At 44.2% G+C, this 144,179-nt stretch overlaps 2 protein-coding genes across 3 annotated transcripts; one reads left to right on the plus strand and one right to left on the minus strand.

Annotated features, from left to right (window-relative positions):
* The first annotated feature begins 7,323 nt into the window (after positions 1-7,323).
* mttp (microsomal triglyceride transfer protein) lies at positions 7,324-78,345 on the plus strand. The gene is made up of 18 exons (XM_068026184.1): positions 7,324-7,544; positions 16,340-16,527; positions 20,008-20,151; positions 26,729-26,836; positions 29,561-29,677; positions 32,282-32,421; positions 32,886-33,036; positions 33,244-33,401; positions 36,491-36,659; positions 37,999-38,106; positions 40,558-40,770; positions 56,689-56,900; positions 57,768-57,865; positions 62,651-62,772; positions 68,423-68,650; positions 70,160-70,284; positions 76,568-76,738; positions 77,903-78,345. The coding sequence occupies exons 1-18, from the start codon at positions 7,484-7,486 to the stop codon at positions 78,066-78,068; spliced, it is 2,679 nt and encodes an 892-aa protein (XP_067882285.1). The 5' UTR covers positions 7,324-7,483; the 3' UTR covers positions 78,069-78,345.
* A 12,897-nt stretch (positions 78,346-91,242) lies between these two features.
* LOC137377082 (uncharacterized protein C4orf54 homolog) lies at positions 91,243-114,849 on the minus strand. 2 transcript variants are annotated; one of them, XR_010976359.1, is made up of 3 exons: positions 110,495-114,849; positions 100,689-100,820; positions 91,243-93,656 (listed from the first exon to the last, which is right to left on the minus strand). XR_010976359.1 is itself a non-coding variant. In XM_068046362.1 (2 exons), the coding sequence occupies exon 1, from the start codon at positions 114,831-114,833 to the stop codon at positions 110,514-110,516; it is 4,320 nt and encodes a 1,439-aa protein (XP_067902463.1). In that variant the 5' UTR covers positions 114,834-114,849; the 3' UTR covers positions 91,243-93,656; positions 110,495-110,513. The 2 variants fall into 2 exon arrangements, 1 of the variants encoding a protein (XP_067902463.1); XM_068046362.1 differs by lacking the exon at positions 100,689-100,820.
* Positions 114,850-144,179: the final 29,330 nt, after the last annotated feature.

Here is a 144,179-nt window from a genome sequence, read left to right on the forward strand (position 1 = left end):
AGATTGATGGTGTCGGGAGAAGCCGCAGAGTGACGGCCACCCCTTGAAACCTTCTTACGGACCCCTGGTTGAGAGCCCCTATGTTAACTGAACCACCTGGATCCATAATTACCAGATTTGATCCCTACTCTATACTGTGTGATCTAATCTTTCAACCACTGGTAGTCTTGACTGCTGTTGCTCTTGTCATTGCTGCCTTGGCAGGGGGAAAGGCAATAGCCAAGTAGAATATGGGATCACCACCTAACCATTTCCTGCAAGACACCTGGCAGACACATTTTAACACTTTGGAACGAAAAATGCATTTATATAGCATCTTACATGATCTCAGAATGTCCTAAAGTGCTTTACAGCCAATGAAGTACTTTTGAAGTGTAGTCACCGTTGTCCTTTAGGAAATGAAGCAGCCAGTTTGTCACAGCAAGCTCCCATGAACAGAAATGTGATGATAATAACTAGATAATCTGTTTTTAGTGATGTTGGTTGAAAGATCAATATTAGCCACAACACTGGAGAACTCCCCTGTTCTTCTTTGAAATAGTGCTATGGGATCTTTTACATCTATTGAGAAGGCAGACGAGGGTCTGTGGTTAACATCCAAGTGCTGCACAAGAGTGTTAGCCTTAATTTTACACTCATTGAACCACAGCTGCCACAATAATAGCTATGTTTATGCTTTGGGATGAGATGACACCTCGATTATTAAAAAATTAAAATTAACATTTTTCCATGTTCTTTCAGTCTGATCTTTGGGCAGGAGGCTTCAGTAGCTCAAATAATTTCTAGTTGCTTCCCTGTCTCCAGACACCTCGAATGAGTCAGAGGCCTGGTGTGAAAGTTTTTCATTCAATTCTGAAGACAGTAGAGCTGATACAATAAATTTACAGCGGGTATAACTTACATTTAAATACCTTTAATGTAGTAAAAAGTCTCAAGGCAGTTCACACGAGTGTTAAACAAAATTTGACAATGAGTCACATAAGGAGATATTAAGACAGGTGACCAGTTTGGTCAAAGAAGTAGGTTTTTAGGAGCATTTTAAAGGATGAGAGCGAGGCAGAGAGGTCTAGGAAGGGAATTCCAGAGCTTAGGGCCCTAGCAACTGAGGGTATGAACGCCAATGGTTGGGTGATGAAAATTGGGGATGTGCAAGAGGCCAGAATTGGTGAGCGGAGATCTGGGAGGGTTGGAGGAGGCTTTTTAAAAATTAATCCATGAGGTGTGGGTGTCGCTGGCAAGGCCAGAATTTGTTGCCCATCTCTACTTACCCTTGAGAAGGTGGTGGTGAGCTGCCTTCTGGAACTGCTGTAGTCAATGTGGGGTAGGTACACCAGTACTGCTGTTAAGAAGGGAGTTCCAGGATTTTGACCCAGCGACAATGAAGGAACAGTGATATAGTTCCACGTCCAGATAGTGTGTGGCTTGGAGGGGAACTTGCAGATGGTGGTGTTCCCATGCATCTACTGCCCTTGCCCTTCTAGGTGGTAGAGGTTGTGGGTTTGGAAGGTGCTGTCGAAGGAGCCTTGGTGCATTGCTGCAGTGCATCTTGTAGATGGTACGCACTGCTGCCACTGTGTGTCAGTGGTGGAGGGAGGGAATGTTTGTGGATGGTGTGCCAATCGAGCGGGCTGCTTTGTCCTAGATGGTGTTGAGCTTCTTGAGTGTTATTGGAGCTGCACCCATCCAGGCAAGTGGAAAGTATTCCATCACACTCCTGACTTGTGCCTTGTAGATGGTGGACAGGCTTTGGGGAGTCAGTAGGTGAGTTACTCGCCACAGGATTCCTAGCCTCTGGCCTGCTCCTGTAGCCACAGTATTTATATGGCTGATCCAGTTCAGTTTCTGGTCAATGGTAACCCCTAGGATATTGATAGTGGGGGATTCAGCGATTGTAATGCCATTGAACTTCAAAGAGAGATGTTTAGATTCTCTCTTGTTGGAGATGGTTATTGCCTGGCACTTGTGTGGCTCGAATGTTACTTGCCACTTATCAGCCCAAGCCTGGATATTGTCCAGGTCTTGCTGCATTTCTACACGGAATGCTTCAGTATTTGAGGAGTCGCGAATGGTGCTGAACATTGTGCAATCATCAGCGAACATCCCCACTTCTGACCTTATGATTGAAGGAAGGTCATTGATGAAGCAGCTGAAGATGGTTGGGCCTAGGACACTACCCTGAAGAACTCCTGCAGTGATGTCCTGGAGCTGAGGTGGTTGACCTCCAACAACCACAACCATCTTCCTTTGCGCTAAGTATGACTCCAACCAGCAGAGAATTTTCCCCGATTCCCATTGACTTCAGTTTTGCTCGGGCTCCTTGATGCCATACTCAGTCAAATGCTGCCTTGATGTCAAGGGCAGTCATTCTCACCTCTTGAGCTCAGCTCTTTCGTCCATGTTTGAACCAAGGCTGTAATGAGGTCAGGAGTTGGGCGGCTCTTGCGGAACCTAAATTGAGCATCACTGAGCAGGTTATTGCTCAGCAAGTGCTGCTTGATAGTACTGTTGATGACACCTTCCATCACTTTACTGATGATTGAGAGTAGACTGATGGGGCGGTAATTAGCTGAGTTGGATTTGTCCTGCTTTTTGTGTACAGGGCATACCTGGGCAGTTTTCCACATTGCCAGGTAGTTGCCAGTATTGTAGCTGTATTGGAACAGCTTGGCTAGGGGTGCGGCAAGTTCTGGAGCACAGGTCTTCAGTATTATTTCCGGATTGTTGTCAGGGCCCATAACCTTTGCAGTATCTAGTTCCTTCAGCCGTTTCTTGATATCACGCGGAGTGAATCGAATTGGCTGAAGTCTGGCATCTGTGATGTCTGGAGGAGGCTGAGATGGATCATCCGCTTGTCACTTCTGACTGAAGATTGTTGCGAATGCTTCAGCCTTATCTTTTGCACTGATGTGCTGGGCTCCCCCATCATTAAGGATGGGGATATTTGTTGAACCACCTCCTCCAGTTAGTTGTTTAATTGTCCACCACCATTCATGGCTGGATGTGGCAGGACTGCAGAGCTTAGATCTGATCCGTTGGTTATGGGATCACTTAGCTCTGTCTATCGCATGCTGCTTCCGCTATTTGGCATGCAAGTAGCCCTTGGTTGTAGCTTCACCAGGTTGACACCTCATTTTGAGGTATGCCTGCCTGGTGCTGCTCCTGGCATGCCCTCCTGCACTCTTCATTGAACCAGGGTTGGTCCCCCAGCTTGATGGTAATGGTAGAGTGGGGGCATATGCCAGGCCACGAGGTTACATATTGTGGTTGAGTACAATTCAGCTGCTGCTGATGGTCCATAGCACCCCATGGATGCCCAGTTTTGCATTTCTAGATCTGTTCGAAATCTATCCCATTTAGCACGATGGTAGTGCCACACAACATGATGGTGGGTATCCTCAATGTGAAGACTGGACTTTGTGGTAGTCACTCCTACCACTACTATCATGGACAGATACACCTGCGACAGGCTGATTGGTGAGGATGAGGTCAAGTGTATTTTTCCCTCACCACCTGCCGCAGACCCAGTTTAGCAGCTATGCCCTTTGGGACTCAGCCAGTAGTGGTGCTATTGAGCTACTCTTGGTGAGGGACATTGAAGTCTCCCACTCAGAGTACATTCTACACCCTTGCCACCCTCAGTGCTTCCTTCAAGTGCTGTTCAACATGGAGGAATACTGATTCATCAGCTGAGGGGGGTTGGTAGGTGGTAATCAGCAGGAAGTTTCCTTGCCCATGTTTGACTTGATGCCATGAGACTTCATGGGGTCCGGAGTCGATGTTGAGGCTTCCCAGGGCAACTCCCTTCTGACTGTATATCACCGTGTTGTCACCTCTGCTGGGTCTGTCCTGCCGGTGGGACTGGACATACCCCTGGATGGTGATGGCAGTGTCTGGGACATTGTCTGTAAGGTATAATTCGGTATGACTATGTCAGGCTGTTGCTTGACTAGTCTGTGGGACAGCTCTCCCAACTTTGGTACAAGACCCCAGATGTTCATAAGGAGGACTTTGCAGGGTTGACAAGGCTGGGTTTGCTGTTGTTGTTTACGGTGCCTAGGTTGATGCCGGGTGGTCTGTCTGGCGTTTTTATTCCTTATTGACTTTGTAGCAGTTAGGTACTGCTGAGTGGTTTGCTAGGCCATTTCAGAGGGCATTTAAGAGTCAACCGCATTGCTGTGGGTCTGGAGTCACATGTAGGTCAGACCAGGTAAGGACAGCAGATTTCCTTCCCTAAAGGGCATCAGTGAACTAGATAGGTTTTTACAACAATTGACAATGGTTTCTTGGCTATCATCTGACTTGCTTTTAATTCCAGATTTATTAATTGAATTCAAATTCCACCTTCTACCATTGCAGGATTCGAACCCATTGTCCCCAGAACAATACCCTGGGTCGCTGGGTTACTAGTCCAGTGACAATACCACTCAGTCACTGCCTTAGCGATAGGGAGGGGGCAAGACCATGGACAGATTTGAAAACAAGGATGGGAATTTTAAAATGGAGATGTGCGGAGATCGGGAACCAATGTAGGTCAGCGAGCACAGGGATGATGGGTGAACAGGACTTGGTGAGAATTAGGATATGGGTAGCAGGTTTCGGTTTTACTCTTGTTTTTCCTTTTGGACAGCAGCTGTCCATTATTCTGCAATTCGCTCCTCCTTTGGACATTGATTTGGTACCTGTGTTGAATTTTGTTTTGCTATAATGATGAATTTGACCTCCAACGAAAGTTGACCTCCAAACAAGGAAATTGAATCCTCACATATCGAAGTTCAAAGTGCACTGTGCACATTCCAGAGTTCGTATTTTATGGTCTACATTTTCAGTTTCACAAAGGCCCTTTGGCCTTAAGGCAAATGAAGTATTAAGGGATCAACACAAGAATAAGGTAAGAGGTCAAAAACTGCTCATTTCAAATAGAACCAATCGCAGAATTACAGCAGAGAAATTAAACAGAATTAAAGCACAGAAACAGGTTATTTGGCCCAACAGGTATATGCCAATGTTTTAGTTCCACATAAGCCTCCTCCCACCTTCAGCTTTCCCTCTCAACAGCTTCTAATCCTTTCCCCCCTTATCTAGTTTCTCAATTAATGCATCTATGCTATTGACCTCAACCATTACATTTGGTAACAAGTTTCATACTCAATCTTAAAAACCTGGGGCAGTTTTTCTTGTTCCCGAATAAAAGATAAGGTGAAGTACATGGGGGTGCACTGGTTGCCTGATTCCAAACATTAGTTTTAAAAGCCTGAAGGTTGTATTAGGAAGGCAAGACTGAGGAAGTGGGGGGGACGTGGTTCACGGTTTTCGACTCCTTGGAAAAGGGTGAATGGATTTTTCTCTGTTGTGTTTGAGCATAAGTAATCGCCCTAGAGGAAAAGAGGGAAGGAGGATGGCATTCTCATAATGGAGCCCAGATTATTTTCTTTCATTGGTTTAAACTGGTGTGGGAGTTATGGAAAAGTGATGCTATGTTGCAGACTATATTTTAATTGGCCCAATACGTAGGACACCTGTCAGCACTTCCAGTGGTAAATTCCAAAGTGGTCAGTTCAATAAGACAAACAACATGGTGATAATCAGTAATATTAATGATCAGGTAGAACTAGTTACACACAGTAAGAAGACAGTAAGTACAAAACATGAATATTAACCCCAGTTCTGTCGAGAATGGGCAACCATGTGTTGAAACTCTTTGCTGCTGCTCTGCCCTTCCCCCTTAAGGCAGTTCTTTATATACCCACAACTCCACATGACCATCATCCACCTTCAGGCAGTCAGTGACACTGCAGGGAGACAGTTTAGGATTAGTGGGGTGGGTTTCACAGAGCCATTTAGAGCCGATCCACATATGATTTTTCTTTTCTACCATCCCCATCTGGCAATTCAGTCCCTTGTGCTTATGGAAGCAAACTCTTCGACTGTCCCAGAGCCCAGTGGCTCACGAATTGCTCAGGTCAGTGCCTTTGCATTGCATTGTGAGGGCCATTAAACAAAAAGTGAATAATTATTGACTCATTGAGACACAGTTCTGCTGGTGCCCTCTTGAATGTCACCAGAGTGGCCAGTATCCATGCGTTAATCTTGGCAGTGATTGCTGGAAGGCCAGTTGACTGTGCAAGAAATCACAACCTACATCAATCCTGTTTTCACCTGGTATCCCTGCCCAGCTATGGCTTTGTTTGCAGCACTCTCAACTCGGAGTCAGAAGGTTGTGCGATCAAGAGACTTGAGCACAAAGTCCAGGCTGACACTTTCAGTGCAATATTGAGGGAGTGCTGCACTGTTGCAAGTGTCATCTTTTGGATGATCTGTTAAACCCATGTGCCCGCTCAGGCGGACCCCTGACACTATTTCAAAGAAGAGTAGGATAACTCCCCACAGTTTACTGGCCAGTATTTATCCCTCAACCAACATCACCAAAAGAGATTATCACATATGTTTGTGGGAGCTTGCTAAGTGCAAATTGGCATCTGTGTTTCCTACAACAGTGACTACACTTCAAAAGTACTTAATTGGCTGTACAGCACTTTGGGATGCCCTATGGTCATGAAAGGTGCTATATAAATGCAAGTCTTTCTTTTCTCCCATGAGGACCATGTCCAGTTTTACCTAATCTAGTCTCAAGGTGAAACAGCCAACTGTAGTCCTGGGTGAGATCAGTTAACTCAGGATGGGGGTGGGATTTAGGATTAAACCTGGGAACTTCCTAGCCTGTGCAGTACAGGCCAAGGGATTTTACCCACGAGAAAGGCTTTCTTGCCCCTTTTCATAGAATTGCATAGGATATACGGCACAGAAACAGAACATTCGACCTAACCAATCCATGTTGGTGTATATGCTGGACTCAAGCCTCCTCCCATTTTTCCTCATTTAAATCTATCATCATAGCCCTCAGTTCCCTTCTCCCTCATAAGATCGTCTAACTTCCCCTTAAATGCATCTATGCTATTCACTTTAACCTCTCCCTGCGGTAATGAGTTCCACATTCTCACCACTCTCTGGGTAAAGAAATTTCTTATGAAAAGTTTTCAAAAAGGCATTCAAAATCCACCAGGTTCGCTCATTTTAAGTTCTGTAAAATAGACAGTTATACTGAAGGAAATCACAAAAACTTTGCATTCATGATTTATCTCCTTGGGTGAATGTGAAGTGTCATGTGCCTTTCATCTGTCGGATGAAATGAGGATCTGGCATGTTTGGCCCAGTTGATTTCTGTGTCAGGATCAACGTAAAATCACAGCTAATTAATATTTAACTCAAGGACTTAGAACCATTTGTGGAGTTTGGAATTTGACCTCTGTTCTATCTAGATAAACGCTAAACCTTCTGCCCCAACTCTTTCTATCCAGTGGCTCCCTTCTCCAGAGCTCATTTTATTTTACTCATCTCTCTCTCTCTCTCTCCCCCTCTTTTATATGTTTGTGGTTTCTTTGAGGCTGCCTGTTCTACTCACTGTCAGGGTACGGTGTGCTGAAAAATGTCAACACTTTGGGTGCTGTTGATCCTAATGGTCTCTTCCTCTTCAGTTTCTACAACCAGTGAGTACATGTTGATCCTGTTTCTTTCTTGGTGTCTTTCATTTTTTTATGTATGTAATCTAAGGTCATGATCATTTGTACTTTGCAGCATTTATTCGATCGTCTTTTAATTATCTAATTTTGTATCCTTTACCTGTCTTCAGTAATTAATAGGGCAAATTGCTGAAACAATAATCTATATCTTTAAACCAACAATTTGCTGACTGTGCCAAGCGTTTCACCACACTGTTGTTCTACTGTAGTTTGGAAGAATAGAGAAATACTCGTTCGGTGCTGAGGCTGGGGAGAGAGGAATTTAATAAATCTAATTGCAGGAGAAACTTCTTTACCCAGAGAATGGTGAGAATGTGGAACTCGCTACCACAGAGAGGGGTTGAAGTGAATAGTGTAGATACATTTGAGGGGAAGCTGATGAGCACACGAGGGAGAAAGGAATAGAAAGTTATCCTGATAGGGTGAGATGAAGTAAGGAGGGGGGAGGCTTAAGCGGAGCGTAAGTGCCAGCATGGACGGGTTGGGCCGAGTGGCCTGTTTCTGTGCTGTAAGTGCAATTCTATATAATACATCATCTGAGAAGATGCTACATGGGCTGATCGGCCTTTATATTGTTCTTTTGTTCTTAATTTCTCTCCCTGTTGATTTGAAGCTATTGTATTCATTATGTAACTGGGAGCCAATGAGAACATAAAAAGCTGTTTTCATCTGCACAAGAATATTAATGTACAGCAAATTGCACACATTTAAAATTGAGTAGACTATACCTTCACAGTATCTAGGCATTTGAGCCGATTCTAACAAGGTAAACAAACTGATACCTAGCCCTAAGACAACCGAGCTTGCGGAGAGGCCAAAGGGTCTGAGGTTGTCTAATTCCGGGAAAGAGATGGCCATATAGGAGATATTATTCAAATGCTCACGATTCTTCATGGAATAAGTAAACTGAACCCTGAAAATATGTTCAGGATTGCCACAGTCTCTAGAACGAGGGGACAAGAGCTGAAACTGAGTAAAGAGAAGGTGCACGGATAGTTTAGATTTAATTATGTTACACAGGTGAGGAATTTGGGAAATGCGCAACCCCCATGGAAGCAGATAGTTTGGAAAAATGTACAGGAGATTTGGACAGATATTTAAAGGAGCAGGCAATAGAGGGGTATTGAAGTTTGAGAATGGCCATAAACTATACCTCACTGGTCATGTATTTTCCTATATTCTCATCACTTTGGAAATTTTTAAAATTCATTCAGGGGATGTGGGCATCATTGGCAAGGCCAGCATTTGTTGCCCATCCCTAATTGCTGTTGAATATAACTGAGTGGCTTGCTGGGCCATTTCAGAGGGCAGGTAAGAGTCAACCACATTGCTGTGGGTCTGCAGTCACATATAGGCCAGATCGGGTAAGGACGGCAGATTTCCTTCCCTAAAGGACATAAACAAGCCAGATGAGTTTAATTGCAATCCAGTAGTTTCATGGTCACCCCATTACTGATACTAGTTTTATTATTCCAGATTTTTGAACTAATTGAATTTAAATTTCCAGCTGCTGTGGTGGGATTTGAACGCACATCCCTGGATCATTAGTCAAGATTATTGTGCAAAACTGTATTCTGATATGTCCTGCTTCAATCATTGTAGTGGCTTTAAGCTAATGTAAATTGAACATGACTGCAATTTGAGTTTAGGAATGGGCTTGCCTGTTTATTGTGAATGTGGATTCTATACCTCCCTAAACTATAGAATCTTACAGCATAAAATAAGGCCATTTGGCTTATTGTGCCTGTGCCAGCTCTTTGAAAGTGTGATCCAGTCAATTGCATTGCCCTTGCTCTTTCCCCATAGCCCTGCAAATTTTTCCTTTTCAAGTGAATATCCAACTCTCTTCTGAAAGTTATTACTAATTTTGATTGTACAGGTACAGCACTCACTACAACAGGCAGCACACTGCAGATCATAACAACCTGTTGCAAAGAAATCACACCCTGACTCTTTTGCTAATCCTGTTTGAGAATTTTGGATAAGGCTGGAAGATCTTAGCATTATTCTGAGGTTACAGCCTAGGCTATAGAAGCCTAGTTCCTATTTGATTATAGTCCTGTGGTTGTGAATAGATACAGGGGCATTGATGGGCGTTTCAATCAATAAGACTGTTTCTTCCCAGTCTTGGCCTTTGAGGGCTGTGCTCTGTCCTTTTGATAAATACTCTTCACTGTCTTCATTCCTACACCACACACTGTTCTCAGTCAAACACCTGCCAATGTTGGTTCAACTATAGCCACTTTAAGGTACATGGCTTAGTACTGTGGTCACTCACCTCTTGATCCTTCCTGACTATGGGACATGGTTGGCTTCCAGTAAATGCCACTCTACCTTTCCCCTGAGCGAGTGTTGCAGACTGGCACATTCCAATGTCCAGGACTACGTGCTGAGGGAGGCACTAAAGCTTGGGGCAGCCGCTGCAAAGGCTCAATGGGGAAAGACCACAGTGTAAGGTCCTCCCACCAAAGTGAACTGAGGGGCTGGATTCATGGGAAACCGCTCGGGCTGTATACACCAAATATGGTTTTGCTGTAAAATGTACATGGCAGGTAAAATGGAATGGAAGGGTTGTGAGGCAACTCACTGCTGTATTGAAGAAAACTGATTTCCTTTGCACTTTTTGGAATGTCAACTTGGTGCTGTTTTGAACTGGTTTGTTTATGGTCCACGTGAGCCTCCTCTCACTCCACTTCAATTCACCCTATCAACATATCAATCTATTCCTCTGTCCCTCATGCGTTTGTCCAGCTTTCCTTTAAATGTATCGATACTATTCACCTCAACACTCCCTGTAGAAAGTTCCACATTCTCACCACTCTCTGGGTAAAGACGTTTCTCCTGAATTCCCTATTGGATTTATTGGTGCCTATCATATTTATAGCCTCTAGTTTTGGTCACCACAGTGCAGAAGTGAAAACATTTTCTCTACATCTACCCTATCAAACTCCTTCAAAATTTTAAATACCTCTATTCAGTCACCTCTCAGCCTTCTCTTTTTTTTGAGAGGAAAGAGGCCCAGCCTGATCAACCTTCTCTGATAGTTATAACCTCTCAGTCCTAGACAGAGAGAGAAAGAAATGGGCTGTTGATTTTATTTAGGATTTAATATTTTTAGTTCAAAAGTATTTTTGAACCTTTGCATGTTATATAATGCAATAGGCTGCAGCTGTCTGCAAACTCCAACCATAACAGTAAGATCACAACATGGTACTTTATCCTGTCCATTGAAACACATGGATTTGTGGGTGTCAGTCTGAATCCCTGGTGTTAAGTTTAACCCCAGACTTCCAGCTCAAAAGCCGGCATAATGGTTTGACCTTTGCATCACATTTTATGGTCTGTGACAACATCGCATTTTGATAAGCTGCTGAATGGGGAATTGTTCTGTTGAGTTTGTCAAGACTTTAACTTATCCTGCACTTTAATACAATCAGTTTTATTTAAATGTGTGCGTACTTCACAGTGTCACAAGCGCTTTATTCCATATGAGGTGACAGCACTGGTCTGTTATCAGGTAGAAGGGCTTCCGAGATTGTCTGTGGAGTTCTGAGGGAATGTTGCACCCCCCATCATGTACAGCGATACTGGAGACCAGTGTACAACAGGCTAATCAATGAAGCTGTAAGGTGTGGATTCGTAAATAGAATCTATACAAGGGCTGCTGCAGGATGCCCCAAATACAACATCAACTTGCATTTATATAGTGCCTTTAACACAATAAAATTTCCCAAGGTGCTTCACAGGAGTGTTATCAAACAAAATTTGACACCGAGCCACATAAGAAATTAGGACAGGTGGTCAAAGGCTTAGTCAAAGAGGAGCGTTTTAAAAGAGAAGAGGAAGACAGGTTTAGGGAGGGAATTCCAGAGATTAGGGCCTCGGCAGCTGAAGGCATGGCTGCCAATTGTGAACTGATAAAAATCAGGGATGCTCAAGAGGCCAGAATTGGAGGAACACAGATATCTCAGAGGGTCGTAGGACTGGAGGAGGTTAAAGAGAGAGGGAGGGTCGAGGCCACGGAGGCATTTGAAAAATAGGTTCAGAATTTTAAATTTGACACATTGCTGGACTGGGAGAGGGGGTGGTGGGGGAATCAATGCAGGCTAGCCAATCAATACAGTACAGGGGCAAAAAAAGGATGAGTTTTATATCATATTAGTGTAAAACCAACATCAGACCTGATCTCAACAGTTTCCTGATGAGCGAGTTAGGTTAAAATTGCTCCAGTCTTCCTGATTTCTTATAATCCGGCAAATTCTTTCATGTTTTTAGGAAATTAAAATTGTGCTCCAGCAACTTTTTAATTTAATAAACTTAATCCTTCATTGATTATGGGTGAATCTATTTAGCAAATTAGAATAAATCATTGCTCTGACGACCTGTACCCACAATCACAAGGTTAATAAGGAAGAGAAAGGCCACTGGGCTGATTCCAGACAAACCCCAGTGTGCTCCCATCAAATTTCTTAAATGATTTCGGGTTTTTAACCTCCTCTACCCAGACATCCATTCCACCTATTGATCATACTTTGTGAGAAGAACTTCCTGAGATCAGTCATTTACCTTTTACTAGGTTGAACTTGTGTCCCTTTGTCCTGCTCATAGAATCATAGATCACAGAAGGAGGCCATTCGGCCCATCATGCCTGTGCTGGCTCTTTGCAAGTGCTAACCGCTTAGTCCTGCTCTACTGCTCTTTCCCCATAGTCCAGTAAATCTTTCCTTTTCTCAATTCCCCTCTTGAAGATTGCTATTGAATCTGCTTTCCACCACCCTGTCAGGCAGTACATACCATACTCCCACTGTCTCGTTTGGAGACATTTTCTGAACCTACCATTTACTACCATTTGTACCTCTATTAGGTCACCTCTCAGTTACTTCTTTTCAAAATTGAGAAACCCAGGTCTCTCCATTTTCTTATAAATCAGAGCCCTGGCTGCTACTGGTATTTTATATTGATGGTGATTTTATTGAAGCATCAACAAAGTCAGGATTGTCCATAAATTTAGTCCAAAATAAACCTCATGCCCACTGAATTGGTTACAAGATCAATTCACAGAATTTGTCCAGAAATTCCAAATCTCACCGAGAAAGTTGTTGTGTAAAATTCCCTTGTTTTCTATTTTAATGCAGTACATAACCTATTTAAATAGGCGAATGACTACTTGTTATAGTGTTAAAACAAATTTTACTTCAATGAGTTTATCAAGGGCACCTGCAGGCGAAAGAAACCCCCAGAATAACAAACAAAACAATCTCTATGCCAACGCAATCCAGTGAACTAGGCATTTGAACATCAAGGCAGCCATCACGAGATCTGTAAACAAGGCAAAAATAAATATTCAAGTAGATTAAATTTACCATCAATGACAGACAGGAAAATGGCCCTTTGGTCCACACAGTCTGCTGCACATAAGGGTGATGCCATGTGCATCACAATATATACACTTCCCACCCTACCTGATACGATGTGATCTCCGGCAAAAGGCAAAAAAAGAGCTATAAATCCAGGCCAATTTGGGGAAAAAATCCAGGAAATGCTTTTCTGACCCCTTAGACGATCAAAAATATTTCAAGAGATCACTCTGGCCCTGATTAATCTCGTGCAGTAGCTACCTTTTGTGTGAGGTGATCTCCACCTCAGAATAAACTACACAAAGGATAGTGAGAACTATTTAACAAGTTATAACAGATCTCCCCTGGCATTGCTCTCAATAAATAGTGACAGGAGAGTGATGCAATATATAATTCAACTGCCAAGGTGGATCTGGGTGTAACTGGACTGTGCCTTTCAGGCCAGAAGGTCCAGATTCTGGAAAATAGGCTGGTTAGAAGTTAATTCCTCTCAGACACATCCTGAGGTCATTTAGAATCATAGAATGTTTAAGGCACAGAAGGAGGTCACTTGGCCCATCGTGTCTGTGCTGGCCAAAAAACGATCTATCTATTCTAATCCCACCTTCCAGCATTTGGTCTGTAGCCTTGCAGATTACGGCACTTGAGGTGCATATCCAGACTCCTTTTGAATGATTTGAGGGTGTCTGCCTCAACTAGCCTTTCAGACAGTGAGTTCCAGATCCCCCACCGCCCTCTGGGTGAAAAATTTTTTCCTCATCTCCCCTCTAATTTTTCTACCAATCACTTTAAATCTATGCCCCCTTGTCACTGACCTCTCTGCTAAGGTGAATAGACTCTTCACCTCCACTCTATCCAGGCCCCTCAAAATTCTGTACATTTCAATCAGATCTCCCCTCAGCCTTCTCTGTTCCAGGGTGAACAACACCAGCCTGTCCAATCTTTCCTCGTAGCTGCATTTTTCCAGTCCTGGCAACATCCACGTAAATCTCCTCTGTACCCTTTCTGGTGCAATTACATCCTTTCTGTAATGAGGTGACCAGAACTGCATACAGTACTGAAGATGTGGCCTAACTAATGATTTATACAGTTCCAGCATAACCTCCCTGCTCTTATATTCAATACCTCGGCTAATGAAGGAAAGGATTCCAAATGCCTTCTTTACCACCTTATCGACCTGTCCTGCTACCTTCAGGGATCTGTGGACATTCACTCCACGGTCCCTCACTTCCTCTACACTTCTCAGTATTTTCCCATTAATCGTGTATTCCTTTGCCTTGTTTGACCTCCCCAAATACATCACCTCACACTTTTCCAGGTTGAATACCATTTGCCACTTTAATTAATTTAGAGATTAATTGTGTTGTGCTGTAGATTGGCAGCGTCAGGAAACGGCCTTGTATTTTTTTAAGATTGACCTGCATCTGTAACAATGTATGATACGTTGAATTGTGGTGAACTAGTGCTAGATGCAAGACTTTTCTTTAACCACCAGCATATCTCCCATGGTGTTGTTCAAAGTGATTTATAGGATGTAAGATATTGGAAGAGGAGAAGGCCATTCAACCCCTCAAGCTTGTTCTGTCATTCAATTAGATCATGGCTCATCTCCATTTGCCCACCTTGGTTTTGAATCCCCTAATCTCCTTATCTAACAAAAACCTACCAATCTCAGTTTTGTAATTTTCATTTGACCTCCAGCCTCAACATCTTTTCGGGGGAGAGAGTTCCAGATTCCCACTCCCCTTTGTGTGAAGAAGTGCTTCCTGACATCACCCCTGAACGGCCTGGCTCTAATTTTAAGGTTCTGCCCCCTTGTTCTGGACTCCCCCCACACCAGAGGAAATAGTTTCTCTCTAAATTTCTCATCAAATCATTTAATCATCTCAAATACCTCAATTAGATCACCCCTCAATCTTCCATACTCAAGAATTCTATATTTCTACACTCATGTGTGACAGCTGAATTGTAATAGAAAATAATCATGATGTTTACAGAAACTGCACACTACATACGACTTTTAATACATTAAAGATAGAGACAGATTATTCTCACTCCAGTTCAAAATATATTTTCTCCCCTATTTACGGCAGTTCCACACAATATTCCCAGGCTGATTGGTTAAAGTAAGATTCTCCACACAGTATGTCTTTTACCCATTGAATTGATCTGACTTTATCTTTCTTCACAACAAAAACTTGCATTTATATAGCACCTTTAACATAGTAAACTATCCCAAGGCACTTCACAGGAGCATTATCGACATCAAAATATGACACCAAGCCACACAGAGATATTAGGACAGGTGACCAAAAGTTTGGTGAAGGAGGTAGGTTTTAAGGAGCATCTTAAAGGAGGAGAGAGAGGCGGAGAGGTTTAGAGAGGAAATTCCAGAGCTTAGGGCCTTGGTGGCTGAAGGCACAGCCACCAATGGTGAAGCAATTAAAATCAGGGATGCTCAAGAGGTCAGAATCAGAGGAACACAGAGATCTCAGAAAGTTGTTGGGTTGGAGGAGGTTACAGAGATAGGGACGGGTGAGGCCATGGAGGGAATTGAAAACAAGGATGAAATTTTTAATATTAAAGCGTTACCAGACTGGGAGTCAATGTAAATCAACGAGTACAGCGGGTGATGGATGAACAGGACTTGTTGCAAGTTAGGATCTGGGCAGGAAAGTTTTAGATGAGCTCAAGTTAGTGGACCGTGGAAGATGGGAGTCTGGCCAGGAGTGCAATGAAATTGCCGAATCTTGAGGTAACAAAGACAAGGATGAGGGTTTCAGCAGAAAATGGCTTGAGGCGGGGTGGAGTCAGGCAGTTAGAGAGTTGGAAGTAGGCGGTCTTAGTGATGGTGCGGATATGTGGTCGAAATTTCGTCTCAGAATTAAAAAGGTCAAAGTTGCGAACGGTCTGATTCATCTTCACAAAGTTCCCTGGGAGAGGGATGGAATCGGTGGTTAGGGATTGAAGTTTGTGGTGGGGAACGAAGTCAATAGCTTTGGTCTTCCCAATAGTTAGCTGGAGGGAATCTCTGCTCCTCCAGAGCTGGATGTCGGACAAGCAGTCCAACAAATCAAAGGCAGTGGAAGGATCGAGAGAGGTGAGATAGAGCTGGAGTTCGCCAGTGCACATGTGGGATCTGGTTCCCATTTATTAACTCCTTTAGGTGTCTTCCGCTGCTTCTGTTTCCCTTGACTGATGTCAGGTTGGTTTCCTGAAATAAGCTATGGTGAATTTTCTGACGAGGTGACGTAATAGGTGTCAAGAACTGCCACTGACTCCTCCGTACAACCATGTGTCCATTAAACAAAGCGATGCTATCTGAGATACACCTTGCAAGAACACACCTCCTGTAGTGCCACTGTGAATCCTATTTATTTTTATTTTTATTTCTTTTTTAATCAGCACAACAAACTGGACCAAGGTTTAACGCAGAGAAGACATACAAATACAGCTATATTGTAGAGGTACAGTTAAACAGAGGCAGAGGAACAGACAAAGAGAGTGTTGGATTTAAGATTGCATCCAATGTCAATGTTGACTTGTTATGGAGAAATTCAAGCAATGAAGAGGACCAACTTATTCGAATTGCGGTAGGTTCCATTTATTGATAACCATTTTAATCGTAGAATGATACATCACTGAAGGAAGCCATTCGACCTATCATCCCTGCCCGGGGGGGGGGGGGGGGGGATGGTAAGTGGTTGGGTGGGGAGAAACATGAGAATATTTTCCCATGTCTTTTCCTTGACTTTATCTTCTCCTCTTTCCCTTTGTAACCACTTCCTGAAACTTTATTTCTGCTCAGTCATGAGGAGCAGGACGATCCCAGTAACAGATAATTTCCTAGACAGCATCAATCATCCGCCTGCCCAGGTATCTTCTTACTTACAGATGACAGGGTGAAGACAAGTAGAGGTATCTCAGGGTAAATGCTTTTATTTCGCTTTGGTGAACACTGTTCTACGTCTGGGCTGTGTACTGTATATTTCAGATTGACTCTCAGTTCCTCCCTCTCCCTAACTTTTCACCCTCAGTATCCTGAAGACAGGAAGGGAGCAGAATAAACCCCGTGCTTCTGATTATCATTTCTATTGAAGGCGGGAGGGCAATGGGTATCAGATGAGGACATCAAGCTTGGATGTGATATTCCACACTTTCACATACCCCAATAATACTCATTGGCCAGCCTTGTACATGAAGAATGATTTACTGCCTTTTGGAAATGAGAAATAAACATTCACTCGTACCACAGCACACCATGGCTGCAGTGTGTACCATCTACAAGATGCACTGCAGAAATTCACCAAGGCTCCTTCGACAGCACCTTCCAAACCCGCGACCTCTACCACCTAGAAGGACAAGGGCAGCAAATACATGGGAACACCACCACCTGCAAGTTCCCCTCCAAGTCACACACCATCCTGACTTGGAACGATATCACCGTTCCTTCACTGTCACTGGATCAAAATCCTGGAACTCCCTTCCTAACAGCACTGTGGGAGTACCTACCCCACATGGACTGCAGTGGTTCAAGAAGGCAGGTCACCACCACCTTCTCAAGGGCAATTAGGAATGGGCAATAAATGCTGGTGTAGTCAGTGATACCCATATCCCAAGAATACATTTTTAAAAAGATGAGAGGTAAAGGGAGAAACTTGGCAGGAACACTGGAAGAAGGGGGATTAAGATAGTCCAACATAAAACTTGCTAAGCCATTTCGTTCTTCCTTGGAATCTTTCTGGAACACCCACTCCCTTCTTTCCAGATCTTTGCTACCTGCTGCACCAAAACAGAAGCCTTACAAAGAGTACTGAAAAGTTATTTCACTGCGGCACATTTATATATATATATATATATATTTTATCATATACCTCTGTTTTAATAGTTTGTCCATTATGGAATATGAATCCAGATATGAATAAATATTCATCAGATATCAAAGAATGATCGGAGATTTCCTTTACAAAATATTCCTGTTTGTGAGTGTGTTTGGAAAACAATATTATACGAACATACAAACATACAAATTAGGAGCAGGAGTAGGCCACTCGGCCCTTCGGGCCAGCTCCACCATTCAGTAAGTTCATGGCTGAACTGATTGCTCAGCATTTCCACCTACCCCCGATAACTTTCCGCCCTCTTGCTTATCAAGAATCTATCCACTCTGCCTTAAAAATATTCAAAGACTCTGCTTCCACTGCCTTTTGAGGAAGAGAATGCCAAAGACTCACGACCCACTGAGAGAAGAAATGTCTCCTCATCTCTGTCTTAAATGGGCGACCCCTTATTTTCAAACAGTGACCCCTAGTTCTAGATTCTTCCACAAGGGGAAACATCCTTTCCACATCCACCCTGTCAAGACCCCTCAGGACTTTGTGTTGCCAACTCTTCAGGAGTCTCCATGAATGAACAAAGATCAATCTCCAGGACACTACTGTGAACAAACTCGGTGTTTATGCTACACAACAGCCCCCTCCAAATCCATTTCTTTCATCAAACCCGAGTGACATATAGTGCTGGATTTTACAGGGCCCCTGACGTCGGGCTCCTTGGCTAAGGGCCGGAAGATGATTCTGGCAGAGCTCTGCCACAGAGCCCGACGCCAGGAGGGTCCAGCCCGATCCTCCCAGTGGTGGCGAGGCTCCATGACGGCCCCTCTGCCGCTGGACAACAGGAACTCAATTTCAATACTTACATCAATAAAATGAATACATTTAAGTATATGTACAGGCAATCTTCCAGGCCCACTGCAATCTTTAGTGCGGCAGCCGGCAGTCCTGCGCCTTCAATTCCCCATCTGGGGAAAGCAGGCGTGACCCTGGTGGGGAGGCGGGGAGAAGTTAATGTTTTCAGTGTGGGTGGGGGAGGAGACAGGGTCAAATAAGCATAATGGATGTAGGGGATGGTGGGAAGGGATGAACTTCAAACTTTTTGCAGTCCGTGGACGGAAAGGTCAGATTTAAAAGGTGTTTTTTGGGAGGAAAGGCTGGAACCCATGTAAAACCCCTCAGGCTGTATGCGTCAAATATGTTTTTGCTGTGTTATGCAAAAGTACATTGCATGTAAAACGGAAGGGAAAGAGTTATGAGGCAACTCATGTTCTGTATCGAAGGAATCTGATCGCTATTGTACTTTCCGAAATGTCAAATTTGAACTGCTTTGAACTGTTTTGTAATGTATTTTTTTACTAATTTTTATGAATAAAGTATATTCTTGGAAAAAAAAGTTTTTTTGTTGAGGGAAAGGGCAAATAGTTAATGTAATTGTTATTGGGGGGTGGGAAAGGGGCGTTAGAATTTTACTTGATAAATCTTTTGGGGAGGTGTTTCTTTAAAAATTTAAATATGGCGACAGGACTGGTTGCCCTTTAAAAATGGCGCCAGCGCCTACGCACAGGCAGGTGACGTCATTGCCGGGGTTGGAAAGCCCGCCCCCTCCACGTGATTGGCAGGGGGTGGGGGCGGGCTTTCCCAGCTATTTAAATGAGCCGCCGCGCAGGTGATTGCGCAAGCTCTGCAGTGTGCCATTTTTTCTGAGCCTTCTTAAAATCCAGCCCATACTTTCTCCCTCATGTGCTTATCGAGCTTCCACTTAAATGTATCGATACTATTCACCTCAAGCACTCCCTGTGGTAGTGAGTTCCACATTCTCACCACTCTCTGGATAAAGTGGTTTCTCCTGAATTCCCGATTGGATTTATTAGTGACTATCTTATATTTATGATCCCTGATTTTGGACATAAGCAGAAACATCTTCTCTATGTCTATCCTATCAAACTCTTCCATAATCTTAAAGACCTAATCATGGAATCCTACAGCACGGGAGGAGGCCATTCGGCCCTGTGCCAGCTCTTTGAAAGATCTATTTTATTAGTCCCACTTCCCCTGCTCTTTCCCCGTCTCCCTGTAAACGATTTTCCTTTTGAAGTATTTATCCAATTCCCTTCCACTGCCCTTCCAAAGCAGTGCATTCCCGATCATAATAACTCGCTGGATTGCTTTGATTTCAGATTTCTGGCGCTCACGATTTATCTCTTATCACTTAACTGACATACGGTCTTCCTTTCCCAGATAACTGATGTCAACTTTGAAAATGTGAGTGAACGAACTGACGACAAAAACATCTTTAAAGACACCACCGCAGGAGGAATTCTTGGAAAGAGCAACCTGGCAGCCTTGAAGAACCCAGTCCTCGTGCACTGGGACAATGGGAAGGTACCATCACTACTGTATTGCTTTGTGATCAACCCGAGCTAAAGCAGATTATTTGGTCATTATCTCATTGTTGTTTGTGGGATCTTGTTATGCGTAAATTGGCTGCTGCGTTTCCCTACATTACAACAGTGACTACACTTCAAAAGTACTTCATTGGCTGTAATGGGTCATCCTAAGGATGTGAAAGGCATTATCTAAATGCCTGTTTTTTTTCCTTTATATTTCTCCCCTAGTAATGCATCATCGAGGGCCGAAGGGCCTGTACTGCGCTGTAATGTTCTAAATTCTAAAAATCAGCCTTGGGGCACTAGGATTTATTAAGCTCAAGGCATTAAGCGCAGTAGCAACAAAAACTGGGGCTCTTTAAGCCTTGAATGCATGTTTGGGGGCCAGGGGGCCCTTATAGAAGCTTATTAGTTATTAGGCGGTCCAGATAAGGTAGTTCCACAGCAATATTTCAAGGTACAGCAGCATACCAGAGCAAGGAGACAGTGATAAAACTGGACAAAGAAGGGTTAAGGAAGGACGTCAGGAAGAACATCTTCAAGTAAGGAGTGTTTTTTATTAATTGATGGGAAGTGGACATTGCTGGCAAGGCCAGCATTTATTGTCCATCCCTAATTGCCCTTGTGAACCACTTCAATCTGTGTAGTGTAGGTACACCCACAGTGCTGTTTGGTTGGGAGTTCCAGGATCTTGACCCAGCAGTGATGAAGGAATGGCGATGTATTTATAAGATAGGATGATGTGTGAGTTGCAGGGGAACTTGGGGAGTTGGTGGTGATCCCATTCACCTGCTGCCCTTCTTCTTCAAGGCAGTAGAGGTCACAGATGTGGGAGTGTTCAAAACTTGGAATAGACTAGACAGGGAAGCAAGGGCCAATTAGGTGACATTGCAGAAGATAATGCAGATTGTTTTCCTGGCTGAATAAACCACAATGGGTCAAGTATCTGACCCCTTATGTCTATGTTGTGATCTTGTGAATGGGTTGATTCAATTGTTCGCTGACGGTTTCAAAAGAAATCTGTTAGCAGTGAATTTATTTACTGTTTCCGGGTAAACGGTGGTACTTTGACCTCCTGATTGTCAGTACATCACTAATCTGATTAAGGAGTTGATGCAGGGATGTCTAGATTTAGTATGAACCAATGAAACTGTGACACATAAAGCTCAGTAACTATAGTGCAGTCGCAGGAATCTGGCAGAAGTGAGTGACACATGAGTTCAAGGTTCAGTCTAGGAATATACTGTCAGTGGCCAGAAAAAAATGAGCTGTACAATCACAAATGATATTGCAGGTTATATCCGTGCATTAGTCCGTATGTGTAATTGAGAGTAAAAGCTTAATGTTAGGGTTGCCAACCCTCCAGGATTCCCTGGAGTTGCCAGGAACTGAAAATTGATTTCCACGCATTACTATGAGAAAAACCAAGGAGACAACTCATTAGGATGTTAGAAAAAATTGTGTGTTTGTTTAAAAAAATTTATTTGAACTCCTTTGCTTTTTCGTTATAAACAACAAATGTTGGAGACGGGGAGAAAGGATCATTTTGACTAAAGTTGAGAATCATTCAATTGGAGAGCAAAGAGTTTACTTGCTTCTCAACTGGCTGTGGGAAGGCAAGGCACCATGAAGATGGACTTTTTGGTAGACCAATGGTGGGAATGTGGGGGCGGGACTGTGGAAGGTCATGTGATGAGACCTCCAGGAATACACCCAACCAGAATTGGCAACCCTACTTAATGTTGGCGTGAAACTTTCAGTTTTGCACTGACACTAAACTGGTGGAGTGTAAATTCGGCATTGAGGTCGGAACTGACTCCAAAGCACAGCAGAATGAGAATTCCTCCTCCGGGGAGTTTTATTCATTTCACTCTTGTTTCAGGTCAGACTCCAGATTCAGGCTGGATTTGTAGTACAACACACAGCGCTGGTACGAGGCGAAACTGCTTGGCACTGACACTAGTTATAGTGTCAATGTCTCCTCCTTTCACACAATGTTTTTGTGGCCTTGTGCTTTGCAACAGCTTTTTATAGGCCTCTTGGGAACCTTCTATGAACAACTTCTCTTACAGTGACGCCATCGAGAGGGCCTCCCACAGCTGAGCTTCTTTACCATGGAGCACATTTACACTGCCAAGGATATCTAGTGTAGAATTGACGCTGTGTGCCACTGGTATTCAGACACCAATGGACAACGTTCAACTAAAGAAACAGAACCATTTAACACATAAGAATGTCCCAAAGCACTTCACAGCCAATGAAGTACTTCTGAAACGTGGAGACTGTTGTAGGAAACACAGCAGCCAATTTACACACAGTAAGCTCCCACAACCAATAATGTGATAAATGACCAGATCATTTATTTCAGGTGTTTTTTTTTTAGAGATACAGCACTGAAACAGGCCCTTCGGCCCACCGAGTCTGTGCCGACCATCAACCACCCATTTATACTAATCCTACACTAATCACATATTCCTATCACATCCCCACCTGTCCCTATATATTTCCCTACCACCTACCTATACTAGGGCCAATTTATAATGGCCAATTTACCTATCAACCTGCAAGTCTTTGGCATGTGGGAGGAAACCGGAGCACCCGGAGGAAACCCACGCAGACACAGGGAGAACTTGCAAACTCCGCACAGGCAGTACCCAGAATCGAACCCGGGTCCCTGAAGCTGTGAGGCTGCGGTGCTAACCACTGCGCCACTGTGCCGCCCATGTTGATTGAGGGATAAATAATGGCCCAGAGCATTGGGAGAAATCCACTGCTCTTCTTCGAAGTAGTGCTATGTTTTTACGTCTAACTGCGAGGGCAGACAGGGCCTTAGTTTAACATCACATCTGAAAGCTGGCATTCTCCTTCAGTACTACACTGGGAGCGTTAGCCTTGATTTTGTGCTCAAGCCCCTGCAACACGACTTGAACCCATAAGCTTCTGACGCTGAGTGGAGAGTGCTAGCCACTGACCCACACCCAGCCTTGCTAAACAGGAACTTAGTTCAGAAACAATTCTCCCTTTTATGCTCCTATCGAGTGATGTTCATGCAGGGAGCACACTAAAGAAACTTGCATTTCTATAGCCCCTTTCATGATCTCAGGATGTCCAGAAGTGCTTCACAGCCAATGAAGTACTTTTGAAGCGTAGTCACTGTTGTAATGTAGGAATCCACCTGAATGTGCCCTTTAATGTGCTTGTATGAGATTCCTTCGTCCACTGTGTCAACACACTTTGAAATAGGTTATGTCTGTTAAAATTGTGATGAAGAACTTCACACAATGCGTTGAGAATTCAGAGGCTGATATCAAGCTTTGCGATTACAAGGCATTAGTGATTCTGTTGGATTTTCCACCATACTGTTCCACTCAGTAATGTCTCCAATCGTAGAATAATGCAGAACATAAGAAGGCCATTCTGCCCATCACGACTGTGCTGGACCTCTGAAAGATCCAATTAGACCTGTTCCTCTGCTCTTTCCCATTGCCCTGCCAATTTTTTCTTTTTAAGTGTACATCCAATTCCCTTTTGAAAGTTAATATTGAATCAAATAGCAGAAACAAACAAAAGCTTTTGAAAATTACTGCCTCTGAAACAGTCACATTCACAAGACTCCTACAAGAAGTGTTGCTCATCTGGTTTCTCAAACAGCTTATGGAAAATATTTTTTCATTATATTATAGTGAGTTGTCAGGAGCACTCTGTCCAGAAGCAGTTAAAGATAAAAGTTTAAAAGGGGAATGGACGGGGTAGTGTGACGAATTAGGTAGCACTTTCAGAGAGTTGGCACAGGAACGATGGACCGAATGGCCTCCTTCTCTACCATAAAATTCTATTAATCTGCAGCAGTTTGTTGGCCAGTCCTTGGCCTGGTTCCTGCTCTAGTGAGTGGAACTCTAACTCTGCTTTGTAAATGATAGTTTTACAAGGTGCTTTACTGCTTTGCAGGAATGCTAACTCACAACTTTCTGTACTGGATGCTGTATTTTAACTCTGTGAAGTGTTGTAACGATTATTTTGTGATAAAATGTTAATTACACACTGATGGCAATAACTTTGAGCCTGAGTGTTGCTTAAGATTCAAAGTACGGGATCCCAAACTTGTTAATAGCAGAGAGGCCAGCTTGGCAGTTCAAAGGTTAGGATGCTTAGTAACCCTAATAAAAAAAACCAGATAGATTTATCTGTGACTGGTTATCACATCGAGAGTAAAGTGCACCCTTGTGTGGTGATTTGTGCTCCCTTCCCTTTCAGGTGGATGGTATCTTCATGCATAAGTGGGCCTTCTGGCAAACTCGTACCTTAATTCCAGTGGTGTGGTTCATCAGAAGAGATTGTCACCCGGATATTCCCAGATCCCAGCCTTCACTGGGGTTTTCCAGGGAAGGGGGAATGCTTGTGTAGGGAGTTCCCAATTTTCTCACTTCATTTGGAGCCAGTTTAAGTGCAGAGACTCAGATCCACAATGTGTTGGGGCTTAGTGGTTTCCAGAAAGAGGCAAATGGAGACTCCAACTAGGGGGATGGGAATAGGGAAGTTGGCTGGAGCTGCCATCAACTAACCTTTTAATAAAATTCATCATTGTCTTCCATTGTGAGAGGCTGAGTGGACTTAAGGGATCAGAGGAGGGGGAAGAAAGACTGACTTGCATTTATATATCACCTTTCAAGACTACCGGATGTCCCAAATCACTTTACAGGCAATGAAGTACTTTTGAAGTGTAGTCACTGTTGTAATGTAGGAAACGCAGAGGCCAATTTGTGCACAGCAAGATCCCACAAACAGCAATGTGATTACTGACCAGATAATCAGTTTTGTGTTTATGTTTAGAGATACAGCACTGAAACAGGCCCTTCAGCCCACCGTCTGTGCCGACCATCAACCACCCATTTATACTAATCCTACACTAATCCCATATTCCTACCACATCCCCACCTGTCCCGATATTTCCCTACCACCTACCTATACTAGGGGCAATTTATAATGGCCAATTTACCTACCAACCTGCAAGTCTTTTGGCTTGTGGGAGGAAACTGGAGCACCCGGAGGAAACCCACGCAGACACAGGGAGAACTTGCAAACTCCACACAGGCAGTACCCAGAATTGAATCCGGGTCGCTGGAGCTGTGAGGCTACAGTGCTAACCACTGTGCCACTGTGGTGTTGATTGAGGGATAAACATTGGCCAGGACACTGGGGAGGACTCCCCTGCTCTTCTTTGAAATGGTGCCATTCACCCAAGAGAGCAGACACGGCCTTGGCTCAATGCCTGATCTGAAAGGTGGAAACGGGGAACAAGACACACCCCTCCTCCTTAGAACACCAGGGTTTCCAACTATATGAGCTGCCAGGTCCCTTCCAAATTAAGTGCCCTCTTACTGACCTCGTGTACTCTGGTTCTCAGCATGTTCTGTAGGACCCCATGGAATCTCTACTGTGCTGTGGGATCAAAACCTGGTATTTGGGCAGTACCATAGAAACAGGAAGAGGCCATTCAGCCCCTTTGTCCTGTGCCATCATTTAATTGGATCATGGCTGATCTGTTTCTTAACTCCATTTACCTGCCTTGGTTCCATGTCCCTTAATATCCTTCCCCAACAAAGGTAGCAAAGAAACAATTGTGTCCAAGCGGCCATTGGAATGAATTTGCCACACAGCCATCCCTACATTGAAAGATACGACATTGTTCACGTAAACATGTTAGGAAGGCTTTTTCCTCCCCACATGCCTCTCCTTCTTTCCTGAAGACGCTGACTCATGATGGGATACTATCCCACAGCAGCCAGCGGTTCTCCAGTAAGTCATCCAATTATCTCAGAGCAGAGAAGGAAGCCATTCGGTCCATCGTGGCTGTGCTGGTTCTTTGAACGAGCTATCCAATTAGTCCCACTCCCCTGTTCTTTCCCCATGCCCCTGCAAGTTTTTCCTGTTCAAGTATTTATCCAATTCCCTTTTGAAAGTTACTATTGAATCTGCTTCCACCGCCCTTTCAGGCAGCGCATTCCAGATCACAACAACTCGCTGTGTAAAGATAAATTCTCCTCTTCTCCCCTCTGGTTCTTTTGCAAATTACCTGAAAACGGTGTCCTCTGGTTACCGACCCTCCTGCCAGTGGAAACAAGGTTCAATACAGCACCAAAGAGCCTACGATAAAAATGCATGATAATTCACAATAACCAGAAAGTACACAATCCTTACTAACAACAGATTATTAGAGGATTGCTGCCCAGTTCTGGCCTCTTGTACATCCCTGATTTTAATCGCTCCACCATTGGCAGCTGTGCTTTCTGCTGCCTGGGTCCTAAGCTCTTGAATTCCCTCCCTAAACTTTTCCACCTCTTTCTTCTCCTGTAAGACACTCCTTAAAACTTACCTCTTTGACCAAGACTTTGGTCACCTCTCTTTATGTGTCAGTGTCAGATTTAGTCTGATTACACTCCTGTGAGTTGTCTTGGAACTTTTTTACCAAGTTAATGGTGCTATATAAATGCAAGTAGTTAATGTTGATGCCTTCTGAAATGCTTCCCAGTATTAATCATGGTCACCTGCAACTTTACTTTTTCATTCTCCAGGTGAAGACCTTTTACTCATTTTCAAGTGAGCCAGCGGTAATTCAGAACATTAAAAGAGGTCTGACCAGCCTGTTCCAAGTGCAGCTCACGTCCACAAGTGCAGATGAGGTAAACTTGTCTTTATGTACGGCTCCATATAACTTTCGGTGTTGTGTGGGCTTGCAATTTCGTGGTTAGTTGAAATTCACCCTTCAAACTCACTACTCTACTGACTCCATTTCATTTCGTTAAGTGTGTTGCTGCACGTGCATTTTCCGATTAAAAGCCACAAATTTAAATTCTCTGTCAAAACAATAATCGCTACCATGCGTGGTGCTTATGATAGTGTGAGATGAGGAGGTGCCTGAATGGGTCATGGGTGGGTAGCCAGCCTCATGAGTAGAGAGACCTGTCCTGTCATGTGACTGACAGTGACATGTTCTATTTATAACACTTCTTGTCATGTGAGTGGAAAAATTACTTAAGGGGAACCTTTGTTTGTTTTTCTCCCTCTAGAAAGTTGGCTGTCACATGTCGTGATGCCACTTTGTCACCGTGGAAACAAGATTTGTAATCCTGCTTCCAGTCCCTTGCACAATTGTTATAATTAGGAAGGACGCAATAGAAGTTATAAATGAAATTCTGGGAAGAATCCATTTGTTGTCCCCACTCGTGGCCAGCTTCCCAAAATGTTCCAAAACCTGATGCCTATACACCAAATGGGTCAGAGTTTTCTGCATTGGGCATCTAATGGCATCTGCTGCTACTGACACTAGCCCCTGCACCCTTCAGCACAGAACATTTTCCCCCACAAAGTGCTGGGAGAGTGAACAGGTAATGGAGCAGTGAGGGAAACAGGGCATCAGGGACATGAGTGAACGAGGCAGGAAGCAGGGAACTTCTTAACCAATCAGATTGGAATATTAGGAAATAAACACAAGATTTGAGAAGGAAGTGTAAGTTAGAGTGGGTGAACTCAATGACAAATCAGGCACAGAAAGAGAAATAAAAAGAGGAAAAGAAAGATTGGATTATGAGAGACAGAAAAGACAGACAGAAAAGAAAAGTAAGAAAGAAAATTTTAAATGCTTTAACCTTTTTAAAATTTCACTGAAATATTTAAAATGTGAAGGGGTTGAGACTCTGCATTTGTCATAGTTCATTTTCAGTACCAGAGAGGTTGGTTTGCAGTCATTAATACTCATCATGTAATTAAAAGGGTACTTACACTTGTAATGACCAGACTTAACTTTCTGTGGGTTTAATATGTACATAGAAATAGGAGCAGGAGGAGGCCATTCAGCCCATCGTGCCTGCTCCACCATTCAACAAGATCATGGCTGATCTTCTACATCAGCTTCACTTTCCAACCCTATCCCCCATATTCCTTGGTTCCCTTCATGCCTAAAAATATAAATCAATGGGCATATATGCTAACTCCTAAAAAGCAGAGACTAAAGGTAAGATGTCATTTTCGTTAAGCTAGCAGTGAAGTGGCACAACCCAAGCCGCAAGTTTTGGATTTTGACATTTAACCAGGCATCTGCCCCTTGCTTGAAGCGGCTGTGCCACTTACGCATAAATAACGGCGAGCACCGTGAGCCTCACTGTTACTTTGACAACAAATTCTGGCCCAATGCAGAAGTGTATCTGCCTTGAAAAATGCTGGGTGAAAAGTGAAAGAGACACAAGGGCAGACGTGTGTACATCCAGGACGGGATCTTACTGACTGAGGGGCACACGTCAAAACATCATTTGCATGCAGCCCACCTGTTGAATTTAATGTACATGAGGTCAGGGCGTGGGAGGGACCACAGAAATCAAGAGAAATTCACTACTTCAGCATGACTAAATCCTCTTTTGTACTTTAAATGATGAGGTTTTTATTCTCACTAACACTGTTGGCTGGAGGTGTTATTGAGTTGTGATCTTCATTGTGTTTTTGTTGCTGTATGTGGTGGGTTTAATGCACGAATTGATTAATGAATACAATCTGCTGATGCAGAATTGAACTCTATTTCCCAGACTGCTGTCACAATGCACAGGTAAAAGATGAATAAACAATCACCTAAATCTTCTTTGGCCTCCTGATCTCGAGAGACAATGGATATGCGCCTGGAGGCGGTCAGTGGTGTGTGGAGCAGCGCCTGGAGTGGCTATAAAGGCCAATTCTAGAGTGACAGGCTCTTCCACAGGTGCTGCAGAGAACTTTGTTTGTCGGGGCTGTTGCACCGTTGGCTCTCCCCTTGCGCCTCTGTCTTTTATCTTGCCAACTGCTAAGTCTCTTCGACTCGGAAAACACCAAGACCAATGCATGAGTAGGAAGGGGGTTGTCAACCCTCCAGGAATTAAATACTAATCTCCAGGACACTCCTGTGAGCAAAACCCAGAAGACAAATCAATAGAGGAAACAAAATAATTGCGTTTTAAAAAAAAATTCTTTGAACATTTTGTTTGCTAATTATACAAATGTGCGGCGTGGGGAAAAAGATTACTGTTTGACTGACAGTCAAGAATCATCAAATGAAGTCTGTTTGCTTTCTGATTGGAAGTGGGAAGCCAGGGCACCGCAAGGATGGACATCTTGGGAGACCAATGGCGGGAGTGTGGGAAGTGAGGGGTTATGTGATGAAGACTCCAGGAATATGTCCAACCGCAGTTGTCGTCCCCATGTGAAGACAAGTTTTTTTCCCCTCCACTTTCTATTTTCTTACTCAGTCTTTTTGTTCTCCCTTTTTTCTTTCATCTTTCAACTTTTCCTTCTTCCCTCTCATTCTACCTTTCCCTCTTTCTTGCCCCGTCTGCTCTTCCATCTTATCTCACAACACTGTCTTTCTCTCCCCCAATCACTAGGTTGATGTCTCTGGTAAGTGCAAGGTTAACTACAAGGCCCGCGATAACCAGGTGACCAAAGTGAAATTACTGGAAAGCTGCAAAGGAGCACGGACAGGATTCACCAGTCACAGCAAGGTCAGTATAAACAGGACAGCCAGCTCCTCAATCCCTACTATGATCAACAGTTGATATCTAAATACAATATATAGGTCTATCTATGAATATAGAAGCTGGGAAGAATTGCATAAAATTACATTGAATTTACAGCATAGGAACAGGCCATTTGGCCCAACAGGTCTATGCCCATGTTTATGCTCCACATGAGCCTCCTCCCAGCCTAACTCATCTGTCACCCCATCAGCATAACCTTCTATTCACTTCTCCCTCATGTGTTTATCTAGTTTCTCCACAAATGCATCTATGCTATTCATATTACTCCCTGTGGTAGCAAGTTCTGCATTCTCACCACTCTCTGGGTAAAGAGGTTTCTTCTGAATTCCCTATTAGATTTATTAGTGACTGTCTTATATTTATGATCCCTAGTTTTGGTCGCCCCACATCCTTTTCCTTTTTGGCCTCCTTGTCTCGAGAGACAATGGGTAAGCGCTTAGAGGTGTCAGTGGTTTGTGGAGCAGCGCCTGGAGTGGCTATAAAGGCCAATTCTAGAGTGACAGACTCTTCCACAGGTGCTGCAGGTGAAGTTGGTTGTTGGGACTGTTACACAGTTGGCTCTCCCCTTACACTTCTGTCTCTTTTCCTGCCAACTGCTGAGTCTCTTCGACTCGCCTCTTTTCAGCCCCGCCTTTATAGCTGTCCACCAGCTCTGGTGATCGCTGGCAATTGGCTCCCACGACTTGTAGTCAATGTCGCAGGACTTCATGTTGCATTTGCAAACGTCTTTAAAGCGGAGACATAGACGGCCGATGGGTCTGATACCAGACGAGCTCGCTGTACAATACGTCCTTGGAGATCCTGCCAGCTTCCATGCGACTCACATGGCCAAGCCATCTCAAGCACCGCTGGCTCAGTAGGGTGTACATGCTGGGGATGTTGGCTGCCTTGAGGACTTCTGCGTTGGAGATATGGCCCTGCCACCTGACACCAAGGATTCTCTGGAGACAGTGAAGACAGAATGTGTTGAGATGTCGCTCTTGGCTGACATACCTGGTCCAGGCCTCGCTGCCGTAGAATCATAGAAAGTTTAAAGCACAGAAAGAGGCTACTTGGCCCATCGTGTCTTTGTCGGCCGAAAAATGATCCACCTATTCTAATCCCACCTTCCAGCATTTGGTTCGTAGCCTTGCAGATTATGGCACTTGAGGTGCACATCCAGACACCTTTTGAACGAATTGAGGGTTTCTACCTCAACTACCCTTTCAGGCAGTGAGTCCCAGACTCCCACCACCCTCTAGGTGAAAAACATTTTCCTCAACTCCCCTCTAACTTTTCTACCAATCACTTTAATTCTATGCCCCCTAGTCACTGACCTCCCTGCTATGGTAAATAGGCCCTTCACCTCCACTCTATCCAGGCCCCTCAAGATGTTGTACATTTCAATCAGATCTCCCCTCAGCCTTCTCTGTTCCAATGGAAACATCTTCACTTTGTAAACCCTATCAAAACCTTTCATAATTTTAAAGGCCTCTATCAGGTTACCCCTCAGTCTTCTCTTTTATAGTGAAAAGAGCCCCAGCCTGTTCGGCCTTTCCCAGTAGCTAGCTCATTGGCAGTATGGTTCATGACACCAGATGACCTCTTCCTGCCTGGTCTTAACCCTGTAAATAACACTTAGGCCCAGGAAGAGACTAAGAATATATCATGAAGGGGTGAAGGGAAGATGCTGGGATTGTTCTCCTTGGAGCAGAGAGGGTTAATGGGAGATTGAATCGAGGCGTTCAAAATAATATGGGCCTTTTGAAAGAATAGTTAATGAGAAACAGTAGCAGGACTGTTGGTAACCAAAGAATGTAAATTTAAGGTAATTGGTAAAATAACCAGAGGTGAGATGAGGAAAATATTTTTTGACGCAATGAGCTGTGACCTGGAATGCGCTGCCTGAAAGGGCGGTGGAAGCAGATTCAATAGCAGCTTTCAAAAAGGAATTGGATAAATACTTGAAGGGAAAAATCTGCAGGACTATGGGGAAAGAGTAGGCGAGTGGGCCAAATTGGATAGCTCTTTCAAAGAGCCAGCACAGGCATGATGGGCCGAATGGCCTTCTCCCGTGCTTTATCATTCTATGATTCTATGAAATAGTGAGAAGATAAGAAGTGGAAAGGTGGAAAAAAATCAAAAGCTGGAAAAACAAAATGCAGGAAAAGAACTCAGGTGTGTGAGTGAGTGAGCGCGTGTGAGTGTATGAGTGTGTATGTGGGGCAAGTATATTTTGCACATTCATCAGAATGTTTACCTGTCACTGAGGTGAGCTTGGTTCTGAAAAGTAATGGCAGGCAGGGATGTTTTACATTTCTTGGTAACCCTCGGAAATAAGTGAGACTCTGCATGAAGCAGGGGCGAGACGAGGGTCCATGAAGGGGCGTGTGTGTGTGAAGGAAGGAAATTACATTCTTGTATTAACACTTGAGTTCTTGTTAAACATTATTAATGACGTCTAAGGGACAATATCAGTCAACTATTTACAATTAGAACCATTGACAGTAATCTGAAGAGCTACATTCAGGGAGAGAGTTTTTGGACCTTTTTGCTATATGTACTTTACTGCTGACTTGAATTTTCTAGGTATTAGGAGTCAATACAACATCAACATCAGCGAGCATATATTTACTGGAGAAGAATTTCATTCATTCAGTACTGTCTGAGGAGCATCACCTGGTTTCACTCAATCTACGGCAAGAACTTGCAGCCAAAATTGTATCAAAGTAAGCTCACAATGCTGATACTTGGACAAAGGGAATTGAGATAAAAGCAATGGATGTAAAGGAATAATGACTTGCATTTCTATAGCACCTTTTACAAGCTCAGGACGTCCCAAAGTGTTTTACAGCCAATGAAGTATTTTTGAAGTGTAGCCACTGTTGTAGTGTAGGAAATGTGGTTAAATACATGCTTGAACTCATATATATACTTTATAAAATTGCAACAAAACTATGGAACGTGGTAAAAGTAGACATTATTGACCATTGTAATGCTAACACGTAGTAAATAAACACAAATGTCATTTCTAAGTCATCGATTTAGGTTAAAATAAGGAATAAAATATGAATATGCATATCAAATATTGGAGCAAGGTAGTAGCATACACTGGAACTGCATTCATATGACAATGCGCTGTCAGAACTGAGTGAAAGGCTGTCTGTTGTAAAACTTTTTTTTCACCTTTTAGACAGAGGTTGGACTTCTTGTTGACAAAGGCTGGACCTAAAGAAATCCAAGGAGAAGAAATTAGCAGTGTTATTCAGTCGGTGAATCCCAAATATGTGTCCATCCCTCTGATCTCTGGAGCAGTCAAAGCAGGATGCAAAGGTTGTCCTTCGGTGAGTAGTCAAACTTTTTTTAAGCCCATTTGGTGAGGATTGAAAATTAATTTTGCGTTGATCAAGGTGCATTGAGTTAGCCCTGAGGAATATTTTTCCATATTTTTCAACCAGTGTCAAAAATAAGCATCTCCAATTCAGACATATCATGGACAGAATAACCCCGTGGCTTAAGACGGTTAAGTTTGTTTCGCCCTCTCTTGGCAGCTTGTTGAATATTGGAAGACAATACGGAAAGAACTGGAGCCTGAGAATCTCATAAAAGCATCTGCCACCAGGAGTTTCATATCGCTAGTTCAAGCTTTGAGAAAAGCCAAGAAGGAAGACATCTTGAAAATCCTGAGAAATGAGAGTGACAGCACGCTGTGAGTCACATGGTCACCCGCTCCTAGTTACTGCTCACAATGCTCACTTCTGTTACACAGTTTAGGAATGCTAGGGTAGACCTGATGACTCAGTGCCCCTATTGCAGAGCTTGACACACAGGGAACACTGATCATAAGAATTTGACTGCTTTGCAGCCCGTTTAGATTTCTGTCCACCATGGCTGTTTTCAAATCCCTCCATGGTCACACCCCTCCCCCTATTTCTGTAACCTCCTCCAAGACCTCTGTGCTCCTGCAATTCTGGCCTCTTGCATATCCCAGATTTTCATCGCTCCACCATTGACAGCCGAGTCTTCAGCTGCCTGGGCCCTTAGCTCTGGAATTCCCTCCCTAAACATCTCCACCTCTCTGTCTCCTACTTTAAGATGCTCCTTAAAACCTACCTATTTTACAAAGCTTTTGGTCACCTGTCCTAATATCTCGATATCTCGTTGTGTGGTTTGGTGTTAAATTGTATCTGATAACATTCCTGTGAAGCCCCTTGGGACATTTTATTATGTTAAAGGTGCCATATAAGTCTAAGTTGTTTTTAGCAGATATGTGATTGTGCTTATTCAAAGCTGAATCAAAGATTGGTGAAGGTCAGAATTATACTTCCAATCTTGTTATGTATCTTTTGTCCGCTCCTCCCAGTTCCATCTCCCCACTCACTCTGAAGAGCTGAACACTCATTCCTGCCATTCCTTCCTCTGCTGCAAGTGACCTCATATCACAGTCAATCCAATGTGAAAGATGGGGCTGGCTTGCAGTCACCAGAAGGAACAAGGTAGAGTTGGGACATGGGGTCATTCCTGTCCAAAGCTCCTGATCTTCCATCTGTTCAAATTGGATGGAAAACCAGGGGCTGCGAGACTGTGATTTCTCCATTAACACTCCCTGCGAGTGCCTCTTGTAGCTGGGGATACCTGATTGGGGAGATCATCCTTCAGGTGTCAGCTCAGGCAGTGTCAGCATAATATTTCTTCTTGAGGAAACTGGGTGAAGAGCCAAGGCTTGTTGTGCAGGACATCACCAAGGATGAAGAGAATAGAGAGAAGACAAGGTATAACAGGATAGCGATTGCTAATGAACTTAAGGAATTTGACAGTTTTGAGGTCTTTAGTGAGTTACATAGAATAAACATGGAATATAGAGCATAGAAACAGGCCATTCGGCCCAACCAGTCCATGCCAGTAATTGTCCTCCACAGGAGCCTGCTCCCATCCCTCCTCATCTAATTCTATCAGCATAACCCTCTATTCCTTTCTCCCTCATACACTTATAGAGCTTTCCATTTAAATACATCTATGCTATTTGCTTTAACTAAACCCTGTGGTAGCGAGTTCCACATTCTCACCACTCTCTGGGTAAAGAAGTTTCTCCTGAATTCCCGATTGGATTTCTTGGTGACTATCTTAGCCTCTAGCTATGCTCTTCCCCACAAATGGGAACACTCTGTCTCAGTGTCTACTCTATCAAAATCTTTTATAATTTTATAGAACTCTATAGGGTCATTCCTCAGTCTTCTCTTTTGAAGAGGCCAAATTTTCATCCTTCCACTCTGTTCATCTTTTCCTGATAGGTGTAACCTTGTAGTTCTGGTATCATCCTTGTAGATCATTTTCTCGTACCCTCTCCAGTGCCTCTGTAACATGAGTGCAACAAGGCTTAAGTCCAATGCAGTGGTGATGCAGGAAATAGCAACGTGTTGCCAGACAGCTAGGTGCATCTTAGGAGGAAAAATGTACAATTCTGAGGAAGAAAAAGAAGAACGTTGGAGGCTAAAGGTGGGAGAAGGGTGAGATGGCAAATGTTTTACTTTGATTTTACTGAGGAGTGTGCAGAGCAGCCTCAACAGATAAGGGAATAATTCTTATGCTTAAAAGATGGCCTCAGGGTAGCTATTGTTTCGACAGGCATTAGAACACAAAGAGCCCAAGTTTAACTTACTCAAAACCCACTCACTTCGAGTTAAAATTGGGCCCAAAGAAGGTGTGTGGTAAAATTTGACTTTGGTGGGAGCACAAGCCAGGCAATAGCAGACGGGCTGCCTCTTCCACATCCTTACCATTGATTTTAGGAGCTGGTAGCAAAACATAGGGAGTGCCCATTCCCTGCCCCTCTTTCACCTTTACCCCAATCTTCTTGTTTGAGCTGAGGAGTTACACCAGGATTCCAGCGCTTTTATTAGAGGTTCTGTTGGTTTGCCACCTTTGGAAGAACCCCCAAGGAATTTCAGGACTATCGACTGGAAGTAGGAGAGGCTGAAGTGGTAGCATAAGGCAACAACAACTGAAAGTTGGTGGGAGGAGGCTCGTGTGGAGCATAAACACTAGCATTGACTTATTGGACCAAATAGCTTGTTTTTGTGCTGTAAATAATTTGTCATACTTTGCATTTATATAGCACCTTTAATATAGTAAAATGTTCCAAGATGTTTCACAGGAGTATTATGAGACAAAATTTGACACGGAGTCAAACGAGAAATTGGGACAGGAAGCAGGTAGGTATTAAGGAATGTCTCAAAGGAGGAGAGCGAGGCGGAGAAATGTTATCTTCCTTGGAGGTCAGAGAGACTATTGATCGCAAAGTCATAAGATGACAAACAGCATGAAGAGTAATTACAGGTAAGTAGCTAGTTCATTCTCCTCAACTCTTTCATTCCCTCCCTGCCCCAGGATTGAGTTGCAATACCAGGCTGTCAGGGTGTAGCACAGAGATTGGGACTAAACCTATTCACAAGATAAGAGTAGATTTGAATCATAGCTTAACACCCAGTTAATGGCTGATTGAGGGGACCATGAACATCAGTTGATTGTCCTAAAACAAAATCCACTGTGTTGGAACTGGACAGAAGATACATTAATCATCTCAAGTTATTGGTTAATATGATGCCACATTGTTTCGTCCTTGCTGAATAATTAGATATTTCTTAAAGTTGATCTTAATGCCACTGACTATAGAGTAACACCTGTTTGAAAGAGAATAAAGGATAAGCAATTGCACCATGTAAAGGTGGTCTTGAAGAGCTGCCCGAGATTTATGACCAATTGCACTCATCCAGTTGCTTTTCTATCTTTCTCTCCCAGTCCACAACTAGTCGATGCTGTGACCTCTGCTCAGACCACTGCTTCCTTGGCAGCTATGCTGGAGTTCCTAGATTTCAGAAATGCCAGCAGCTATATCTTACAGGAGAGGTTTCTGTATGCTTGTGGCTTTGCCTCTCACCCCACTGAGGCATTACTGAGAGCTTTAATGGTAAGTATTTTCAGTCTGGGAATGTCTTATTGCCAGACCGTTAATACATTGGTATGAACTTTTAATAATATTTCTTTTAGTTCTTCCCCCTTCCTGTCCTGATGCAATGACTCATAGTGTGATATATTTCCCCGGGCACCAGCAGTCCTGTGCATTACCCAAATGGTCATTCTGTATCTGGACAGTAAGGCCAAACATTGTGTGAGGAGTTTTACTGCTGCCAATGCACATTGGAAACACATTGGAAGTGTTGCTGTGATTTGTCTGATATGCACTAGATTCAGTATGCTCCGAAAATGAGCCACCAAAGTATCAGAAGGCTTTCGAAGCGTGGAAGAGATCGAAAGTGACCTACATTCAGCCCTCGATATACATCCCACACATGGACATGTTTACAATGGATGTCACTGGGGAGAAATCAAGAATTGGGGCTCTGGCCCTAAGATACTAAGGCTAATTGTACCCAATAGTACAAACGTGAGAGCTTTATCAAGCAAGGGTTGCCTGTGTACATCAGTCATTCACATTCAGGCTTCCCCAAGGGGATGAATTATCCAATATGACCTGGAACAGGGAGAGCTTTAATCCCTCACTTTCCAATTCACAAGCCAGGCAAAGATTAACTCACAGCATTTGTAGATATCCAGAGGCAGTTCTATGACAAGCTCTCCACCGAAGCAATATTTCAAAAGGTGTGGAGGGAACTTTAAGGAAGAAAGCCCAAGTGGTCCAATGTTTTATTTTAATTCATTCACAGGATGTGGGCTTCACTGGTTTATTGCCCATCCCTAAATGCCCTTGAGAAGGTGGTGGTGAGCTGCCTTCTTTAACCGCTGCAGTCCTTGTGGTGTAGGCACACCCACAGTGCTGTTAGGGAGGGAGTTTTATATATTTTTTCTGTTTTCAAAGTTGAAGAAACAACTTTTTAGAAGGGTGACAGAATCTTTGTTCTGGAAATAAGGGTGAATGCCTCTTGGGGTAGTTGTGATGACACCTGTACCTACAAATCCAATCAAATGTGAACATTAAACAGGCTAGGGAGGGGTCATTGTGAAGGATAACGTTTGTCAAACTGAGGGGCTCCTGTGAGGCCCAATCCCAACCTCATACCAATATCAAGTAAAACGTAGATTGATAAACATCACTTACTAAACGACAGGTAAACCAGACCCCATTATCAGGACGGAGATTTGGTCTAATAAATTGTGTTCCGCTTTAACACTTTTAAAAGTCCATATGTACCACAGATTGTTGCATCTCTGATTTAACCCAGCCTCTTGTGTGATTACTACTTGTACCTGTAACACCAATAGTTTTCTTTGTCGCTCATTTCTCACAGGGTAAACTTAATGGAAAAATCGGGAGCAATGATATCCGCGAAACTGTCGTGATTATCATTGGAGCACTCGTCAGGAAATTATGCCGTAAAGGACAGTGTGAACAACCGGTGGGTACAGATACAGCCAGTCAATCTGGTGCATCTGATTTACGTCGCATTACATGGAATTTATAGCACAGAAACAGATTATTTGTCCCAACTGGTCCGCACTGGTGTTTATGCCCCAGACGAGCCTCCTCCCACCCAACTTCATCTCACCCTATCAGCATACCCTTCTATTCCTTTCTCCTTCGTGTGTTTATCCAGCTTCCCGTTAAATGTATCTATACTATTCACTTCAACCACTCCCTGTGGTAGCGAGTTCCACACTCTCACCACTCTCTGGGTAAAGAAGTTTCTCCTGAATTCCCTATTGGATTTATTTGTGACTGTCTTATATTTATTGCCCCTAATTTTGGTCTCCCACACAAGGAGAAGCATTTTCTCTACGTCTGCCCTTTCATAATTTTTAAGATGTCTGTCGGGTCACCCTTTAGTCTTATCTAGAGAAAAGCACACCAGCCTGTTCAGCCTTTCTTGATAGTCGTAACCCCTCAGTTCTGGTATTGAAAATCATAGGATTCACAATTACAGTGACATTTTGCTAAGTTGATAAAATATATGAGTTGGCTTGAGTGTATAGCATGAAATCACTTGCATTTAATTTGTTTTTATGTAGGCCGCCTGAGAGATGGTGAATTTCAATCCCAACCTTCACCGCTATTCAAATGCAGCTACTTTTCCTTCAGCTTTTTTGCTGGGCTGCTAAAATGACATTTTACCAATAAGAACGGAAATGTTGCATTTATATAGTACCTTTAACAACCTCAGGATGTCCCAAGGTGCTTTACACCCAATGAAATATTTTTTTGAAGTGGGGTCACTGTTGTAATGTAGGAAACGGAGCAGCCAATATGTGCACAGCAAGCTCCCACAAACAGCAATGTGATAACCGACCAGACAATCTGTTTCAGGTGTTGTCTGAATGATAAATATTGGCCTGCACACTGAGGAAAACTCCCTCTTCAAAATAGTGCCATGGGTTTAATGTCCACCTGAGGGGGCAGTCGGGGCCTCGGTTTAATGTCCCATCAGAAAGACGGCGCCTCTGACAGTGCAGCACTCCCTCAGTTACTGACACCAGGACTGTCAGCCTAAATTATGCGCTCAAGTTTCTAGAGTGGGCTTCAAACACACAACCTACTGAGTTAGAAGCAAGAGTTCTACTCGCTGACACCTTGCAATGAGAATAATGAAGGACCTCATCACGGGAAACAGAAGGTAGTCAGGGAAATCTATCCAACTATGCAAAATGTGCCTCATGTAATAAAAAGTAACATTCCCAGCAACAGTAGTTTAGTTTAGTTTAGAGATACAGCACTGAAACAGGCCCTTCGTCCCACCGAGTCTGTGCCGACCATCAACCACCCATTTATACTAATGCTGCAACCCAATCTCTTTTGTTCACTCATCTGAAGATGTACAAAGAACGAGATGGACGAACATCCGTGAGGGAATATAGGAATGTATAGCATCAACTGAAAATATGGAAACATTTCTCGCTTCAAGACTCCAAGGATGGGGACCCAGTGGGCTATTGGGAGCACAATTTCTCAATCTGTATCCTGGTATACTGGAGAGGAAAGTCACCATTTTATGCTGGTGCCATGCAGCTCTGCTCCACACTGGTTTGGGTTTTAAATGATGAGCTTCTCATTTGTTGATTGGGACTGAGCTGACAATGTTAGACCCCACCCACTATATCAACAACAACTTGCATTTATATAGTGCTTCACAGGAGCATTATCAGACAAAACTTGGCACTGGGTCACATAAGGAGATATTAAGACAAGGACCAAAAGCTTTTAAGGAAATTTAAGAAGTGTCTTAAAAGGGAAGAGAAAGATGGAGAAGTTTAAGGAGAGAACATACGAACATAGGTGCATACGAACAAGGAGCAGGAGTGGGCCATTCGGCCCCTCGAGCCTGCTCTGCCATTCTATAAGATCATGGCTGATCTGTTTGTGGACACAACTCTATTTTCCTGCCTACCCCCAATACCCTTTGACCCCCTTGTTTGTCAAGAATCTGTCTACCTCTGCCTTCAAAACATTCAATGACCCTGCCTCTGGGGAAGAGAGTTCCACAGACTCACAACCCTCTGAGAGAAAACATTTCTCCCCATTTCTGTCGTAAATGGGAGTCCCCTTATTTTTAAACTGTGCCCCCTAGTGTTAGTCTCTCCCACAAGGGGAAACATCCTTTCAAGATCCACCCTGTCAAGTCCCCTCAGGATCTTATATTTTTCAATACGATCACCTCTCATTCTTCTAAACTCCAATGAATACAGACCCAACCTGTCCAACCTTTCCTCATAAGATAACCCTCCCATCCCAGGAATCAGTCAAGTGAATAGCAGAGCTTAGGGCTCCAATGGTGAAGCAATGATGCACAAGGTATCCAAAAGTTGCACATTGTGTTTTAAATTTCTGAACCCTAAATTATATTTTTCTATTTCAGGCTGTGATCAAAGCGAAAGAAATGATTCTTAAAGGTGCGGAAACGGCGAAAAAAGAATCTGAGATTGAGATGTACCTCCTGTCTTTGAAGAATGCGCTTCTCCCTGATGCTATTCCTGTCTTACTGAAACATGCGGAGTCTGGCTCTGGACCTGTCAGTAATATTGCGGTCTCAACTATCCAGAGATACGAACGACCATACATCACAGAGGAGGTGAAATTTCATGTTATTATCATACAACATAGAATCTTAGAGCACAGAAGGAGGTCATTTGGCCTAATTGTGTCAGTGCTGGTTCTTTGAAAGAGCTATTTAGTTGCACACCCTAGCTTTTCCCCCATAATCATGCAAATTAGGTCTCTGCAAGTACATCCCCAATTGCCTTTTAAAAGTTTCTATGAAGTCTGTCTCCACCACACATTCAGGTAGATCTTAACAACCCCCTGTGTGAAGAAATTTCTCCTCATTTCCTCTCTAGTTCTTTCAACAATTATTTTCAATCTATGACCTTTGGTTATTAACCCATTTTCCAGTGGACAATGTCTCTCTACTTGCTCCATTAAAACTCCTCATAATCTTAAGCACCTCGATTAAAATTCCCCTTAACCTTCTCAGCACTGAGCAGAGCAATCCCAGCTTCTCAAATCTCTCCGCTCAATGAACTCGCTTATATTTTTTGATTCTTGTTACAAGGCAAACTCTATTGAGGAACGCTCCACAAATCTTCCCTTGTTGCACTTTGCTGTCGTGCAAACCTGCCCATTCAAAAGCTACTCATTGTAAATATTGAAAAAGAACAGATAATGATGCTGGAAACACTCAGCAGGTCTGGCACCATCTGTGGAGAGAGAAACAGAGTTAACATTTCAGGTCAATGACCTTTCATCAGAACTGGTAAAAGTTGGAGATGTAACAGGTTTTAAATAAGTGAGGGAGGGAAATGGGGGAGGAGAGGAAAGAACAGGTGGGAAGGCCTATGATAAGGTGAAGGGCTGTGTTTGGGGTCCTGGACTGTGGGAAGGTGTTGCACTTTCTATGCTTACACAGGACGGAGCTGCGGGAAGGTGTCTTGGTGGGAATGGGCCCTTTCGAATGCTGAAAGGGGAGGGGGAGTTGGAAGATGTGGCATCCAAGGCCCCAAACACTCCTTCCAGGCAAAGCATTGATTTACTTGTACATCTTTCAATTTCGTATACTGTATTTGTTGCTCACGATGCGGTCTCCTCTACAATGGGGAGACTAATCGCAGATTGGGAGATTGCTTTGTGGAACTTCTCCATTTGGTCTGCAAGCGTGGCCCTAAGCTTCTAGTCACCTGTTATTTTAATTCCCTGCCCCAGTCCCCCTCTGACCTTGGCCTCCTACACTGTTCCAATGAAGCTCATGGAAGCTTGAGGAAGCTTGAAGGCACATTGCAGCCTTCCAGACTTAACACTGAGCTCAATAATTTCAGATCATAACCACTGCTTCCATTTTATTTAGACAGCAGCTGTTGATAATGAAGTTGCTATTTACACTTACACTTCCTTAAGACCCATTTTGTGTTCTTTTACTTATCCCAATACCATCTCCTTTTGCATTACAACATTAACCCTTTTACCATTTAATCTCGCCTGCCCTTCACGCTATCACAGACCTTCCCTTCTGTTCCTTTCCTCATCTCCTCTCCCGTTCCCAACTCTGAACCTGCTTAAAATCTGTTACATCTCTGACTTTTCTCGGTTCTGTTGAAAAGTCACCAGCCTGAAACATTGGGTGGAATTTTATGCTGGTGGCGAGGTTTCGACATCAGTGGGGAAACAACGCTGAGGTCCCCGGGTCCCCTCTTCTATGGAAGGCCTGCCGAATTTAGTGCCAATCAGACACTTAACTTGACAGCGGCGGGCCTTCCGTATGATTTAGGACCCCGTCTCTGGAAACACCGGCCTTGCAGAGCTGCCAGCCAATCAGAGGCTGGCAGCTACAGCACCACCAGAGAGGCAGTGGCTCCTGCTGTAGCTGCAGCGACCAGACACCAAATGGCACTGGAACCAGGTTTAAGGTAGGTCAGGGTGGGAAGGTGGTCTGGGGGTGGGGTTTACCGGGAGGGGAGAGGGGTCGACAGCAAGGGCAAGACACTAAGTGCCTTTGAAACAGGGCCCTAACCCCCACTCCGCAGCTGGGAAGCAGCCCTAATTACGGGCCTTTTCCTGCCGCACTGGTAATTGTGGCTGCAGCAGGAAGAGGCCCCTAATTAGGGGTTAATTACCCAGTTAAGGGCTCAATTGGATGGGAGGCCATTCACAGGCCTTGCTGGCCCCGGACTAAATTTTGGCGGAGGCGGGATGGTTATGGGGTCGCCACCGCCCCTCCCCCCAGCCCACCACCATCCCACCCAATTTTATGCTCTCCCTGCGTCTAAACCTGCCATTCAGCCCATCAAGCCTGCTCCGTCATTCAATATGATCATGGCTGATCATCCATTTCAATGCCTTTTTCCCCACACTATCCCCATATCTCCTTAAGTCATTTGTATTTAGAAATCTGGAAATCTCTGCTTTAAACATACTCAATGACTGAGCTTCCACAGGCCTCTGGGGTAGACAATTCCAAAGATTCACAACCCCCTGAGTAAAGAAATTTTTCCTCATCTTGGTCCTAAGTGGCCTCCCCCTTATTTTGAAATTGTGTTCCCTGGTTCTAGACTCCCCAACCAGGGGAAACATCTTAGCTGCCCTGTCTATCCCTTTAAGTATTTTGTAGGCTTCAATGAGATCACCTCTCATTCTTCGAAGCTCTAGAGAATACAGGCCCAGTTTCCCCAATCTCTCCTCATAGGACAGTCCTGCCATCCCGGGAACAAGTCTGGTGAACCGTCGTTGCACTCCCTCTATGGCAATAATATCCTTCCTCAGGTAAGGGGACCAAAACTGCACACAGTACTCCAGGTGCAGTCTAACCAAGGTTCTATACAATTGAAGTAAGACTTCACTACTCCTGTACACAAATCCTCTTGCGATAAAGGCTAACATATCATTAGCCTTCCTAATTGCTTGCTGCACCTGCATGTTAGCTTTCAGTGACTTATTGACAAGGGCATCCTGGTCCCTTTGTACATCTACACTTTCTAATCTCTTACCATTTAAAAAATACTCTGCACATTTGTTCCTTCTACCAAAGTGGATAACCTCATGTTTTTCCACATTATATTCCATCTGCCACGTTCTTGCCCACTCACTAAGTCTGTCCAAATCCCCTTGAAGCCACTTTGCATCTTCCTCAAAACACACATTCCCACCTAGTTTTGTGTCATCCGCGAACTTGGAAATACTACATTTGATCCCCACATCCAAATCATTGATATATATTGTGAACAGCTGGGGCCCAAGTACTGATCCTCGCGGTACCCCACTAGTCACAGCCTGCCAATGTGAGAATGACCCATTTATTCTTACTCTTTGCTTTCTGCCCATTAACCAATCCTTAATCCATGCCAGTATATTACCTTCTATCCCTTGTGCTTTAATTTTGCTAATCAACCTCCTGTGGGGGACTTTATCAAAAGCCTTCTGAAAATGCAAGTATACCATGTCCACCGACTCCCCTTTATCAATTCTGTTAGTGACATCCTCGAAAAACTCCAACAGGTTTGTCAAACATGATTTCCCATTCATAAATCCATGTTGACTATGCCCAATCAGATCATTATTATCCAAGTGTCCATTTATCACATCCTTTAGAATAGATTCTAGCATTTTCCCAATGACTGATGCAAGGCTAACAGGTCTGTAATTCCGTGTTTTCTCTCTCCCTCCCTTCTTAAATAGTGGGGTGACATTTGCTACCTTCCAATCTGCAGGAACCGCTCCAGAATCTATAGAATTTTGGAAGATGATCACCAATGTATCCACTATCTCCATAGCTACCTCTTTCAACACTTTGGGATGTAGAATATCAGGTCCTGGGGTCTTATCAACCTTCAGCCCAATTAATTTCTCCAATACAACCTTCTTACTAATACCATGGGGGAGAGCATAAAATTCCACACAATAACTCTGGGCTGACTTTTACGCTGCCCCAGTGGGTTGGATGGTGGCATGGGGGCGAGGGCTACTTAATGGCCACTTAAGAGCCCTCTCCCACCTTCACGGGTATTTTACCTGTGGCGAGCAGGCGTGCTGGGGACGTGAAAGGCTGCCCAGCAATAGTTGCCGGCTTTTCTGCGTGCCGGGGGTGGGGGTGCCATGGCTGTCGGGCACAGGATGCATGATTGAGGGCCACCCCCGCCTCCCAACCCACCGCTGGGACCCAAGGCACCCCCTTCCCCTCAAACAACTACCCTTGCCTCGCTGGGGCTGTAAATCTGAGTTCTTTTTGCCTTCAGTCTGGTTCAGTAAATATACCGAGTCGGATGTGTAGGTAAAATCAATTACTTTATTTGCGCATTTAGCCGGCTGACTTACTCTAATACAACGACACTGACTCCACCCCAGAGTCTGTCGGGTCCACCAGAGTAAGTGAAGTTTGTGATACAGGTACTACTGTTTATACATTAAGATTCATGCTACACCTCCTTGTTTAACCAATCAGTGCGGTACAATTTAAATTTCAACCAAGTGATAACGTGGAGTATATTTGTTACTGAGGTTAACAATACTCTCTATTCTCAATTCTTTTCTTTTGGGCCTCCTTATCTCGAGAGACAATGGATACGCGCCTGGAGGTGGTCAGTGGTTTGTGAAGCAGCGCCTGGAGTGGCTATAAAGGCCAATTCTGGAGTGACAGGCTCTTCCACAGGTGCTGCAGAGAAATTTGTTTGTCGGGGCTGTTGCACAGTTGGCTCTCCCCTTGCGCCTCTGTCTTTTTTCCTGCCAACTACTAAGTCTCTTCGACTCGCCACAATTTAGCCCTGTCTTTATGTCTGCCCGCCAGCTCTGGCAAATGCTGGCAACTGACTCCCACGACTTGTGATCAATGTCACACGATTTCATGTCGCGTTTGCAGACGTCTTTATAGCGGAGACATGGACGGCCGGTGGGTCTGATACCAGTGGCGAGCTCGCTGTACAATGTGTCTTTGGGGATCCTGCCATCTTCCATGCGGCTCACATGGCCAAGCCATCTCAAGCGCCGCTGACTCAGTAGTGTGTATAAGCTGGGGGTGTTGGCCGCTTCAAGGACTTCTGTGTTGGAGATATAGTCCTGCCACCTGATGCCAAGTATTCTCCGAAGGCAGCGAAGATGGAATGAATTGAGACGTCGCTCTTGGCTGGCATACGTTGTCCAGGCCTCGCTGCCGTAGAGCAAGGTACTGAGGACACAGGCCTGATACACTCGGACTTTTGTGTTCCGTGTCAGTGCGCCATTTTCCCACACTCTCTTGGCCAGTCTGGACATAGCAGTGGAAGCCTTACCCATGCGCTTGTTGATTTCTGCATCTAGAGACAGGTTACTGGTGATAGTTGAGCCTAGGTAGGTGAACTCTTGAACCACTTCCAGAGCGTGGTCGCCAATATTGATGGATGGAGCATTTCTGACGTCCTGCCCCATGATGTTCATTTTCTTGAGGCTGATGGTTAGGCCAAATTCATTACAGGCAGCCGCAAACCTGTCGATGAGACTCTGCAGGCACTCTTCAGTGTGAGATGTTAAAGCAGCATCGTCAGCAAAGAGGAGTTCTCTGATGAGGACTTTCCGTACTTTGGACTTCGCTCTTAGACGGGCAAGGTTGAACAACCTGCCCCCTGATCTTGTGTGGAGGAAAATTCCTTCTTCAGAGGATTTGAATGCATGTGAAAGCAGCAGGGAGAAGAAAATCCCAAAAAGTGTGGGTGCGAGAACACAGCCCTGTTTCACACCACTCAGGATAGGAAAGGGCTCTGATGAGGAGCCACCATGTTGAATTGTGCCTTTCATATTGTCATGGAATGAGGTGATGATACTTAGTAACTTTGGTGGACATCCGATCTTTTCTAGTAGTCTGAAGAGACCACGTCTGCTGACGAGGTCAAAGGCTTTGGTGAGATCAATGAAAGCAATGTAGAGGGGCATCTGTTGTTCACGGCATTTCTCCTGTATCTGACGAAGGGAGAACAGCATGTCAATGGTCGATCTCTCTGCACGAAAGCCACACTGTGCCTCAGGGTAGACGCGCTCGGCCAGCTTCTGGAGCCTGTTCAGAGCGACTCGAGCAAAGACTTTCCCCACTATGCTGAGCACGGAGATTCCACGGTAGTTGTTGCAGTCACCGCTGTCACCTTTGTTTTTATAGAGGGTGATGATGTTGGCATCGGGCATGTCCTGGGGTACTGCTCCCTCGTCCCAGCACAGGCATAGCAGTTCATGTAGTGCTGAGAGTATAGCAGGCTTGGCACTCTTGATTATTTCAGGGGTAATGCTGTCCTTCCCAGGGGCTTAACAATACCCTCTATTCTCAATACATACTTGTTATTAACATAATATTGTTTGTATCAGCAAGATTAAAAGAAAACAGACAATCAAGATAATTAGCAAAGGAAGAGGAGTTAGAAACAAGATTCTGGTTTCGATTCCCACAATTGTCATGAATCCTGTGATCCTGTAATCTCTATCAAGTTGCAGCCTGCAGTAACACCAAGGAGTCACACAATCAGGCCATAAAAGAACAGATGTCCTTGCAATTACCAGTGTCGGCTAGTCTTTACAATCTCACACTCTCTGCCTTTACTCTTAACTATTTCATTGTGGTTTCTGCCACTTAAAATCAAAGCTCAGCAAAGCTACTATTCCTAACTTGGCTATATTTCCCATTACGCATAGGGTCATGCCGTTCTGCTCATTTCTACCTTTCCCCCCTTTTATCATTCTATGATAACCTCCTCTCTAATGATCAAGTTGTATATGAATATATATTTACTAGGATTATATGGATCTATCTGCTCAAATAACACTTAAACACTATTATAGAATAAAAATGTTCAGCAACTGCATAATCAGAAGGGTAGGCTGAGCCACCCTCTAACAAGGGGGCGTGTATTAGCCTGGTCGGTATGTTTTTCATTCTAGCTGTTCCCTAGGATTGTCATGTCTGGGTGATAAGAGTGCTGTTGAAGCACAATGTCTGTCTCTCTCTCTCTGTACCAGCTGCAAGGCCAAGTTGACTCTGCAGCCCTGAAGTTATGAAGTCATTTCTGATAAGCTGTCCCTCCCTGCAGCACTGAAGCTAGCTTGTTAGCAGTACATGACTGATTAATTGTTTCATGTTAAATGTTCCCATGTAATTCTGTTCTTAAAAATTCTAAAATCTAAATCCTGTTCTCACAGTCCCCCCTTTGATTCTTCAAAACATTTTAAAAAATCAATCCCTTGATCCCACCTAGGTGCCTTTAATGGTCTTTATTTGTCTAGTAACAGCCTTCAATACCTGGAGTTTCCCAGTCCCTACTGTCCTACTCATCGTTGTCTATTAGGGTTTTCCGTTGTAATTCCATTTCTTTCTCTAGCTCTGCATCGCCGATATTTGGTCTGTGAGTGCGTACCACTAGGATTCTTGGGGCGCCTATTTGTTCCACAGCTGCCTGCATTCGTCCCATGACACATTTGAGAATGGCTATGCCTATAAAGATGCAAACGATCCCCACGATTGCATACATGGCTATGTTTATGATCCAATCTGTCCATCCTCCGTATCCCCAATCTCCCCAGGAGCCAGGGACTTTCATACCGTCTAGTTGGTCCTTAATACGATTTATAGATTCAGTGATATTTACAGTTTGATCCCGAATTCCCATTAGGCATTTCCCTTTCACTATTGCACATGCCCCTCCTTGGCGGGCTAGTAGGTAGTCAAGGGCATACCGGTTTTGCAAGGCAAACAATCTCATCTCAGACAATTCCTCTGTTACCATTTTAAGAGATCTCACTGTTTCATTCCCTAGGATGGTAGGGCCACAGATCAGGTAATTACGGTTGCTAGCAGCTACTCCACCCCCTACACCTCCGATTGTTAACATACTGAGAATTCCCCACCTTGCCAAATGCCCTCTGGTTGGTGCCAAGACTGAGGGCACAGTGGCGCAGTGGTTAGCACTGCAGCCTCACAGCTCCAGGGACCCGGGTTCGATTCCGGGTACTGCCTGTGTGGAGTTTGCAAGTTCTCCCTGTGTCTGCGTGGGTTTTCTCCGGGTGCTCCGGTTTCCTCCCACAAGCCAAAAGACTTGCAGGTTGATAGGTAAATTGTCCATTATAAATTGTCACTAGTATAGGTAGGTGGTAGGGAAATATAGGGATAGGTGGGGATGTTTGTTGGGAATATGGGATTAGTGTAGTATTAGTATAAATGGGTGGTTGATGTGCGGCACAGACTCGGTGGGCCGAAGGGCCTGTTTCAGTGCTGTATCTCGAAACTAAACTAAGGTGTTCGTAGGGGCTTCCCATATATGATCTCTGCGGGAGAGAGTCGAGCTGGTCCTGCTGGCGTAACCCCCGCATTTGGAATAATGCAATGGGGAGCAATTTAAGCCATGTTCGTCCAGTTTCTGCTTTTAATTTAGCCAGTTTGGTCTTCAGAGTCTGATTGCTCCTTTCAACTAGTCCCGCAGCTTGTGGCCTGTACGCACAATGTAACTGCTGGCGTATTCCCAGTTGAAGGCAGAATTCCTTGTTGATCTGACCAATGAAGTGGGGTCCATTGTCAGAACTTAACTGAGCCGGTATCCCGTATCTGAGAATGATTTCTCTCATTAAAACTTTAACTACAGTGGCGGCTTTGTTATCAGTGGTGGGATATGCCTCGATCCACGTACTAAACACATCAATAATAACTAACACATATTTATAACACTGACATTTTTCCAACTCGATGTAATCCATTTGGAGCGTTTCAAAGGGACCGCTGGGCAGGGGGGTTTTCCCCAGCTCACATGGAATTCCTTTGCCGGCGTTCTGCTGCTGGCAAATTAAACATCGATTACTTATGTTTTGAACCAGCATCTGGATGTTGGGGTGCCACCTAGTGGCCAACAGCAAATCGCTGGTCCCTTTGGCTCCACAATGAGTTGCAAAGTGTACACATTCAATAACCCACAAGGCCAGCGCATCAGGCATACAAGTCTGATTCGCTGGCGTGGTCCACAAACAAGATACGGAATCATATTTACAACCCAGTTTTTCCCACAATTGTTTATCAGCTTCAGGAGCGTCCTCCTGTAACCTTATGACGTCTTGAATGGTTGGCATTGGTTTTTTCAGAGGCAGACTTGCTTTTGTCGGAGCGTTTAGTCTGATTCATCATTTTTTTCACAACCACCTCTTGGGTCTGTGAGGCTCTTTTTGCTTCACTGTCTGCGCGCCTATTACCTATGTCGACAGGGGTCTTTCCGCTCGTGTGTGCAGTGCATTTGATCACAGAAATCTGTTTAGGTGGGATAAGGGCTTGTAACAAGTCAGCAACTAGTTTTTGATGGGATATCTGTGTTCCTGCTGAGGTCAAGAATCCTCTGTTTTTCCAGAGTTGTCCGAAATCATGGACGACCCCAAAAGCATATCTGGAATCGATGTAAATATTTATTCGCAAGCCTTCCCCTATTATGCAGGCTCGTATTAAGGCAAACAATTCAGCTTGTTGGGCTGAGTAAGGAACTTGGAAGGCTGCCGACTCTACAACAAGACCGTCCTGGTTAACAATCGCGTATCCTGACAGCCGCTGGCCATCGGGACTGATTGAGGCACTTCTGTCAACATACATAGTTACGTCAGGTTCATTTAATGGAGCATCAGTTAAATCTTCCCTGACTGTGGTGTTTTCCCGAATTAGAGTAAGACAGTCATGACGGGGGGGAGGGGGGGGCTGCTGCTGAGGAAGCATGCAGGATTTATAGTAGTACAATGTTTAAATTGCAATTTAGGATTGTTCAACAGGTATATCTCATATCTATTTTGCCGAGCATTGGTGAGGTGTTGAGTCTGTAACTGACCCAGTAAGGCAGTGACAGAGTGGGAGCTGTACACGGTGATGTCCTGTTGTAGGGTTATGTTGGCGGCAGACTGTAAGCTGTTGTAGATAGCTGTCAGAATCTGAGTGCAGGCAGGGTGTCCTAGGGCCACCGGGTCTAGTTTGGAAGAATAATAAGCCACCGGTCTATGCTTGTCCCCATGTTGCTGAGTCAATACTGCTGTTGAACAACCTTTCAAGATTGTGCAATACAGCTGAAACGGTCTGTCGTACAGGGGTCTTCCTAATGCGGGGGCTTGCAACAAGGCTTGTTTTAACCCTTGGAAGGCTTCCCTTGCCTCCGCAGTAAAAGTGAACTTTCCCTCCTCGCTAGTATAAGGGGTCAGTAGTTTAGTATAGACAGCGATGTTAGGTATCCACTGCCTACAGTAATTTACCATCCTCAACCATTGTCGAACGTCTTTAGCGGTGGTAGGAACAGGGAATTGGCAGATAGGTTCGATTCGACTGGCTTCCAGGCTCCTTTCTCGAGCTGAGAGAAGGACTCCCAGGAACTTGACTTTTGTCTGGGCTATTAGGACCTTAGCCTGGGATACCACATAGCCTAGTGAGGACAGGTGGTTCAACAGCTGTATTACATCGTTCCTGTTTCTGGGTTCGTCAGGACTGGCTATCAATAGGTCGTCTACATATTGTACAAGGGTAGAACCATTTTCGAGGGTCAAAGTTTGGAGCTGGGTCTGTAAACATCTGGAGAATAGCGTCGGTGAATTGACAAACCCCTGTGGCAGCTGGGTCCATGTATATTGTCGTCCATTGTGGGTAAAGGCGAATAGGTACTGGCTTTCTGGTGCTAGCGGAAGGGCGAAGAAGGTGTGCTGCAGGTCAACTATATCGAAAATCTGGGCTTGGGCTGGAATTTGGGCAAGTATATGAGCCGGATTTGGTACCAGGGCGTGTAACGGCTGTACTATTGCATTGACTGAACGTAGGTCTTGTACCAGTCGGTATTGATCTATCTTCCCTGGTTTGGGCACTGCGAGTATAGGCGTGTTACATCTGGACTGGCACGGCACCAAAATACCCTGTTGTAATAATTCATGGATTAGTTTATCTATACAGGGTATTGCCTGAGGTTTCAAGGGGTATTGTCGAATCGAGGGTAACACTGCCTGGTCTTTGACTAACACTTTAATAGGGGCCACGCTTGTAAGTCCAACTTGAGCGGGGTGTTCCGCCCAGACCTGAGGATTTACATATTCCAGTACGTCGCGTCCAATGTTGTGCCTAAGTTTGGTCAGGACCGTTTCCGGGGAGGCAGAGTAACATATGGTGATTCCTTGTGGCAGTGTCTGAGTCGTGGATTTGTTGGAATCCGAATTCTCTACTGCTTTCCTCACCATTAGCCCTAGCTCTTTGGCGTGGTGTGGACTGTTGACCTGGCGCGTCATGTGAGGGGCGATGGAGGCTGGTTGTTGCCATAAGTGTTGTGGAATTTCAACAAGGTCAGCTGTGCCTTCTAATCCTTTGACAGTCGCTATAATCGTGACTGGCCATTCGGTCCCTATCTGTGTGTGATATTTGTCTTCTAATGCTTGATTCCGCCCGGTCTTATCGTAGGCCAAAGTAACATGGTATAATGAGTTTTCTATATGTAATGCCCACCACTGGGGTACGGTGGAGACATAACACTGTCGTTTCGGCCTCCATGACTGCACCGTCACCCACCTCGTCCCCGCATTCTAAGCATAACTGGAACACGCACAATAAGTCCCTGGCCAGTAGGTTGCAGTCTAACCCAGTCGTTATGATGAATTGGTGATTTACTGATTCATTCTCGTATGTTACCCTTACTGGTTTTGACATGGGATATCGGCACATCTGTCCCTGGAAACCGGATAAATTCTGAGTGGCGTTTGATAGTGGTAGCTGGAGGTTTGATTGTACAGAAGACATGGCTGCCCCGGTGTCGATCATAAAGGGGTAATACCAGCCTTCTATTTGCAAGGATATGATGGGATCTTTATCTGACTGGAGACTCTGGACGACCAAATTAGCTAGTCAGTATTGAGGGGGGATGGGGTTATTCTGGGAGAAGTCTGTATATCTTGGTTGCCCTCTTCTTTCTGAGTACCCTCCCCTGCCTGTCTGGTATCTACCTCTTCCCCTCTGTCTTCTGTAGGGACACTCCTTAAACCAATGGTTCATGTTGCCACAATTAAAACAAGCATTATTTCCTCTATTCCCTGGTCCTCTTGCTACCCCTCTTCCTCTGTCTCCCGACCATTGTCCTTGAAAGGGGGGTGGTAGTTTTAAGGCTGGTGGTGCATATGGTGGGCAACACAGTGGAACAGTAGGCCCATTCGGGTGAGTCTGATATCCCCCCTCGTATTGATCCACCCATCCTAGGTCGCAGTATTGCGGTTCAATTTGGTATCCCATAGCTTCTGTATTTGTTTGAGGTTTTGGGTCGTTTTTCTTCATTACATATTCAGCCTTAACTTTGGTTGTCGGACCCTCCCCCTGGCTCCTTTCCTCTTTCCAATAATACTTCACTGCCCACGCCATTTGTATTGGATCATTGTCTGCCCAGTTCATATTGTTACATTTGATTGCAGTGGTTACCGGGCCGGGTAAACAATTCATCAACATGGCGCAATACTGAGGTGAGTTTTGGCCATTCTGATATGCGTTGTCCCCTGATAGTGAGCGGTAAGTTTCGTTGAACCTTTCCAAGAATTCTTCAGGCTCCTCTGTCTTTTTGGGCTTGGTGTCCAGTATAGCTGATATGTTTATGGGTTTACGGAACGTGGTATTTAAAGCATCTAAAATAGCAGTCTGTCTTCCCTCATCTTGGGCATGGGCGTTTTGGAGTGCTGCATGATCCTGGTGGCGTAAGTGGACAAGATACCGTCGGTATTCGGCCGGGGTCAAAACTTGCTGAACTAGAGCCCAGAGGTCCCTGGAATCTGCCTGATAAACTGAGATAGTTGTCCTCAGAAAGTCTACAAAGGCAGCAGGGGATTTCTTCCGATCCGGGATCGCGGCTAGGATAGCCATCATCTCGTTAGGTTTCCACGGGAAGTATACGTCTATAGTAGGGTTTTGGGCGGCCTTGGCAGTGTCAGGATTAGGCATTTTCCGATCGGGCAATTGTCTTGGTGTCTTCGCATTTGGGGCCGGAGGGGGGTCATCGAATGGGGAAGGGGGGTCATCGAATGGGGAAGGGGGCTCCGTTTGAAAGGAATACTCCCCATCAGTGCTATCAGAATCGTCGGATTCAGATATGAGAAGTTCCGGATCCCTATCACTATCGCTCTCCTTTTTTATAGGTACTTGGAACTTTTGTCTTGATTTGTTTGGTTTGGAAGGGCAAGGCCTTTGGTACAGTTGTTTCTTCATGTCTTTCTTTTCTTTTAGTTTTGTTTTTGACCTGGTTCTCCAACTGACTGGGGACGTATAGCGTTGAGAACAGAGTTTCTTCTTATTCCCAGCAGGGGGCGTTGTAGTCGAATTGTTTGTCGAGGTATTTGGTGTATGGGGAATAGGTAAGGATTGTTGTCCTGTAGAAGGTAAGGGGACTGGGGTGTCAGGCAAAGTCTCAATGGCTTGGGTTTGGGGAAGGGCGGCTGCGTATATACTCTGATATTTGGGGGGAAGGAGGGGGGCTGTCGGGGCTGGTGGCGGTGCTTTAGGTATAGTCCAATTTTCTAACTCATCGTCTCCCTCTGTCAACGCAAGGCCAACCATGGAACTACGTAGTCCACTTTTATCAGTTGTCTCTATTTCTTTTTGTTTCCTTTTTCTATGCGCGCACTCTTTTTTTAGAATTTCTAAAGTCTTTTGGTTTCCCCCTTCACTAATTGGAATTCCTAATTTAAGGGCGTTTTCTTGCCAACTTGATAGGAGGGTTCTATCTTTTTCCTCCTGACAATATTGTCTCCATAATCCAATTAATTCTTTGGCCCTATTGCCTTTATTTTGTTTCCAGATTTGTTCTTGGGTTTTTTTAGTCACTTCCAAATCTTTAGTCCCCCCTAAGGGCCATTGGTTCCCTAATTTCTTATTTAAGGCTGCTGATAATTGTCTGAAGTCTTTCCCTTTATCCGGATATTTATCACACAGTACTTGTAATGGACAGGATGGATCACTTGTATTATCTAAACAGTTTCCCATATTCACAACTATAATCACAACTACTATTACAAACTATTATCACAAACTATTCTTGAACTGCGTTGTTCACCCCTACAGTTCAAGAGTTAAAATTACTTACAAATTATTAGTCAAACAGTTAAGATTACTTACAAATTACTGTCTGAACCTTAAATAAACCCTCAGTCATTCTAAAACAACCTGCTTAAGCCTTCAGTCGCGACCAACTTTAACTTTAACCTCAGTTCCCATCAGCCGTAGTCTAAACTAACCGACTGAACCTGACCTAAATAAAATTTTAACTTCGCTACCCTCAGTCGTACCTACACCGACTGATCCTTGTCTTTCTAATCCGCCAGACTGATCGTTGATCTCATCCAGACGATCTTACCTGACCATAAGCGAGTGATCAAACTTTTATCAGACTACGAGACAGGGGAAAACTGACGTGGTCACACATCAACTACTCACGTCGGGGGCCCATTTCCTCTCTCTCCGTCCAAGACTAGTCCGATTCTGATTTCGCTGATGATCGGCGGTCGTCTGTTGAGATCCCACTTCTGACACCAAAATGTAAATCTGAGTTCTTTTTGCCTTCAGTCTGGTTCAGTAAATATACCGAGTCGGATGTGTAGGTAAAATCAATTACTTTATTTGCGCATTTAGCCGGCTGACTTACTCTAATACAACGACACTGACTCCACCCCAGAGTCTGTCGGGTCCACCAGAGTAAGTGAAGTTTGTGTTATAGGTACTACTGTTTATACATTAAGATTCATGCTACACCTCCTTGTTTAACCAATCAGTGCGGTACAATTTAAATTTCAACCAAGTGATAACGTGGAGTATATTTGTTACTGAGGTTAACAATACCCTCTATTCTCAATACATACTTGTTATTAACATAATATTGTTTTGTATCAGCAAGATTAAAAGAAAACAGACAATCAAGATAATTAACAAAGGAAGAGGAGTTAGAAACAAAATTCTGGTTTCGATTCCCACAATTGTCATGAGTCCTGTGATCCTGTAATCTCTATCAAGTTGCAGCCTGCAGTAACACCAAGCAGTAGTCGCATACATTGATAGGAGGGGCCCTATATTCCTTATCATCACTCACACAGGGATGGACAGCATGTTTCACAGGAGTCCATTTGTTTCAAACCACAGGGAGTCACACAATCAGGCCATAAAAGAACAGATGTCCTTGCAATTACCAGTGTCGGCTAGTCTTTACAATCTCACACTCCCTGCCTTTGTTTTTAACTATTTCATTGTGGTTTCTGCCACTTAAAATCAAAGCTCAGCAAAGCTACTATTCCTAACTTGGCTATATTTCCCATTACGCATAGGGTCATGCCGTTCTGCTCATTTCTACAGGGCCAGCCCGATTCCCTCGGCGAGGCATTGAAAACCTACCGTGGATCTTGGCTCCATGGCATCCTCCTCGGTCAGCTGGGCTGCAATCCCAGCAGTGACCACCACTCCCAGTAGCGCTGCTGGGACTAAAAGCTGCTGGCCCGCTGATTGGCTGGCAGCTCACTGAGGCGGGACCTCCTCCCTCAAGGGTGGGAGTCCCGCCTCGGAACAATTAAAGCCCGGGGACGCGTAAAATGTGGGTCGGATACCCGGGATAGGCGTAAGCGGGACCGCCACTGACTTTTATGTCAGTGGTGAAGTCCCGTCCGCCTAAAATAAATCCAGCCCTCTGTTTCTCTCTCCACAGATGCTGCCTGACCTGCTGAGTATTTCCAGCATTCTCTGTTTTTATATCAGACTTCCAGCATCTGCAGTATTTTGCTTTTGCACCAGATAATCTGTCTTTTTTAGTGATGTTGGTTGTGGAATAAATATTGGCCCCAGGATACTGGGGATAACACCCCTTGTTCTCCTTCAAAACACTGCCATGGGATCTTTTACATCCACATGAGAGGGTAGATGTTGGTTTAACATCTCATCTACTCCCTCAGTACTGCACTGGCTCCTTGATAAACGTTGAGCAGATTCTTTCCACAGAACGTTGTCTAGGTTTGCGGAGCTCATTGTCACAGTTATCTGTGTAACCAGGTGAAAAAGGTAATGAACAGGATCTACCATCAGAACCACCGGATCCATGAGAAGACCGTGCGGACATCTGCAGCAGACATTATCTTTAACCACGACCCCTCGTACATGGAAGTTAAAAATGTCCTCCTTTCCATTGGCGAGTTACCTACTGAAATGAGCAAGTACTTGCTCTCCAAGATTCAGGATATTCTGCGATTTAAACTTCCGGGCAGGTAAATGGGTTTGTTTTTCATTTGTAAATTCTGTTTTAACATAACACAGATTGAAGGGAATTGGCAAAAAAAAGTCCTGAGGGCAGATGAGCAGAAATGTTTTTTGCGCAGCGAGTTGCTGTGATCTGGAACGTGCTGCCTGAAAGGGCGGTGGAAGCAGATTCAATAGTAACTTTCAAAAGGGAATTGGATACACAGTTAAAAAGGAAATGTTTGCAGCGTGCTGGGAAAAGAGGGAGTGGGGTTAATTGAATTGGACTTTCAAAGTGCCAGTACAGACAAGATGGGCCAAACGGCCTCCTTTTGTGCTGTATCATTACTCCCATGTGAAGCGCCTTGAGCTGTTTTACGGTGCTATATAAATGGGATGGCCATCTCTCCCTTCCCTCGGGCCCCAAAAAATGTACCTTTGTCAAGCCGCAGCACAGTCTGAGGTCTAACATTAAGGTTTCTGGCACATCATCAAGACACTTTGTCCCTTTAAATTGCCCCGCCCTCCTCCTGGTGCCGCAGTGGGTGTCCCATCTCATCATCCTTCCCTGGCATTTGTGGGCTCCTTGTTGGTGGAGTTGACATCAGTATCCTGCCCCACATAGTAATTCAACCCCAAGGGAGGAAATTGGGCTGGGGTCATGGTGGGGTCAAGGCAGTGAGTGGAATACCTGCCCTGACCCTCCTTCAGCGCATCCAATTATCTTCCTGTAGAGGATCGGAGGTTTAATAAGTACACAGTTTTCCTTTAAGTCTTTTGTGATTTATTTTTGTTTTTAGAAAGTATACCTAATTCTGGCAACCTCTTTAGACCTGGTGATTGGTTGCCATGCAAAGATTACATGTTCCTAACCGTATCTGCTCCATCCTTTGCAGCGAAATGGTGTGGAAGGTTCTGAAGGACACCGTCGTTCACAACTATGATCGTTTCTCCAAGATTGGATCCTCATCGGCCTACTCAGGATACATGAAACGTATGATAACAACAACATTTAGATAGCACCGATACCACATCCCAAAGCGCTTCACAGGAACATTATCAAACAAATTTTGGCACCGAGCCATATAAGGAGATATTAGGACATGTGACCAGAAGTTTGGTCAAAGAAGTAGGTTTTAAGGAGTGACTTATAGGAGAACAGAGGAACATTAGAACTGCTGGAGGCCATTCAGCCCCTCGAGCCTGTTCTGCCATTCAATGGGATCATGGCTGATCTGTGACCTTACTCCATATACCCACCTTTCCCCAGATCCCGCAAAGCTTTTGGTTAACAAAAATCAATCTCAGATTTAACATTAATAATTGATCTAAAGTCAATTCCCATTTGTGGAACCGAGTTCCAAATTTCTACCACCCTTTATGTGAAGCAGTAATCCCTAGTTTCACTCCTGAAAAGCCTCGTTCTAATTTTTAGACTATGGCTGGAATTTTACAGCCCCCCAGTGAGTGCGCAGGTGGCGACGGGGTGGGGGGGGGGCCATAAAATTGAGTGGGAGGCGGAGGGGCCACTCCCGATGACTTCCCGCCCCCGCTGCTATCTTACACGGGCGGCGGCGGCAGCGAGAAACGACTGGCTCACCCCCGGCCAATCAAGGCTCTTAAGCAGCCAATTAACTTCCAATTAAGGACTTCCTCCTGCCGCCGCTAGTATTTTACCCTCGGCGGCTAGACAGCAAAGACACATTAGAGATTAGCGTGTAAAATTAAAGCGCACGGGATTGGGGGTAATGTACTGCGATGGATAGAAAATTGGTTGGCAGACAGGAAATAAAGAGTAGGGATAAATGGGTCTTTGTCCGAATGGCAGGCAGTGACTAGTGGGGTACCACAGGGATCGGTGCTAGGACCCCAGCTATTCACAATATATATTAATGATTTAGATGAGGGAACTAAATGTAATATCTCCAAATTTGCAGATTACACAAAACTGGGTGGGAGGGTGAGTTGTGAGGAGGATGCAGAGAGGCTTCAGGGTGATTTGGACAGGTTGAGTGAGTGGGCAAATGCATGGCAGATGCAGTATAATGTGGATAAATGTGAGGTTATCCACTTTGGTAGCAAAAACAGGAAGGCAGATTATTATCTGAACGGCGATAAACGGAGAGAGGGGAATAGGCAGCAAGACCTGGGTGTTCTCGTACACCAGTCGCTGAAGGTAAGCATGCAGGTACAACAGGCGGTAAAAAAGGCAAATGGTATGTTGGCCTTCATAGCGAGAGGATTTGAGTACAGAAGCAGGGATGTCTTGCTGCAATTATACAGGGCCTTGGTGAGGCCACACCTGGAATATTGTGTGCAGTTTTGGTCTCCTTATCTGAGGAAGGATGTCCTTATCTGAGGAAGGATGCTATAGAGGGAGTGCAGTGAAGGTTTACCAGACTGATTCCTGGGATGGCGGGACTGACGTATGAGGAGAGATTGAGTCGGTTAGGATTATATTGTTCAGAAGAGTGAGGGGGGATCTCATAGAAACCTATAAAATTCTAACAGGACTTGACAGGGTAGATGCAGGAAGGATGTTCCCGATGGTGGGGGAGTCCAGAACCAGGGGTCATAGTCTAAGGATATGGGGTAAACCTTTCAGGACTGAGATGAGGAGAAATTTCTTCACCCAGAGAGTGGTGAGCCTGTGGAATTCACTACCACAGAAAGCAGTTGAGGCCAAAACATTGAATGTTTTCAAAAAGGAATTAGATATAGCTCTTGGGGCGAAAGGGATCAAAGGGTATGGGGCGAAAGCCGGAACAGGTTACTTAGTTGGATGATCAGCCATGATCATAATGAATGGCAGAGCAGGCTCGAAGGGCCGAATGGCCTACTCCTGCTCCTATTTTCTATGTTTATATGTAACCCCGCTTGGTAAAACCAGGCGGCCATCTTGCGGTCTTGAAGCGGGGGTCCGCCTGATCGGGCACCCTGTGCCCCACGGAGGGCTGTCCCCAAAGCCCCAACTGTCCCCAATGCACAACACTCCCCCTCACCCCTGACTGAATCCCCTTGCCTTGCTGGGGCCCAGCCGATTGTCCCCGCCGAGACCTCAAAAACCTACCATCTTTCGGGGGTAATCTTCCCTTCTTGTTGCCTTTGGCTGGGTGTAGTCCCAGCAGTGGCCACTGCTCCCAGTGGGGCTGCTGGGACTAAGAGCTGCTAGCCCGCTGATTGGCCGGCAGCTCCATTAGGTGGGATTTCCTGCCTCAAGAAGGTGGAAGTCACGCCCAAGGCCAATTAAGGGCCTGGGGAGTGAAAAATCCCAGCGTGGCTCCCCAGGCCCGGAGGAGGCGGGCTTACCCCTGCCCCAGACTTTTCAGCCAGTGAGCAGGGCCTCCCACCCAACGTAAAATTCTGGCCCATGTCTCCTAGTCCTGTAACCCCTATCTGTTCCCCTTAATATCTAGAAAATATCTAGGGAATTCAACTGTAATTTCTCCTTGTAACTTAACCCTTGGAGTCCAGATATCATTCTAGTAAATCTATGCTGTACTCTCTCCAAGGCCAGTATAGCCTCCCTAAGGTGTGGTGCCCAGAACTGCCTACAGTACTCCAGGTGTGGTGTAAGCAGGACTTAGTATAGCTGAAGCATGACTTCTACCCTGCTGTATTCTATTCCTCTGGACATAAAGGCCAGCATTCCACTAGTCCTTTTGATTTTCTTCTGAACCTGTTCATGACATTTAATGATCTTTGTACCTGGACGCCCCCCCAAGTCTCTTTGTACCACCACTCAAAAGAGAGATAGAGAGTTGGATAGGTTTAGTGAGGGAATTCCAGACAGTAGGGCCCGGGCAGCTGAAGGCAATGGTGGAGCGATGACGATTGGGAATGCACAGGAAGCCAGAACTGAAGGAGCACACAGCTCTCAGAGAGTTGTGGGGCTGGAGGTGATTACGGAGATAGGGACAGGATGAGGCCATGGAGAGATTTAAAAACAAGGATGAGAATTTTAAAATCAAGGTGTTGCCAGACCGGGAGCCAATGTCAGAGGGTAATGGGAGAACTGGACTTAGTGCAAATTAGGACATAGGCAGCAGATTTGATCAGAGAAGTCAGCTATTTGCATGGTAAAGCAAGGCACTGGAAAAGGGGTAAATACAAGCAAAATACTGGAAATTTTTATTTATTTATTTTTTATTTAGAGATACAGCACTGAAACAGGCCCTTCGGCCCACCGAGTCTGTGCCGACCATCAACCACCCATTTATACTAATCCTACACTAATTCCATATTCCTACCACATCCCCACCTATCCCTATATTTCCCTATCACCTACCTATACTAGGGGCAATTTATAATGGCCAATTTACCTATCAACCTGCAAGTCTTTGGCATGTGGGAGGAAACCGGAGCACCCGGAGGAAACTCACGCAGACACAGGGAGAACTTGCAAACTCCACACAGGCAGTACCCAGAATTGAACCCAGGTCGCTGGAGCTGTGAGGCTGCAGTGCTAACCACTGCGCCACTGAAATAAAAACTGAAATTGCTGGAAATACTCAGCAGGTCAGGCAGCGTCTGTGGAGAGAGAAACAGAGTTAACATTTCAGGTCGATGACCTTTCATCAGATCACAATGGGGCAATTAGGGCTGGGTGGAACCCAGTCAGACTAACGGGATCAATGCTTGCTTGCTTTGTTGGCTGTAGGAATTAAGTCTAGGGTCTCTTAGCTCAGTTAGTGAGTGTAAGTGTGCAGAAGAAACTGCCCTTATTTTGAAAGTAATTGGAAACCTCACTTAAAGAGGCCATGATGATGGCTTATGTATAAAATAAAAAAGTCCATATCAAAATTAAGAAGAATGATTTGCATTTCTAGGACGCCTCTCATGACCTCTGGAGGTCTCAAAGCTAATTAGGCCATTTTGAAATGTAGTCACTTTTGTAATGTAGGAAACACGGCAACCAATTTGTACACAGCAAGCTCCCATAGACAGCAACATTATAATGACCAGATAATCTGTTTTTGTGATGTTGATTGAGGGATAAATCTTGGCCAGGACAAGGCATAACACCCCTGCTCTTCTTCAGAATAGTGCCATAGGAACTTTCACGTCCCCCTGAAAGAGCAGATGAGGCCTCAGTTTAATGTCTCGTCCGAAAAACAGCATCACTGGCAGTGCAGCACTCCCTCAGTATTGCACTAGTGTCACTCTAAATTTTTCTGCTCAAAGTGTTACTTGAACACACAACCTTCTGACTCAGAGGCAGGAGTGCTGGCAACTGATACCATGGTGCTGCTATTAATAGGAGTAGGGGGAGGAAATATCAGCCAGGGTTCCCTGTTGGATCTGTGTGTTGGAGCACTTGTGTGTGTTTGTGAGAACTCGTGTTTGTGTGTATGAGCACATGTGTGTGTGTTTGTGTTAGCACATTTGTATATGTGTGAGCACAAGTGTGTATTTGTGTTAGAATATTTGCATATGTGAGCATGAGTGTGTGTTTGTACATTTGTGTGTGCATTGCATGAGGAAGGTAGTGGCGCCTTGGATGATGAATATCCAGATGACCTTTATTGCATAGACTCGCACCGTGAGAGACCAGGCAACTACTGGCCTGTCACTCCTGGAAGAGTACTCCACCATGAGTCAGTGCCATGAGGAAAGGAGGGGAGAAAATCTGGAGAAATTACTGGGGCAAAAGATAGTCTACAGAATTGAGCCATCAGTTGGCTAAATCCTGGCACGAGATGTTTCATACAAATGGTTTGTGTCTCCACTGTGGCCATGATGCAGGATGAGTTACAGGGGAAGTCTTTCTGTTTTTCAGAGGGCACTGACTCATCCTGTACATACAGTCTGGACATCCTGTACTCGGGATCCGGCATTCTAAGAAAGAGCAACATGAACATCATTATATTCGGCCAGGAGACAAAGCTGCACACTACCCAGGTACGTAAAAGTAGGGGCTCGTGGGTCTTTCCGAGCAAAGACCTTCACTGGTTTAATTGTTTGCCTGATGGTGGGAGCAATGTTTAACCCAAAACAGATTGGCCTGGTCTACAAAGCTGCTCCTGGTATAAAAACAGGAAGTGCTGGAAATACTCAGCAGGTCAGGCAGCATCTGTGGAGAGAGAAACAGAGTTAACGGGCCAGGTTTTAACTCAATACCCACCCACTTGCCAAAGAGTTAAAATCAGGCCCAAAGTTTCAAGTTGATGCTTTTTCATTAGAAATACTCCTGACAGTAGTCAGAGGTGCTGTAGAAGCTACTCATATGGGACGTTCCAAGGATTACATAGAATTACATTGGATTTACAACACAGAAACCAGCCAGTGTTTCTGCTTCAAACGAGGCTCCTCCCACCCCTACTTCATCTCACCCTACCAGCATATCCTTCTATTCTTTTCTCCCTCATGTTTTTAACCAGCTTCCCCTTAAATGTATCTATATTATTCACCTTAATCACTCTCTGTGGTAGCGAGTTCCACAGTCTCCCAACTCTCTGGGTAAAGACGTTTCTCCTGAATTCCCTAATGGATTTATTAGTGACTGTCTTATATTTATAACCCCTTGTTCTGTACTCCCCTACAAGTGGAAACATCTATATATCTGCCCCATTGTTATATATCTACCCCATTGTTATATATCTGCCCCATTGTTATATATCTACCCCATTGTTATATATCTACCCTATTGTTATATATCTACCCTATTGTTATATATCTGCCCCATTGTTATATATCTACCCCATTGTTATATATCTGCCCCATTGTTATATATCTACCCCATTGTTATATATCTGCCCTATTGTTATATATCTACCCCATTGTTATATATCTACCCCATTGTTATATATCTACCCTATTGTTATATATCTACCCTATTGTTATATATCTGCCCCATTGTTATATATCTACCCCATTGTTATATATCTGCCCCATTGTTATATATCTACCCCATTGTTATATATCTACCCTATTGTTATATATCTACCCCATTGTTATATATCTACCCCATTGTTATATATCTACCCCATTGTTATATATCTGCCCCATTGTTATATATCTACCCCATTGTTATATATCTACCCTATTGTTATATATCTACCCTATTGTTATATATCTGCCCCATTGTTATATATCTGCCCCATTGTTATATATCTACCCCATTGTTATATATCTGCCCCATTGTTATATATCTACCCCATTGTTATATATCTACCCTATTGTTATATATCTACCCCATTGTTATATATCTGCCCCATTGTTATATATCTACCCCATTGTTATATATCTACCCTATTGTTATATATCTACCCTATTGTTATATATCTGCCCCATTGTTATATATCTACCCCATTGTTATATATCTACCCCATTGTTATATATCTGCCCCATTGTTATATATCTACCCCATTGTTATATATCTGCCCCATTGTTATATATCTACCCCATTGTTATATATCTGCCCCATTGTTATATATCTACCCCATTGTTATATATTTACCCCATTGTTATATATCTGCCCCATTGTTATATATCTACCCTATTGTTATATATTTACCCCATTGTTATATATCTACCCCATTGTTATATATCTACCCCATTGTTATATATCTGCCCCATTGTTATATATCTACCCTATTGTTATATATTTACCCCAGTGTTATATATCTACCCTATTGTTATATATTTACCCCATTGTTATATATCTACCCCATTGTTATATATCTACCCCATTGTTATATATTTACCCCATTGTTATATATCTACCCCATTGTTATATATCTACCCCATTGTTATATATCTGCCCCATTGTTATATATCTACCCCATTGTTATATATCTACCCCATTGTTATATATCTACCCCATTGTTATATATTTACCCCATTGTTATATATCTGCCCCATTGTTATATATCTACCCCATTGTTATATATCTACCCCATTGTTATATATCTACCCCATTGTTATATATCTGCCCCATTGTTATGTATCTACCCCATTGTTATATATCTACCCCATTGTTATATATCTGCCCCATTGTTATATATCTACCCCATTGTTATATATCTACCCCATTGTTATATATCTGCCCCATTGTTATATATTTACCCCATTGTTATATATCTGCCCCATTGTTATATATCTACCCCATTGTTATATATCTACCCCATTGTTATATATCTACCCCATTGTTATATATCTGCCCCATTGTTATATATCTACCCCATTGTTATATATCTACCCCATTGTTATATATCTGCCCCATTGTTATATATCTACCCCATTGTTATATATCTACCCCATTGTTATATATCTGCCCCATTGTTATATATCTACCCCATTGTTATATATTTACCCCATTGTTATATATCTACCCCATTGTTATATATCTACCCCATTGTTATATATCTACCCCATTGTTATATATCTACCCCATTGTTATATATCTACCCCATTGTTATATATTTACCCCATTGTTATATATCTACCCCATTGTTATATATCTACCCCATTGTTATATATCTACCCCATTGTTATATATCTACCCCATTGTTATATATCTACCCCATTGTTATATATTTACCCCATTGTTATATATCTACCCCATTGTTATATATCTACCCCATTGTTATATATCTACCCCATTGTTATATATCTACCCCATTGTTATATATCTGCCCCATTGTTATATATCTGCCCCATTGTTATATATTTACCCCATTGTTATATATCTACCCTATTGTTATATATCTGCCCCATTGTTATATATCTACCCCATTGTTATATATCTACCCCATTGTTATATATCTACCCCATTGTTATATATCTACCCCATTGTTATATATCTGCCCCATTGTTATATATCTACCCCATTGTTATATATCTACCCCATTGTTATATATCTGCCCCATTGTTATATATCTACCCCATTGTTATATATCTACCCCATTGTTATATATCTGCCCCATTGTTATATATTTACCCCATTGTTATATATCTACCCCATTGTTATATATCTACCCCATTGTTATATATCTACCCCATTGTTATATATCTACCCCATTGTTATATATCTACCCCATTGTTATATATCTACCCCATTGTTATATATCTACCCCATTGTTATATATCTGCCCCATTGTTATATATCTACCCCATTGTTATATATTTACCCCATTGTTATATATCTACCCCATTGTTATATATCTGCCCCATTGTTATATATCTACCCCATTGTTATATATTTACCCCATTGTTATATATCTACCCCATTGTTATATATCTACCCCATTGTTATATATTTACCCCATTGTTATATATCTACCCCATTGTTATATATCTACCCCATTGTTATATATCTACCCCATTGTTATATATCTACCCCATTGTTATATATCTGCCCCATTGTTATATATCTACCCCATTGTTATATATCTGCCCCATTGTTATATATCTACCCCATTGTTATATATCTGCCCCATTGTTATATATCTACCCCATTGTTATATATCTACCCCATTGTTATATATCTGCCCCATTGTTATATATCTACCCCATTGTTATATATTTACCCCATTGTTATATATCTACCCCATTGTTATATATCTACCCCATTGAGCCCCTTCTTAATTTTAAAGAACTCTCTTAGGCCTCTCCTCAGTCTTCTCTTTTCTAAACAGGCCCCAGCCTGTTCAGTCTTTTCTAGTAGATATAACCTCTCAGTTCTCGTATCATTCTCGTAAATCTTATTTGCACCTTCTCCAGTGCCTCTATATGCTTTTTGTAATATAGAGACCAGAACTGGGCACAGGACTCCAAATGAGGTCTAACCAAGGTTTGATACAAATGTTACCTGACCTCTCTATGTTCAAATCTATTCCTCCAGAAATGAGCCCCTCATCTGTTTGTATTTTTATGGCCTTATTAACCAGTGTTGCTACTTCTAGTGATCTGTATACTTATAGCCCCAGATCCCTCTGTTCCTCTACCTCATTTACACTCTTATTATTCAAGGAGTTTGTGGCCTGCTTTATCTTCCAAACAAAATGCAACACCTCACACTTATCTATATTGAAATTAATTTGTCATTTATTAGAAAGCAGACAGTTTGTAACTAATTGCAAAAAAAAAAATGAAATGTTACTTGAAAAATAGGTACAGGAGACCATTCAGCCCCTCAAGCCTGTTCCATCACATAGAGATCACGGGTGATCTAGATCCTAACTGCATTTACCCACCTTGACTGCAGTTTGATGTAAACATAAATGAAAGGTAAAAATACCTTCATGTCCAAAGAAATGTAATATCTGAATGTTAGATTTGTTTAGCATTTTATTTTGATGGCTTTCAATGCCAAATGCTTAAATAGAACAGCAGAATAGACCTTCACCTACATTACAAGGGCAATTTCACATGATCCAGGATAGTGTTTTCAATTCCTCGACTGACATTGGCAGGAGGGAGTTGAATTATCCTGCAGTCCACCTGTCAGTATGTGAGAGTAATCTGTCACGTCAGTTATAAAACTGCTGCCCAGGGAGCACAGGTCATGCAGCTTGTCGGCGTATTGTTAGAATGTAAACAGCTTGACTCCAAGTGCTACTGGAGCAGTCTATAGTGTTAATGTTCCAAGGACACATGTGTAGCTACAGTGTGTATCAGTCACCGGGCAATGTGTTCACAATCTTCTGAAATCTGCACCTCCCTCTCTGCTCCTTCAAGGCCCTCTTTAAAACCCAAATCTTTTGATTGTCTTTGGCTCAGTGTCCGTGTTTCTCTATTGATGATGCCTTGGGATGTTTTTCCACATTTAAGCCACAAGAGAGAAAAAAAGACTTGCATTTCTATATCACCCTTCCCAACTTTATGACGCCCCAAAGGCTTTACAGCCAATGCATTACTTTTCGAAGTGTTGTCACTGTTGTAGGAAACATGGCAGCCAATTTTATGCACGGCAAGCTCCCATAAACAGCAATGTGATAATGACCAGATAATCTGTTCTTAGTGATGTTGGTTGAGAGGTAAATATTGGCCATGACCGGGGAGTACTCCCCTGCTCTTCTTCGAACGAGTGCTGCAGGATCTTTCACGTCCACCTGGGGGGGCAGACAGGGCCTTAGTTTAATGTCTCATCCAAAAGACTGCAACTCTGACAGTGAAGCACTCCCTCAGTACTGCACTGGACTGTCAGCATAGATAAATGCAAGTTGTCGGTATTGCTAAATAAGGGTGGCACAGTGGTGCAGTGATTAGCACCGCAGCCTCACAGCTCCAGTGACCTGGTTTCGATTCTGGGTACTGTCTGTGCAGAGTTTGCAAGTTCTCCCTGTGACTGTGTTGGTTTCCTCCCACAGCCAAAGACTTGCAGGTTGATAGGTAAATTGGCCATTGTAAATTGTCCCTAGTGTCGGTAGATGGTGGGAGAATGGTGGGGATGTGGTAAGGAATATGGGGTTGAGGTAGGATTAGTATAAATGGGTGGCTGTTGGTTGGCACAGACTCAGTGGGCTGAAGGGCCTGTTTCAGTGCTGTATCGCTCTGTGACTCTAAGGTCTGCTCAGGTTCTCAAGTGTGGCATTTTTGTTTTCTGCAGGTTGTGATTGAAGCCCAGGGATTAGAGTCTCTAATAGCTGCAACACCCGATGAAGGTGAGGGGGATCTCGATTCTCTAGCTGGGATGTCAGCGGTGCTGTTTGATGTCCAGCTCAAGCCAGTCATCTTCTTCCGAGGCTACAGTGACTTAATGGCCAAGATGTTCACGGCAACCGGAGAGCCAATGAGTGTGGTTAAAGGCCTTATTCTGCTCATTGATCATGCCCAGGTATCTGCCCATCTCCACCAACTTTCACCTGTGGATTTTCAAGTAATGGTCAAGATAATTCTGTAGAGCGTTAGTTTTTATACGCTAGTCACTTGATCCTAAGTGGATCATTGTCTTTAATCGAGATTGCTCAGTGGGTGGAATTTTTAAATGGAATTCTCCATAATCTTTTACATAATTTAAAAACAATATTTATTAATGTGATTTGGGTGTTGCTGGCAAGGCCAACATTTATTGCCTATCCCCAATTGCACTTGAGAAGGTGGTGGTGAGCCGTCTTCTTGAATCATTGCAGTCCATCTGGTGTTGGTACACCCACAGTGCTGTTAGGGAGGGAGTTCCAGGATTTTGACCCAGTGACAGTGAAGGAACGGCGATACAGTTCCAAGTCAGGATGGTGTGTGACTTGGAGGGGAACGTACGGGTGGTGGTGTTTCCATGCATCTGTTGCCCTTGTCCTTCTAGTTGGTAAACGATGCAGGTTTGGGAGGTGCTGTTGAAGGAGCCTTGGCAAGTTACTGCAGTGCATCTTGTAGGTGGTAAACACTGCTGACACTGTGCATCTGTGGTGGAAGGAATGAATGTTTAAGGTGATGGATGGGGTGACAATCAAGCATAGAATCAAACACTACATGGAAGTTACAACACCAAAACAGGTTACTTGGTCCAACTGGTCTGTCATTGTTTCTGCTGCATTGAACCATCTCCCACCCTACTTAATCTAATCCTGTCCATTTGTTCTTTTCTCTCATGTGTTTATCTAGCTTCCTTTTAAATGCATCTATCCCATGAGACCAGAGGCACCAGAAAAGGCGCAAAAAGATTTGAGAGGTTATAACTATCAGGAAAGTTTGAACAGGCTGGGCCTCCTTTCTTCATTAAAGGGAAGGTTGAGGTTTAACTAGTTAAAGGTCTTTAAAATTATGAAAAGCTTTGATAGGGTAGACGTAGAGATCTTTCCACTTGTGGGGGCAAACAAAACTAGAGGTCATCAATGTAAGATAGTCACTAATAATTCCAATAGAGAATTTGGGAGAAACTTCTTCACCCAGAGAGCGTGAGAATGTGGAACTCACTACCATAAGGAGTGGTTGAGGCAAATATTTTAGATGCATTTGAGGGGAAGCTGGATAAACACATGAGGGAGAAAGAATAGAAAGATATGTTGATAGGGTGGGGTGAAGTAAGTTGGAATGAGGCTCATGTGGAGCATAAACACCAGCATGGACCAGTTGGGCTGAATGGCCTGTTTCTGTGCTGTATATTCTATGTAAACTCTGTGCTGGAGCCAAATCTGTTCATTTGCATATCTGGAGGATTAAACAGCGTGGAAATCTTTCTTTGCCTCAATATCTCATTATGCAGCCAAAAAGTGATTCAACAAAGAACAACTTGAAATAAACAAGGCCAAGGGAAATTTGTTGTAATTCCAAGGATTCAGCCAAGTATTGATTTAATTGCCAGCTGGTTTAAGGGGAGATTGAGTCCCTCGTTCTCTCTTTACTTCAGGTTTTTCAGCTGCAGTCAGGACTGAAGGCAACAGTGGAGTTTCAAGGAGGTTTGGCCATCGATATCTCGGGTGGGATGGATTTCAGCCTATGGTACCGGGAATCTAAAACCACCGTCACAAACAGGTATGAGGCTTCTTGCATTGTGCAGTCTGCAGTCTATATGCTTTGCTTTTCATTGAGTGATGCTGACTGTGACAGCAGAGGAAAAGGAGTAGGTCATTCAATAATTCAGTAGGCGGTGGGGTAGTGGTATTATCACTGGACTAGTAACCCAGAGACCCAGGGTACTTCTCTGGGGACATGGGTTCAAATCCCACCACAGCAGAAGGTGGAATTTGAATTTAATTAATAAATCTGGAATTAAAAAAGCTAGTCTAATGATGGACATGAAACCATTGTCGATTGTTGTAAAAACCCATCGAGTTCACTAATGTCCTTTAGGGAAGGAAATCTGCTGTCCTTACCTGGTCTGGCCTACATGTGACTCCAGACCCACAGCAATGTGGTTAACTCTTACATGCCCTCTGAAATAGCCTAGCAAGTCACTCAGTTGTACCTAACCGCTATGAAGTCAATAAAAAGGAATGAAACCGGATGGACCACCCAGCATCGACCTAGGCACCGGAAACGACAACGGCAAAGCCAGCCCTGTTGACCCTGCAAAGTCCTCCTTACTAACATCTAGGGGCTTGTGCCAAAGTTGGGAGAGCTGTCCCACAGACTAGTCAAGCAACAGCCTGACATAGTCATACTCACGGAATCATACCTTACAAACACTGTCCTAGACACTGCAATCACCATCCCCGGGTATGTCCTGTCCCACCGGCAGGACAGACCCACCAGAGGTGGTGGCACAGTGGTATACAGTAGGGAGGGTGTTGCCCTGGGAGTTCTCAACGTCGACTCCGGACCCCATGAAGTCTCATGGCATCAGATCAAACATGGGCAAGGTAACCTCCTACTGATTACCACCTACCGCCCTCCCTCAGCTGATGACTCAGTACTCCACCATGTTGAACACCACTTGGAGGAAGCACTGAGGGTGGTAAGGGCACAAAATGTACTCTGGGTGGGGGACTTTGATGTCCATCACCAAGAGTGGCTCGGTAGCACTACTACTGACCGAACTGGCCGAGTCCTAAAGGACTTAACTGCTAGACTGGGTCTGCGGCAGGTGGTGGGGGAACCAACACGAGGGAAAAACATATTGACCTTGTCCTCACCAATCTGCCTGCTGCAGATGCTTCTGTCCATGACTGTATTGGTAGGAGTGACCACTGCACAGTCCTTGTGGAGACGAAGTCCCGCCTTCACATTGAGGATACCGTCCATCGTGTTATGTGACACTATCACCGTGCTAAATGGGATAGATTTCGAACAGATCTAGCAATGCAAAACTGAGCATCCATGAGGTGCTGTGGGCCATCAGCAGCAGCAGAACTGTACTCAACCACAATCTGTAACCTCATGGCCCAGCATATCCCCCACTTTACCATTACCATCAAGCCAGGAGACCAACCCTGGTTCAATGAAGAGTGCAGGAGGGCATACCAGGAGCAGCATCAGGCATACCTCAAAATGAGGTGTCAACCTGGTGAAGCTACAACACAGGACTATCTGCGTGCCAAACTGCATAAGCAGCATGCGATAGACAAAGCTAAGCGATCCCGTAACCAATGGATCAGACCTAAGTTCTGCAGTCCTGCCACATCCAGCCGTGAATGGTGGTGGACAATTAAACAACTAACTGGAGGAGGTGGCTCCACAAATATCCCCATCCTCAATGATGGGGGAGCCCAGCACGTCAGTGCGAAAGATAAAGCTGAAGCATTTGCAACAATCTTCAGCCAGAAGTGCCGAGTTGATGATCCATCTCGGCCTCTTCCTGAAGACCCCAGCATCACAGATGCCAGACTTCAGCCAATTCGATTCCCTCCGCGTGATATCAAGAAACGACTGAAGGCACTGGATACTGCAAAAGCTTTGGGCCCTGACAATATTCCGGCAATAGTACTGAAGACCTGTGCTCCAGAACTTGCCGCACCCCTAGCCAAGCTGTTCCAGTACATCTACAACACTGGCATCTACCCTGCAATGTGGAAAATTGCCCAGGTATGTCCTGTACACAAAAAGCAGGACAAGTCCATCCTGGCCAATTACCGCCTCATCAGCCTACTCTCAATCATCAGTAAAGTGATGGAAGGTGTCATCAACAGTGCCATCAAGCAGCACTTGCTTAGCAATAACCTGCTCAGTGACGCTCAGTTTGGGTTCCGCCAGGGCCACTCAGCTCCTGACCTCATTACAGCCTTGGTTCAAACATGGACAAAAGAGCTGAACTCAAGAGGTGAGGTGAGAGTGACTGCCCTTGACATCAAGGCAGCATTTGACTGAGTATGGCATCAAGGAGCCCTAGCAAAACTGAGGTCAATGGGAATCAGGGGGAAAACCCTCCGCTGGCTGGAGTCATACCTAGCGCAAAGGAAGATGGTTGTGGTTGTTGGAGGTCAATCATCTGAGCTTCAGGACATCACTGCAGGAGTTCCTCAGGGTAGTGTTCTAGGCCCAACCATCTTCAGCTGCTTCATCAATGACCTTCCTTCAATCATAAGGTCAGAAGTGGGGATGTTCGCTGATGATTACACAATGTTCAGCACCATTTGTGACTCCTCAGATACTGAAGCAGTCCATGTAGAAATGCAGCAAGACCTGGACAATATCCAGGCTTGGGCTGATAAGTGGCAAGTAATATTCGCGCCACACAAGTGCCAGGTAATGACCATCTCCAACAAGAGAAAATCTAACCATCTCCCCTTGACATTCAACAGCATTACCATCGCTGAATCCCCCACTATCAACATCCAAAGGGCTACCATTGACCAGAAACTGAACTGGAGTAGCCATATAAATACCGTGGCTACAAGAGCAGGTCAGAGGCTAGGAATCCTGAGGCGAGTAACTCACCTCCTGACTCCCCAAATTCTGTCCACCATCTACAAGGCACAAGTCAGGAGTGTGATGGAATACTCTCCACTTGACTGGATGGGTGCAGCTCCAACAACACTCAAGAAGCTCGACACCATCCAGGACAAAGCAGCCCGCTTGATTGGCACCCCATCTACAAACATTCACTCCCTCCACCACCGACGCACAGTGGCAGCAGTGTGTACCATCTACAAGATGCACTGCAGCAATGCACCAAGGCTCCTTAGACAGCACCTTCCAAACCCGCGACCTCTACCAACTAGAAGGACAAGGGCAGCAAATACATGGTAACACCACCACCTGCAAGTTCCCCTCCAAGTCACACACCATCCTGACTTGGAACTATATCGCCGTTCCTTCACTGTCGCTGGGTCAAAATCCTGGAACTCCCTTCCTAACAGCACTGTGGGTGTACCTACCCCAAATGGACTGCAGCGGTTCAAGAAGGCAGCTCACCACCACCTTCTCAAGGGCAATTAGGGATGGGTAATAAATGCTGGCCTGGCCAGTGATGCCCACATCCCATGAATGAATAAAAAAAAAACCCCACCCAAGCCTGTTCTGCCATTCAGTGAGATCATGGCTGATCTGTACCTTAACTCCATCTGCCCATAGGATGTGGGCATCGCTGCTAGGACCAGTATTTATTGGCCATCCCTAATTGCCCTTGAGAAGGTGGTGGTGAGTCGCCTTCTTGAATAAAACTACGTGTCTTGCTCCACCATTCCAGAGGGCAGTTAAGAGTCAACCACATTGCTATGGGTTTGGAGTCACTTGTAGGCCAGACCGGGTAAGAATGGCAGATTTCCTTCCCTAAAGGACAGGAGTGAAACAGATGGAATTTTACAACAATCTGGTAGTTTACCATTACTGAGACATGCTTTTTATTCCAGATTTATTTAATTGAATTTAAATTCCCCAGCTGCTATAGTGGGATTTGAACTCATGGGCTGAATTTTGTTGTGACAATGGGGGTCCTGGTGGCGGGCGGGAAGGCAGGGGGAGACCCCGCCTCAGCCCTCCATCAGACCCCCGAAGCCAGTTAACGGCAGGCAGGCAATTATCTGCTCATCGTCGGGGATGCCATCCCTTTAAGGCCTGAATTCCTGCCTCCAACGGTTGCCCGCCAATCAGAAAGCTGGCAGCACTGCAGTACCGTCAGCCCCACTGGGAGCGATGTCCACTGCCGGTACTGCAGGAGGCCCTGCAGCATTGAGAATAAGAAAGACCTTGGGCCAATTGAGTGGGGTTGGGGTTGCCAGGGCCCTGGATGGCCCCCAAAGGAGCGACCCCTCCCCTCTCCTCCAACCCCACTAGGAGGCCGCCAGGCGTCTCCCCGTGACGGAGACGGGAAGAGACCCTTAAGTGGCCATTAATTGGGTCCCAGTTGACCTGCGCGGGAAGGCTGTCCTCGGCCTTACCTGCCCCAGACTAAATTAGAAGGCATTGGGAAGGTGATGGACACTCCGCCTCCTGCCTTCCGTGCAATTTAATGGGTCCCCCCATCTCTGTTCCTGTCACAAGGAGGCCCATTAGATTCAGCCCCATGTCTCTGGATCATTAGTCCGGTCCTCTGAATTACTAGTCCAGTAACATAACCACTATATTACTGTACCCAGAGTTCTGTAACCCTTATACACTTGCCTAACAAAAATCTATCAATCTCAGTTTTAAAATTTTTATTGACCCCCCAGCCTCAATAGTCTTTTGAGGGACAGAGTTCCAGATTTCCACTCCCATTTGTGTGAAGGAGTCCTTACTGACATCACCCCTGAACAGCCTGGCTCTAATTTTAAGGTTTTGCCTCCTCATTTTGGACTCTCCCCGCTGAAGGAAATTGTTTCTCTCTATTTACCTAATCAAATTCTTTAATCACCTCAATTAGATCATCCCTTAATCCATGCTCAAGGGAATAAAAGCTGAGTCTATACACCATGTCTTCATAATTTAACCATGTAGGGGGCAGATTTTCACGAAACTGGCTCTCAGTGGGGAAACTTACTCATCGGGAGACCATTTAAGCCTTGTGGACGCCACAGTTGCTCACGGAGAAAGAATGTCCGTGTTCCAAGTGGATATGTGCTCCCAGTCCCCGAGGACTGCTGTAGGGAGCTGTTTTTTTTGTAAAACTGACCCTATAATCATCACTTATTGTCATAACTGCTCCCTATTTTGCATTCTGCACTGACGCAGTTTTACCTGCTAATAATGTAATAAAGCTGTTTGCTATCTGGGTGTCCTATCCAACCCTGAGCTGAACTTCTGACCTCCAAACCCTCTCCGTCACCATTACTGCCTACCTGTACCTCCACAATATTATCCGTCTCCTCCACCTATCTCAGCCCGTCTGCTGCTGAAACCCTCATCCATGCCTTTGTTACCTCCAGATTCGACTATTCCAGACTTCCCTTGGCCAGCCTCCCATCTTCCACTTGAGCTCCTCCAAAACTCTGTTGCCTGTTTCTGAACACTCACTGAGTCCCGTTCATGTATCATCCCCCCATGCTCACTGACCTACACTGACTCCTGGACCATCAACATGTCCATTTTAAAATTCTCAACATCATGTTCAAATCCTCCATGACCTCACTCAGCCCTCCTCTGTAACCTCCTCCAGCCTTACATCCCTTCTTTATGTATGGCCCGTAAGGCACCACAGTACACGCCAATCTAGCTCACGAAGATTAAAAGCTTTGGTATCCCTAATGTAAAGGTATATCTGCACCTGAAGTACTGTGTACAGTTTTGGTCTCCTTATCTAAGGAAGTTCACACTTGCCCTAGAGGGAATGCAATGAAGATTCACTAGACTGGTACATGGGATGAGGGTATTGTCCTATGAGGAGAGATTGACTAGGCTAGGCTTATATTCCCTGGAGTTTAGAAGTATGAGAGATGGTACAATTGAAACAGATAAAATTCTTTTGAGGCCTGGCAGGGTAGATGCTGAGGAAATATTTCCCCTGGCTGGAGAATCTAGAACACGGGGTCACAGTTTCAGAAAAAGGGGTCAACAATTTAGGACTAGATGAGAATAAATTTCTTCACTCAAATGGTTGTGAATCTTTGGAATTCTCTACTCTAAAGAGCTGTCGATGCTCAGTCATTGAGTATATTCAATACAAAAGTCAATAGATTTTTGGTCACTACAGGAATTAAGGAATGTGGGGATATTGCAGGAAGGAAGTTGAGGTAGAAGATCAGCCATGATCTTATTGAATGGCGGAGCAGGCTCAAGGGGCCATATAACCAAGTCCAGCTCCTATTTCTTACATTCTTTATGTGAATTGGTGTAAGGTCTGAATGAACAACACAGAAAGTAGAGATAATAAACACACTATTACATGCTTTGGGTTCAATGTTTGGTGTACGCATTACCAGCCTGAAATGAGCTTCCTTTTCCTTCCACACTTGTCCTCAAGAGGTTCATTGGTCGTTGTTGGTAACATCACGGTGGATTCATTGTTTGTAAAGAGCGGCGTGGAGGTGAGTGTGGAGACGGAGGCTCTGCTCGATTTCATCTCAACAGTGAAGTTCTCGGAGTATCCATTTCTGGTCTGTATGCAGATGGTCAAAGACCAGTTTCCATTCAGGTAAGAAACAAAGAGGTTCTATTTGGTCTCGAAGAGAGAAGGGTGACCTGATAGAGGTCTTTAAAATTATGGAAGGGTTTGATAGCATAGTCATAGAGAATATGTTTCCTCTTGTGATGATGACCAAAACTAGGGGCTGTAAAGAGCAAACCTGTTAGTCCCACCTTCCTGCTCTTTCTCCATAGCCCTGTCATTTCTTCCCTTTCAAGTATTTATCCAACTCTCTTTTGAAGGCTACAATTGAATCTGTATCCACTATCCTATCAGGCAGTGAATTCCAAATCCTAACCACTCATTGTGTAGAAAAGTTGTTGCTCGTGTTGCCTCTGGTTCTTTTGCCAATCATCTTGAATCTGTGCCCTCTGGTTATCGGCCCTTCGGCTATTGGAAATCGTTTCTCTTTATTTACTCTATCTAAATCCTTCATGATTTTAAACCCCTCTATCAAATTTCTTCTTAGCCTTCTCTGCTCTAAGGAGAAAACCCCAGCTTCTGCAGTCTATCCATGTAACTGTAATCCCTCATTCCTGGAAACAGTCTAGTAAATCTTTTCTGCACCCTCTCCATCATCCTTCCTAAAGTGTGGTGCCCAGAATTGTACACAGTATTCCAGTTGTTTTGTAAAGGTTTAGCATAACTTCCCGGCTTTTGTACTCTATGCCTCTATTTATAAAGCGTAAATAATAGCCAATTGGATGAAGTACCAGGAGGCAGCTGTCATGCGGAGATCGGTGCCTCTGTGTTTCCCAGTGCCTTCAAGCAAGGAGGGCAGTAAATCGAAATAAGTTTGAGACAATTTGGAAAATGTGTAAAATAGACTTTTTTGTACGAGTGATTAGGATTTGGAATGCACTGCTTGATAAGACGGTGGAAACAGATTCAATGGCAGCTTTTGAAAGTTTAAGTGGATAACTTTTGTCCCTATGTTCCTATAAATACTTGAAGGAGTTAAAATTGCAGGGAAATGGGGAAAGAGCAAGAGTGGGACTAACTAGACTGTAATTGGAAAGAGCCAGCACAGACTTGATGGGCCGAATAGCCTCCATCTGTGCTATAGTATTCTGTGAAAATTAAAATGGTCCTCACAGCCTTCCAGGATGTATTGGCCTGGTTGAACATTTTATAGAACTGAACATTTGACCTTACCCACATTTGATTTTACAGGCAATTTGTGACCACATATGAAAGCTTACCATCAGGAAAATCATATGTGTCTCGGAAAGGAAAGAAAATTCTGATGGCTGGATCGGAATTCCCTCTCCACCGGGAAAACTCCGATATGTGCAAGAAGGTCTTCGCGATGGAGTCGGATTCATCAGACTGGTTCTGAGACCCGGGGAGGGTGCGGGCTTTTCTATCACTGACTGCAGATGCTCTGAGGGAAGAAATAAATAAAACTAAACTAAACAGAAGAGGGAGCTGGCATCAGGCTCCCCAGTAACTAAATGGAGAATGCTTCTGAATTGTTAGGTAATTCTAAATGTGGAAGGAACCCTCTTTGTCTTTCCATCACCAAGTTAATGTCAGGGTGTCATTTTAACCTAATACAAAAGCAAAATACTGCAGATGCTGGAAATCTGAAATAAAAACAGAAAGTGCTGGAAATACTCAGCAGGACTGGCAGCATCTGTGGAGAGAGAAACAGAGTTAATGTTTCAGGTCAGTGACCCTTCATCAGAATGAGTTCTGATGAAGGGTCACTGACCTGAAACGTTAACTCTGTTTCTCTCTCCACAGATGCTGCCAGTCCTGCTGAGTATTTCCAGCACTTTCTGTTTTTATGTCATTTTAACCTAACTTGGTGTAGGAAACTGACTAGGTTGTGTCCAACACCTGTTTTATTTTTTACACACCATACGTACTTCCTCTCTGTTAAAACTTCAATGGAGAGTAAATTCGAACCTGGACTGAGAAACACAGCTTTTAACCCAATCCGTTTAGTTTCTCACTGCATGGATTAGATTAAAATGAGCTCTCTGGATTGTTCTGGAAGAAGAGGTTCTTGCTGCCAGGACTTTGTGCTAAACGCCCCTCAACCCCCACGTTCCCAATATATCTTACGCCCCCCCAACTGCCTCGATCCAATCAAGACATGGCATTAAAGGGAGGGCTGAGTCACCACAAAGTGCACCTGGATTAATGTTTAGGGTTATTTCTCAATTCGGATGAATACACATCCCTTTTAAGGCTGTGTGTATTAATTTAATACCTTCATGATGTTTACATTTTTACATGTATTTAAAGTTTTTTTAAGAAATAGAGGGAAAAATGAGCGATTTAGTGTTCAAAGAAAAAAAACCAGTACAATTTAAGACACAGCCAATGTAGATGTATTTGGGAACTGAGTGGCAGATAGGTTTGGGCACATTGCGATAATTCAGCGATAATATTTAAGCACCCGTGGAGTGGCAGTGTTGTGAGGAGCAGTAGCTGCAAGAATCGCAGGCCATCATTTTTTTGAACATTGATAGAAGATCGTGGCCACAGATCCGCAATCTCTGAGTCAGCATTCCTCTGTGTGCAGTTAATCACTGGGAGTGCCCGATTGGTGCAATTAGCCCTTTGGGACTCTGGTTACAGTTGCCAATTCTGGTTGGACATACTCATGGAGATTTTGTCACATCGGGCAGAAATGTAAACTTCCAGCACGTCGTGGAGCCGCTGCGATATTAAACATGGCAGCTCATTTAAATGGCCGGGGTGGACCACCCCCCCGATGACATGGAGGCCGTCCCTGGCAATGGCGTCTGCTGCCTTTGCACTGGCACTGACGCCATTTTTAAAGGGCTTCGAGCCCTAACTTTCAATTTAAATATCTAAAGGAAAGTTTAATGTAAAAATTTAAATCTTTTTAATTTGCCCCTCTCCCACCCCCCCCCCCCCAATAACCATAGAATTCATTACCTGCGCTCTCACCCTGCCCCCAAAACACTTCTCCTGCCCACCAGGCGCTCTCCCCCAAAGTTCATAAACAGTGCACTGTAACCCTTCCCACCATCCCCCACACCAATCAGATGAGTTTGACCCTGCTCCCCCTTCGCCCACGCACTGGGAAACTTACCTGCGACCCCCTCCTCATCAGTGTTCCGCCTCGGATCTCTGGATGGGGATCTGAAGGCATGGAAATGACAGCCATTAATTCAGGTATTTAAATTAATTTACATATTGGAATTGGGCTCCCATCGCCGAGCAGCGGGGGGGGGGGGGAACCGCCACGAGGCATCGCTGCCATCGGCAATATCGGCCCCTGGTGGGCATCTGCCGGAGGCATTTTCCGGGACCCCCCCATCCCTACCACAACCACTGACGTCAGGGGTGTCTGTAAAATTCAGCCCATAATCTCCTGTCTCTGATTGCTCTGCCTCCTCTTTCCCCCCCACTCCTGCCATTGGTTGTCTAACATGTCCACTTCCATCATTGCGACATATATGGTCAATCAGGAAATGACAGACTCTTCATTACCTGATTGGTTGATTCTTGGTCTCTCAATTTCCTGACGATCTCCAATAGTTTTCTAACTAATAAATGAAAGTGTTCAAAGAAAACAGGAAAAAAACAATTTTTTCTTTATTGCCTCCAGGATTTTTCTCCTGTTTTTTTTGCTTGCAGCAGTGACCTGGAGATTCATCTTTAATTCCTGGTGACTCCAGGGCAATTCTAGAAGGATTGTCAGCGATCAACTGTGTGTGGCTGAAAATGAGCAGGAATATAATTATGGACTAATACTCATCAATGAGACTTAAAAAAATGAGGCTTAAGTCTAGATTTCTGGGCCCAATAGTTGACAATCTACAACTTTTTGGAATAGATGTTGGGAAATGAAAAAGATGATTAACGATTATTTCTTAAAATGCCTTATGTCGTTCCCAGTTTGTGTGTGAGAAGCAAAACAACAATGATGACAAACATCAAAGTTTAAACTGTAAAACAAAATAACAATCCTGAAATGACTAGAACCAAATAAGGGAAACTAAATCTATATTTTTGATGAAAACTTATTTTTTGTCTCTGAAAACCAAAAACTAAAAGTTGGGAACTAAACATGAGATGAAAACTAGGACTTTTTTTGTAATGTTAGGACTGTAACTAGATGAAAAGAGAAATACAAGTCGTTGAGAGACAGGACTAAAAACTCAAAATACTAGCAGTATTAAAACAATAGCCAGGGAGACTGCTAAGTGTATGTGCTTTCATACAGGTCAGCCATGATCTAATTGAATGGTGGAACAGGCTAAAGGGGCTGAATGGCCTACTCCTGTTCCTCAAAAAAAAAGCAACTAGCTTTATTGCTCAGGTTTTGCTGCGTCTGCCACTTCAGTGCTTACAAAAAAAACCCCCAAAAGGTTAAAGTTATTGAAATGTATTTTCTCTGTGAAGTTTTTGGATGCTTTGAGAATTTGGACATTCTAAGATTAAAAAGAAAATAATCTGCTAAAATGAAATTGAAAAGTGATATGTGTGCTTCTTCTAAATCCATTGGAACTCCGACTGCAGAATGCCTGAACGCTACTGCTGATAAAGGTATCTTAATATCTCGGCGCTGAAACCATGTTGTCATTTTCGCTGGATTGCTCGTCGGGATCTGCCTATTGCCAGGTTTCTGGGATGGCCTTGTGGGGGCGTGGAACCTCTGCTCACCCCTATAAGACCATTGGGGTGAGGGGACAAAGCCAGGGGTGACTTGAGATGGAAGCTCCTGCACCCAATCGCTCAGTTACACAGAATGACATAGCACGAAAACAGACGATTAGGCCCAACTGGCCCATGTCGGAGCCTGCTCCCACCCTGCTTCATCTAAACCTATCAGTATAACCTACTATACCTTTCTCACCCATCTACATATCTAGCTTCCCCTTAAAATGCATCTATGCTGTTGGCCTCTACCAATCCCTGTGGTAGTGAGTTCCACATTTTCACCAGTCTCTGGGTAGAGAAGTTTCTCCTGCATAAATAAATAAATAAAAATAAATATTCCCTATTGAGTTATGAGTGATTGCTTTATATTTATGGGCCCTAGTTTTGGTCTCCCTGTCAAGTGCAAACATCAGCTCTATGTCTTCCCTTTCGAGGGTTGGAACCTGGCCATATGATTGGCACAGATAAGCCTGGTCTCATCAATCATACTGTGCCCTGTCAAAGCAGAAGTGGAGCCCATCAGGGTGCCAAGTTTGACCCTCCAAAAATAAGGGGGTCAAAAAGTGTTTCGAAGAGTTGATGCATCTCTCCTTTCTAAGGACACCCAGATTGTTCTTGCATGGAGGTGCTGGCAGTCTGGTGCTCCTGGGGTCTCCAGTGAGGGACCATCACAGACAACTCTCAAAGACCCCAAAAGAGTCATTCCTTCAGGCTCAGCCACCTGGATCCTGCAGATTTCAGCGGGGTCTGTGGATCAGGGGAAACGCAGCCCAACTCACCTCCAGTGGTGAAACTCTGCCCCAATGGGAAATCAGACTATATTGCACATTCAAGGCAAGTTCTTTTAATGAGAACAATTAATCCCCAAAAGACTAAGCTAACACTCAGCACTCTAAGTATGGTAAATCTTCAAGTCAAGTTGGTTGGCTTAAAATGCGTCGGAAGCCAATTGCCTATCAGATACTTTGCAGCTTTTTCAATATTGACACTAGAAGCTGCAGCTTATCACTAGAAAATGGCACTGGGAAAGTAATAAAGAGTTGGGTGGAATCAGATGATCCCCAAAAGAGGTCTGATTAAAGTATTCTCAATCCATTTTAGCTTTGGGAGTGTTAACACATATTAAGTTTCATGGCAATAATTGGAAAGCTGCCATATGTCTGTCTGCAGTGCAGTGTCAGGACTACTGCTATAGATACTGCTGCCTTGAATATCCTTGTTGCTATCGGCCATCTGGGGACACATAGTTTGTATTGTACGCTGAGAAAAGTTAGTTAAAAACTGCACAATATTTCCCGATATCTTTGCTGTGCTGTCTTAACTGGACCAATCAGTGTCACAGGCACCAGAGCAGTTCAGAAGCTCTTCCGACTGATACTGGTTTCTAGAATTATTGATTGCATTTGCCCAACACATCAAAAGATGCGAAGATTTTTAAATTACATTAGCAGTACCATGTTTCAGAGGAAGATTGTTTAAAAGCTGACTGTCAATCTGTGTTGGGATACCTAAATAATTTTGCAAGGCCTCCTTACCACATATACAACACTAGAGGCTTGAACACAAAAATCTAGGCTGACACTCCAGTCCAGTACTGAGGGAATGCTGCACTGTTGGAGGTGCCATCTTTCAGATTAGACAGTCAGCTGAGGCCCCGTCTGCCCTCTCAGGTGGATGTAAAAGATCCCACAGCCACTATTTCGAAGAAGAGCAGGGGAGTTCTCCCCAGTGTCCTGACCAATATTTATCCTTCAATCAACATCACAAAAACAGATTATCTGGTCATTATCAGATTGATGTTTGTGGGATCTTGCTGTGTTCAAATTGGCTGCCATGTTTCCTACATTACAACACTGACTACACTTCAAAAGTACTGCATTGGCTGTAAAGCGCTTTGGGACATCCTGAGGTCATGAAAGGTGCTATAGAAATGAAAATCTTTCTTTCCATTACTGATATGGGCTATGTTTTTGAATTGTTCTCACAAAGACAGTGGAAATATCTCCCAATAATCTGATAGATTATTGTGTCCAATGCACAAATGATATTATTGTCCCTCTCTGAGCTATATTTCTGGGCATATAGTACTATAAAAAAGGTGAAAATGTTTTAATTTACTACCTACATCTTGCCTGATAAAGCGAATAGATGCTTTCAGTGCTTGCTTGTGAGATGATGGAGCCCAGTGTGTGGTTCAGCTTACAAAAGCAAAATACCGCAGATGCTGGAAATCTGAAGCAAAAACAGAAAATGCTGGAAACACTCAACAGGTCTGGCAGACTCTGTGGAGAGAGAAACAACAGTTAATGTTTCAGGTCAATGGCCTTTCGTCAGAACTGTGTGTTTCACCTTTCCTGCAATCTCACTGAAATGTCTGCAGTTTGCCTGCTCTGTGCATTGTCACCATTTTCCAGATAGAAACAGGGATTTTGTGGTCTCCTTATTCCTCCGACCACTTCACATTTGCCTCTCTTGAAATTCATTTGCCATTTACAAGAAAGGAGACACTTTGTAATGACAAAAAAATTAAAAGTAACTTGAAAAATGGGAACATAGGGTGGTTGGAATCTGGAACGCACTGCCTGAAGAGGTGGTAGAGGCAGGAACCCTCACAACATTGAAGAAGTATTTTGATGAGCACTTGAAATGCCATAGCATACAAGGCTATGGGCCAAATGCTGGAAAATGGGATTGGAATATTTAGGTGCTTGATGGCTGGCACAGACACGATGGGCCGAGGGGCCTGTTTCTATGCTGTATAATTCAATGACTCTAGGAGAAGGCCATTCAGCCCCTCGAGTCTGTTCCACCATTCAATGAGATCATGGCTGATCTGAATCTTAACCATCTATGTACCTTGATTCCATTTGCCTTAATACCCTTGGCCTCAAAAATCTATCGATTTTAGATTTAAAATTAGTAATTGAGTTACTCTCTACTGCTATTTGTGAGAGAGAGTTCCAGACTTTCACTACCCTTTCCGTGAATGGAACTCCTGAATGGCCTGGCTCTGATTTTAAGGTTGTGTTTCCTTGTCCTACTCCCCCACCAGCGGAACCAGTTTCAAAGCAGCATTACCAACTTTACTTGCCCACAATAATAAACCACATCAGGTTTACTTTAACAGATACACAGCCCCATGGCAGAAAATTGCTCAAATGTCAGGTTTTATTAGAAAGAATGTAGATCCGTGCAAGTCACGAGTTCAGCGGTTTTGACTATCAACTTGGCCCCTGGTTATGTGGTTGCCATTCTCTTCTTTCAGTTTACAGTATAACATGATAATTCCACAAACACCTGCTCTAGATTCTAGTACAAATGATCCCAAGCAACATGGCTTCGTACTTTCAATATAACTGTCAGTCTGTCCTGAACTGACATTTACATTCTTGCTTCAACAGATTTAGTTATACTCAAAAAGAATCTATGGCTAGGTTCCTGTTGGGTCTCATGAAGCTTACAGATACTTTCAGTTCTGTCTGGCACTGCAGTTACATCAGTTAGTTCTGACAAAATGCCTAAAGACTGATTTAAATTATTGCACTGACTATAGTTACATCAACTTCCTTACCTTCCTCTTGTCGCTAATCATCTTGACAAAAGAACGTAAGGTTAAGTTATAACAAAAAGGATATTAGACCTGCTCCTTTCACACTCACTTTGACTTTAAAGAAAGCTCATAATGGGGGATGGATTTTAATGACCCCACACCACCCCCCCCCCACCCCTGATGTTGGGTTCCGTGGTGGGGGGCCTGTAGATGCCTCTGGGAGAGGGCTGCCACGCATCCCGACGCCGGGAGGGCCTTGCCCGACATTACCGGTGGTGGCGAGGTCTCGTGGTGGCACTCCTGCCACTTGGTGACAGGACTAGCAATTTAAATACTTAAATAAATTAAAATAAGTGAATCAATTAATCTCACGTTGCCCCCTGATGTCCTGCCGTGATCTTCAGCCCGGTGGCTGGCACTCCCGTGCCTTTGGAACCCCGTGTGGGGAAACAAGGCAGAACACTTGTGGGGAGAGGGGGATGCGAGGTAAGTTTAACAGTGCGGGGGGGGTGGGGAACGGGGTCAAATTAGCGTCAAGGGTGTAGGGGATTTACTGCATGCATGTTACACTGTTTGTTTTCACTCCCTGTTTAAGCGTGACATCGCACTGGTGCCTATGTGAGAATTTCTCTTTATTTAATAGCTGAGTAACTGCAAAGTATGTAATTAGTGAACATCTTTGCTGCCTGTCTGCTGAATTCACCATTGCACAGTTGCCAGCGGAGTGGGGGTGGTGGGGGGGGGGGGTGGAGGAGCGGTGATTTTAACAGGAGCAGGAAGGGCTCATCTACTGCAAGTAAATTCAGCAGAACAGTCACAGAACGAGATGCTGAGAGGTTGTTTTCCCCGTCTGGAGAGTCTAGAACAGACCCAGGATAGGAGTTGGCCATTTAGGATTGAGATGAGGAGAAATTTCTTCGCTCAGAGGGTTGTGTATCGTTTAAATTCTCTACCCCAGAGTGCTGTGAATGCTCAGTCGTTGCGTACAGGCAAGACTAAGATCGATAGATATTTGGGCTCTAAGGGCACCAAAGGATATGGGGATAGGGTGGGAAAGTATTGAGGTAGTTCAGCTAACATCTTATTGAATGGTGGAGCAGGCTCGAGGGGTTGTGTGGGCCACTTCTGTTTCTTATGTTCTTATACAGAAACTGTGGACACTGATGTAAAGGAGAGTCCCACTACCCAACACCACAAAATGTCACCCCTTATGAGTTCATAAGCAAGACAAAAAGGCGCAAAACAGTCTGTGTCTTTAATTAAAGAGCGGTTCATTCAAATTACTTAATAATTCAAAGGTTCTATTTTGTACTTTAAAAATTTTTTTTTAATTTCATTAAGTTAAATAACAGGTTAATTTAATATTTTTTCAACATTGAATCACCTGTATATTTTGTGCAAGCTATATTTAATTGTTTCATTGTGTGAAACTAAATGCTTATGTGACTGTGACAAAGGTAAACTTTCCCTCCTCGTCCTTCTTGATCTGTCTGCAGTCTTTGACATGGTTGACCACACCATCCTCTCCAACGCCTGTCCACTGACGTCCAGCTGGGCAGGACTGCTCTCACCTGGTGACATTCTTACGTAATGGTAGCCAGAGAATCACTTGAAATACCTTCTCTTCCTGCTCCCACACCGTTACCTCTGGTGTCCCCCAAGGATCTATCCTTGACCCCCACTTATTTCTCATCTACATGCAGCCCCCTCAGCGACATCATCCAACAGCACCGTGTTAGTTTTCACATGTACGCTGACAACCCTCAGCTTGACCTCACCATCACTTCTGTCAATGCCTCCACTGTTGCTGAATTATCAGACTGCTTGTCCAACATCCAGTACTGAATGAGCAGAAATTTCCTCCAATTAAATATCGGGAAGACGGAAGCTATTGTTTTCAGTCCTTACTCCAAACCCCATTCCCTAGCTACCAACTCCATCCCTCTCCCTGGCAACTGTCTGAGATTAAGCCAGAATTTTCGCACCCTTGATGTCACATTTGACCCGAAGATGAGCTTCCAACCTCATATCCTCATCATCACTAAGACCGCCTATTTTCACCTCCGTAACATTGTCCGACTTTGCCCTTGTTTCAGTTCATCTGCTGCTGGAACCCGCATTCGTGCCTTCGTTACCTCTATGTGACTTTTCCAATGCACTTCTGGCTGGTCTCCCACATTCTACTCTTCATGAACTTGAGGTCATCCAAAACACTGTTGTCTGTTTCTTAACTCGCACCAAGTCCCGTTGCCCTATCACCCCTGTGCTCGCAGGCCTACATTGGCTCCCGGCCAAGCAACGTCATGATTCTTAAATTCTCATCCTGGTTTTCAAATTCCTCCATGGCCTGGCCCCTCCCTATCTCTGCAATATCTTCCAGCCCCAGAACCCTCCGAGATATCTGCACTCCTCTAATTCTGGCCTCTTGAGCATCCCCAATTTTTATTACTCCACCATCGGTCCTTTGGTCATCAGCTGCCTGGGCCCCGGGCTCTGGGATTCCCTTCCTAAACCTCTCCATCTCGCTTTCCTCCTTTAAGACACTCCTGAAAACCTACCTCTTTGACCAAGCTTTTGGTCATCTGATCCAATATCCCCTCACGTGGCTCTGTTTCATATTTTGTTTATAATACTCCTGTGAAGTGCCTTGGAAAGTTTTATAATGTTAAAGGTGCTATATAAATAGAAGTTGTTGTTGTGTAGTACATTTGGTGACTGGTTTTGATGTTGCTGGTATATATGAGGATATGACAGGGAAAAGGGAATTTACACCAATTCTAAAAAAAGTATAATAAAGTATATGGCAGAAATTTGGTGGGATTTTTTACATAAAATGTATAAAATAATGGGCTGGATTTTACAGCCCCCGACGTTGGGGGAGGTGTGGGGCTGGAAAATGCCTCCGGCAGGGGCCTCGATGCCAGGAAGGCCCAGAAATCGCCGGCGGTGGCGAGGCCTCGTGGCAGCCCCCCGCCGCTCAGTGACAGGACCAAAATTTAAATATGTTAATTTAGTTCAATTAATGAATTAAATATTTATCCGTTCCCGTGCCATATTGTTGGCAGTGGTCGGCACTCCCATGCCTTCGGATCTCTGTTCGGAGGTCCGATGTGGGATAGTGGTGGGGGGGGGGGTCAAACTAATCTGATTGGTGGAGCGGCTGGTGAGAAGGGGTTGAAGGTAAAAGTTTATGAACTTTGTGGGGGGGGGGGGGGGGGGGGGTGGGGGGATGGTCAGGTACATAAGGTATTTTGGGGCAGAGGTCAAGAAATGAACTGTATGGTTATTGGGGTGGAATGGGAGAGGGGCATGAAACATTTATTTAATTTCTCCAAATAAATTTAAAACGTCTATTTCTTTAAAAGTTTACATTATCAGGACTTGAAGCCCTTTAAAAATGGTGTTGCTGCCTGTTGCCGGGGGCGGATTGCCCGCCCCCTCCACGTCTTCGGGAGGGTGGTGCGGGGGGGGGGGGGGTGCTGCGGTCTGCCTGGCCATTGGCCATTTAAATGAGCTGCCGCGCTGAATATTGCAGTGGCTCCGTGACGTGCGGTCCGCCATTTTTGAAGCTTGCCACTGAGATCAGCCGTGAGCTCATAAAATCCAGCTCAATGTGTTTGTATATCTGATCTGAAACTCTGATCGACCAAAAGAATGGTTTAGGAGAAAAGCTAAACTATACGCAGTTGGTCATTGGAAAATTACATCATCTTTATTTGGCAAATCCAATAAATACATAACATTGGCTCGTACATTGTTGTCATATTTGACATTATAAAGCAATAAGAAACAGTCCTCCATTTATTAACACTGTTATAAAGTACTTTCCCTTTGTGCAACACTTGACTAGTGCAATTTCCTGATGTACAACTGTATCTCTACAATGTTTTATCCTCAGTTCGGAGGATCTTTTCCAAATTCATTTCTGTGTTCCACATTTTGCTCCTCTTCCTCTTCAATTTCACCTCCATCCCAACATCTACCCAATGCTTTCTTTCACCCAACCATTGCTCCTTTAAATTGGTTTCTGTCTTCACCTCCCAAGCAGATAGATAGAATAGTGACTTCACAGTTGTCCTGCAACATGGGATATCTTCCTTATACTTCTGTCGATCATAACTCGCACAGTCTTCACACGTCCGCTCACACTCTCTCTTTGCAATTGCACATTTGACATGTTGAAACAGTGTAAACACTAGACAATGTGGAGCTCGAACAATGTGAAAGTAGGTTCACCCATAGAACGCAAACATTAGAAAGTTCAGGGAGGATGCTAGCGTACATAACACAGTCTATCCAGGGAAATGTCATTAACATGTACTTGATAAAAAGTTTTGAAATAATTGACCTTTATTCAATGAAAAGCCCACAGTACCAACCAAGACAATGGAAAAGATGAAAATAATAAAGACTTATGTGGAAACCAAACTGCGTTTTTTTACAAAGTTGTAGCCTTCACAGCTTGTGAACCTTGGCATAGTTAACATTTCTGACCAAATATTGCAATACTTGAAGCCAGACATAAACAGTGCGTGCTGCAGCAGCAGATAGCTATCCCCTTCCTCACTCAACTGACAAAGCTGATTGCCCTATTGCATTACAAATATTTTAGATGTGGTGTCAATATATGTGGAAAGAGAATGCTCTAACATTAAGGCTAAAACATCTTTGTCCAATACAAGGTATTGACCAGATCTTTTCCCACCAGAAGTTGTTACAACTCTTCAACCCTTCACAATCATTTTTAGCCCAGGAAAATCCAGGGGAGATTTTCCTGGTGCCGTGGTGAATTGCCTGGAGCAAGTAGTTACAAAAAATTGGGACAATGTAGACCACCACTTTTCATGTATAATCTTTCTCTCTAAAGTAATAGATGGAAAACCGAGTGAGCTCCAATCCATCTGACTTTCCTGTAATTGCTACACACAGCCGATCCAACAGACACAGGAAAATATCCCATTCTGTCTCCACTGATAGTCAGGAACTCACCTTCTTTGTTTCGACTCCCAAACTGCTTAAAAGTCAATTGGGTCTGGTATTGCATTTCCATTCCTTCAGAAAACAACTGCTGGTATTGTATTTAAAAAATGTTACAGCAATACTTCCACATCCAAAAAAGTCCAGGTTTTTACAGGAATTTAGGTAGATATGAAACATGAATAAGTCAAAGCTCTAATTTTCCCTTTGCTTGGCTCAATTGCCGTCTTCAGTTCATACAGATAAAACTTTGTTAGCTTCTTCCGTCTGGATTTTGGGGAGGGGGTGTGTTGAGGGAGAAGAGTGCACCTGAGCAGACTTGGGTTGTTCATGTTAAGGGTCATCAGCACTGGGATGCAGGACAATTTCCCGTTTTCCTGCTAAATTTCACCAATGACTGTTCCCAGGTCAGCAATGACATGAGTTAATGCAGAGATCATCTGTTTTCTATCCAAAATTAATTTGCTGCTTAGAAAATTGCAATCTTAGAAATAGTAGGCTTCAAAGTTCCTACAAATTTTGTTAATAAACTTTTTCCCTGTTTTTTTAATCACAAGAACAAATTTCACCCTGACATGAGTTAAGTTTAAATTGAGATGGACACCCACTCTGGCACCACTTTCATTTCCCATGCTGTGCATTTTGATGGTTTCACTCAATGAGATTGTTGAGTCACTGCCAAACCGTGGGCAAGAAACAAACCTGTTTACAGCCTGTCAGTAACCACTTTTGAGGCTTTCAAACACATATCACGCAGAAATATTTCAACAAACAAATTAAGAGTTGTGGAAGAGAGTGTCAAACTTTGCACGTAGAAGTGTTTCCTAACAACATGGTTCATACTGGGAGCAGATGGGATATTGAACCTACTGTATGGGATTCATATATACACAACTTAATCTTCCTAGTTTGCACTGCTGGTGAAATTCTCATCTGCCAGAAGCATGCAATCAGAAAATGTGTACATTTTGGGATAGAATTATAGAATCATGCAGCACAGGAGGAGGCCATTCAGTCCATCATGCCTGTGCTGGCTCTTTGAAAGAACGAGCCAATTAGTCCCACTCCCCTGCTCTTTCCCCATAGCCCTGCAAATTCTTCCCCTTCAAGTACAGTTCCAATTCCCTTTTGGAAGTTACTATTGAATCTGCTTCCACCGCCCTTTCAGGCAGTGCATTCCAGATCTCAAGAACTTACTGTGTAAAAAAAAGGTTCCGATTTCCCCTCTGGTTCTTTTATCAATTATCTTAAATCTATGTCCTCTGGATACTGACCACACCCTCCCCCACCCCCCCCCCCCCCCCCCCCCCCCGCACCAACCACTAAGAAGTAGTTTCTCCTTAATTACCCTTTCAAAACCCTTCATAATTTTGAATATCTCTATTCAATCTCCCCTTAACCGACAACTTTAAAGAGAACCATCTCAGTTTCTCTGGCTTCTTAGCATAGCTGAAGTCCCTCATCCTTCATATCATTCCAGCAGATCTCCTCTGGGTTAACCAAATGTTTGCCAATATTAAACCTAAATTTTGAACTATTGGAAAATTTGTTAGTTGATCACCCGACAGCCTTTGAAAATGCATCGCCATCCTACTTGGGGGTGTATGGCTGAGTCCATGGACACTTCTAATGCAGAGTTCATACTTCCTGTCAACACTAGTTGGGAAATCCTTTTAACAAGCTAATGGAAAATCAGCAAATGTAGGTTGAGGTTTCCCGATGTACCCTCCCTCCCTTCGAATGTCAGGAATGTCTGCTCTGGGGTATCATCAGCTCCAATGTTAAACAATGAAACTGTTTACATGATCACAAACTGTGCAGTGTAACTGGTGCATGGGTTACAAGTTGCTGTCCCATCCCACTTCTACCTCTCAGCACAGCCATACTGTTGCTCTAGCCATAGTCCCAAAGGACCACAGGCATCTCTCCCCATGAGAGGGACAGTTGGTGATGTATAGCTTGAGGGTCACCACTCCACATGCATGGGGCAAGGCAAGGAGGCAGGCCTCCATAAACTACCACAGCCGGTATGGGGATTGAACCTGCGCAGTTGGTGTCTTTCTACATCACACTCTAGCCGCAGCATTAACAGCACCAGTGGGGCAAGAACAACATCTACTTGAGAACTCTGTGCCTACACCAAGGGGAAGTTATAGCTGGACAATGTTGATTGCTGAATACTTTGAAATATTCGTCTCAAAAAAAGTAAGACATTGTCTTTTTGGTTGACGTGGCGTGTAACAGATTATCTATATCCCTGTACTGTAGAAGTGCAAATGGTATTGATAGAAACCCTGAGAATTGTTGCAAATGCAACTACTGTAAACGGGATGGCTCTATATTTGACAAAGCACCAGGACCTTCTCTAAAGGCCAGAGAGGATCATCTATACACACCATGAAAACAACCACATGCATACTTTACAATAACAAGGTAATCCTGGGTTGTAAAATTACAAGTTACACCTGACTAGGTTATGCCTGTGATTTGTGCCCTTCTCTGATTGAAAACACTGCTTTGAATTCCTGATTTTTAGCAGGTTCCTATTGCTTGGCTGGAGCTGGGTGCATTGACGAGAGTGGATTTTATGACGTTACACTTCCAGCCGAAGTCTTGTGCCACGGTGTGTACGTCACGAAATTGCAGGTGCACTCTGCACGATATACTATGGGTCAATTTTAACAGATGGAAATCCACGGGGACATGAACTTGCACCCGCAGGATGAGACTCCCGGGTGAGAGTGCAATGCATAAAATTGGCCCAATAACTTTTAAATGGCAGTGTGCCGGGGACAGAAGACTATGAAATAAAGGCTGGGGGTTACAATTTGCTATAATTTCTATCATTATGCGTAATGTGCACTACTTCTTTCATATCTGTGTTGGGGCCCATGTCTGCTAACAGATAACCAGTAGGTGCGCTTACACTGGATTACAGTTGGAGAATGAGCACTTCAAAGAACCATCTGCTTTACTTTACATAAGTCTTTTCTTAAAAATGTAAGCAGTATCAAGCTAAATCACTATCATACAAGTAGGTTTGTCACAAAATCATGAGTAAACAGCCATCTAGATTTATTCAGAGTCAGAAAACTTGAATCAAATATTTGTATGAAATCTATTCTGAAGGTTACTTTTCTTTTGCACAGCCTAAATACTAGAGACTGTTACATGGTTTGAAACTTTAATAAGAGGATGAATTGAGGTATGGATCTGGTGGAATTGCTATGAATTTGATAACTTTATCCTTTACGGAGTTATCAACTTCACAGTTTATTAGAGAGAGAAAATTAGGGCTGGACAGTAATAATATTTTCTTGAGCACTCTGCCATTGCAAGTGTCAAACATGCACAAATTCAAGCAGGGTCACTGAATTATTCTTAGATGCCTTAAGGTCAAATGCTAGCTTATCTGTGACTCACTGCAATTAACCCTTTCACCATCAAAGTGCCATCATGCCATCAAGGTTCACTACAATGACAAACCAGTCACCATTTTTAATACCAAAATGACGAGCAAAAGCACAGTCATACAGTGTTGACAGTAGTTAAAATAAAAGGGCACTGAATGTTCCGGCATAAAATAGATATACATGCTTCCAAAAAAAAAGTTGCTTGTTTTCTTTTGAACGGTAAAGAAATTATTTTAAACACGCATAACTATACTTGAGAACTGGAAAATCCTAAGGAAGTTTTAAGTAGTTGTTTTGCATTGTAAAGCAGTCTTCATACAACACTCTTCATCCTCATCTCCTCCTAAATAAACATAGATAATACCAGAGTTAGTCTCATACCTTGCATTACTGTATCTATATTTGACAATCCATATTAACTTTTATAAATAGAATAAAACAAAGTCGTTATCATATATGGTTAATTATAGAAAGTACAACATTAGAATAGAATCATACAGCACCGAAGGAGGCCATTCAGCCCATCGTGCCTGTGCCAGCTCTTTGAACAGGCTATCCAATTAGTCCCACTCTCTTGTTTTCCACCCGCAGCCTTGAACATTTTTCTCATTCAAGTATGTACCCTTTTGAGAGTTAGTATTGAATCTGCTTCCACCGCCCTTTCAGGCAGCACATTCCAGATCACAACAACTCACTGCATTAAAAAAATCTGTTCATCTCCTCTCTGGTTCTTTTGTCAATTACCTTAAATCCGTGTCCTCTGGTTACTGACTTTCCTGCCCGTGGAAACAGTTTCTCCCCATCTACCAAAACCTGCTCATAATTTTGAACACCTCTATTGAGAAGCTTCGCTGCTCTGAGGACAATCCCAGATTCGTCAGTCTCACCACTAGTGAATCTCCTCTGCACCCTCTCCAAGGCCTTGGCATCCATCCTAAAGTGTGCTGCACAAGAATTGAACACAATACTCCAGCTGAGGCCTAACCGGTATGTTATAAAAGTTTAGCAAAACTTCTTTGCTTTTACTACACTATTTATATAGTTCGGTATCCCTTATCCATTTTTTTAAGAAAAGAAAACAGCCTTATCAACTTCTCCTGCTGACTTTAATAATCTGTGAATACTTCGATAACTCGTTTTTTCCCCCACTCTTTTGTTTTTGGGGTGGGGGGGGGGAAATTCATCTCCTAATTTCTTCCCTTCCTTTCAATTGGTTTGTTAGAATCATAGAATGGTTAGAGCACAGGAGACCATTCAGGCCTTCTTGTCCATGCTGGCTCTCCGCAAGAGTTACTCAGCTACTCCCACTCCCTTACCCGTAGCCATGCAATGTGTTTTCTCTTGTCACTTGAAATCCCTGTCTTATTCTGCAGCTATCCGTATTTGTGATCAACAAGAGAAATGACCTTCACCAGTTTTACCAGGAAGCTGAGTAAGTCCATTAAATAGTGAACTATCAGCATGTGGGAAACCACTATCTGGCAGACGCCTGGGTTCCCATGGCAAAGTAAACAAAGCTCACTTTGTCACTGACAGCAGATAAAGATAGCTTTGATGGGCATCTGGACATGTTTATTTATTTATTTTATTTAGAGATACATCACTGAAACAGGCCCTTCGGCCCACCGAGTCTGTGCCGACCATCAACCACCCATTTATACTAACCCTACAGTAATCCCATACTTCCTACCACCTACCTACACTAGGGGCAATTTACAATGGCCAATTTACCTATCATCTGCAAGTCTTTGGATGTGGGAGGAAACCGGAGCACCCGGTGAAAACCCACGCAGACACAGGGAGAACTTGCAAACTCCGCACAGGCAGTACCCAGAATCGAACCCGGGTCCCTGGAGCTGTGAGGCCGCGGTGCTAACCACTGCGCCGCCGTAACAAAGGTTTATCCAACATGTAGCCCGAGAGCTAATGGAATTTAAGGAGCTGGATTTTCAAATTTCCACCTGGGTATAAAGTTAACCTTGCGGATTTGTCTGTCCCTTTTAGATGCCTCCTGTTTTTCATCTCTGCGATATAACGAGGCTGGGGGGGGGGGAAATTTGTGAAACAAGTTTTACGCTCAGGCAGCAAGCCGAACTCCAGAAGTCTTACAGGAGCAGTGAAAAGTAGCTGTGTTGAAACAACTTAGGTGGAATCCCAAGGAACAGCTCCTCATCTTTGCATTGGGCACTTTGTCAGCCGTAAAACTGATTTCAACAACTTCAGATTATAACCATCGCTCCCATTTTTTTTCAGACAGCGAGACTGGTAATGATTCTGGCTTTACTATTTACGTCTCTTCTAGATATTTCGTTTCTTTACTGGTTCCTTTATAACCCCCACTTGCTCTTGTAATCCCTCATCACTAGAACCAGTCTAGTAAATCTCTTCTGCACCCTCTCCAAAGCCTTCATGTCCTTCCTAAAGTGTGGTGCCCAGAACTGGACAAGATACTCCAGCTAGGACTGAACTATTGATGTAGGGCAGGCACAAGCTCATTCATGCCTTTGTTACCTCAAGACTGAGCTATTCTGATGCACACCTGGCTGGTCTCCCATGTTCTACTCTCCATAAACTCAAGGTCATCCAAACTTTGCTGCCTGTGTCCTTAATTGCACCAAGTCCCATTCACTTATCACCCCTGTGCTCACTGACCTTCCATTTTAAAATTCTCATCCTTGTTTTCAAATCCCTCCATGGCCTCGCCCCTCCCTATCTCTGTAACCTCCTCCAACCCCACAACCCTCCGACATCTCTGAGCTCATCTAATTCTGGCCTCTTGCACATCCCCGATTTTAATCACGCCTCCACATGTGGTCGTGCCTACAGCTGCATGGGCCCTAAACTCTGGAATTCCCTCCCTAAACCTCTCCACCTCTCTCTCTTCCTTTAATACACTCCTTAAAATCTGCATCTTTGACCAAGCTTTTGACCATCTGCTCTAATATCTCCTTATGTAGCTCCGTGTCTAATTTTGCTTTTTAAGGCATCTGTGACGCATCTTAGGACATTACAGTAAAGGTGCTATATAAATGCAAGTCGGTGCTGTTGTTTGGGCCCCACTAGGAAGGTGCAAGCTTCCCCCAAAGTGCTCTCACCTCTCCCTTCCCCTATCCTGCATGCGAGACGCCCCTTTTTCCATGTAATCCTCCCACCCACTTGCTATCGACAGACAGCCTCCGGGTCATGCGGTATCCTGTTGCTTCCCACACGGAACAGGTGGGAAGTCTTCCGGCGGTTTTTAAATGAAGACACGGATGTTGTTAATACACCGGCCCTCATTTCAGGAGTGAGTTTCTGACCCACCTTGTTTCTTGCCCACCCGTAAAACTGACCTGGAGATAAAAGTGGGTTTTATCACTTCAGGGTACATCAGAAAACAAGAAACATAAATGGAAACCGGTGATCAGTAAATTAAGTATGCGGGACAGAGTGGTCAATCTTTGGAGTAACCTGCTGTGTATGGTAACATAATACATAAATATTGGGCTTGTTCAAAACTACAACCAGATGCTGCGATGGCAGAGTTAAACTATTAGAGGGCTGGGTCTGTTATGGATGTCATTCAGGGGGCATAATCGTTATGATGAAAACCAATACCTCAAAGTTGTTTGTTCCTGTTTTTATACATTTTATTCCAGCGCCACCAACATTCCTGAATAACAGGGTCACCAGATGACCTGTTCCTGCATTATTGCTTACTTAGACGACAGCTGTGGTTCAATGGGTAGCACAACCGTCTCAGATTCAGAAGCTTGTGAGTTTCAGCCTCACTCTGGAGACGAGCCCACACTCATCGTAGAAACACAGAGAGAGGCCATTTGGCCCAATGTGCCTATGTTGGTGCTAGCTCTTCAATCGGAGGTATTTGGCCCAATCCTATTGTCCTGTCATTATAGAGAAATAGCAGCTGAGGAGGCAGTCATTGGACCCATCTTGCTGTAGGTAGCTCTAGAATGGGAGATATAGATAGATCGAGAGAGACAGAGGAGTATTTTGAACATTTGGTCAAAAAAGACACAAGCTATGAATGGAAAACTTAACTTGCAAATGCTTTAAAGCGCTTATCTGAGCTTTCTCTTCCCTGCTGTTTTAGCGGAGGTGTTAATCGGTTTAAAATAAACTGTGATCCAAGGAGGTTGCTCCTGCCTGGGCAGCTGCAGTCATAACCTCAGTGAACCAGATCATAAGCACTGTGTCAGCCTCCGCATGTAGTTAACAAAAACTTGGAAAGCTTTGACTCACTTTGCGATGGAGCATTAAGGTTAAAGAGGGAATTGGCGAGTGAGTGTCAGTCACACTGGGCAATGGACTGCAGGTCTTTGCGCACCAACTGGTGCACCTTAAGTATCTGCTGAGTTGCCTCAGGCACCCTGCAAGAGAAAGTGCAGTGGCTCATAGAGGTGCATCGATTCTGTGGTACAGCAGACTGACATACACATACCCAAATAGATCGCAAGGAGATTCCTGAAACTAATGAGAGCAGCATCACATGCAGGATTTGTGCCAGGGTTGGTGGCATACGAAGTGAGCACTAATTTCAGAATAAATGCCAATGGAACACACTTTTGACCCCTTGGATACAGCGGGTGGGGTATAAAATAGGCAGCTGTGGGTTGATACACTCTGTCTGATACTCCTCTCCATTGTCAGCAATGGGCAAGAAATTCAGATGGGTATGTGTAACGGTGCCTGATCCACTGCCACCCGATTTAACTCCCAAAGTTCTGCCGAAGATCTCTAGATACTCCTTGCACTAATACTGTTGGATCAGGTTGCTCAGAGCTGGAAAGGTATTGTATTCCACCACCCCGGGGTCTATAGGAGTGTTCCACAGCATCCCACCCGGGTACACATCCAAGCTCTGCAGTGTACAGTAGATTAGGACGTGAACGTTGGAGAAGGACTTACTAAAAGGCTCAGGACCTCAAAAGGATTCAAGGAGGGATACACTTGCATTGGAGGCAGTTCAGAGAAGGTTCACTAGGTTGATTCCTGGGATGAAGGGATTGTCTTATAAGGAAAGGTTCAATAGGTTGGGCTGATACTCATTAGATTTTGGAGGACTGACAGGTGATCTTATTGAAACATATAAGATTCTGAGGGTCTTGACAGGGTAGATGTTGAGAGGATGTTTCCGCTCGAGAGGGCATCTACAACAATAACAACTTATATTTATGTAGCATCCTAATAAAATGTCCCAAGTCACTTTACAGGAGCATTATAAAACAAAGTATGGCACCGAGCCACAAAAGTTCAGGTGTCCAAACCCTTGGTCAAAGAGGTAGGTTTTAAGGAATATCTTAAAGGACGAAAGCAAGGTGGAGAGGCAGAGAGGTTTCGGGAGGGTATTCCAGAGTTTGGGGTCTAGGCAACAGAAGGCACAGCCACCAAAGGTGGAGCGATTAAAATCAGGGATGCACAAAAGGCCAGAATTAGAGGAGTGCAGATATCTGGGAGGGTTGTGGGACTGGAGGAGATTACAGAGATAGTGGAGGGCGAGGCCATGGAAGGAGTTGAAAACGAGGATGAGAATTATAAAATCAAGATGTTGCTTGACCAGGAGCCAATGTAGGTCAGCGAGCACTGGGGTGATAGGGGAACGGGACTTGGTGCAAGTTAAGACATGGGTAGCAGATTTTTGAATAACCTCAAGTTTAAGGAGTGTAGAATGTGGGAGACCAGCTAGGAGTACATTGGATTAGTCAAGTCTAGAACTAAGGGGCATAGTTTCAGAATAAGAGGTCTCCCATTGAAGATAGAGATGAAGAGGAATTTCTTCTCTCAGAAGGTTGTAAATCTTTGTAATTCTTTTCCCCAAACAGTTGGAAAGGCCGTGTCATTGAATATATTCAAGGCTGAGTTAGATAGATTTTTGATCCACCCACACTCAGTAATCTCACCCATTCATCTGATCACAACCTATTTAAATACATAAGACATAGAACTATGCAAATAAGTAACATATAATGCTCTGGTTGGATAGCACCTTGAGTGTTCTGGCCACTAGGATCACAGCGACAGGGGTACTGTGGAGCATGCTTACTTCTCCTGGCTCTACATTAAATGTTAAATATATCTCTTTACTTTAGTTGCCATTTTCACAGCATCAACTGTGGATGCAGGGGAGGGGGGTCAGTTGATGAATACAAGTTTTTGTCGAGATGGCAACAGAATTGGGAGAAACTTCAAAAACTCAGTCGCCTAGTGGCCAGAGCATGCAACTACACTGTGAAGTTGACATAACAAAATTGAATAAGAAATATTGGCATAACAATTTACTGTACAATGGTTAGTTGCGGAGAAGAAAGCATGACCAAAAACTCTGGCAACAGCAAACCAGGTTTGTGGTTAGGAAATAGGCACCCTTGGCAAAATGTTAAATGGCAATAAGAGAACAAAGAGATTTCAGGACAGTAACATAATTTTCCCTTTCATGTACTAGTTAGAAAATGCTCGAAGATCTCTTTCATAATTTACAACCTGAACCCATTACATACAATGTTCATTCCGATTAAAAAAATACTGTTTTATTTTATTTGAAAAGTAGGGGTTTAACATTTTATTTAAGTGATATTTTGATTCAAAATGGTCATCTGAAATGACAGCTATAAGGCTGTGGTGCTATGGTGCATGTTAGTTATTGGGTAGTAGAAATCTGGAATTCTGTCCCACAAAGCTGAGGGTCAATTGAAAATTTCAAAATTAACATTGTTGGATTTTTATTAGGCAATTAGTATTACAATTACGGAATCAAGGTGGGTTGATGAAGTTAAGATACAGCTCAGCCAAGATCTAATTGAATAGTGGAACAAGACTTGAGGGGCTCAATGGCCTCCTCTTATTCCTATATTAAGTAGCTCACACAAGGTCATAAACCACAATAGCAAATCTTAAATAAAACCAGAAAGTGCAAGAAATACTCAGCAGGTCTGGCAGCATCTAGGAAGAGAGAAACAGAGTTAACGTTTCACAGAACCTGAAATACTAAACAGTTTGTGAATAATATTGAAAAAACGCTGCATTTATGTAGCCCCTTTCACATCCTCAGGATATACCAATTGTTGGCCATTACCTCAAGGGGCCTCGGATAAAAAGGGGAGGAAGTTATGTTTCAGTTATATAAAATTCTGGTAAGACTCCGTTTCCAGTACTACATTCAGTTCTGGGCACTGCACTTCAGGAAGAATTGTATGGGTCTTGGTGAGGCTGCAGTGCAGATTCACCGGTATGTTATCAGGACATAGAGGGTTAAATTATGAGAACAGGTTGCATAGACTAGGCTTGTATTCCCTCGGGTATAGAAGATTAAGGGGTGATCTAATTGAAGTGCATAAGATTAAGGGAATTAATAGCTTCTTTCTATCTACCCTATTACCTCCAGTGGGTGAGTCCAGAACAAGGCGCACAACGTTAAAATTGAAGTGAGGCGGTTCAGAGGTGGTGTGAGGAAGCATGTTTGGTACGGTAGACGTAGAGAAGATGTTTCCACTTGCAGGTGAGACCAGTACTAGAGGACATAAATGCAAGATAGTCACTAATACTTTGAACAGAAAATTCAGGAGAAACTTCTTTACCCAGACAGTGGTGAGAATATGGAACTCACTACCACATGGAGTAGTTGAGGCAAATAGCAGAGATGCATTTAAGGGAAATCTAGATAAACACATGAGCGAGAAAGGAATATGTTGATAGGGTCATATCCTCAGTGAACCATATCATAAGCACTGTGTCAACCTCCGCCTGTTGGGCCGAATGGCCTATTTCAGTGCTGTAAATACTTCATATTTATGACACAGTGATCAACAACTTTGTTTTGAATGTCAACAACTGGTTACTTGGCACAGCTTTGAAAGTGCTTAACATTAGATAGGGCAAGCAGCTTGGAGCTATTTACAGCAACACAACAACCCAGCTTTGACTTTCTCTTTGGATTTCTTGCACTAAACTTTACACCACCTTAAACCAAACACAAATAAAAAACTCTCTGATATGTTCGGTGATGCACCGCTAGCAGGAAAAGTAAGTAATGTTTGTACAAACTGAACTACCACTATCCAAGCCAGCTTAAAAATAGATCAGAAATAATTGTATCAATCCATTATTTCCAACGAGAAATGTTTTGAAAGTGTCACACTTCAGAGGTCACTGCTCAAAAGCTGTCACCAATTGTAAGAAAAATACAGAAAGCTCAGCCATTTCATACAGAAGCTGTAAATATACCAGCTCCTGCAAATGTATAAGTGTAAGTTGTTGCGTTATTTCTGATGTGCAGCCATAAATTTACAAACTGCGAACTTCCCCCTTCTGCAGCGATTAAACTCCACTTCATGTCAGGCAATTAGGATTTAAATTCCGTTTGATCAAAATCACAGAATAGCAGCAGAAAATTATCTGCCTTTTTCCCTGGCTCTGTGCTTGTTTATAAACTGTTAAATCTCAAACTTCTCCCAGTTCTGATGAATGGTCGTCATCCTAAAATATTAACTCTTTTTCGCTCTCCACAGACACTGAGTGTTCTCAAGCATTTTCAGTTTTATTTCCAATTTCCAGCATTTTGCTTTTTGGTGCAAAAAACCTATTGTGCTACATGCAATAAAGCTCCTGTCGTCATTCATTATCTGACTTACCAGGAGCATTATGGTATGAGATTCACTAGTTATATTGAATATACTGTGCATTACCTGGTTATAATGTTCCTGTCATAAAACAGCAGATCTTCTGACTCTCCATATGCTTGAGGATTATAAATTCTACAAGAGCACAAGAATGTTGCACCAAAGTATTGTGATATCTGACTCAACATTATCCAGAGGTTAAACGCAGGCAATTCCTACCACATATTTACACTCCACTAAGACCACCTACTTCCACCTCCGTGATGTTGCCATCTCCACCCCTGCCTCAGCTCATCTGCTGCTGAAACCTTGATCCATACATTTGTTACCTCTCGACTTGATTACTCGAGCGCACTCCTGGCCAGCCTCCCACATTCCACCCTCCATAGATTTAAGGTCATCCAAAACTCTGCTGCCTGTGTCCTTACTTGCACCAAGTCCCGTTTACCCATCAACCCCCGTGCTCGCCGACCTACACTGGCTCCTGGTTAAGCAATGTCGCAATTTAAAAATTCTCATCCTTGTTTTCAAATCCTTTCATCGCCTCACCCCTATCTGGCCCCACAACCCTCCGATATCTGCGCCCCTCTAATTCTGGCCTCTTGAGCATTCCCAGTTTTAATTGCTCCACGATTGGCGGCCATATCTTCAGCTGCCTGGGCCCTAAGCTCTGGAATTCCCTCCCTAAACCTCTCTATCCTTCTTTAAGATGCTCCTTAAAACCTATCTCTTTGACCAAGCTTTTGACCATTTGCCCTAATATCTCCTTAGGTGGCTCAGTGTCAAATTTTATTTTATTAACACTCGTGTGCCTTGGGGGACATTTTATTATGTTAAAAACGCTATATAAATACAAGAAATTGTTGCCATTAGAGACAGCAGAGTCACACAGCAGATATTTTATTCCACTATAATACCTGAATTAGCTTACTGACAAAAATGACCATAACCTCATTATGTTTCTAAACCGTTTAATTCAGAAAATGTAGGTGTTTCATAATGGAGTCGATTGATTATAAAATGCGACAGAAAGCTCTGCTGAAGAAATTAGATTTTTGAGACTTTTTTGGTATGGTCAAGAGAGAGGTAGAGAGATGAATACATTTAAAAGAAACATTCTAGACATGGCCACAAAATTGTTATAGTGAAGGATTAATATTGGCCCAAAATGGGATTATAGGAAGGAATAATGGAAGAATCACAGAATATTCCAGCACGGAAACAAACTATTTAGTCTGTCTAATCTGCATCAGTGTTTTTTCTCCACCTATCTCAATCCCCTCTCCGACTAGCTCGTCGTGCTCTTCCGTTTTTCCCTCTTTCTCTCGCCTCAGAAGGTTGTGGGTTCAAGTCACTCCAGGACTTGAGCAAAATAAAAAATTAAGGCTGACACTCTTGTGCAGTACTGAGGGAGTGCTGCACTGTCAGGGGTGCTGCCTTCTGGATGAGACGCTAAAGCTGTCTGCCCTTTCTGGATGTTAAAGATCCCACGGTACTATTTCAAAGTGCAGCAGGGAGTTCTCCCTGGGGTCCCGGCTAATATTTATCCTTTAATCAACATCATAAAAACAGATTATCTGGTCATTATGAAATTGCTGTTAGTGGGAGCTTGCTGTGTGTGATTTGGCTGCTGTGTTTCCTATATTACAGTAGTGACTACACTTCAAAAGTGCTTCATTGGCTGTAAAGCACTTGGAATATAATACTGTCATGGAAGGTGCTATATAAATGCAAGGTTTTATTTTGTTCTATTTTCTTTCAGACAACTATAAAGGAATTTATGAACTCTACTTCAGTGACAGCTCGTGGCAGAGAATTCCACATTCCAACACCTGGTGTAAACAGCTTTCTTCTAGTCTCCTTTTTAAATAATTTTTTGTGCTTCTCTTAAACTTTTACCTCCTTGTTACCATCTTGCTGACTAATACAAAGCGTCCATCACTATTTACCTCATCATAACCTTGAAGATCTCCACCAGATTCCAACCCCCCTCAATCCTCTCATTACGAGTGTGAAAGTCCTAACTTCTCAAGCTTCTCTACTTAACTGTAAACTTTTCTTTGCTACTCCTGCACCTTTTCCATCATCTTGGTTTCCTTCCGATAATAGGATGCCCAGAACTACACATAATACTCCAACTGCAGTCTGCATCAGACCTTGTACACGTTTGCAGCATATAAACAGGCCATTCAGACTGGTCTCTGCTTCGTAGGAGCCTCCTCAATTCACCCTATCAGCATCTCCTTCTACTGCTTGCTCCCTCTGTTTATCCAGCTTCCTCTTAAATGTATCGATACTATTCACCTCAACCACTCCCTGTAGTAGCGAGTTCCACATTCTCACCATTCTCTGGGTAAAGAAGTTTCCCTGAATTCCCCATTGGATTTATTAATGACGATTCTGGATTTATGGCCTCTTGTTTTGGATTCTCCCACAAGCGGAAACATTTTCACTATGTCTAACCTATCAAACCCTTTCATAATTTTAAAAAGACCTCTATCAGAAGAGTCATACAGCACAGAAACAGGCCCTTCGGCCCATCGTGTCCATGCTGATCATCAAGCACCTATCTATTCTAATCCCATTTTCCATCACTTGGCCCGTAGCCTTGTATGCTATGGCGTTTCAAGTGCTCATCTAAATACTTATTAAATGTTGTGAGGATTCCTGCCTCTACCACCTCGTCAGGCAGTGTGTTCGAGATTCCAACCACCCTCTGGGTGAAATTCTTTTCCCTCAAATCCCCTCTAAACCTCCTGCCCCTTACCTTAAATCTATGCGCCATGGTTATTGACACCTCTGCTAAAGGAAAAAAATTCTTCCTATCTACCCTATCAATGCCCCTCATAATTTTGTGTACCTCAATCAGGTCCCCCTTCAGCCTTCTCTGCTCTAAGGAAAACAACCCTAGCCTATCCAATTTCTCTTCATTGCTGAAATGCTCCAACCCAGGCAACATCCTGGTGAATCTCCTCTGCACCCTCTCCAATGCAATCACATCCTTCCTATAGTGTGACAATCAGAATTATATACATTTCTCCAGCAGTGGCCTAACTAGCATTTAATACAACTCCATCATAACCTCCCTGTTCTTTTATTCTAAGTCTCGGCTAATAAAGGCAAGTATCCCATATGCCTTCCTAACCACCTTATCTACCTGTGTTGCTGCCTTCGGTGATCTACGGACAAGTATACCAAGGTCCCTCTGACCCTCTGTACTTGCTAGGGTCCTACCACCCATTGTATATTCCCTTGCCTTGTTAGTCCTTCCAAAATGTATCACCTCACACTTCTCAGGATTAAATTCCATTTGCCACAGCTCTGCCCATCTTACCAGCCCATCTATATCGTCCTGTAACCTAAGGCTTTCCTCCTCGCCATCTACGACATCACCAATTTTCGTGTCATCTGCAAACATACTGATCATACCTTCTATATTCACGTCTAAATCATTAATGTACACTACAAACAGCAAGGGTCCCAGGACCGATTCCTGCGGTACACCACTGGTCACAGGGTTCCAATTGGAAGGGAACAAATTGACGGGAAAAATTAGGTAGGGCAAAATGTAAATCTGTGGGCCCATCTCTAATGGGAGGGTCTTAAGAGGTTAGCTAACTTCTGTTATTGCATCCAAAATACAAGGTACAACTTTATATTCTTTATAAATTGTATTGTATTCTCTTAAGTATAGAAGATTAAGGGTGATCTAATTGAGGCGTTTAAGATGATTAAAGGATTGGATCTGGTAGATAGGGAGAAACTATTGCCTCTGCTGGGATATTTAGAGCTAGACCTGCCAATATTCTGAGACTATGTCCCCTGGTTCTAGACTCACCAGCCAAGGGAAACATCTTATCTACATCCACCCTGTCATGCCCTACAAGAATTTTGCAAGTTTCAATGAGATCACCTCTCTTTCTTCAAAACTCTAAAGAATACAGGTCCAGTTTCTGCAATCTCTCCTCCTAAGACAATCCTGTAATCCCAGGGATTCGTCTGGTGAACCTCTGTTGCACTCCCTCTGTGGCAAGTATATCCTTCCTTAGATAAGGAGACCAAAACTGTACACAATACTCCAGGTGCCGCCTCACCAAGGCTCTATACAATTGCAGCACGACTTCTTTACTCATGTAGAGTCATAGCGCCATAGAGAGATACAGCACCGAAACAGGCCCTTCGGCCCACCGAGTCCATGCGACCATCAATCACCCATTTATACTAATCCTATATTAATCCCATTTCCCCCTCTCACATCCCCACCTTCCCTCAATTCTCCTACCACCTACCTACACTAGGGGCAATTTTTTTTTGTACTCAAAGCCCCTTGCAATGAAGGTCAACATACCATTTGCCTTCCTAATTGCTTGCTGCATCTGCATCCCAGCTTTTAGTGACTCATGAACAAGGACACCCAGGTCCCTTTGAACATCAACACTTCCCAACCTCTCACCATTTAAGAAATACTCTGTCTTTCTGTTTTACCACACTTATTCACATTATATTCCATCTGCCATGTTCTTGCCCATTCACTTAGCCTGCCCAAGTCCCCTTGAAGCCTCCTTGCATCCTCCTCACAACTTACATTCCCACCTAGTTTTGTGCCATCAACAAATTTGGAAATATTACATTTTCCAAGTCCAAATCATTTATATAGATTGTGAATAGCTGTGACCCCAGCACTGATCCTTGCAGTCCTCCACTAGTAACAGCCTGCCATCCTGAGAATGACCCTTTTATACCTACTCTCCATAGTGGTATATTACCCCCAATCCCATGTGCTCTAATTTTGTTTACTAACCTCCTGTGTGGGAGCTTAACAATAGTCTTCTGAAAATCCAAATGCACCACATCCACTGGTTTTCCTTTATCTATGCCACAAGTAACATCCTCAAAAAACTCCAACAGGTTTGTCAAACATGATTTCCCTTTCATAATGCATGTTGACTCTGTCCAATCATATCATTATTTTCTAAATGTCTCGTTATCACATCCTTTATAATAGATTCTAACATTTTCCCTACTACTGATGCCACACTAACTGGTCTGTAGTTTCCCCATTTTCTCTCTCCCTCCTTTCTTAAATAGTGTTGCTACTTTCCAGTCTTCAGGAACCTTTTCAGAATTGAGAGAATTTTGAAAGTTAACTACTAATGCATCCACTATCTCTACAGCCACCTCCTTCAACACTCTGGGATGTAGCTCATCTGGTCCAGGGGATTTATCAACCTTCAATCCAGTTAATTTTTTGAGTACTACCTCTTTATTAATACTAATTTCTTCCAGTTCCTCATTTTCACAAGTCCCTTAGTTCCCCAGTATTTCTGGGAGATTTTCTATATCTTCCTCTGTGAAGACAGACACAAAGTAATTGTTTAGTTTCTCTGCCATTTCCCTCTTCTCCAGTATAAATTTTCCTGTCTCCGCCTGTAATGGACCCACCTTTGTCCTTGATAATCTTTTCCTTTTCACATACCTAAAGAAGATTTTACAGTCCGCTTTTATGTTTCTCACTAGCTTGCATTCGTATTATCTTTTCCCTTTCTTTATCAATTTCTTGGTCCTCCTTTGCTGGATTCTAAATTGCTCCCAATCCTTGAGTTTACCACTTTTTCTGGCAACCTTATAAGCCACTTCCTTTGATCTAATGCAATCTTTAACTTCTTTTGTTAGCCACGGTTGAGTCATCTTTCCTGTTGGGTTTTTGTGTCTTAAAGGAATGTATATTTGTTGTAGACCATGTAATACTTCTTTAAATACTGGCCATTTCCTGTCTACTGTCAAATCTTTTAGTGTATTTTCCTAATCCACCATAGCCAACTTGCCCCTCATCCCTTCATAGTTTCCTTTGTTCAGATTTAAGATCCTAGTTTCAGAATATATCACTTTCTAACTTAATGTAAAATTCTATCATATTATGGTCACTATTTCCCAAAGGCTCCTTTACAGCAAGGTTATTAATTAGTCCTTTCTCAATACAGTATACTAAATATAAAATAGCCCAATCCCTAGTTGGTTCTTCAACGTACTACTTCAGAAACCTACCTCGTACACACTCCAGGAATAAATCCTCCGCAGCATTAGTGGTGATTGAGTTTACCCAGTCTATATGTAAATTGAAGTTGCCCATTATTATTATATTGTATTGTTACATGCACCTCTACTTCCTGATTTATACCGTACCCAACATTACCACTGTTTGGTGGCCTGTAAACAACTCCCACCAACGTTTGCACCCCTCGCTGTTTCTTAGCTCCACCCAAATTGATTCTACATCTTGATCCTTCGATCTAAGATCCTCTCTCACTAATGTACTGATCTCATCCCTCATTAAGAGTGCTATCCCACCTACTTTTCCTTTTATTCCTATTCTTCCTAAGTGACGAATATCCTTGAATATTCAGTTCCCAGTCTTGGTCACCCTGTAACTGCGTCTCTGTAATGACAAGTAAATCATACCCATTTATCTTTATTTGTGCCTTCAAATCATCTACCTTGTTGCGAATGCTGCATACATTCAGACGGAGTGCCCTCAACTTTGTCTTTTTTTAAACATTATTCTGCATTCTGACCCTATTTGATGCTTGCCTTCGTTTGGTCTGTCTTCTAATTTTGCTTACTACTTTCCTACTTCCTGTTACCAGTTTTGCTTCCATCCAATCTTCCCTACCTGCCGCACTCGGATTATCAATTCCCATATTGCTACCTTGCTCTCTTGCCTTCTCCTCTCTCTCTAAATTAACGCATTTCCCGCACTTGATCCCTCATCCCCACTATTGAATTTAAAGCCCTCTCTACTGTTCTAGTTATGTGGTCCCAGCACAGTTCAAGTGAAGATCGTCCCATAGTTACAGCTCACATTTTCCCCAGTACTGGTGCCAGTGCCCCATGAATTGAAACCCATTTCTCCCACATGAGTCTTTCAGCCATGCATTTAACTCTCTAATCTATTTACACTACTCCAATGTGCTTGTGGCTCAGGTAATAATCCAGAGATTGTCATTTAGTAGTACAAAACTTGAGCATTGCTGAAAATAGAGACATGTTGCCGAAGCTTTTTGTCTTGCACTCATCAGGACAATCCATAAAAATAACCAATGTAAGGGAAAACAACAACTTATACTGCATGAGAAGAGAGTGCTGATTAGTTGGCAAGTGAACTCTAATTGGTACAGGCGTTGCCTGGAGAATGCACCAGTTTACGGTGACTGACAGTTAACTGCCAAGCTTTGTTTGAAATTTAAACCAGGCAGCTTGACTGATTGGTCAAGGTATTACCCTGAGGAATGAACCAGCGAATTGGCTGTCACTTATTTTGTTCAGCTTTAACACCTGCAATGTTTGTACATATTCTTTCTGTCTGCAAAGTACAGGGCCCTGTGCATTAATATATGTAGCTTCCAGTGACAACCACCCAGAGGGTGTTTGGAATCTGGAACACACTGCCTGAAGGGGTGGTAAAGGCAGGAACCCTCACAACATTTAAGAAGTATCTAGATGAGCACTTAAAACGCCATAGCATACAAAGCTAAGGGCTAAGTACAGGAAAATGGGATTAGAATAGATGGGTGCTTGATGGCTGACGCAGACATGTGGGCCGAAGGGCCTGTTGCTGTGCTGTATAACTCTGTGACTCTCTATGCAGAACCTCTTTTCTAGTCCTATTTATGTCATTGGTTCCCACGTGGACCATGACAACTGAACTCTCCCCCTCCCACTGCATGTTCCTCTCCAGTTCTGATCAGATGTCCCAAACCCTGGCAGGCAACACAGCATTCTGGACTCTCCCTCTTGGCTGCAGAGAACTGTGTCTATCCCCCTGACTATACTGCCTCCTACTACCAGTACATTCCTATTTTTCCCCCTACTTGAATGGCTTGAAGTATTTCTTCGCACAAAGGGTAGTGGAAATCTGGAACACTCGCCCTCAAAAAGCTGTTATAGCTGGGGGTCAATTGCAAATTTCAAAACTGAGATCGACAGATTTTTATTGGGCAAAGGTAGGGTTACACAACCAAGGTGGGTAAAAGGAGTTAAGATACAGGTCAGCCATGATCTAATTGAATGGAGGGAATATTGAAGAGATTTGAGGGGCTGAATGACATACTCATGTTCCTAACTAACATGATGTTTCCCGTTGGTGAGATGTTTCATAGTGTAATATACCCTGAAGCTTCTCATTAAAGTTTTTTTAAAAAATTCATTCATTGGATATGGGCGTCACTGCATTTATTGCCCATCCTAAGTGCCCTGAGTGGCTTGCTGGGCCATTTCAGAGGGCAGTTAAGAGTCAATGCTGGCTTTTTAATTCCAGATTTATTTAATTAATGGAAGTTAAATTCCCCAGCTGCCATCATGGGATCTGAACTGATGCGTCCAGATTATTAGTCCATGCCTCTGGATTACTTGTCCTCTAATATAACCACTATGTGACTACATCCAATAAAAGAAAGTATGAAGATTTTGACTTCACTACTGCATTCCAAACATCTGCGTGATTAAACCTCAGCTAATGGGACAGTCTGTATTGTTCCCAACAGCTCACTACTCAAAAATGCATACTTACATTTGGCGTACCAGGATTTTCATCTGTGCTCCACTATAAAACTCATGGTGGTTCCATCAAAGGAAGGTGGGGCAATAATTCTTGGCCCTGGCTGGGATGTGATGCTGATCACTGGTTTACCTTCTGAGAAGCTCTTAGAGGCCCTGGTTATGTGCTGAGAGGTCAGAGTATGTGGGGGGTTCAAGGACTTCCCTGTTGGGAAGTAATAAGGACTCTCCATGTAATAGGCTTCACTCTGTTGGCTCACAGTACTGTTGGGTTTCACAGTCTCGTTGCATTCATTCTCGGGCCGAGAAAGCTGAGTCTGTAGAGTGGGCAGCATGGCTGGCGTGGGTAGGAATCCAGGGTAGATCATGTAGGTGGTGCCATAGGTACCAGGGTTTATTGCAATGGGGGACATGGGCACTGACACTGGGGCCAGGGGCTGCTGAGGCATGGGCACATCCACATAGTGCCCGGTCTCCGGGTCGTATAGGCGCTTGCGGGCCGGTTGCACAGGCGTGTCGACCAGGTAATACTGCCCTGTGGCGGGATCCAGCAGCATCTTGCGCTGTGTTGGTGGCGGAGGCGGGAAGCACGGCACTGGGGGGCTGTCCACTACCACCAGCTGCTGCCCCTTGGCCGGGCTCGGCTGCTCCGGAGCTGGCAGCCCGGGCGGCCGCTGTGGGTACACGGTGGCGGGCGAGGCTTCGCGCTGCTGTTCGGGGCTCGAACTCTGTGCCGGGGCAGCTGCCGCTGGGGGCAGGGAGTAGATGGCGGGGGGCGGCGGTTCACGGGGTGCAGCCGGCTGCTTTATGGGGATGGTCAGGTAGTTCCCGTATTCGGATGGCAGCGGTTGTTGCGGTGGGCTCTTGCTCTCCCCCGCCGCTGGGGTTTGCACCACAGATCCCGCTTTACACTGCTTCTCGCTCTCCTCCAAGGACTGGCGGCGCGGCGCCCGCAACCAGCGAAAATCGGGCGGCGGCGGCGGCGTGGATTTGGCGCCCGGTACTGACTCCCTGGAGGACGAGGCGGCGCTCGGAGGGACGTGGGACGGTGACGGGAACACCGGGGCCCCGGTGAGGAGCTGCGGGCCGGTACTCTTGCCGCCGGGCCTGGCTGGGCCGGGGCTCTGGGCGTCTCCCGGGGGGTTGGCAACCCCGCAGGAGCACGAGGCCTCCTCGCTGGCGATCAGAGACAACACGTGGCTTCCCGCCGGCGGGCCGGGAGCGGGCTCGCTCTTGCGCTTCCACTCGTTCTTATCGAACACGTACAGCTCCTCCATGGTCTTAACGGCGGCCGTCAGCTTCTCCAGGGCCAGCTGCTTGCTGGCCACCTTGCAGCCGGTACCGCGCTGCTTCTCTCCGCCCGGTGCCGGTACCGATGCTGCCGCCGGCGGGCTGCCCGCCGCCGCCCCCTTGAGCGGAATGCGACCGGACGCCCTGTGCGGGAAGACCGAGCCGTTCTTCATGCCGGTGTCCGGGCTCGGGCCGCCGCTCCCCTCCGTCAGACACTCGGTGGACTGGCCCTGCTTGAGCCCGGCCAGGGTCTTGCTGCTGACCGACTGACACTTGATGACAATGGGCAGTAAGGAGGCGCCTTTCCCGCACGGGGCCTGCTCGCTGCTCTTCACCTTGTTCCCCTGCAGCGTTAGGATGTGGTAAGAACTTTTGACCAACTTCCTGACATCGCGGACCTGGTGGATGGGGGTGTGCAGCTTGTGAACATTGTCCCTGATGTCCCGCACACTGAAGTGAGGCGCTTTGTTTTTGTTCTCCTCGCCTCCCGGAGCCTCTTCTCCAAACCATGCCTGGTATTTGCTGTCATCAGCTGCCTGCAGCAGGCCGGCCGCTTCATTCCAGCCTATATTGGGAGTCAGCAACTTGGCAATGTCCTTGTCCTTGCGGCTTCGCAGTCGGATCCTGATTTCTGGCGATCGGCAGTTTGTATCCGGGTGGCGGGATGCCGCGGATTTCCCGCCCGCTTCTCCTCCCTCAGGCGGGGCGCGGTCCCCGCCCGCCGCCGCCGCCCACTCTGCCCCTTTGGGCGCGGCTATCTGAATGCTGGGCACGAAGAGATGGGACATTTTGGTTTGCTTGCTGACAGCTTGCCTCCCAATGTGCGCTCGGACCCTCTGGGCGGCCCTGGCCTCAGCCAGCCGGGGTCTCGCCTCACTCTCTCTCCACGATCGGAATGCACTGTGCTGGCTCGGCAACCAGCCGCCCTGGCCACTCTCCGCGGCGCCACTCCGCTCGCCCCCCTGCGCCGCTCCGCCGCTCACTTGGCCCGGCTCCGGGGAAGACTCAGGGCTCCCGCCGGGGAACTTGCTGCCGTTGTTTCTCTGCAAATGGCCCGGCTCCGCTTCGGGCAATTGGGCGGACGGGCTGGGTGGAGCGGCGAAGGAGGTGTCGCTAATCTCCCCCCTCTCCATCTTCAACTCCTGCTCATATTGCATTTTCTTCCAGATGACATTCTGTAAGAGATTGGAGGCCAGCTTGGATTTCCTCTGAGTGCTCTCCATTGCCTCGGCCGCTGTGCCGCTCTCACCTCCCTGCTCCCGAACTCCATCGGCGCAACGCGATCCTGGAACATTCCTGGCCTGGGGAACACTCCTCTGGCTGCCTTTCCTGGCCACCGGCAGCTCTTTGACATCAGATACCAAATTGAAAGTCTCGCTTGAAGTAATAACCTTGGATTCAACCTGTTCAAATCTCCCAGTCACTTGGATCCGCCTTTTGGAGCCGGTTTGCTTCTCTGCGCCCGCCGCGTTTTCCTGCTTCCCGTTAACGGTGACAGTTAACCCTTTGGCGGGTACGTGCTGCCATTCTCCCACTCTTGCTGCCTCTTGCTCCTTGTTGCTCCCTGCTCTCTCTGGCCCAATGCTTGCCTTTGCATTCTTACCAGGAAATTCAGTCTGATCTTTCTTCTTCATTGCATTGCGACATTGAGCATCAACATATTGGGCCCAGCGGTTAAATCCAATGCTCTCCTCTGACAGTGATGACAAATCGGTTGATCTATTACCGGCGCAGTAAGTGTCCAGATATTCATCACCGGGGCAAGCGAGACTGCGGAAAGCCCTGGCCGTTAAACTGCGGACTTCCTTGTCTGCATCGTCCAGTTCACTCACAGCGCTGGAGGTCCCGCTGCAATAGTCAAACTTTTTGCTCTTGCTTTGCCCACTGGCATTGCTTTCCGCTGCCAGCGTTGCGCCATTCGCACTGGCTGCCACTGTCAATCTTCCAGAGTTTCCGCACACACGCTGCTCCCTTTCCTCCTGGGAATGGGAGCCACATTCCTTTCCTTGGTCGCTGCGATTTTCGCCCACCGCCCGCGAACTTGCCCTGATCGACAAGCGAATGTGCCCGGCCGGGCTGGCACTGCCAGGCTGCCCCTCTGCCAGCCCCCCTCCGTCCGCCACACTCTCTCCGCTCGCCATTTCTTCCTTGGGCGCCTCGTCCGCTGCGCCGGCACCGGGCGGCGCATCACTGGCGCAACTGGTGCCCCGCGGGGTGTCGGAGCCTTCCTCTGATATATCACTTTCCAAAGAGCTGCTGCTGTCTAGCAAAGAATACAGGGCGCTGCCCTCCTCCACATAGCAACCAGAGCCCATCCCAAATTCCCAATCTCCATCGTGATCCAGCTCAAACAGCTGGATTTCCTGGGTGCTGATATAATGCACCTCGTCATTACTGCACGGCTGGAAATGATCCCATAGCAACAGCTCGCAAGAGTCACTTTCCCCTCGCCCGGTGTTTACAATGAGCTGAGCACCGCCGTCTTTGCGCCCGATCTGTGGTCCAAAACAAGGGTGGAAAGGAGCAGCCCCACTGGCGGATCCCAGTTTGTCACCGTCACAGTCACTAAAACTCTCTGAAATATCCGAGCCCACGGCGGTATCATAGCCGGAAAACTCGGCGGGGAACCCGTCCGCCAAACCATGCCTGCGGGATCCACTCTCTCCCGCCCGAGTTTCCTCGCCGCCAGCGTTACTCCGGCGAGAGTCCCCCGGGGTCTCCTCTCTCCGCATACCGGCCTCCAGCTCCACTCTCACCGATTCCTCCCTCTCCACCTCGGGCGATTTGGGCTGTTCCGCCGGATCTCCGCCAGTGCCTCCGGCCCGCTCCGCCGGATCTCCGCCAGTGCCTTCGACCACTCCGGGAAGTCGAGCTCGGTTCCCAGCCTCGCTGTTGGTCACTCCACGGGAGGACGGGGCCGGTACTTGTCCTCCCGACACGGCTCTGACCCCTCGACCTTTAACGGGCGGTGAGGGCACCGAGTCCCCGGTGCCATGGGCAGAGAGAGTCCCATTCACAGCAGCGGGCCGAGCCCTCGCCACCGAGAAATGAAGGCAAAGCATGTGGCAATTCTCTGCTTCACTGTCGCAGGCGTCACGTCAGCAGCCAGACATTGAATCAAATGTCTCCCGTCAGTGATCGGACAGCAAAGTGAGAGCATTTCCTGCAGGGACTGCAAAGAGAAGAGTCTTTAAGTTTCATGATTGGCGTGGGGATAAATTCTTCAAAAGTAATTCAACACAATTAATGTTGAAATCACACATTTTATGCATTAATTATTTGAGCATCTTTTATTCTGAGTGCTGAATTTTATAAGTATTTTGCATCCTTTGAAAAAGGGTAATTTTGCAGGACTATGAAAGGGGAAAAAAGACTTGCATTTATATAGCGCCTTTCAGGACCTCAGGATGTCCCAAAGCGCCCTCCAGCCAATGCAGTCATTTTTTGGAAGCACATTCCTTGTTATAATGGGGAAACAACGGGACTAATTGGACAGTTTTCAAAGAGACAGCAATTGCACGATGGGCCGAATGGTCGCCTTCTTGTGCTCTTCCATTCTCCAGTTACAAACATACCGCCCAAATTGGCAGTAATTACCCCCCCCCCCTCTTTTCAGAATGTGCACCGATTTAAACACTTAGGACGATGAAGTGCAAATTCTATGTTTTTTAACCTTAGTTTCATCCACATCTGCAACTCGACAGGGAGTTGGCACCCGTCTTCCTGGGGAAATACTACAGAGTTTTGATGCAAACTCTACCCGGGACTTTCAAAAAGTAGCACCAGAGCACTGTGGAGGTGTGCAAAAGAAATCTTGGTGCCAAATGTTACACAAAAACCCATTTCTGCTGAGGCTTTAAAAAAAATTAACATTGCTTGATTGTCACTTTTGAAAGATGGAACTTGCTACCAGCTGTGGATATTCACCATTTAACAATAACAGTGACAACTTTAGATGTATATAAGGTGTGTAACAATCTGATAGCACATCCATGAAAGCTGCAGAGTAACACAATAATGTATCAAAGACAGTGATCTCAAAGCTACATCCATTCATCTCCAAAGATTGATACAAGTTTAGTCCAAAGTATTTAATTGCAACATACAGTAAAGTGCAAGAATACAATTAAAATCACACGTCTATTACTGAATGCCACGCTACGGCGGATTTCCTAAACTTTGAACGTAAATTTGTATCTGGTTGTGAATCAGGTCTGACAGCAGAAGATTATTTCGCCTTTTGATTAACAGTAGTAATGCGATGGTATCTTGGATAGATCAATCAGAAATGATACTAATCAGAGATACACACCATAGTTGATGGAGAGAAAACTCACAATGCCGATATCGACTGCTTTCCCGTGATTAATGGGCATAAATGCATTACCAGCGGCAGAAGGAGGATGAGATGTATAGACCTGCATCTGAGGTTTTGTGTGGTCTTTGTTAGCAGCGCCTCATTGAAGACCATGACTGAGTCACAACTATAGACTATTCATAGACTATGCGTCAGTTATGCCGATTGAATAAAGTACTATTTAAAACTAACCATTACATTCGCTCATGAGGAAAATAAGAGGGGGTGGGACAGGGGTAACAGGAAACGGAAATCATGGATATTTTATGTAGATGTCTGGAACTGTTTAACATTCGGTGCTACACCGGAATCAGAAAGTGCTGGTAGTCCACATCGGTGCAGAATATTTCGGTTTAATGTAAAAAGAAAAGACTTGCATTGATATGGCATCTCTCCCGACCTCAGAACATCCCAAAATGTTTCCTAATGAAATACATTCCACATGCCAAAGACTTGCAGGTTGATAGGTAAATTGGCCATTAGCAATTGCCCCTAGTATAGGTAGGTGGTAGGGAAATATATAGGGACAGGTGGGGATGTGATAGGAATATGGGATTAGTGTAGGATTAGTATAAATGGGTGGTTGATGGTCGGCACAGACTCGGTGGGCCGAAGGGCCTGTTTCAGTGCTGTATCTCTAAACTAAACATTTGAAGTGTGGTCGCTGTTGAAATGCCGCAGCCAATTTGCACACAGCAAATAATAACCAGATTTTTGTATCAGTGGTGTTGGTTGAGGGATTAACGCTGGCCAGGACACAGTGAGAGAAATCTGCCCTTGGTTCCATGCAATCTCCATTGCTTCCACCGTGCAGCACTCCTTAAGAATTGCACTGCTGTGTCCGCCTAGATTGTTGTGCTGAAGTCTCTGGGGTAGGACTTGAACCCACAATTATTCTAACTCAGAGGTGAAAGGAGCGCAACCCACGAAGCCACAGCTTAGGCAGATAATCGATCCAAGATCATGCACAAATTGTTCCCTCTGCGAAAAACAAGAATCTTCAAATATAGCAGACGGTTTGTGTATCATGGCACTGTAACATTGGTTTAGGGATAAAAGTGATGCTGAATATTGAAAGTAAATGTCCAAGAATGTAACATTCACTAAGATGATTCCACTTAAAATCAACTTTCGACAGGAGTAATAAATATGTGTATGTTGTATTATAACTTCGAAAATATTAATCAAACTATCAATTGTTACTTTCCGAATATGCGCTGATGCCTTCAGATTTTGAAGGACATGGCACTTTGCAAGTCCAGATAACGTAACATGAATGATTTGGGCACCAGGAGATGTAATTACAGCATTTAGTACAGTATGACCTAAAATAGATTAAATTAGCAATCATTTAATGGGGTTTGAGGATCTGTTTTATTGCGAACCGGGCCCTATCGAGTGACAAGAATGCACCCGTCTATCTGCGGCAGTGAAAGCAGTGAGACCCGCCGTTAAACAAGAAACGACAGCTTCGCCACCTCCTCCCCCTCCCCAACCCCCCAGCAATACTTGCATTTGCAGACAAATAATCGCCATACCAGATTAAAAATAAGGAACAGTAGTTATGAGGGAGAAACCTGAGCCGGGCAGGGAGCCGCTCTAATAGCTCACCGCCCCCTCGCTCAATATCTAGATGTAGATTGCAATATTTTTGTTGCTTGTAGGGTGATGGGTCGGCTGCATAGCTGACAACAGGTGTGTTTTAAACATGGAGCAACAACCAGAGCCTTCCCACCACCAGCCAGTAACTCTGACTGCCCAGCAGTGCAGCCGAATATAAAATGCCATCGAAATAGAACACACACACAGCAAAAAATGTCCCATCGGTTTAAACAGTTTGTGCTTGCCCAGCAATCCCAGTGGGTTCAGGAATCGCAATGAGGTAAAAATTGTCTGATTCAGTGCTGGGTGGAATAACCTGCACGGACACGATGGGTCCAATGTCCTCCTGTGTTGTAAATTTTCTATGGTTTCTAATCCTGCTTTAGAGTGCGGTGGAAACTTTCAAAAGGGAATTGGATAATTGAAGAAAAAAACAATTGCCGGGTTAGGGCGACAAGGCAGGGGAGTGGAATTAGTTTAGTTTCCCTTGCAGAGAGCTGACCTGGAAAAGACGGGCCAAATGGCCTCCTTCTAAACTGCAACTATGCTATGATTCTATAATATAAAAGCAGACTGCAGAATGCAGGCATCAAAGCGTCAGAGCTGAAATTGTTAATATATATTGAAATAAAATCTTTAAAAGCTGCCGAAAAGGTGTAAGCAGCAGCAGAAAGGAGATTAATCAGATTTCGCTAGGGTGACATATAACAAAAGTCTGTTAAAATAAAAGCTAGACTGCCTGCAGAAGAACGATTGGTCGCATTACCCCCAACGTCTTCAGTCACATAAGTGAGGAGTTAATTCTGTTTTTTTTTAAACATTATGTTGTCTGTATAAAAATATAATTTACACCTAGTTACATGTCATTTACATGCTGGCCACACATTACAGGGCAAGTACAAGCACAAAATACCTAGATGCATCTGCATTACATTAGGTTTTGTAGCCAAAAAACTATATATATATAGAAATTTTAATGATACAAAGAAAGAATTTATTTATATAAAAAGCACCTTTCACAACCTCAGGACATCTCAACGTGCTTTACAGCCAATGAAGTACTTTTGAAGTGTAGTCACTGTTGTTGGAAACACAGCAGCCAATTTGCGCACAGCAAGCTCCCACAAACAGCAATGTGATAATGACCTGATAATCTGTTTTTTAAAGTGCTGGTTGAGGGGTAAATATTGACCCAGAACATTGGGGAGAACTCCCCTGCTCCTCTTCAAATAGTGCCATGGATCACTTATGTTTACCTAGGTGTTCAGCTTATCATCTCATCTGAAAGATGGCACCTGTGACACTGCAGCCCTCCCTTGGTACTGAACTGCATTGGGAGTATCAGCCTGAATTTTGTGCTCAAGTCTCTGGAGTGGGTTTGAATCCACAACCGTTCGACTAAGAGGCAAGAGCACTATTCACTGAGCCACAGCTGACACCCAATTCAGAAGTTATTTATTAATCATTGCCCGGAATTTGCAGGATTTTTGACAGAGCACTGACTGTCAGCGTTTGCCGTCATTACCTCCCTGAATCTGACTGCAACTTCAGAATTTAGCACAAGCGTAGATTAACCTGGAAATCCTGGAGTTGTGGTCTGTCATCCACTGCTCCGTCACAAGTGGCTTTGTAGACCCTCCCCTCCCACGTACACCTTCCCCAGAGCCAGCAATCGGTAATTAGTGAAATCAATTGATCTGCCGAGAACCTCCCTTTTTCCATTCTAATATTGCTGTTAGAAGCCCCATAAAATGTTACATCTTGTTCAATGATGTGCAACAGCAATCTGAGTACTCCCACACCAGGGGAAACAGTTTCTCTTTACCCTTTCAAACCATCTGAAACATCTCAATTGGTTCACCCTTTAATCTTCTACACTCGAGGGAATACAAGCTAAGCTGTACAACCTGTCCTCATAAATTGAACTCCTTTAAACCTAATATAGACAACATTGCTGCAAAGACTTTAAAAGTTTGGTTGAATGAAAAGTTTTGCTGGTGGATTTATTACAGGAAGTTGTTGAAGAGTTTTGATAAAAGGTAAATTGGGAACGACTATTTCATTAGTTGGATAGCAAGCGGGTGTAACTTTCAAATATCACTAGCAGAAGAATAGAGGGAGATGTTAGAAGAATGGAGCATTGTTAGGAAATGGCATGGCCTTGCCAGAAATAGCAATGGAAGCAGAATCCATAATAGCTTTGCAAAAGGAAGGAAATATTTTGAAAACAAAAAAGCAGGATTGGCCAGAGAATGAGATTGAAACAATTATTTTCGCAGAAACAGTACAGACACAATGGGCTGAATAGTCTCCTTCCGTGCTATAAGATCCTATAATACTATGAAAACAAGTACTGCTGAACAACCAATCCGGCCCTGAAAAAATAATTTTATATTTGTGGAATTCTGTTAAATTACGATTAATTACTAGACTTTTTATACTAGATTTTTAAAAAATAGCTTTTTAACCATTTATTTATCGAATCATAGCACAAAGAGAGGACATTTGGCCTTCGTGCATGTGCCAGCTCTTTGTACCAACTATCCAATTAGTCCCTTTACCCCTGCTCTTTCCCCTAGCGATCCACATTTTTCCTTTCAAGTATTTATCCAATTCGCTTTTGAAAGTTGCGATTGAATTTGCTTCCACCGCCCTTTCAGGCAGCGCATTCCAGAACAAAACAACTCTCTGTGTTAAATAATTTCTCCTCATCCTTGCCTTGGTTCTTTTGCCAATTATCTTGGAAGTATAAATTTGTATTTTATTTGTGATGTTACTTGTTGTCTGCATTCAGTTAAGCAAAGCAAATAATCTGCACTTCTCCATCACACTGTATAAAGTTTTATATTATTACATTGGGTTGCTTTAATGGCCAAGCCAGTCACTTTGAATGTTCAATAGCCTGTAGCTGCAGGAACTGGGCAGGGGGACAGGTGAAGAATCCAGTGCATTTTTAGACCTTTAAAGATATAATAATATGTGGTTATTTCATGGTAAGTTATTGCACATGGAGATGACAATTGCTGCACTTTTTCCAAAGGCTGTAAGGAGGTTCAAATCATTTTGCTCCTTACTTTCCTTTGCTGCAAATATTTATTCAGTTTTCTCTTAAGCGATGCTACAGTCTCTGTCTTAACTCCTTCCTACAGCAAACAAGTCTCAGTCTAAAGAAATCTCTCCAGACCTCAGTTCTTTAGTGACAATTTTAAATCGATGACACCCTTGGTCATTGACTGCTCACCTTATGCAACAAAACTCACAGATAAGACAGAGAAAGCATCTGGTGGCAACCGATTAGTCAAGGCTGACACTTTTGCAGTAAGTCTCTGTGATTGTTTGGGAAAAGCTGCATTTATTTCTGAGTGGCAGATCTAAAAACATGTTGGGCCATATTTTGCTGTCAAAGTAATGCTGATGCTAATGGCGCTGACTGTTATTTATGCGCAACTGCCACAGGGAGTTCAGGCGAGGGGCAGATGAAAGGTTAAACCAAAAAATCCAAAGGTTGCTTGTTATAATCCAGAAAGCTAGGTGGTGAAGGATAGAACTGAAGCCAATCTTTACACACTTTTATACGCTTTTGTTTACAGAGATACACATTACAAACATGCACTTCCTCACCCATCAACTGCAGTTTCAGTCTGTTCCTATTTATAGGGGCACAAGTGAATTCCCAATTAATGCCCATCACCTGTATACATTTTAATACAATTAATATAAAATTCACGTTTCTGTCCAAAATACACTGCTCCGCCTGTAATATTGTGAAAATGTCATCTCACTTTCTGCCTCATGCACTGAATAGCGTGAAGTTCCTGTACTTGCATGATAAATACAAATTAAACTTGTCACAGAAAGTTAAGTCTAAATAGTCTGTTAATTTTTTTTTCTAAAATATACTTTATTCATAAAAATCTGTGAAAATTACATTACCAGTTTCAAACAGCACCAAGTCAAAAAATACAAACAGTGCAAAGGAGGTCCATTTGCTTCATTACAATGAGTTGCCTCACAACCCTTCCATTTCACATTTGTCATGCCAATTACATTTTAACATTTTACAGCAAATGAAAATTTCCCCGATACAGTTCGAGGGGTTTCCCATGGATCCAGCCCCTCGGTTCACTATGGTGGGGGGACCTTACACAGTGGTCTTTCCCCATTGAGCCTTTGCTGAGGCTTTAGTGCGTCCCTCAGCACGTAGTCCTGGACCTTGGAATGTGCCAGTCTGCAACATTCGGTCGTGGACAACTCTTAGCGCTGGAAGACCAGCAAGTTTCGGGCAGACCAAAGGGCGTCTTTCACCGAATTGATAGTCCTCCAGCAGCAGTTGATGTTTGTCTCGGTGTGCATCCCTGGGAACAGCCCATAGAGCACAGACTCCTGTGTTACAGAGTTGCTTGGGATGAACCTTGACAAAGACGACTGCATCTCTTTCCACACCTGCTTTGCAAAGACACATTCCAGGAGGAGGTGGGCAACCGTCTCTTCCCCACCACAGCCACCGCGGGGGCATTGTGCAGAGGGGGTGAGACTTCGGGCGTGTAGGAAGGATCTGACGGGGTGGGCTCTTCTCACCACCAGCCAAGCTACATCTTGGTGCTTGTTTGAAAGTTCTGGTGATGAGGCATTCCGCCAAATGACTTTGGCGGTCTGCTCGGGGAACCATCCGACAGGGTCCACCATCTCCTTTTCCCGAAGGGCCTTGAGGACATTCCATGCAGACCACTGCCTGATGGATCAGTGATCAAAAGTGTTTTCCCGCAGAAACTGCTCCACGAAGGATAGGTGGTACAGCACGGCCCAACTGCATGGAGCATTCCGCGGCAATGTGACCAGGCCCATCCTTCGCAACACTGGGGACGGATAGAACCTCAGCACGTAGTGACACTTGGAGTTTGCGTACTGGAGGTCTAGACACAGCTTGATGCAGCCGCACACGAAGGTGGTCATCAGGATGAGGGCCACGTTGGGTACATTTTTCCCGCCCTTATCCAGAGATTTGAACATTGTGTCCCTCCGGACCTGGTCCATTTTAGATCCCCAGACGAAGCGGAAAATGGCTCGGGTGATCGCCACAGCGCAGGAGTGGGGTATGGGCCAGACCTGCGCCATGTACAGAACAACGTGAGCACCTCACACCGATGACCAGGTTCTTACCCACAATGGAGAGAGATCGCTGCCCCCACATGCTCAACTTTTGTCGTACCTTGGCTACTCGCTCCTCCCAGGTTTTGGTGCACTCCCCGGCCCTTCCGAACCATATCCCCAGCACCTTCAGGTAGTCTGACCTGACGGTGAAGGGAACAAGGGATCGTTCAGCCCAGTTCCCAAAGAACATGGCCTTGCTCTTGCCGTGATTAACTTTGGCTCCCGAGGCCAGTTCGAACTGGTCGCAGATGCTCATCAGTCTGCGCACAGACAGCGGATCCGAGCAGAAGACGGTGACGTCATCCATGTACAGGGAGGTTTTAACCTGAGTGCCTCCGCTGCCTGGGATTGTCACCCCTCTTATGCTCGCATCCTTCCTAATAGACTCGGCAAAGGGTTCAATACAGCAAACAAACAAGACCGGGGAGAGAGGACAGCCCTGTCTGACTCCAGATTGGATCGGGAAACTTTCTGATTCCCACCCATTGATTGAGACTGCGCTACTGATGTTTGTGTAGAGCAGTTTGATCCAATTGCAGATTCCCTCCCCAAACCCCATTTTGGAAAGCACGTCCATCATGTAGGTGTGCGATATGCTGTCAAAAGCCTTCTCCTGGTCCAGGCTGATGAGGCAGGTGTACACCCTCCTGTCCCGTACTTAGGCGATCGTATCCCTGAGTAGCGCGAGGCTATCGGAGATCTTCCTGCCGGGTACAGTACAGGTCTGATCAGGGTGAATCACCAACTCCAGAGCAGACTTGACTCGACTTGCTATGGCTTTGGACAGAATCTTGTAGTCAACATTAAGCAGTGAGATGGGCCGCCAATTTCTGATTTCTGCCCTCTCCCCCTTCCGCTTGTAGATGAGGGTGATGATGCCTTTCCTCATGGATTCTGACATGTTGCCGGCCAGGAGCATACTCTCGTATACTTCCAGCAGGTCCGGGCCGACCCAGTCCCACAGGGCCGAATACAACTCGACCGGTAAGCCTGTTAATGATCTGCTAACTGTTAATTACCACCAGTCAACCTTGCTGGAACTGAACATTAATTGCTACAAGTGTGGCATCTCATTCCTTTATGTTTTAATGGTTGGAGATTTTTAAAAAGTAAAATTTACAAAGTTTTTTTTTTTAAATTTTCCTTTCAGTCACTCTCTATTAACCCAATTTTTCTTTCCCTCTCTTTATTTCTCTTTCTGTACCTGATGTGACATTGAATTCACCCACTCTAACTTACACTTCCTGCTCAGTCCTTTCATTGTTAATTTCACAATCCTTCAGTCTGATTGGTCGAAGAGATACATAGTTACTTGCCCTGTTCATTCAGGTCCCAGATGCCTGGTTTCCCTCACTGTAACATTATCAGCTCACATTCTCAGCAACTTGTGGTGCAAAAAATGTTAAAAACCTAACCATGCAGGGGCAAGTCTAACTAACAGCAGTTGCAGTTCGATGCCCAGCTACAGCAGACTATGGCCCATTCATTGTTTTATTTCTTTTATTATCTGTTGGATCTTTCAGGAAACAGTCTGATTTTGGTAAGAATCTTTTTGGATCTTGGAAATATGTAACTATAATAAAACTACAATGGGAAGTTCTCATTTGAAATAAATTCATGCAAGCACTTTAATAGCATACTATTATGTTACATGGCTGTCTTAAAATGATAAATGCTAATATCTGATAACCGACTGACTCCATCAAAGCACAATTTGCTGATTAGTCAGGTATCAAGCAATCCATGTACAGTAAGTATACCAGGGCTGCTAAAGAGAAAGAGGATCATCTGAACCCCATTTCAACTCAGAAAGAAGAATTATACCATGGAGCATGACAACAAGCAATGGTATTCCATAAAAGGATCATTATAAGGCTGTACAAAAGACATCTCAGAAAATTATATGTAAAGGCCAGTCTGTTTTGGAACATGTGAATGTATTGGTCTAGTCTACAGCCTGGGTGTGTGTAACAACTTAAAACTCATCTGACAGACAGCACCTCAACAGTGCAGTGCTCCCTCAGTACTGCACTGGATTGCCACCTGAATTAGGTGCTTAAGCCTCTAGAGTGGGATATGAACCCAGAAACTTCTGACACAGAAATGAGAATGCTACCCATTTAGCCAAATATGAAACAATGATTAGTTTGAGGAGGAAACACTATGTGAGAGAGGGCATGAGTGAGCAGGAGTAGGTGATGATGGTAATGGAACCAGACTAGCTTACAGACTTTTTATTCCTTTTGTGATTAGTGCAATATTCACTGCTTTTTGAGGTTAAGTAAGTGCATTAGAAGAGGCACTGGAGAAGGCACAGGAATGAGAGGTTATAACAATCAGGAAAGACTGAACAGGCTGGAGTCTTTTCTCGAAAAGAGATTGAGAGGTGACCTTATAGAAGTCTTTAAAACTATGAAAGAGTTTGATAAGATAGATGTAGAGAAGATATTTCCACTTGTGGAAGTCCAAAACAAGGGGCCATAAATGTAAGATAGTCACAAATAAATCTAATAAAGAATTCAGGGAAACCTCTTTACCCAGAGAGTGGTGAGAATGTGGAACTCACTTCCACAGGGAGTGGTTGAGGTGAATAGTATAGATACATTTAAGGGGAATCTAGACAAGTACATGAGTGAGAAAGGATATTCCAATAGGGTAGAGTGGGAGGAGGTTTGTATGGAGCATAAACTCTGGTGTAGTCCAATTCGCACAAATATCCTGTTTCTATGCCGGAAATTGTACGTAATTTGGCCATGCGTATTTATATGAATTGAGCTATTCAGTGTCAATATAATGCTGTATTTTCAATCTGTGCTAGAGCAGAAAGGGAATACCAAGCTGTCCAGGCATGTCTAATTTGCAAAAGCGTAAAATCGTTTACCACAAGAAACAAAACACTTCCAAATACAGAGCAAAAAACAAATTATTCCAGGACAGAGTAGTATGTCTCCCAGCCTGTTCTCTTGTGATGGGATGATGGGCATATTTGCTATTGGCAGCCGCTGTTTTCCAAAGACATTTCGTCAAGTTACCACGACATTGCTCACAGTACATAGAATCATAGAAAGGAGGCCATTTGGTCCATTGTGTTTATGCTGGCTATTTGGAAGAGCTATCCAATGAATCCAACTCCCCCGTTCTTTCCCCATAGCCCTGGCAATTTTCTCCCTTTCATATTTTCAGGCAATTTTCTTTTGCAAGTTACCATTGACTCTGCTTCCACCACCCTTTAAGGCAGTGTATTCCAGATCACAACAACTCACTGCATAAAAATATTTTTGTCATATCACTTCTGGCTCTTTGACCAGTTACCTTAAATCTGTGCCCTCTGGTTACCAGCTGTTCTGCCACTGGAAATATTTACTCTATCAAAACCCTTCATAATTTTGAACATTCTTAAATCTCCCCTTAACCTTCTCTGCTCTAAGGAGAACTATCCCAGTTCCTCTAATCTCTCCAGATGGCATTCTTTAGCACTGTTAGCTTCCTCAATGTTGTAAGTTCCATTGACTCCAGCCAAACGTCCATGTGTAAACCTGCAGAGAATGTGCATGCCTACAATAACAGGAGTGGCTTCAATCATGTCAACATTCAGGAGTCATATGATGCCAGGAAACTGATCAAGGCCCTTGGAACACATATGATGACTTTTTTTATCCTTCTCGCTTCTGAACTGGGAATACATTTTACAATGTAAGAATTGTTTGGTCGCTAATAGCTTTGTAAAGGAGAGAGAACTTGCATTTATATAGTGCCTTCCATGACCTAGGATGTTCCAAACACTTAACAACCAATGTAGTATTTTTGAAGTGTTGTAATGTAGGAAACGCAGCAGGCAATTTGTGCACAGCAAGCTCACACAGACAGCAATGAGATAATGACCAGATAATCTGTATTAGTGATGTTGGCCAGGACACTGGGGAGAACACCCCTGCTTTTCATTGAAATAGTGCCACGGGATCTTTTACATCCAGCTGAGAAGGGTCTCAGTTAAATGTTTCAACAAAAGGCAGCACCTTTGGAATGGGACTTGAAACTGTAGCCTTCTGACTAATAGACAGTAGTGCTATTTACTGTGCTAAGGCTGACATCTTAACCTATAGAACCTGGGCTGTGTTCTTTGCTAAATGACAGATGTTATGGGCCTGCAGCTATGGCCCATGAATCCGGTTTCAAGCCTCATATAAGAGGCAGCGTCTTTCTTTGTCTTTTGCTACTTACATCTGACTGCCAAAAGACTCTCACAGCAAAAATTGCAAGTTCCCCCCCTTTAATACCACACTGTGTGGTACAGTAGCTGTTTCTTCATTTGCCATAGAATCATGGAATAGTATAGCACAGAAGGAGGCCATTCAGCCCATCAAGTCCACACTGGCTTTTTCAACAAACAATCCAGCTAGTCCCACTCCCTGCTCTTTCCCACATCTCTGAAACTTTTTGTCCTTCAAGTATTTATCCAATACTGTTTTGATGGCTGCTATTGAATCTGCCTCTACCACCCTATCAGGCAGTGTATTCCAAATCGTAACCGCCCCTTTGCATAAAAACATTTTTCCTCCTGTCGCCTCTGGTTCTTTTGTCAATCATCTTAAATCTGTGCCCAATGGTTACTCACCCTTCGGCCATTAGAAACAGTTTCTCTTTAGTTACTCCATCAAAACCCTTCATGGTTTTAAACACTCCATCAAATCTTTTCTCAGCCTTCTCTGCTCTAAGGAGAACAGCGTGTGTTGAGGTCAGAATCTGTGACAAAGACCGGGGAGAGAGGACAGCCCTGTCTGACTCCAGATTGGATCATGAGTGGCAAATGAGTCAATGCAGAAAAATGGTGGTGCTTTCTAAATGGGATATTTTGCATCACCATTGTTGATTTTGACGATACATTTGTGGGAGGAATACATGTTTTTTAAAAATTCATTCATGGGATGTAGGCATCACTGGTTATGCCAGCATTTATTGCCCATCCCTAATTGCCTTTGAGAAGGTGACGGCTGAGCTGGGAGGAATGTATTTGAAGCCATTTGATTGTTCTTTTTGTCTGGTAGTTTAATTGGACCACTGACTGAGGGAGAAATGCCTCCTACTTATCTTCATCATCGAGATTGTTGCCTCAACTCTGCAGCCCCCTTCCCAGCTCCCCCTCGCACCCCCTTCCCTCCACCCCTCCTCCCATCGGCATCCACCTATGCCTGAGCAGGGGCCCTAACAACCCCACTGCCTTGTGGGCATCTCGGGAGATTCCAAGGCTAAGGTAGTAAACCCTAACAGAAAATCCGGAGCGGAACCCCTTAGGCGGGCATGTGTCACCTTTGGCATGTTTCTGGCAGTTCCTGCAGCCATACCGGTGCCAAACGTCGTGCTCTGCACTCCTTTGGACCCCACCAGAAAGGCCGAGAGGGAGGTTTTGACACTTGGGCAACTCACAACCTCCATACATTCGCCCAGGCATGCGTCATGGAGAGGTCACTCCATAGTCGCCTCACAGCGACCGAAACAACACGGAAGGCAGCAGTTACGGGTTATAAGTCCAGCTCAATTGGTGTAGAGATTGGGCACCACGGGTTGCCTTTGTCGGTGGGAGAGGTCATCGCACCTCACTGGACAGCTACCATCCGCCTCAAACCGGGCAGTCCCCGGTCAATAAGGTTCTGTCCCGCCACAGTCCACCTGCTTCAATGGGTGCTTGGAGCTCAGGGTCATTGCCCGAAAAGCGGACTGCAACACCGCACAAAACAGCACGACCAAAAAAGGAAAGAAGGTACCAGCCCTTCGTTTTGCAAGCTGGAACGTCAGAACTATGTGTCCTGGCCTGTCGGAAGACCTTACACAAATCAACAATTCTTGGAAGACCGCCATCATTAACAATGAGCTCAGTAGACTCAATGTGGACATTGCAGAACTTCAGGTGACACGCCTCCCTGTGAGTGGATCCCTAAGAGAGCAAGACTACACCTTCTTCTGGCAGGGTAGGGATCCTGAAGAGCCAAGACAGCATGGAGTGGGCTTTGCCATCAGAAACTCCTTGCTCAGCATGATAGAGCCACCTTCAAATGGCTCGGAACGCATACTGTCCATCCGACTGCTCACCACCTCTGGTCCAGTACACCTACTCAGCATCTATGCTCCAACACTCTGCTCCCCACCTGAAGCTAAAGACCAGTTCTACGAGGAACTCCATAATATCATTAGTAGCATCCCCAACACTGAACACCTATTCCTGCTGGGGGACTTTAATGCCAGGGTTGGGGCCGACCATGACTCATGGCCCTCCTGCCTTGGGCGCTATGGCATTGGAAGGATGAATGAGAATGGACAGAGACTGCTTGAGTTGTGTACCTATCATAACCTCTGCATCACCAACTCGTTCTTTCACAATAAACCCTGTCACCAGATTTCTTGGAGGCACCCAAGATCACGTTGTTGGCACCAGCTGGACCTCATCGTCACAAGGCGAGCCTCTTTAAACAGCGTTCAAACCACACGCAGCTTTCACAGTGTGGACTGCCACACCGACCACTCCCTGGTGTGCAGCAAGGTTAGACTCAAACCAAAGAAACTGCATCACTCCAAGCAGAAGGGCTGCCCGCGCATCAACACTAGCAGAATTTCTTATCCACAGCTGTTACAAAAATTTCTAAATTCATTTGAAAAAGCCCTTCAAAACACTCCCACAGGGGATGCCGAGACCAAGTGGGCCCACATCAGAGACGCCATCTATGACTCAGCAATGACCACCTATGGCAAACGCATGAAGCGGAATGCAGACTGGTTTTAATCTCAAATTGAAGAGCTGGAACCTGTCATAGCCGCTAAGCGCATTGCACTGTTGAACTACAAGAAAGCCCCCAGCGAGTTAACATCCGTAGCACTTAAAGTAGCCAGAAGCGCTGCACAAAGAACAGCCAGGTGCTGCGCAAACGACTACTGGCAACACCTATGCCGTCATATTCAGCTGGCCTCCGACACCGGAAACATCAGAGGAATGTATGATGGCATTAAGAGAGCTTTTGGGCCAACCATCAAGAAGATCGCCCCCCTCAAATCTAAATCGGGGGACATAATCACTGACCAACGCAAACAGATGGACCACTGGGTTGAGCACTACCTGGAACTATACTCCAGGGAGAATGTTGTCACTGAGACCGCCCTCAATGCAGCCCAGTCTCTACCAGTCATGGATGAGCTGGACATACAGCCAACAAAATCGGAACTCAGTGATGCCATTGATTCTCTAGCCAGCGGAAAAGGCCCTGGCATGGACGGCATTACCCCTGAAATCATCAAGAGTGCCAAGCCTGCTATACTCTCAGCACTCTACGAGCTGCTTTGCCTGTGCTGGGATGAGGGAGCAGTACCACAGGACATGCGCGATGCCAATATCATCACCCTCTATAAAAACAAAGGTGACCGCGGTGACTGCAACAACTACCGTGGAATCTCCCTGCTCAGCATAGTGGGGAAAGTCTTTGCTCAAGTCGCTCTAAACAGGCTCCAGAAGCTGGCCGAGTGTGTCTACCCTGAGGCACAGTGTGGCTTTCGAGCAGAGAGATCGACCATTGACATGCTGTTCTCCCTTCGTCAGCTACAGGAGAAATGCCGCGAACAACAGATGCCCCTCTACGTTGCTTTCATTGATCTCACCAAAGCCTTTGACCTCGTCAGCAGACGTGGTCTCTTCAGACTACTAGAAAAGATCGAATGTCCACCAAAGCTACTAAGTATCATCACCTCATTCCATGACAATATGAAAGGCACAATTCAGCATAGCGGCGCCTCATCAGAGCCCTTTCCTATCCTGAGTGGCGTGAAACAGGGCTGTGTTCTCGCACCTACCCTGTTTGGGATTTTCTTCTCCCTGCTGCTTTCACATGCGTTCACGTCTTCAGAAGAAGGAATTTTCCTCCACACAAGATCAGGTGGCAGGTTGTTCAACCTTGCCCGTCTAAGAGCGAAGACCAAAGTACGGAAAGTCCTCATCAGGGAACTCCTCTTTGCTGACGATGCTGCATTAACATCTCACACTGAAGAGTGTCTGCAGAATCTCATCGACAGGTTTGCGGCTGCCTGCAACGAATTTGGCCTAACCATCAGCCTCAAGAAAACAAACATCATGGGACAGGACGTCAGAAATGCTCTATCCATCAATATTGGCAACCACGCTCTGGAAGTGGTTCAAGAGTTCACCTACCTAGGCTCAACTATCACCAGTAACCTGTCTCTCGATGCAGAAATCAACAAGCGCATGGGAAAGGCTTCCACTGCTATGTCCAGACTGGCCAAGAGAGTGTGGGAAAATGGCGCACTGTCACGGAACACAAAAATCCGCGTGTATCAAGCCTGTGTCCTCAGTACCTTGCTCTACGGCAGCGAGGCCTGGACAACGTATGTCAGCCAAGAGCGACGTCTCAATTCATTCCATCTTCGCTGCCTCCGGAGAATCCTTGGCATCAGGTGGCAGGACCGTATCTCCAACACAGAAGTCCTCGAGGCGGCCAACATCCCCAGCTTATACACCCTACTGAGTCAGCGGCGCTTGAGATGGCTTGGCCATGTGAGCCGCATGGAAGATGTCAGGATCCCCAAGGACACATTGTACAGCGAGCTCGCCACTGGTATCAGATCCACCGACCGTCCATGTCTCCGCTTTAAAGACGTCTGCAAACGCGACATGAAGTCCTGTGACATTGATCACAAGTCGTGGGAGTCAGTTGCCAGCGATCGCCAGAGCTGGCGGGCAGCCATAAAGGCGGGGCTAAAGTGTGGCAAGTCGAAGAGACTTAGCAGTTGGCAGGAAAAAAGACAGAAGCGCAAGGGGAGAGCCAACTGTGTAACATCCCCAACAACCGATTTTATCTGCAGCACCTGTGGAAGAGTCTGTCACTCTAGAATTGGCCTTTATAGCCACTCCCGGCGCTGCTTCACAAACCACTGACCACCTCCAGGCGCGTATCCATTGTCTCCCGAGATAAGGAGGCCAAAGAACCCTGTGCCTGAAGTTGCTCTGGCATTTGGTATAAATTTTATTGTCATAAAATTCCAAAAATAGATACAAAATAAACTCACAAGCACCACAAAAATGGATTGTGTACTTTCTGTTTGAGGGAAATGTTTTTAATATTGCAGTGTGAGTAGGGATTTGAAATGATGGCAGTGAAAGTGTTGCCTGTGTAAACAGTTTGGAAATTTTGAAATTCAACTTGGTAAAATTTCTGTTTGGATTCGTGTCTATTTAAAGTTGTTGGGGAGGGGAGTGGTGGGTTGATGTTAAATGTGGCAGTCACACTGTCTGTCAGAAAGTCTGGGCAAGAGAATGTAACTCTCCAGTTGTCTCCTGTTGACAGGAATTAGATCTGATATTAGTTTTCCTGTCAGATGTGACTGTCACTTTTCCATGGCTTGAATAAAGAGGTAGCAGATGACTAATGTCTGACTGGACAAGCAGATCATGGGCTGTACAAACCCCAAACAATCTCCTGACTGACCATTACATCATGAGGGGGTTTCATTTTCTCCATATGTTGGATCATGTTCATCTACTGACTGTGAAGTGTCCAGTTTTGTGGTTTGCCGTGAGTTAAATGTTAACTTGTGCTCCTAAGCTAGCTCCAATAATTCTAAACCGCATTAACCTACAGACCTGATGTTATGGTGGGTTTTTTTTTTGCTCATTAATTAGCAATAGTAATGAAAGTTGTAAATTTGTCTTTGTCTTTCCCCTTTTAAGCTACCACAGGAGCTGGGAGAATTATTTTACTGAACAGAGCAGGAAAAATAAAGGAGGGGACTTTTGCTGAACTCTGCAGAATGATTGCTGAGTGTTTGCTGATGCTACTGTGTTGACCAATGAGATGGAGGTGGGGAGGGACTTCCAGCAAACAGTCTATTTTACAGCTCTAAAGTCTATGAACTCAGCCAACAGTCTATTAAAACAGCACACTGCAGCAATCAGTCTACAGTGCAATTGGAGTTTCTACAAACTACAACCATCAGAACACATGACCAAAACTACAGTAACATCTCCTGATAAAGGCTGGATTATTTCTCCAGTGAAATGCATATTATGCCTTGTGCACCAGGTGACAAGAGTTCAGTACTGAAGCAGTTAAACCAAACTGTTTTACACTTCCCTAGAGCAGTGATTGGTGATCCTTTTTATTGTTATTCTTTTCTGTTTTTTAAACAGCTTTGTTCGTATTGTCATTTCCAACACCAAAACCTAACCATTGGGGTTGTTGCCAACTCAGTGGGGTTGCATTGAGCTCATTATATATCTGAGAGCTATGTCGGAGAAGCTATATTTGAAAGTCTCTGTGTGGGAGGGAGTCAAAGTATTTTATGTGCATCTGCTGCCTAACATCAGTTAATGCTCTTGTAAGTTTTAACACAGGAACATGAAATCCCTCATTCCTTGGACAGAGGCCAATCTTCGTTGAGTTACTGCCCATCTGAGTGTGTCAATTGGGACAGAATGAAAAATAATACCTTCTGTACAAAAATTGTGCACTAAGTTACAGGGATTTGGCTACCAGCTACACAGTTCATTAAATAAAATCCTACTGGGAATTTTGCCCCAGGATTTGAAACCAAAGCAAGTGTTTTCCAGTATACAACGAGGAATGCTGGGATCAGATTTTACTTGAAACAAGCTCAGGTCAGCCTTAGGTAACTAAAGATAGCAAAGGGCAATAAACACCATTGTGATCTATTTGCAAGCTGTGTAGGCAGTGACCTTTTTACAGTTGTTGTCAATTTAACCCTATGAAGTGCTGTCACTGGCCGGTACGTTTATTTAAGCAATAGCAGAGATCCTGGTGTGTTGCTCCTTTAACATGCCACATTGGTGTGCTCCAACATCAACAACGTCTTAATGTAGTAAAATGTCCCAAGAAACTTCATGGGAGCATTGTCAAACAAAAAGATCTAATACTGGTCCACATAAGGAGATATCAGGTAGGACAGGTAACCAAAAGCTTGGTCAGAGGCGCAGGTTTTAAAGAGCATCTTAAAGGAGGAAAGTGAGGCGGAGATCTTTAGGGAGGGGATTCCAGAGTTTAAGGCCATGGAAGCTGAAAGCAATGGTGCAAATGGTGACATGATTAAAATTGGGGATGCGCAAGAGGCCAGGATTCCCTTTGAAAAACAATGGAAATGATAGAGAGCTGCACAAATACACCTTGCATCTAACTGGTCTGAGAATGCATTTGCACTAGTGTCAGTGTGAAGTAGTTTCCACTGTGCACTGGTGCTGAACCTGAGAAGAGTACAGTGGAATTAGGGACCCAACATGACTCTTGAGTAAAGGGAAATGAGAATCCCTCTGCAAGGCAATGTTACTCCCCCTCATTTGAGTGTTCGATCAAGATCTGACTTGGGATTTAGGTTATATTTACAATATAGTGATGCAAAGGTGAAACCACTTTGGTTAGAACAGGAGTTACTGCATAGCTACATTTACAGTGTAACACATTGGTGCGATATTTTGCACATCTTACTTCATCTTTTTGGAAATAAACATTCTGCTCCTCAAAAAATAAGTGAGATGGGGTATAAAAATATTTGCACTATCTTTGTCCTCCTTGTCTCGAGACACAATGGGTAAGCACCTAGAGGTGGTTAGTGGTTTGTGGAGTGGCTATCAAGGCCAATTCTAGAGTGACAGACTCTTCCACAGGCGCTGCAAATAAAATTGGTTGTCGGGGCTGTTACACAGTTGGCTCTCTCCTTACAATTCTGTCTTTTTTCCTGCCAACTACTCAGCCTCTTCGACTCACCATTCTTTAGCCCTGCCTTTATGGCTGCCCGCCAGCTCTGACGATCACTGGCAACTGACTCCCACGACTTGTGGTCAATGTCACAGGACTTCATGTTGCGTTTGCAGACGTCTTTAAAGCGGAGACATGGATGGCCGTTGGGTCTGATGCCAGTGACGAGCTCGCTGTACAATATGTCCTTGGGGATCCTGCCATCTTCCATGCGGCTCACATGGCCAAGCCATCTCAAGTGCCGCTGGCTCAGTAGGGTGTATATGCTGGGGATGTTGGCCGCCTCGAGGACATCTGTGTTGGAGATACGGTCCTGCCACCTGATACCAAGGATTCTCCGGAGGCAGCGAAGATGGAATGTATTGAGACATCGCTCTTGGCTGACATACGTTGTCCAGGCCTCGCTGCCGTAGAGCAAGGTACTGAGGACACAGGCTTGATACACTCGGACTTTTGTGTTCAGTGTCAGTGCGCCATTTTCCCACACCCTCTTGGTCAGTCTGGACATAGCAGCGGACGCCTTTCCCATGCGCTTGTCGATTTCTGCATCGAGAGACAGGTTACTGGTGATAGTTGAGCCTAGTTGAGATGGGGTATAAAAATATTTTATATGTTTTATGAGCAGATAACATAAGGACCTGTACTCAGTCCCACTACACAATAGGGTTGCAACTCTGTGGAGGTTTCATCACGTGACCTCTTCCTGCCAACTGCCCCGCCCCCACACTTTCACATCTGTCCTTGTGGAGCTCCATCTTCCCACACCAATTGGACAGCAAACAGAATCATTGTTACCTGATTTGATGATTCCTGGCAGTCAGTAAAACAGTTTTTTCCCCCATCGTCGATGTTTTTACGTCTAATGAATGTGTTACAACCGCGGCGGAAGCAATGCACCGTCAATTCAGTCCCGTCACTCCACAGGTCGCAGCATATTATTAAAGTTTTCACACCCAATCGGAAAACAGCCAAATTAAACACTCTAGTAACCCCTGGAATAAAACAGACCAAACCAGGTATCTTCAGACAACAACAAATTAACTATTTATTAAAAATACTAAATCGTAAACACTATTAACATAAACCTATGTCTCAAGACCTTATAACGTCTTATTTTAATCTAACTCCCCATTCACACACATACACTCAAAAATAACAGTAATTAATTGGTTTTGACAGTGGCATTTTTAAAAATGAGCTATTTCTTAAGAATAAATAAATAAGTAAGTCTCTGTGGGTTATTTTCCTGATAGTTGAGGTATTCTAATGTGGAAATAATCAAATGCTATTTGAAGTCTTCACTTGGATTTGATGAAGCAGTGTGTGTTTAATAGGCATTCAAACTCTTTGGCTGCAGCAGGCATCAACAGTTCCTTCAGCAATACCAAATGGTCTCTTAAAAGGGTTATTTCCTCTTTAGGCAATTAATTTGGCCAGTAGCTCCTTGTAGAATTTCTGCTGAGAGAGAATGGACAGCTGTTTTCTCTTCAGTACACTTAGGTGGAAAGTCTCTCAAAAACTAACTGGTTCAGACCATTTTTGACCAGTTTTACACACAGTCAAATTGAAACATTGAACCATGTGACCTCACTCTCTCCTGCTGTTACCGAGGGTAACAAGTGCAGCAGCTGGCACACTGTGCCTCAGAAATTCCAGAACTTTCTCTCCCTTAAAGGTGCAATGTTCTTAACAGAGTCTTAAAGGCACACACTGTTTTTAATCCGGGGAGGAAAATAAATACAAGTCCGTGACAAATGATAATACAACGCAAAGAAAATGAAAAATCACGCACAATTTTTTTTAATGTCCAACGATTTTTCTCCTGAGTTTAACTCGCAGCAGTGCCCTGGAAGTAAATTAATTGCTGTAGACTCCAGGCCACTCCTGGAGGGTTGGCAACTCGACTGTCAGATATGATTCTGCCTGCATACATTAAACAGGTTATCAAGTAGCTTCCCAATATTTTCCTTCCATGTGTAAGGTTCTCTCAAAAAGTTCATGAAGAGCTTTCAACATCAGTTAATTTATCTGTTTAGCTTTCCAAAAACAGTATCCACAATCCCTTCAGCTATGTGAATTAGTCTTTTATAGGTCACACAATCTCTAAATGCCTTACATACAAATTAGCATGGCACCCAGCCTACAAAATCCTATGTCCAATGCCAGACCCTCAATTCGTCAATACTGAGAAGGGTAAAAGGTTATGCTAACTTTGAAAGTAAAGTAATTATGGGGTAACAGATTGTAAAGTGTTTCTATTGCAGTGATAAAGACTGCAAACGAGCAATAGGATGCAGCAAGTCAAACATTTGTTTGGCAGATTTGATAGCTATAAAACACCTTCACTTATTAACTCTACAATAAAATGAGCTTTAAATTTCAATTTGTCAAAGAACAACAAGGATCATTTTATGGCCCTGTTAAAAATGTGAGGCTAAAATTTTAAATGCAATGAAAAATCAATCATCTCAAGATTTCAGACGGTGTTCAACTCTAAACTTTTGGGCCCTGTTTTGGAAGAGCATTGTTTAGTTACTATCAAATCCCACTTAATTACAGGTGAGAAGGCAACTCACTGTGTGATAATGCACATTCATTTGATGTCACCTAGCCACTGTTTATTGATATATTTAGTATTTTCCTCTACTTTGTGTCGAGAAAGCAAGACTTGCATTTACATAACATCTTTTATGACCTCAGGAGGTCCCAAAGTGCTTTACAGTTAATGAAGTACTTTTGAAATGTAGTCACTGTTATAATGTAGAAAACGCAGCAGCCAATTTGTGCACAGCAAGCTCCCACAACTGCAATGTTTAGTTTAGTTTTAGTTTAGAGATACAGCACTGAAACAGGCCCTTCGGCCCACCGAGTCTGTGCCGACCATCAACCACCCATTTATACTCATCCTGCACTAATTTCATATTCCTACCACATCCCCGCCTGTCCCTATAGTTCCCTCCCACCTATACTAGGGGCAATTTATAATGGCCAATTTACCTATCAACCTGCAAGTCTTTAGCAAGTGGGAGGAAACCGGAGCACCCGGAGGAAACCCACGCAGACACAGGGAGAACTTGCAAACTCCACACAGGCAGTACCCAGAATTGAACCCGGGTCGCTGGAGCTGTGAGGCTGCAGTGCTAACCACTGCGCCACTGTGCCGCCCAATGTGATAATGACCAGATAATCTCTTTTAGCGAAGTTGCTTGAGGGATAGGTATTGGCCAGGGCACTGAGGAGAACTCCCCTGCTCATCTTTGACATGGTGGTATGGGATTTTTTGCATCATTCTAAGAGGGCAGAGGGGGCATCGAGCATCCCAGCTGAAAGACGTCACCTCTGGTAGTGAAGCTCTGGTGCAGAGAGTGGTGAATATGTAGAATGGGCAACTCAGGGGCTGAACATCATCACAATATGTCACTTGAATTCACAGGACCTCTGTTACCAATGTGACGCCTCAGCTAACTGTGTTTTTGCTGGGTAATGCTTTTGTCATATACCTGCATGATTAACTGCGCCTGGTATAAATGCAAGAGCAGCTACAGAGGATTTATAATAGCATCACCATAAATGCAATATAAAATTAATGAAAACTAAGGAGGGAAAACAAAGAATCTTTTATGATGATGTTTCATGAATATCAAGGCAATTTACATGAAGAAATAAAAAGGGTTTATGGATTACTTTTCAATCATAATTTATGTAAATATAATTGATTGTTCACAGTTTTCTACTTTTAGTTCTTTTGATTGATCATATATTAATCAGAAATAAGCTTGAACCCTAAAAGATAGATTAAAGAATTGTGTATCGGCTGTGATTCCGTTGGTAGCACTCTTACCTCTGACTCAGAAGGTTGTGGGTTTGAGTTCCACTCAGGACTTGAGCATCAAACTCCAGGCTGGCACTTCAGTGCAATACTGAAGGAGTGCTGCACTGTCAGAGGTGCTGTCTTTCAGTTGAGTCATTAAACTGAGGCCCCTGTCTGCCCTCTCAGGTGGATATAAAAGATCCCAAGGCACTGTTTTGAAGAAGAGCTGGGGAGTTCTCCCCAGTGTCCTGGCCATTATTTATTCCTCAATCAGCATCATAAAAACAGATTATCTGCTGATTATAATGTTGCTGTTTGTGGGAACTTGTACAACAGTGACTACACTTTAAAAGTACTTCATTGGCTGCAAAGCCCTGTGAGACATCTGGTGGTCATGAAAAGCGCTATATAAATACAAGTTTTCCTTTTGTTAAGTATTACTCTTACCAATTCAAAAGTGTATGGATAGTTTCATGATGCCAAAGTGAATGCCTGTCGAAATAGCGAGATTGTGCAGTATTCAGTGCAGCACATTTCTCAAACAGATTCTGTTTACAGTCAGCTGTTATTTGTGGGGCAATGTAAAGGGGTCATGAGCAGGGCAACAGATTTTTTTTTGTACTATTACAAACTCTGCACTTCTGCATTTTTCAGCACATTCACAGTCAGTTTTGTCCTTCACCGATGCTATAATCTGAATAAGCAGCATACTGCAAACTTCTACCTCCCTCTGCTTGCCAGAAGATAAAGGAAGTTTCCAGCTGGTACAGAACCAGCTGGTCTTACAATTGGCAATATCATGGCAACAACACAGGCGGCACAGTGGCCCAGTGGTTAGCACCGCAGCCTCACAGCTCCAGCGACCCGGGTTCAATTCTGGGTACTGCCTGTGTGGAGTTTGCAAGTTCTCCCTGTGTCTGCGTGGGTTTCCTCCGGGTGCTCCGGTTTCCTCCCACATGCCAAAGACTTGCTGGTTGATAGGTTAATTGGCCATTTTAAATTGCCCCTAGTATAGGTAGGTGGTAGGGGAATATAGGGACAGGTGAGGATGTGGTAGGAACATAGGATTAGTATAAATGGGTGGTTGATGTTCGGCACAGACTCAGTGGGCCGAAGGGCCTGTTTCAGTGCTGTACCACTAAACTAAACATGCGAGTGTCTGAAACAGGAAATCCGCTTTATACACACTTTGGTAAGATTGGACTATATAGCCACAAATAAAAAGAAAGACTTACATTTGTATAGTGCCTTTCACATGACATCCCAAAACACTTACAGTCAATGAAGTGCGACACTGTCGCAATGTAGGAAACGCAGCAGACAATTTGTGCACTGCAAGATTCCGCAAACAACAATGTGATCATGACCAGATAATCTGTTTTAGTGATGCTGATTGAGGGATAAAGATTGGCCGGGACACCGGGGAGAACTCCTCTGCTCTTCTTTAAGTGCCATGAGATCTTTTATGCCAACCTGAGAGAGCAGACTAGGCCTCGGTTTAATGTCTCATCTGAAAGGCAGCACCTCTGACAGTGTTTCCTCTAAGTTTTATTTTTTGTGCACGGCCTGTGTGTAACAATGCTCAGCACATTCTGGACTGCTGCGCAACCACACACCAGCGCAGCTTAGGAGGAACATTGACTTGCAACAGTGCAGTTCTCCCTCGAGTCAGGCATTGGAATGTCAGCTTTGATTATGAGCTAACTTCCTGGAAAGGGACTTTATTCCACTGCCTACTGACTCATTTGGTCACTAGTTTTGCAAATGCTAAACAGGTTTTCCTTATGATTACAGAAGGGTCTTCATCCAACAAGAACAGCACCTTATCCCTCAACCAAAATCACTAAAACAGATGATCTGGTTGTTATCACATTGTTGTTTGTGGGAGCTTGCTGTGCGCAAATTGGATGCAGTGTTTCCTACATTAAAACAGTGACTAACACTTCTAAAGTACTTCATTGGCTGTAAACTACTTTGGGACATCATGAGGTTTTGAAAGTCACTTTGGAAACAGAAGTCTTTCTTTCCCTCTTTACTGTCGGGGCCGAGATCAGGACTAACTTCAGAGGACAACATTTGGCCCAATATGCAGCACTTTAATTCATCAAGTGTGCGTGAAACCTAATAGTTACAGAAGTTACAGAAGGGCATGGCTCTGATCATCTGGCTGCTCCATAATATCATCCCAAATTCTACAGCCAGTCACAGTTAAGCCTCTTAGTTACAGATTTATACACAAACAGTGCACATTTCTGACTCACCCACTCTACTGTATAGTGTGAAAACATTTAAAACAAAGCAGAAAATAGGTAGCTCGGCAATCCTGCGCCCTAGGTTCAAAGGCTAGTTAGTGATAGCTCATAATATACTGTCACTGTGTAGAAAAAGATGATCTGGGCAGAATTCTTTGGCAGCAGGGACTAACTGCATCAAATATATTCCCAGCTGTGGAAAGTGCCTTCTCAGCTGTAATAAGGGTAGCAAACACTCCCAATAATTTCTCACCTGCTGTGTCAAGAAGCTGTGCCAGTTAACTTTCCACCAGCCTCGGAAGGCATGGATTTATCCAGATCCAGCAAGGGGTTTAATTGTTCGTTATTATGTCCTGTTGCAGACAGAATTTGCTTTGTGCCAATTGAGGGCTCCACAGATGTTTCTGAATTGAGGCAAGTTGTTCAGCGACTGCTGGTCACACCATACTGCTATCCATTACATACAATCTGCAGTTCTAGAAATGAATACGTAAATGGAAGAAACTATTTATGTTATCCCAATATAACTTGCATTTATATAACATTTTAAAGCAGTAAAACATCTTAAGATGCTTCACAGGAGCAGTTATCAACAAACCCGTCACTCAGACATGTACGGAGATATGAGGACAGATGACCAAAAGCTTGATCAAAGAAATAGGATTTAAAAGAGGAGAAATAGAGAGATGGAAAGGTTTAGGGAAGGAATTCCAGAGCTTGGGGGCTAAGGAGCTGAAGGCACGGCCTCCAGTGGTCGAGTAATTAAAATTGGGGATGCACAAGAGGCCATTAGAACCCCAGATTAAAAGAAGGAAAGGATGCTTTTCATGTCCTCAACATATATCAAAGTGTTTTACAGCCTGGACAACGTATGCCAGCCAAGAGCGACGTCTCAATTCATTCCATCTTCGCTGCCTTCGGAGAATACTTGGCATCAGGTGGCAGGACTATATCTCCAACACAGAAGTCCTTGAAGCGGCCAACACCCCCAGCTTATACACACTACTGAGTCAGCGGCGCTTGAGATGGCTTGGCCATGTGAGCCGCATGGAAGATGGCAGGATCCCCAAAGACACATTGTACAGCGAGCTCGCCACTGGTATCAGACCCACCGGCCGTCCATGTCTCCGTTATAAAGACGTCTGCAAACGCGACATGAAATCGTGTGACATTGATCACAAGTCGTGGGAGTCAGTTGCCAGCATTCGCCAGAGCTGGCGGGCAGCCATAAAGACAGGGCTAAATTGTGGCAAGTCGAAGAGACTTAGTAGTTGGCAGGAAAAAAGACAGAGGCGCAAGGGGAGAGCCAACTGTGCAACAGCCCCAACAAACAAATTTCTCTGCAGCACCTGTGGAAGAGCCTGTCACTCCAGAATTGGCCTTTATAGCCACTCCAGGCGCTGCTTCACAAACCACTGACCACCTCCAGGCGCGTATCCATTGTCTCTCGAGATAAGGAGGCCCAAAAGAAAAGAAAGAAAGACAGCCAATTAATTATTTTTAATGTGTAGTCACTGCTATAATGCAGGAAAACAGAGTCGGGATAAAAGGGTCTTTTTCTGGTTGGCAAGATGTAACTAGTGGGTTGCCACAGGGTTCGGTCCTCGAGCCCCAAATATTTACAATCTATATTAATGACTTGGATGCAGGGATAGAAGGTACTATAGCCAAATTTGCAGATGACACTAAAATAGGTGGGATAGTAAGTTGCAATAAAGAAATAAGAAATTTACAAATGGATATGGATAGGTTAGGTGAATGGGCCAAAATTTGGCAGATGGCATTTAACTTGGATAGGTGTGAGGTTATCCATTTTGGTCGGAAGGATAAAAAGGCAAATTATTCTCTAAATGGAAAGAAATTCAGAGTGCTTCGGTGCAGAGGGATCTGGGTGTCCTCGTGCATAAATCGTAGAAAGCTAGTATGCAGGTACAGCAGGTGATAAGGAAGGCAAATGGAATTTTGGCATTTATTGCTAAAGGAATAGAATATAAAAGTAGGGAAGTGTTGCTGCAACTGTACAAGGCATTATTGAGACCGCACCTGGAGTATTGCGTACAGTTTTGGTCCCCTTACTTGAGGAGGGATGTAGTTGCATTGGAGGCAGTTCAGAGGAGGTTCACTAGATTGATTCCAGAGATGAGGGGTTTGTCTTATGAAGAGAGATTGAGCAGCTTAGGCCTTTACTCTCTAGAGTTTAGAAGAATGAGAGGAGATCTAATTGAAGTATATAAGACGATTAAGGGGATTGACAAAGTATACATAGAGAGGATGTTTCCTCTGGTGGGGCAATCTAGAACGAGAGGTCATAGTTTTAGGATAAGGGGTAGCAGATTTAAAACAGAGATGAGGAGAAATTACTTCTCTCAAAGGGTCGTGAGTCTGTGGAATTCACTACCCCAGAGTGCGGTGGATGCCGGGACATTGGGTAAATTTAAGGAGGAGATAGACAGATTTTTAATTAGTAATGGGTAGAAGGGTTATGGAGAAGGGGCAGGAAAGTGGAGTTGAGGCCGAGATGAGATCAGCCATGATCGTATTGAATGGCGGAGCAGGCTCGAGGGGCTGAATTGCCTACTCCTGCTCCTAGTTCTTATGTTCTAAATGTGGCAGACAATTTATGCACAGCAAGCTCCCACAAACAGCAATGTGATAATGACCAGGTACTCTGTTTTTTAATTATGTTGATTGAGGCATAAATATTGACCAGGACACCAGGAGAACTCCCCTGCTCTTCTTCAAAATAGTCCCACAGGATCTTTTACGCCCACCTGAGTCGGCAGATGGGTCCATGTTTTAGTTTTTCACCCAAAAGACAGAACCTCCGACAGTGCAGCACTCCCTCAGTACTGCAATGGACTGTCAGCCTTGATTATTTGCTCATGCCTATGGAGTGGAACTTAACCCTGCAACATATGTGACTAAGAGACACGAGAGCTCCCAACTGAGCCAAAGCTGAGAATTAAAATTTCGATGCTCCCTAAAATTAAACTTAATTGTATCAAAAAATTTAAACATTAACACCAAAAAAAAAAGTATTGTTGCGTTTGTTGACGCCCTATTTCCATAGAGGACACAGCTGATAGTTGTTATAGAATCCTGAGCATCTCTGAGCCTTACTGCTCCATTATTAATATGTTATTTTATTATTTATGATTACTTAGCACCTGAGCATAAAAGAAGATTTATTCATCCCTAATGAGTCCGTCCACATAATTAAGACAGAGGTTTGCAGGATTGTAGGGCTCCAGATCCAAGGTGTCCAAACAGCATCCTGTATTTACATCTGAGCTTTGACAATCCACAACAATAAAGCATCACACTAACAGCAGTAAACAGGGCACAAGCAGCAAATCAGCCACATGAGCACAAATAGGACTGAGTTGCCTGGCCTATAGGAAACCCAGCCCCATTTCCGCTTATATTTCTGATTTGTTTAAATTTCTAGCCCTGGAGGCTTTTAAAGGTCTGTT

This window comes from Heterodontus francisci, chromosome 1 (genome assembly GCF_036365525.1).
Source record: "Heterodontus francisci isolate sHetFra1 chromosome 1, sHetFra1.hap1, whole genome shotgun sequence".
NCBI classification, from domain to species: domain Eukaryota; kingdom Metazoa; phylum Chordata; class Chondrichthyes; order Heterodontiformes; family Heterodontidae; genus Heterodontus; species Heterodontus francisci.

What these genes read in the sequence shown, in the direction of transcription:
- LOC137377082 (XM_068046362.1), bottom strand. Translation starts at nt 114,833, where the DNA reads ATGCTTTGCCTTCATTTCTCGGTGGCGAGGGCTCGGCCCGCTGCTGTG.
- mttp (XM_068026184.1), top strand. Translation starts at nt 7,484, where the DNA reads ATGTCAACACTTTGGGTGCTGTTGATCCTAATGGTCTCTTCCTCTTCA. An exon ending in AATGAGAGTGACAGCACGCT is followed by an intron (nt 33,402 to 36,490) that starts GTGAGTCACATG and finishes TTTCTCTCCCAG; the next exon opens with TCCACAACTAGTCGATGCTG. An exon ending in AAAGACCAGTTTCCATTCAG is followed by an intron (nt 76,739 to 77,902) that starts GTAAGAAACAAA and finishes TTGATTTTACAG; the next exon opens with GCAATTTGTGACCACATATG.